Source organism: Pinus tabuliformis, chromosome J, assembly GCF_031772625.1.
Source record: "Pinus tabuliformis cultivar Carrire ecotype Pingquan chromosome J, CPIR1, whole genome shotgun sequence".
NCBI classification, from domain to species: domain Eukaryota; kingdom Viridiplantae; phylum Streptophyta; class Pinopsida; order Pinales; family Pinaceae; genus Pinus; species Pinus tabuliformis.
The window spans coordinates 170,433,151-170,577,329 of record NC_142295.1 but is presented as its reverse complement, the minus strand read 5'-3'; the positions used below and the strand labels follow the sequence as shown (position 1 = coordinate 170,577,329).

At 40.1% G+C, this 144,179-nt stretch overlaps 1 protein-coding gene across 2 annotated transcripts; it reads right to left on the bottom strand.

Annotated features, from left to right (window-relative positions):
• Positions 1–33,898: 33,898 nt before the first annotated feature.
• Positions 33,899–133,356, bottom strand: LOC149226210 (kxDL motif protein). Of its 2 annotated transcripts, none has more exons than XM_089377436.1 (3): positions 132,988–133,356; positions 111,724–111,927; positions 33,899–34,333 (listed from the first exon to the last, which is right to left on the bottom strand). In XM_089377436.1, the coding sequence occupies exons 1-2, from the start codon at positions 133,212–133,214 to the stop codon at positions 111,741–111,743; spliced, it is 414 nt and encodes a 137-aa protein (XP_089233562.1). In that variant the 5' UTR covers positions 133,215–133,356; the 3' UTR covers positions 33,899–34,333; positions 111,724–111,740. The 2 variants fall into 2 exon arrangements, with proteins under 2 accessions (XP_089233562.1, XP_089233561.1); XM_089377435.1 differs by having other exon boundaries at positions 111,775–111,927; positions 132,988–133,344.
• Positions 133,357–144,179: the final 10,823 nt, after the last annotated feature.

Below are 144,179 nucleotides of genomic sequence, written 5' to 3'. Positions count from 1 at the left end.
CCCATTCGGTAAGGTCGCCATTTTCTAAGTGCATGTAGTATTGCCAACATTTCCTTCTCATAAATAGCTTGCTTTAGATGTAGCAGTAAAAATACCCAATCGCCTACATCAAAACATTTTTCACTATGATGTTGATCTACCTGTTGTTTCATTTGATTTTGCACCGAAGTGGCGCTATCCTTTAAAAGTTGAAGAACTTGTTGTTGATGCTCGATGTTATCTTTCACTGCTTGTACCTTTTTCTTCTTGATATGTCCTTCTATCTTTAGAGTTTGAGGAGTGGTAATTTCTTCCAATCCTTTACAAGATATGGTCGGATTCATTTCTTGACGCTCGATGTGATCTTTTACTTCTTGAACATTTTTCTTCTTGATATGTCCTTCTGTCTTGCTAGTTTGAGGAGTGGTAATTCCAACCAGTGAATTACAAGATATGGTTGGATTCATTTCTTCTTTCTTGATGTGATCTTTCACTTCTTGCACCTTTTTCTTCTTGATATTTCCTTCTATCTTGAGAGTTTGAGGAGTGGTCATTCTTGCCAATAGTTTACAAGATATGTTCTGATTCATTTCATCTTTCTCTGGGGTCGGGTCCTGGCATATATCCTCTTCTTTTGATGTTTCTTGATCCTTTTCTTCCTCCTCTTCATACTCTATGTAAAATATTTTCTTCTCAGCACACTTATGACCTTTAGTGCATTTGCTATCACAATTGTAACAAAGCCCTTTTTCTCTTTTTTCTCTAATTGTTGTGGTGTAACCCTTGTAGGTTGTGGAAGGCTAGGAGGAACAACACGTCCATCTTTATAGTTGTGAGGGGTAGACTTCCTTGTTGCCATAATTTTACTTTCAAATATGTCACAAAGCCCTTTTACTCTTTCCAATTGTTGTGGTGTTGCTCTTTGTATCCTCATAATGTGCTATCATTTCCTCCGTGAGAATTGACCACGTAACAAGCTTTTTACGAGAACAAAGCCCTTTATACCATAAAAATTGATCCGGTTCTAAATATGAAGATGCAATACATACCTTTTGTAACAGTGGTACACCATGTAGATCAAAATATTGCTCCATCTGAAGTATCCAATTTACTGGATCCTTGCCATCAAACTTCCTCATCTTGCTTTTTCTTGATTTTAGGACCTCGAACTTGAAAGGAGGTTGCCCTAACAATTATTCATTTATGTAATGTAAAGGAGGTTGCCCCCTCGAAGAGGCTGAATTCTAAGGCGTTGATCTATCTTTTCTATCTTTTCTTGAGCTGGTTTCATAACATTTGGTATCAGAGCTTTGGATTCTAGGGTTTCGCTGCTCCAAACAGGTCATCGTGGCATTTTCGCTATAACTTTTTTTCTGTGATGTTTCAGAAGTCGAAAACAAAACCCATTTGAGAAGAAATCACGCTGAACCTTGGGTCCGAATTTCAGAGCTTTTCACACGATATTTGCGGAGATATGATCTGAAGAAGTTGGTCTTTTTGCAGACTCCTGAATTACATTCAAAACAGGTGACCTGGGGAAAATCGTCATAACTTTCTCTCTGGGGATTGGATTGAAATTTCGTAAGAAGGTACAGAAAGAGGACGGACTTTAGTTTCTTGTCTGTGTGTTTCAAATTCAAAGGTTGAAACAGTGACTCGTGGCATGTCGTACAAGTTCGCTCTACTGAACCAGTCTAAAAACAAGTCACTGTGGGAGATTTCACATAACTCTTCCTTGGAGAATCCAATTTGGCTCAGACGTGTGGCATTCGAAAGAGGATGCAGAAGGCTACTACAGGTAGTAATTTTAGAATTGGATGATCCGAAATTACAGAGATACATCAGATTCAATATCAGGCTTCTATAAAGTGAAAAAAGGTGTGTAGTTTTTTTTTTAAATTTTTGTGTAAGCTTGGTTTAACGGAATTCAAAGGGCATAGTAAAGAATTATTATCAGTAACTGATGCCCCGAGGAAAGAAAATGTAAACACCTAGTAAGGAACCTGAAAGCTCTAGCATGACCCATGAAGAAGAGGAAGAAATGCTACATGATATATCAAAATTACAAGAACAAGTGCAACAAATGTCACGCTCACAAAAGCTAACAGAAGCTAAGATAAGTGGCGTGGAATCTAAGATAAATGGCGTGGAATCTAAGATAAAGGGCATGGAAGCTAAGATGGATGATTCGAAGACAGATTTGAAGAGAGACATGGCAAATTTGAAGATAGATATGGAGACAGACATGGAAGAATTGAAGAAGTTGCTACAAGAAAGGGTCACTAATGGTGAAAAGGTAGTAAAGGAAACTCATGATGAGAACAAAAGAAATGCTAATCATGATTCCATAGATGCTAATGTTGGATTGAAGAATCACCATATTCCAAAAATCGATATGAGGAAGTTTGATGGCAAGGATCCCGCCACATGGATATTACAGATAGAGCAATTCTTCGATCTCAATAATGTGCAAAACGCACAAAAGGTACGTATGGCAACTGTATATTTGGAACCAAATCAGTTTGTATGGTATCAATGGCTTTGCTCTCGTAAACAATTTATCACTTGGGCAATTTTTACGGAAGAATTGATAGCACATTATGAAGATACAAAAAGCAACACTTTTTTTAGCCAATTGATAAGTCTCAAACAAAAGGGTTCAGTAATGGAGCACATTGAGGAGTTCCAAAAATTGAACATAAGGGTAAAAGATATTCCAGAGGAGCATAGGATTGATGTGTTCATAGGGTCTTTAAAGGATAATATCCAACATGATGTTCACCTTTGGGAACCTGATTCATTAGAGAAGGCATTCAGGTTAGCAAGAAAAATGGAAAGCAAAATTATGGCAACCAGGAAGCATACCACTCACAACTATAAAGACGGAAGTGTTGTTGCCCCTAGTCTTCCACAACCTATAAGGTTGACACCACAACAATTGGAAGAAAAAAGAGCAAAAGGGATTTGTTACAGTTGTGATAGCAAATACACTAAAGGTCATAAGTGTGCTGAGAAGAAATTATTCTACATAGATTGTGAAGAGGAAGAAGAAAAGGAGCAAGAAAGGTCAAAAGAAGAAGATATACTTCAGGAACAAAGCCTAGATGAAGAAAAAATAAATCCGACCATATCTTGTAATGCATTGGCGGGAATTACCACTCCTCAAAACATCAAGATAGAAGGACAAATCAAGAAGAAAAAGGTAATAGTGTTGATTGATTCAGGAAGCACCCACAATTTTATTCATTGTAGGGTAGCAAAAGAATTGAATTGCTTCCTATATCCAGCACCAGAGTGTCAAGTGATGATTGCAAATGGAGGAACAATAAATTGCTCTGGAAAGTGCCATAATATCAAGCTATCCATGGGAGAATATGTATTGACTAGCCCAATACTTTCCATTCCAATGGGAGGTGCGGATGTTGTACTAGGAGTCCAATGGCTACAATCCTTGGGTACAATAGCTTTTAATTTTCAAGAACTTTTCATCAAATTTTCTACGGAAGGAAAGGAAGTTGAATTAAGGGGTATTGCAGGGAAACCAGGAAAGATAATCAGCTCTCATGGTATGACAAAGCTTCTAAAAAAAGAGTAAAGAGGTGTAATTGCACAATTATGCTCGTTAGATGTTTCCACATTGGAATCATCTATTTCTCCAGATCTCCAAAAAGTCCTGGACAATCATTCCAAGGTATTTGAGACTCCCAAGGGTCTCCCACCTATGCGTGATCATGATCATGCTATTCATCTGATTCCAGGAAGTGTTCCTCCAAACATCAGGCCGTACATATATCCCTATGTCCAAAAAAGTGAAATTGAACGTATGGTTGCAGAAATGCTAGAGGCTGGTATAATTCAACCGAGTCAAAGTTCTTTCTCAGCTCCAGTAGTATTGGTGCACAAGAAGGATGGATCATGGCGCATGTGTCCGGATTATAGGGAGCTCAACAAGCTCACTATTAAAGATAAGTTCCCCATTCATGTTATTGATGAATTACTGGATGAATTGCATGGATCAATTTACTTCACCAAGTTGGATCTTCGTTCGGGATATCATCAAATCAGAATGAAGGTTGAATACATTCCGAAAACGGCATTTAGAACTCATGAGGGTCATTATGAATTTTTGGTCATGCCTTTTGGCCTTACCAATGCACCTTCAACATTTCAAGGTTTGATGAATTCAATTTTCAAACCATTCCTTAGAAAATTTGTGTTAGTATTTTTTAATGATATACTAATCTACAGCAAGTCTTGGAAGGATCATGTTGAACATGTTGACAGGGTGCTACAACTATTGGAGGAGAAACAATTATATGCAAAAAGATCCAAATGTTTCTTTGGAGTCCAGGAGGTGGAATATTTGGGTCATATTGTATCTCATGAAGGAGTTAAGGTAGACCCTAGCAAAATTAAAGCCATTAAGGAATGGAAAATCACCACATCCATAAAGCAGCTGCGAGGATTTCTTGGGTTGACAGGGTATTATCGCAAGTTCGTTAAGAATTATGGGAGAATAGCAGCACCTCTAACAACATTATTGAAGAAAGATTCATTTTCATGGACTCCGGAAGCAACAAAGGCCTTTGAACATCTTAAAGAGGCAATGTGCCAAGCACCGGTCTTAGCTACACCGGACTTCACAAAAACCTTTATTGTGGAATGTGATGCTTCAGGAAATGGAATTGGTGCTGTTCTAATGCAAGATGAAAAACCCATTGCTTTTGAAAGTCGTCCAATCAAGGGAAAGTTTTTAAGCAAAGCTATTTATGAGAAGGAAATGTTGGCAATACTCCATGCACTTAAGAAATGGCAACCCTACCTAATGGGAAGACACTTCAAGGTAAAAACGGATCATGATAGCCTTAAATACTTTTTAGAACAAAGATTATCCTCTGAAGAGCAACAAAAGTGGGTCACAAAGATGTTGGGTTATGACTTTGAAATCATCTACAAAAAAGGAAAGCAAAATGTGGTGGCAGATGCACTCTCAAGAAAGGATGAGGATGTCGAAGCATTGTTGTGTGCCATTTCTATTATCCAACCAGATTGGATAAACGAAGCAAGGGAGGAATGGAAGAATGACGAAGAAGTGTGGGCACTTACTCGAAAGCTACAACAAGATTCCAGTACTTCTGATACATTTAGCTGGCAAAATGATTTGTTATGGTACAAAGATCGCTTATACCTCTGTAAGAATTCCCAGCTAAAACAAAAGATTCTTATGGAATTGCACACTTCTCCCTTAGGAGGGCACTCAAGATTTTTAAAAACTTACCATAGGGTTAAGAAGGAATTTTTTTGGGATGGCCTTAAATCAGATATTCAAAAGTTTGTGGCGGAATGTTTGGTTTGCCAGCAAAATAAAGTTGAAACAATTAAGACACCGGGTCTATTACAACCTTTATCCATTCCAAGCTAACGTTGGGAGGAGGTTTCAATGGATTTTATCACAGGTTTACCCAAGTCTGAGGGAAAGAGTGTCATCATGGTGGTAGTTGACAGACTTACCAAGTATGCACACTTTTGTGCATTATCACATCCATTTAAAGCCAGTACAGTTTCTACTGCATTTATGGAAACAGTTCAAAAGCTACATGGAAACCCAAAGATTATTATAAGTGACAGAGATCCCATTTTCACTGGAAATTTTTGGACAGAATTATTTTCTTGTCTTGGTGTTTACATTTTCTTTCCTCGGGGCATCAGTTACTGATAATAATGCTTTACTATGCCCTTTGAATTCCGTTAAACCAAGCTTACACAAAAATTAAAAAAAAAAAAAACTACACACCTTTTTTCACTTTATAGAAGCCTGATATTGAATCTGATGTATCTATGTAATTTCGGATCATCCAATTCTGAAATTACTACCTGTAGTAGCCTTCTGCGTCCTATTTCGAATGCCACAAGTCTGAGCCAAATTGGATTCTCCAAGGAAGAGTTATCAAAAGATAGAATGTTATGAAACCAGCTCAAGAAAAGATAGAAAAGATAGATCAACGCCTTAGAATTCAGCCTCTTCGAGGGGGCAACCTCCTTTACATTACATAAATGAACAATTCTTGGATGATACAAATGAAAAGACCTCATTTCTATATATAGGAGTCTAAGGGGTCATAACATAATCAAAGCCGACATAACAATAATAATGTAAGGGCACAATAATAACAATAGTGGGCTTCTATGGGGCACAATAGTAACAATATGGGCACTACATGGGTACATCAATATAATAAGTGGGTTGTAATAATAACAATAAGGGGTTACACTAGTAGTATAGGGGCCTAACATGCCCCTCTCCTTCAAAAAGCATTGTCCTCAACGCTTGAGTAGTTCTTGATGATTCTGTATAAAATTCTTGTCCTCCCATGTGGAATCTTCAGCGGGTAAGTTCTTCCACTTGATGAGATACTCTGAAATTGATCGATTTCGTAGCTGTCCGGTTCTTGTTTCTATGACTGCTCTAGGTTCCAATATGTTTTTCGTTCCTCTTCAATTTCTGGCAATATTGTTTGAATTGGGATCTTTTGCAACTTTTGAATAAGTGGCCATACTTCTTCATCCTTTGTTGGGTCCCTATAATACTAGTGATTACCCCATTACTATTGTAGTTATACCCCTTATTTATATTGTTGTGCCCCTATTACCCCCATATTGTTATTTCTGTGCCCCATAGAATCCCTCTATTGATATTTTTGTGGCTTTATATTATTATTGTTAGGTCGACTGGATTATATTGTGACTCCTTAGACTCCTATATATAGAAAGGAGGTTTTGTCATTTGTATCATCCAAGAATTGTTCATTTATGTAATGTAAAGGAGGTTTCCCCCTCGAAGAGGCTGAATTCTAAGGCGTGGATCTCTCTTTTCTATCTTTTTGTGAGCTGGTTTCATAACATTTGGTATCAGAGCTTTGGATTCTAGGGTTTCGCTGCTCCAAACAGGTCATCGTGGCATTTTCGCTATAAATTTTTTTCTGTGACGTTTCAGAAGTCGCAAACAAAACCCATTTGAGAAGAATTGGCGCTGAACCTTGGGTCCGAATTTCAGAGCTTTTCGCGTGACATTTTCGGAGATATGATCTGAGGAAGTTGGCCTTTTTGCAGACTCCTGAATTACATTCAAAACAGGTGACCTGGGAAAAATCGTCATAACGCTCTCTCTGAGGATCGGATTGAAATTTCGTAAAAAGGTACAGAACTAGGATGGATTGTAGTTTCTTGTGTGTGTGTTTCAGATTCAAAGGTTGAAACAGTGACTCGTGGCACGTCGTACAATTTCGCTCTACTGAACCAGTCTAAAAGAAAGTCACTGTGGGAGATTTCACATAACTCTTCCTTGGAGAATCCAATTTGGCTCAGACTTGTGGCATTGGAAAGAGGACACAGAAGGCTACTACAGGTAGCAATTTCAGAACTGGATGATCCGAAATTACAGAGATACATCAGATTCAATATCAGGCTTCTATAAAGTGAAAAAAGGTGTGTAGTTTTTTTTTAAATTTTTGTGTAAGCTTGGTTTAACGGAATTCAAAGGGCATAGTAAAGCATTATTATCGGTAACTGATGCCTCGAGGAAAGAAAATGCAAACACCTAGTAAGGAACCTGAAAGCTCTAGCATGACTCATGAAGAAGAAGAAGAAATGCTACATGATATATCAAAATTACAAGAACAAGTGCAACAAATGTCACGCTCACAAAAGCTAACAGAAGCTAAGATAAGTGGCGTGGAATCTAAGATAAAGGGCATGGAAGCTAAGATGGATGATTCAAAGATAGATTTGAAGAGAGACATGGCAGATTTGAAGACAGACATGGCAGATTTGAAGACAGATTTGACAAATTTTCTACAAGAAATACTTACTAATGGTGAAAAGGTTGTAAAGGAAACTCATGATGTGAACAAAAGTAATGTTAATCATGATTCCATAGACGCTAATGTTGGATCGAAGACCCACCATATTCCAAAAATTGATATGAGGAAGTTTGATGGCAAGGATCCCGCCACATGGATATTACAGATGGAGCAGTTCTTCGATCTCAATAATGTGCAAAACACACAAAAGGTACGTATGGCAACTGTATATTTGGAACCAAATCAGTTTGTATGGTATCAATGGCTTTGCTCTCGTAAAAAATTTATCACTTGGGCAATTTTTACGGAAGAATTGATAGCACATTATGAAGATACAAAAAGCAACACTTTTTTTAGCCAATTGATAAGTCTCAAACAAAAGGGTTCAGTAATGGAGCACATTGAGGAGTTCCAAAAATTGAACATAAGGGTAAAAGATATTCCAGAGGAGCATAGGATTGATGTGTTCATAGGGTCTTTAAAGGATAATATCCAACATGATGTTCGCCTTTGGGAACCTGATTCATTAGAGAAGGCATTCAGGTTAGCAAGAAAAATGGAAAGCAAAATTATGGCAACTAGGAAGCATACCATTCACAACTATAAAGACGGAAGTGTTGTTTCCCATAGTCTTCCACAACCTACAAGGTTGACACCACAACAATTGGAAGAAAAAAGAGCAAAAGGGCTTTGTTACAATTGTGATAGCAAATACACAAAAGGTCATAAGTGTGCTGAGAAGAAATTATTCTACATAGATTGTGAAGAGGAAGAAGAAAAGGAGCAAGAAAGGTCAAAAGAAGAGGATATACTCCAGGAACAAAGCCAAGATGAATAACAAATAAATCCGACCATATCTTGTAATGCATTGGCGGGAATTACCACTCCTCAAACCATCAAGATAGAAGAACAAATCAAGAAGAAAAAGGTAATAGTGTTGATTGATTCAGGAAGCACCCACAATTTTATTCATTGTAGGGTAGCAAAAGAATTGAATTGCTTCCTATATCCAGCACCAGAGTGTCAAGTGATGATTGCAAATGGAGGAACAATAAATTGCTCTGGAAAGTGCCATAATATCAAGCTATCCATGGGAGAATATGTATTGACTAGCCCAATGCTTTCCATTCCAATGGGAGGTGCTGATATTGTACTAGGAGTCCAATGGCTACAATCCTTGGGTACAATAGCTTTTAATTTTCAAGAACTTTTCATGAAATTTTCTGTGGAAGGAAAGGAAGTTGAATTAAGGGGTATTGCAGGGAAACCAGGAAAGATAATCAGCTCTAATGGCATGACAAAGCTTCTAAAAAAAGAGCAAAGAGGTGTAATTGCACAATTATGTTCACTAGATGTTTCCACATTGGAATCATCTATTTCTCCAGATCTCCAAAAAGTCCTGGACAATCATTCCAAGGTATTTGAGACTCCCAAAGGTCTCCCACCTATGCGTGATCATGATCATGCTATTCATCTGATTCCAGGAAGTGTTCCTCCAAACATCAGGGCATACAGATATCCCTATGTCCAAAAAGTGAAATTGAACGTATGGTTGCAGAAATGCTAGAGGTTGGTATAATTCAACCGAGTCAAAGTTCTTTCTCAGCTCCAGTATTATTGGTGCACAAGAAGGATGGATCATGGCGCATGTGTCCAGATTATAGGGAGCTCAACAAGCTCACAATTAAAGATAAGTTCCCCATTCCTGTCATTGATGAATTACTGGATGAATTGCATGGATCAATTTACTTCACCAAGTTGGATCTTCGTTCGGGATATCATCAAATCAGAATGAAGGATTGAAGACATTCCGAAAACGGCATTTAGAACTCATGAGGGTCATTATGAATTTTTGGTCATGCCTTTTGGCCTTACCAATGCACCTTCAACATTTCAAGGTTTGATGAATTCAATTTTCAAACCATTCCTTAGAAAATTTGTGTTAGTATTTTTTAATGATATACTAATCTACAGCAAGTCTTGGAAGGATCATGTTGAACATGTTGACAGGGTGCTACAACTATTGGAGGAGAAACAATTATATGCAAAAAGATCCAAATGTTTCTTTGGAGTCCAGGAGGTGGAATATTTGGGTCATATTGTATCTCATGAAGGAGTTAAGGTAGACCCTAGCAAAATTAAAGCCATTAAGGAATGGAAAATCCCCACATCCATAAAGCATCTGCGAGGATTTCTTGGGTTGACAGGGTATTATCGCAAGTTTGTTAAGAATTATGGGAGAATAGCAGCACCTCTAACAACATTATTGAAGAAAGATTCATTTTCATGGACTCCGGAAGCAACAAAGGCCTTTGAACATCTTAAAGAGGCAATGTGCCAAGCACCGGTCTTAGCTACACCGGACTTCACAAAAACCTTTATTGTGGAATGTGATGCTTCAGGAAATGGAATTGGTGCTGTTCTAATGCAAGATGAAAGACCCATTGCTTTTGAAAGTCGTCCAATCAAGGGAAAGTTTTTAAGCAAAGCTATTTATGAGAAGGAAATGTTGGCAATACTCCATGCACTTAAGAAATGGCGACCCTACCTAATGGGAAGACACTTCAAGGTAAAAACAGATCATGATAGCCTTAAATACTTTTTAGAACAAAGATTATCCTCTGAAGAGCAACAAAAGTGGGTCACAAAGATGTTGGGTTATGACTTTGAAATCATCTACAAAAAAGGGAAGCAAAATGTGGTGGCAGATGCACTCTCAAGAAAGGATGAGGATGTGGAAGCATTGTTGTGTGCCATTTCTATTATCCAACCAGATTGGATAAACGAAGCAAGGGAGGAATGGAAGAATGACAAAGAAGTGTGGGCACTTATTCGAAAGCTACAACAAGATTCCAGTACTTCTGATACATTTAGCTGGCAAAATGATTCGTTATGGTACAAAGATCGCTTATACCTCTGTAAGAATTCCCAGCTAAAACAAAAGATTCTTATGGAATTGCACACTTCTCCCTTAGGAGGGCACTCAGGATTTTTAAAAACTTACCACAGGGTTAAGAAGGAATTTTTTTGGGATGGCCTTAAATCAGATATTCAAAAGTTTGTGGCGGAATGTTTGGTTTGCCAACAAAATAAAGTTGAAACAATTAAGACACCAGGTCTATTACAACCTTTATCCATTCCAAGCCAACGTTGGGAGGAGGTTTCAATGGATTTTATCACAGGTTTACCCAAGTCTGAGGGAAAGAGTGTCATCATGGTGGTAGTTGACAGACTTACCAAGTATGCACACTTTTGTGCATTATCACATCCATTTAAAGCCAGTACAGTTTCTACTGCATTTATGGAAACATTTCAAAAGCTACATGGAAACCCAAAGATTATTGTAAGTGACAGAGATCCCATTTTCACTGGAAATTTTTGGACAGAATTATTTTCTTGTCTTGGTACTCAGTTAGCTCATAGCTCATCTTATCATCCTCAATCTGATGGGCAAACTGAGATAGTAAACAAATGTTTGGAAGGATATCTTCGTTGCTTTGTATCTGATAAACAGACACAATGGGTCAAATGGTTGCCTCTGGCTGAATGGTGGTATAACACTTCCTTCCATACAGCAACAAAAATGACCCCATTTATGGCACTTTATGGGTATCAACCACCATCCATCACATCATATTTAAGAGAAAATTCTAAGGTTCAGGCAGTGGAACATCACATCGAACATCAACAACAAGTCCTCCAACTCTTAAAGGATAACCTCGTGTTGGCACAAAATAGAATGAAACAACAGGCAGATCAACATCGCAGTGAAAGAAGTTTTGATGTAGGTGATTGGGTATTCCTATGGCTACAACCATATAAGAAAATGTCCCTAAAGCAAGCTAAGAAGGATAATAAATTATCACCAAAGTATTATGGTCCGTACAAGGTGTTGCAAAAGATTGGTACTATGGCATACAAATTGGAGCTTCCTGCAGCTTCTCGATTGCACCCAGTTTTCCATGTTTCATGTTTAAAGAAGGTTATAGGCGACAAGCTCCCAGTTCAAACAATATTGCCAGAACTTGACGAGGAAGGAAAATTTATATTGGAACCGGAAGCAGTCACAGAAACAAGAACTCAACAGCTACGAAATCGATCAATTTCAGAGTATCTTATCAAGTGGAAGAACTTATCCGCTGAAGATTCCACATGGGAGGATGAGAATTTTATGCAGAAGTATGCAGAACTACTCAAGCGTTGAGGACAACACTTTTTTGAAGGAGAGGGGCATGTTGGGTCCCTATAATACTAGTGATTACCCCATTACTATTGTAGTTATACCCCTTATTTATATTGTTGTGCCCCTATTACCCCCATATTGTTATTTCTGTGCCCCATAGAATCCCTCTATTGTTATTTTTGTGGCTTTATATTATTATTGTTAGGTCGACTGGATTATATTGTGACTCCTTAGACTCCTATATATAGAAAGGAGGTTTTATCATTTGTATCATCCAAGAATTGTTCATTTATGTAATGTAAAGGAGGTTGCCCCCTCGAAGAGGCTGAATTCTAAGGCGTGGATCTCTCTTTTCTATCTCTCTGTATAAAATTATTGTCCTCCCATGTGGAATCTTCAGCGGGTAAGTTCTTCCACTTGATGAGATACTCTGAAATTGATCGATTTCATAGCTGTCGGGTTCTTGTTTCTATGACTGCTCCAGGTTCCAATATGATTTTTCGTTCCTCTTCAATTTCTGGCAATATTGTTTCAATTGGGATCTTTTGCAACTTTTGAATAAGTGGCCATACTTCTTCGTCCTTCTTCCATTCATCCCTTGCTTTGTTTATCCAATCTGGTTGGATAATAGAAATAACACAAAACAATGCTTCCACATCCTCATCCTTGAAGAGTCTTCCCATTCGGTAAGGTTGCCATTTTTTAAGTGCATGTAGTATTGCCAACATTTCCTTCTCATAAATAGCTTGCTTGAGATGTAGTGGTAAAAATAACCAATCACCTACATCAAAATATTTTTCACTACGATGTTGTTCTACCTGTTGTTTCGTTTGATTTTGCACCGAAGTGGCGTTATCCTTTAAAAGTTGGAGAACTTGTTGTTGATGCTCGATGTGATCTTTCACTGTTTGAACCTTTTTCTTCTTGATATGTCCTTCTATCTCTAGAGGTTGAGGAGTGGTAATTTCTTCCAATCCTTTACAAGATATGGTCAGATTCATTTCTTGATGCTCGATGTGATCTTTCACTTCTTGAACATTTTTCTTCTTGATATGTCCTTCTATCTTGATAGTTTGAGGAGTGGTAATTTCGAACCATGAATTACAAGATATGGTTGGATTCATTTCTTCTTTCTTGATGTGATCTTTCACTTCTTGCACCTTTTTCTTCTTGATATGTCCTTCTATCTTGAGAGTTTGAGGAGTGGTAATTCTTGCCAATGCTTTACAAGGTATGGTCTATTTCGTTTCTTCTTTCTCTGGGGTGGGGTCCTGGCATATATCTTCTTCTTTTGATGTTTCTTGATCCTTTTCTTCCTCCTCTTCATATTCTATGTAAAATAATTTCTTCTCAGCACACTTATGACCTTTAGTGCATTTGCTATCACAATTGTAACAAAGCCCTTTTTCTCTTTTTTCTTCCAATTGTTGTGGTGTAACCCTTGTAGGTTGTGGAAGGCTAGGAGAAACAACACTTCCATCTTTATATTTGTGAGGGGTGCGCTTCCTGGTTTCCATAATTTTGCTTTCCACTATGTCACAAAGCCCTTTTACTCTTTCCAATTGTTGTGGTGTTTCTCTAAAGAAGGTGTTTCTCTTTGTATCCTCATAATGTGCTATCATTTCCTCCGTGAAAATTGACCATGTAACAAGTTGTTTACGAGAACAAAGCCCTTTGAACCATAAAAATTGATCTGGTTCTAAATATGAAGATGCAATACATACCTTTTGTAACAGTTGTACACCATGTAGATCAAAATATTGCTCCATCTGAAGTATCCAATTTACCGGATCCTTGCCATCAAACTTCCTCATCTTGCTTTTTCTTGATTTTAGGAGCTCGACCTTGAAACGACTGTAACTCTGTACTTTTGGATCTTTAAGTTTTTAAATTGCAACCTGTAGTAGCCTTCTGTGTCCTCTTTCCAATGCCACAAGTCTGAGCCAAATTGGATTCTCCAAGAAAGAGTTATGCACAATCTCCCGCAGTGACCTAATTATAGACTAGTTCAGTAGAGCGAACTTGTATGAAGTGCCACGTGTCACTGTTTCAACCTTTGACTCTAGAAAATATATAAAAGAAAACTACAATCCGTCCTCTTTCTGTACCTTCTTACGAAATTTCAATCCGATGCTCAGAAAGAAAGTTATGACGATTTTTCCCAGGTCACCTGTTTTGAGTGTAATTCAGGAGTCTGCAAAAAGACCAACTTCCTGAGATCATATCTCCGAAAATATCACGTGAAAAGATCTGAAATTCGGACCCAAGGTTCAGCGCGATTTCTTCTCAAATGGGTTTTTTTTGCGACTTCTGAAACGTCACAGAAAAAAAGTTATAGCGAAAATTCCACGATGACCTGTTTGGAGCAGCGAAACCCTAGAATCCAAAGCTCGGATACCAAATGTTATGAAACCAGCTCAAGAAAAGATAGAAAAGAAAGATCAATGCCTTAGAATTTAGCCTCTTCGAGGGGGCAACCTCCTTTACATTACATAAATGAACAATTCTTGGATGATACAAATGAAAAGACCTCCTTTCTATATATAGGAGTCTAAGGGGTCATAACATAATCAGAGTCGACATAACAAAAATAATGTAAGGGCACAATAATAACAATAGTGGGCTTTTATGGGGCACATTAGTAACAATATGGGCACTACATGGGTACATCAATATAATAAGTGGGTTGTACTAATAACAATAAGGGGTTACACTAGTAGTATAGGGGCCTAACAACAATATTAACTGTAACCCATTGAAGAGCCATCACTTCCTTGAATCTGAACAATCTTGACGATATCTGCTAGAGGTGAAAGGAAAAGTGGAGAAACCGCAACGGTACCTGAGCAAGCACGAGTTGCTACCATAATCCTAGAAATCTATGAATATTTGGGTGTGCACCATCTCACATATCTTTCTTCAACACAGAATAACACAGTGGCACATAAAGGAGAGAGAGGGGAGCATTGTTATGGAGGGGATTTTAAAATCGATTGTTATTAAAAATCGACTGTGGAGAGGGGAGCAGAGAGATTTGAATGGCAAAACAGAGGCGTCATTCTGTAGAATATAGGCAAGACAAAGGTGTTAGTCTGTAGAATATAGTCAGCATACTTCCTCCACAGATATTGGATCACCTTGGTGTCATTATAGATGCCTTGAATTTGTCATAGAGATATAATTTCATATTTGTTACCTTGATTCCACAGGGATGTTTGAATCAATCCTTAGAGATGATGAGGCTTGGTTTTCCATAGATATGTAACTGATGTTTCCCATGTCAAGCAAGAGTATTCTTTGATCACAACATCTTCAATGATCTTAGTCTCTTAGGTCTTCTTTAGGGTTTATTCAATAGTTCTCTTGCCTTTACCATGGCTCCAAAATCTTCAATGATCTTAGTCTCTTAGGTCTTCTTTAGGGTTTATTCAATAGTTCTCTTGCCTTTACCATGGCTCTGATACCATGTTGAGAAACCAAGTGTAGTGGAATTAGACTTGATTTATTTGTCTGGATAATTACTTGTGAATGTTAAAATATCTTCTTATTAATTCATATGTTTTCTTCATCAATCAATTATACAAATTTTTAGTCTTTCAAGAAAAACAAAAGTAACAAGAGACACCAAAATTAGGCTCCAAGCTAGGGGAAAACCAAATAATCCTTCTCTTATAGAATCAGATCAAAGTGAGATATCTAAGACCAACACCAAAAATACCACCAAAACTTCCAAGTCAAACCCTACTACAAGTCTCCTCCAATCTCAAAGTCAACAATGGTCTAACTATTCCAAATCTAGTCAACTCTTGAAATTTCGGTCTTGAAATTTCAGGGCTGCAATAGCACATAAAATTCAGCATGTACATAGAATTTTGTTCTCACATATGTGAATTGTCCACATCATTAATTTTGGTCAACAAAATACTTTCTCTCTCCTTTGACCACTACTCTTTGTTCTCGTTTGTATGGTTCAAATGTACTTATTTTGTGTGTTTGGATGATCTCTCAAATGAGTTGAACTGACTCTTATAAATAGTTGTCCAAGAGAGTCGAATAGGTGGCTCTTGGAGGCCCAAGCCGACTTGTTCCAAGGAGGGTTGACTTGACATTTTGTGGAATTATAGACTCAACATAAGAATCAAAATTATTTTCTTACAAATTTCCTCATGGTACAAACTCAAGTACATTTTTCTTTGACTCATAATAAATTCGTTTTTGACTCTTTTTGACTCTATAAGCATGAAGAACATGCTTTGACCAAAACAATAAATACAATAATAAATATAATAAATACATCAATGATTGTTTTACATTACATTATGAAGAACAACACTAGTTACAACTTCAATAGAAGGGATTTCAGGAAAACTAGACAAAAGAATCGCTTTGGTGCTAGTAGTAGTGGACTTTGCAGGAGGGTTGTCGCCAAATATCGACCCCTTTTTGGGCCCCCTATTCATTTAGACAGTGTATTGATTATTGGGGGGTCCCCTTCAAATTTATTGGCTTCCAAGAGACAGGACATTTAATTACAACATGCCCTCGAAGGTTTGGGGAGTCTCGTCTTTTTGGAGCTCATCGTTGTGATAAAGGGTTGAATATTCAAGCTTCTTCGCGACTGGATAAGAAAATCTTACAGGACAAATCCATCTACAAGGCTCTAGGTATTATTTTAGATGTCCCTTCTTCTTTTAATGATGGGGTTGTTTCTATAAACTCAACAGAAAATGTCATGATGAGTAACATGGAACAATGTGTTAAGGAGATAAATCAATATGAAAGTTGTATTAATCCAGTCATTCGGAGGGACAAATTGGGGTTTTATTCTTATTTCTTTTTTGTTTCATCTGCATGGTTGGATGCAAATAAGTTGTTTCCTGGTGTTTTAGAGTCATCTCCTATGGTTACGAATGGGGATCGTTTGGGGGGGGGGAGGGTTTACTATGTTATGGTTTGCACACTCTTCTCCTATTAGATTTGGTTTGTACATATGGAAGCTTACTTCCCCTGCATTTGAGGATCATGAACTGGGTTTTCTATCTCAGGATGAGTCAGTTGGCCTGGATCCACTCAGTATTAAGAAATATTTTTTCTCTAGGGAGGATGTCATCATAATTTTCGCATCTAGGAAAAGTGTTACCAATAGGAAGAAGAAAAGTATTAAATATAAGAAGAATTCAAAGTGTACTTTGGTCCCGTCAGATCTACATTCATCTTTTCAAGAGGCAATGAATGGTTCTCTTTTGATCCCAAGCGGTCTTGTCCTTCATTATGATATGGTTGGGGATTATGTTTTATCTGTTTCTCGAGTCCTTAGAGGGATTATACACGATTTAGATGTCCCTTTTTCTTTTAATGATGGGGTTATTTCTATAGACTTAGCATAAAATGTCATGATGAGTAACATGGAACAATGTGTTAAGGAGATAAATCAATCTGAAAGTTGTATTAATATAGTCATTCAGAGGGACAAATTGGGGTTTTCTTCTTCTTCTTTTTTTCTTTATCTACGTGGTCGGATTCAGATAAGTTGTTTCCTAGTGTTTTTGTTAAAAATATGCAACTACAGTCAAATTCTACTTTGGATATCTCACTTGATGGACATAATAATTGAATTGAATTCTCTTTTCAAGAGGACCAAAATCGACCTAAATATCACTCAAATCAGATAAGGGAAAGTGTACTTATGAAGAAAACCCCACATGTGCGTATTTGATAAGGTCGGCCCTAAAGAAAAGTGGACCACCTTAAAAGGCTATAAATACAAGTGCCCTCTATCTCATTTGGACACAATGATAAAGCACTCTTATATCTTGGTTTTTGGCTCGCACAAGTCTAAGGCTCGTCCACAAAGGATCAAGTTCGCTTTGAGGTGAAATTACAGGGTTTGAAGCTCGCATCTCTAATTTAGGGTTTCGGGCCTCAATCACAAGCACAATACAAGAAGGATTCGACCACAGTCGCTCGCAAAAAATCTCATCCATGCAATTGGAGCCTTCCAGTGGCACAAAAACTATTCATCCATGCGATTAGGGCATTAGGGTTTCTACAGTCCAGATCTGAACCCAGTCGCTTGCATATCTCTCCCTTCGTGTGACCAGGATCTAAAAGATGAAATCTCAGTCTTTCGAATTCTTCACTTGTTGACCGCAGTGTTCGACAGTTGATCGCAGAGACAACAGACTGTGGCAGTTCATTACAAACTTCAAAATCGGGGTTTTGAGTATAAGCATTGTTGGTTAATTTCATGGATGTTGTAGTTGTTTTGTTGGTTAGTTGCATATATGAAGATATGGATCATTGTACTCTCTTTTTCTTAATCATTTGATGACAATATACTAAGAAGAAGAATTTGAAAGGGTTTTCCCCATAGTGGGTTTTGCCCTGGTCTCTGACCAATCCTGGTGTCTCTATCTGTGAATGTTTTTCTTCTATTGTTCCTTTATGTTCTGCTACATTGATGATGATGATATTTTTATTTATACATAGTTGCATATGATGTTGAATAATGGTGTAAATATAAATAATGTTTTGATGCTATGGGGTGAACTTAATGTGTTAATGAAGAAATGAAATTATCAAAGCAAAGAAAAATATAACGCTATGAAAAATTAACATGGTATAAAAGTTGGCTAAATAAAAGTCATGGAGATCACCCCTATGATGACACCATTGATGGAAGCAAGTGAGGATGAAGGAGACCTAAAATAATTCTAGGGTTTGAAGAAAACCTTAGGCAATTTCTGTATTAGAGTTTGATGGATATTATGAGGTTAGGGTTTGAGAGAAACTTTGGTTTATGGAAAATATTTGAGATATGAAGCCTAGCATGGTCAATGTGAAGATTCTCAAGCACCTGTGATAGATTTGATGAGACCCTAGATGGGATAGTTTCTAGTAGGCCTCGTTGTTGATAGAGTTGGTCGAAATATTGAAGGCAGCATTGTTATATGGACAATGGACAATGATGGCTCTTGAAGGTTGGTTCAAGAGGGAGAGGATCACATCTCATTGAAGATAAGTTCTTTCCAATTTATGATGCTTCTCTATATCCTTACTTTTGTTTAGACTTATAGATTTTATTATTGTTACCTATACTTCCTGCATATTTATGTAACCCCCTTTATGAGATGTAATAAGAGGATCCTTCTTGAGGATCATGGATAGTGTAGGAAGAGGCATCTGATGAAAAGATGGCTAAGTGCTACAAGCTACCTATGTCAAATGAAAAGATTCACAGGTATTTGAATACTACAAGGTATGCATGGTAAATTGTTTCAATGTTATGTTTTATCTACAATATTGATAGCAAGGTAAGACCTAAGGTATGATGAGAATGTCTCCTCATTTGACTCATGCATGCATATGAAAGAGATTTGGATTCATGGTTCTTATGATGAAATGGTGCACTTGGGATTGAAAAAATATCTTACTTCTTAAACATGATGGAATTCTTGATTCTACGAAGCTACTTAATGTTGATCTTTAATATAGTGGTATACTTGATGTTTGGCTAACATCTATCATTTTGGATATCTTGATCCCATAAAGAAGGTTAGCACCTTGATTCTAGTAGATGGTAACTTGACACTACTTGTTTGTGAAAAGCATGGCAGCCATGATAATATAAGTATAACAATGAGAGTGATACTCAATACCTTTGGTTGACCATGTTTATGTTTTGATATGTTTAGTGATTATGTGATGAAGAATTAATGTTGTGATCGTGATTCTTCAAGTATGCTCCTATTAGCTATTTGATTCTAACTTTGGATGACAAATTGATCTCATGATGAAGTAGCTGATGATAACTTAATATAACCATGATGAATATGAGATATGGTCTGACTTTATGATCTTACAGATCTTCTGATGCATGAATGAAGATGACAAGTTGAAGGCATGAATGAAGATGATTGAAGAGGATTCCCATTCAGAGGGAGAACCTCTCCATAAGACCCCTTCTCCTATTGTCATTTTCAGTATATACTCTTTACTGTTGAAATATGATTTATGGGCATGAATAGAAAAATATCTGACATTATTAATCCGCAACAAAGTTTTGATATGAGGTGAGAGATTTTTCTCTTACTCTAAGCCTCAGTTGCATGGAAGAAATCCTACAGGTGTGATTGTAGCCTCCCATCCACATGAAAGAGAGCTCAAGGGTGTGATCGAGGCACTGAGATAGTTCTAGGTAGATCTGACCATAGTTGCTCACTTATTGTACTTTAGAGAGAAACTGAGAAGCCACAATCGCTCGCATAACATCTTTAAGGGTGTGACTGTAATCTCTCAACCACTTGTAGGGAAGGCCTATGGGTGCGACTATGCCTGCTAGACACAGAAATGAAGTTTTGTGCTTGAAATCAGATGTTCACCTGATGGATGTCAATCCTATAGATATGGAGCAGACAACAGAAAGATCTGTGAGCAGGGAAGTTTGAATTTTTACTATAATATGAATATATAGACTGAACTTATGTTTGAAGGTAACTGAGACATGCATATGTCATCGTGTTTGAAGTTTGTGCTACAAGCGTTTGACATGTTTTAGCTGATTGATATAGATGAGCAGTGTTTGGAGTTTTGACATGATAATGACTTAGAACTTTGACTTGATGTTGAGATATGTTCTGGACTATAGATCTCACTATGATAGCGAATATGGGATCTGACCTGATGACAAATGATTTGATTTGAAAACTGATGATTTGCCTTGATAACAATGGTATATGGGCATATTGACTTTTAGTGACTTACTAATATGGGTATCTAATAATGGTTTTGTATTGGCCTCCTTATTCTTAGCACAATGGTTGAAGTATTGACAGTTGTGATTTAGTATGAATGGATGGAACCTACATGACTTATTCTTGGTGTATGCAACAACTTATATTATGATCATAAGGATGACTTGATGAAATTTGGTCTGATATTACTTAGAAAATGACAACTTGTTGACATGACAATAGATGAAGACATGACTTGATGAGAGCTCTACCTGTCACCTGGTCTAAGGAAATTGATACTGTGATATTGTGATGATTTTGATATTGGTTCTGATCTAGCATATAAACCTTGATAAGATGACTTAGTTGATTTAATTGTACAATATTGAGCATATTAGTTTGAAATTTGTCATGCTTGCAGAGAGTATTATATGAAGCAAGCTCCTCGATCTTGATGTGTTCGCATTAACATTTCTCTGGTGAAGTCGGGATGATGTGTTGATCCAAACCTCTACTTCAAAAATGTTCCAAGGTATGCCTTTGATCTTGGTTTTGGTTTTATATATTGATGGTCTACTATTGACAGGTAATGAGCCTCTAATGATATAAGTAAAAGAGAGATGGATTCTGAAGCTCGAAATGATAAATCATGGCATCATGAATTGATTTATGAAATTGGAAAAAGATAATCTATATTACAAAGCTATTGAAGAAGTATTGGAAAGTGGAAATGCAATTCCTTGGACACTCCAATTGAATTTCTAGATGTTGTGAAGAGATATTATTGAACTCAACTTGGCAACCAACAGTTGATCGAAGCATTGATGTTTCATTTTGAACACTCCTCCGTATATATATATATATATCTATATATATATATGATGTGCATAGAACCTGAATGAGTTCATGATTGAGCCGCTTCACTCACATAGAGTTTCCATCGAGCACCCTTCAAAATATTTGCATGGGATGATCAATTTTTGATCTGAGATATTCTTCCTATGATATGTGACTGCATGGATGTATTGTTGATGTTTGGGATTATTATTGATGAGCACATTTGGGTGTTGCCTTAGTATGATATCTGCCATGATATCTTTGGATGAGAGGTCCACATCTTTACACACGAGCAAGGTTGAGCATGATGTTACTAGCATAGCTAGCTATGAGGCAAGATGAAGAAAGATTTTTGAAGAAATGTTTGAGAAAGTTCTTAATATGACATGGATACATTGCGATGACAAAGAGTGGGATCCGATTGGTAGAGAATCCCATATATAGCTGGGACTGAGTTACCTTCATATATTGAGACAATGTTGTTGTACGAGACAAGCTTAAGCTTGTGGTTGGCACCTCCTTGAGAGGGAGGATGAATATGGTATCCTTTTGTGATTTATATGATTATTTATGTTCTAATATGATATTTGATTTGATGACCTGCATGAACAAGAGACAACTGTTATTGTTACATGATGATCAATATAATACCAGATATGAGTATGATGAGAGCAGCGTTGATCGAGGACACTGAGCCAACTCTTCCTCCCTGTCTAAGCTCCCAGGGTGTGGAATTGAGATAGAGGGCTCCTGGGGTTGAGGGAACTCTGGACAATAGGGTATCACCCTTATCTGTTACCCATAGGGTTGGAGATGATGCTCCCCTATCTTCATAGGGTTGGAGATGTTGCTCCCCTATTTGGTCTATGCAGAGTATACCCCAGTTGGCATCATACCCACAAGCAGGGCTTGTTGGGAATACCACTCCCCGTCTGGCCAATAGGTTGAGAGTGTATTTGGGGTGTACAACCCAAGTCGATTATGATGCAAGTGTTCTACCACTTGTTTGCCTAGATTCATCGATGGGAAGATCAACATGCAATAGGAATGGGTTGAGATTTGATCCCCTATGCGGTTCCGAGTTGAGAATGAGCTCCTCGATGTGATTCCAAGGTTGAGATGTGCTCCCCTGTGTGTTTGGATATCCTATAGCTCCATATGGGGTCATAGTAGTAGCTCCCCCATGAGATTTCGGGTTGACATTGAGATCCTTGATGTGGTCCCAGGGTGCGATGTGTTCCCTGATGATATGCTCTCTGATGATGTTGTGATTCGTAGATTTAATTCGCCACTGATGTTCTTGGGTAGTATCCCGCTGACAGAGATTCCGGGTAGTATCCCGATGGACAGAGGGTGGTAGACAGAGCTCCCTTCTGATGTAAAAATTCTTCTTCTTTTAGATTCCAAAATGTTCAGCATATGAGTACGGATATTCAAGAGATAAGCAGGAATGAGCAAGAGATGAATTGAGATGATCAGTGATAATATGAGATGATGAGATACTTGAGACTAGATAAGATATGATGACAGGATGACATGTTGATCGATGGTCAGATATTGACAGGTGGAATTCTCCCTAGTTTAGAGGGAGTGTTAAAAATATGCAACTACGGCCAAATTACACTTTGTACAACTCATTTAATGGACATAATAATTTCATTGAATTCCTCTTTTCGATAGGACCAAAATCAACCTAAAGAACAGTCAAATCGAATAAGGGAAAGTGTATTTATGAAGAAAATCTCACATGTGCATATTTGATAAGGTCGACCCTAGAGCAAAGTGGACCACCTTCAAAGGCTATAAATACAAGTGCCCTCTACCACATTTGGACACAATGATAAGACACTCTTTTATCTTGGCTTTTGTCTCACACGGGTTTGAAGCTCGTCCGTGGAGGATCAGGTTCTCTTTGAGGTGAAATTGCAAGGTTTGAAGCTCGCATCTCTGATTTATGGTTTTAGGCCTCAGTCGCAGGCACAACACAGGAAGGATTCAACCACAGTCACATGAAAAAATCTCCATCCATGTGATTGGGGCATTAGGGTTTCCACAGATTAGATCTGATGTCAGTCGCTTGCATGTCAGGCTTAAGGGAGCGATTGTGCAACTATAGTCACTCACATATCTCCCCCTCCGTGCGAACGAGACCTAAAAGATGAAATCTCAGTCTTTCGAAGTTTTCACTCATTGACCGCAATGTTCGGCAGTTGATAGCAGCAACTACACACTGTGACAATTCATTACACACTTCAAAATCAGGGTTTTGACTATAAGCATTGTTGGTTCATTTCATGGATGTTGTAGTTGTTTTTCTGGTTAGTTTCATAGATGAAGATATGGATCTTGTACTCTCTTTTGCTGAATCATTTGATGACAATCTACTAAGAAGAAGAATTTGAAAGGGCTTTCCCCATAGTGGGCTTTTCCCTGGTCTCCGATCAATCCTGGTGTCTCTATGTGTGAATGTTTGTATTCTATTGTTCCTTTATGTTCCGCTGCATTGATGATGATGATATTGTTCTTTTTACATACTTGCATATGCTGTTGAATAATGGTGTAAATCTGAATAATGTTATGATGTTATGGGGTGAACTTAATGTGTTAATAAATAAATGAAATTATCAAAGCAAAGAACAATATAGCCTTATAAAAATTAACAGTTTTAGAGTCATCTCCTATGGTTACATATGGGGATCGTTCGGGGGAGGGGGTGTGTGTTAGAAAATCAGAAAGGAAGAAATATTTTCTCTAATGATAATTACTTTAGATATCTTTGAATTCTTATTATTTTTCTTATGTTCCCTTTTAACTTAGTTCATCAAGCAATTACCAAAACCAAAACACCAAAATCAGGGACACTAGATATAGGCACTCAGCCAAGGCTAAAACCCCTATATAGGGGAAAACCCAGTCAAGAACTCTTCCTTCAGTAGTAGTTCAATCGAGATGGACCAAGACCCAAGACCAATAGACATTCCTTCTCCACCAAGTGAACCTTCTAAGATGATATAGTAATTTATTAATATCCAACAACTTCAATCCAATAATTCGACTTCCCAGTTGCAGAATTTCGACCCCCAACAACATAATTTCAGCCTCCCAATTACTGTAGAATTTTGGCCCCCTTCCAGCAGTTGCATAGCTTCACACGTGTGAGAAAGAGAGAGAAATTTTTTAATTTTATGCTTGAAATATTCCTCTTTCTTTACTGTCCTTCTCCTTATTCCTTAAAATTTGCACTTTTTCTCAGCCCATAAACTGCAAATCAAACTTGTTGTGAGTGAGTGACAAATGAAGTCGAGTTGTTGCCCTTATATAGTGATTTTGCTACCTAGTTTTAGGACAACTAGTTCAGATTTGAGCCCGACTTGGTGGAGGAGGCCTAAAAGACTAATTTTAATATAAAATAAATTTCTTTCTTGACAAATAATTCCCAAGAAGGGTTATTTACATTATGACATAGACAATGACACTTGACACAAACCCTAGAAGCCTGCAATGGAGTATTTGACCTAAAAATAATTGACCCAAGCATGAAACCCATGATTTAACAAGTTAATTTTAATAATAATAAAATTCCATTTTCTTTCTTTTGACTTAAATACACTTATGAAGACCAAACCTAGTTACATTCTTCAACACTCCCTCTTAATTAGGTAGGTATTCATAATTACAACTATATAGAGGTACATGGAAGATCTCCAATATGAACTACAAAGAGTTCAGGCACACTCAGTACCACATATTAGATATCTAACCAGGGTTATCTATTCGGGTGGGACTAAGAGGGACTAAAGCTTTCAAGTAGTCTAGGTACCATTGACTTACTAACTAACCATCAACCCAAGGATATAGGTGTGTATCCAAGGTCAGAGCTCCAAGACCAATGCCACCCTCCCTCTTTGGAATCTAGACATCAAGACATAGGCCGACGAGATCTCATCCCAAGCATCTGCCATTAGATGCTTCAACTCTCCCTAATAAACTAGATATATCCATTTGTCCAAACATGCTTCTTAAGTGATCATCTTTCTTCATGGATAGATTTACCTGTACAAACCCCAATCAACAATAAAATTTCAAATATATATACAAGTAAACACAAACCTTCAGGGTCCTCAATAATCTTGATCCTCCTTTCATCATCAAGTTATTCATATATAATTTGTTGGAAGCTTTCTTCTTTAATTTCTTCAGCAACACCAAATACATCCTCAAATTTTCTCGAGTCCTTTGTTTGCAACTTCATATTCATCAATAATACTTTTTCTTTCTTCAAGGTATTCATTGTCATAATATGCCCTCCCTCTTAACTGGGGAGATATACCTTTTCTTCTATCTTGAATCCCTCTCAACTTAGGGAGATCAACTGCTTCCTTCTTTTATAACATCAGAGAACTTTTCATGGCTTCATTCCTTCTTACGGCATCAAGGTTTATATAACTTCCTTCATCATGCTTATTAATATCATCCGAGCATCTTCATCATCTTGAATATTATGTACCTACAAAACTTTAATAACAAGTACAACCAATTACAACTATATAGAAGCATTAAATCAAACATTCAAACTTTTGACATCAAATACTTAAACATAGTTACAAGACACATAAGCTTCTTGCTAGGGTTTTGTCACAAACACTTGACTTCATTTTCGAGAAACTTAATCAAGACATCAATCTCATTATATCTAGGGCCTCAATATTACTTTCAGTGATATATGACAACCTCTTTTATGATATATTTCAAACCCTAGAATCTATCATTGAGACAAAGTCTTAGATATTGTAGTTAATAACAATCCTACCATGCATCTATTATTTCAACAATGTCAGACACTACTAGAGTTTGTTTTCAAACCCTAGAGTTTATCACTAAATCATGTCAGAAATCAATATTATCATATCCTAGTATATCAATTACCAGGGCTTTGTGACAAACACTATAACTCACAATTTATGAGCATCAATAATTAGGTCAGCGTACTTGCAAATACATATCTAGGACTTCATGCACTAGCAATACACACCGATATCTATACAAACATCAATACATCAAAGTTAGACATATAACAATTTTGATCAAGCTAGGGTTTTGATGAGACATAGGAAAAAATACCTAGGGATTCATTCATAGGACCTTGCTATAGATATTATACATGTTTAGTTCATAAACCCTAAATTACCAAACCCTAAAGATCTAGGGTTTCAATATATGACTTAGATATTAACAGCAAACACTAAAGGGCTAGGGTTTTTATCATAACAATACCAAAACATCAAAATAATAGGAATTATAGATTTCATCAAAAACCCTAAGTAGACTAGGTTTCAATATTAGCATCAACATACCCTTAGGTTAGGGTTTTACAGTGAACCTTTTTAGGGTTCCATAAGAATGATAATATAATGAGGGTAGATTCAATATAATGATTAATCTCCCTAAAAATAATTTTTGTGATTCAAAACCCTAGACATAACAATGTCAATAATGTAAAGAAAATTTCTAATTGAATGAGCATACCTTTTACGAAGAGAACTTTATAACAAATTTTATAGTTTAAGGCATAATTTTGAGTTGTTTCTCAACAAACCTTGTAGGACATCAAATCTTGACAGGCTTCAATAGAAATTCTTTCATGCTTCAAGTCTATCCTTTGAAGTCTTCTTCATAACCTTTGAGTATTCAATGGGATTTCCTAACCAGGATAAATATAAGAAAAGGTTATTAGTTTACAATACAAGCATATTTTGATATGAGAGAGAAACCAAACATGAAGAGGAGACAAGGAGTAAGATACTTATATTTTGGTAAAATGGTGAAGGCTCCCTCTTAATCCAATCTTTGAGGGATACCTACAACTTATCAAAAATAGTTCAAAAATATCCTAACACAACATGTTAGACCTACAAATTTAGAAATCAAAAAGGAAATTTAGAACTTAGAATAGAAGACCAAGGGAAGATATGTGAAAGGGAGGACTTAGTAGTATAAGTCCTTGACTTCTGATTCTTCTTCAGTCTTGTTTTTCTTAGATGGAGCTTCATCAGTGACATTTGATTGATCCCTATTTCTCTTCTTATTTCTTGGATTCTCAGGGCAATGACTCTTGTAATGTCCCATCTTGTGGAAATTGTGACATTCAAACTTGAATAGGTCCATTTTCTTCTTTAGTCCTTTGAACTTCTTGAAGGTTCCATTCTTCTTGTGATGAGAAGAATTCAAGGTGTTTTCTTCTTCATTCTCCTTGTTGTTTACCATCGATATTCCAACTTCTTCTTGACTACATGCATTCCACATTTGTTAAAATGTTGGAGTATCCTTCCAACTGTTAAGTCCTATGCAAAAGCACTCCAAGATTTAGGTAGTCCTAGAAGGGTAGTGATTACGAGCTCCTTTCTGGGACAACTTCATCTATCGCTTGAAATTCATCCCTGATTCTAGATATCCTTATTAAGTATGATGAAACAGTATCATCATTTGTTAGCTTAATAGTTCTTAGTTCATTCTTGAGGCTTGTTATTTGACCAATGTTCTTGATTGTGAATAACTTGGAGAGAGCCTCATACATTTCTTGAGCAGAATTTATGTTTGATATGTATGGAATTAAGTTATCCTTAACTCCATCCACTATTAGATTCATAGCCATGATTTCAAGTTCTCTAAAGTTCACTTTCTCTGCATTACTTGATTCATTAGTAGGATTCTTGACTTTTCCTTGAACAAGATCTAAAACATTTCCCTTTTCGAGAATGAGATCTATTCTCTTTGTTCAGACCCTATAGTTGGAGGCCCCTTCTAATTTGTTTCCTCTCTTCATTGAGTTTGTCATTGTTCCTTTAAATAGTAGGCTTGTTTTCTAATGTGATCCCATTTTTAATGTCCCTTTTCTTGATCTCCTTATTCCTCAATAGATCCTTTAATCTACCTTTTTCCTTCTTCTTCACCTTAACTCTGATACCATGTTAGAAAATTAGAAAGGCAGAAAGATTTTCTCTAGATGATAATTATTTGAGATATCTGTGAATTCTTATTATTTTTCTTACGTTCCCATTACCTTAGTTCATCAAGAAATTACCAAAACCAAAACACAAAAATCAGGGACACCAGATATAGGCACTCAGCCAAGGCTAAAACCCCTATATAGGGGAAAACCCACTCAAGAACTCTTCCTTCAGTAATTCAATTGAGATGGACCAAGACCCTAGACCAATAAACCTTCCTCCTCCACCAAGTCAACCTTCTAAGATGATATAGTAGTTTCTTCTTATCCAACAACTTCAATCCAGTAATTCGACTTTCGAGTTGCAGAATTTCGACCCCCAGCAATAGAATTTTGGCCTCCCAATTACTGCAGAATTTCAGTCCCCTTCCAGCGGCTGCACAACTTCACACGTGTGAGAAAGAGAAAAAATTGACTTTTATGCTTGAAAGAGTCCTTCTTTGCTATCCTTCTTCTCCTTCTTCCTTGAAATTCACACTTTTTCTTAGCCCATAAACTATAGATCGAACTTGTTGTGAGTGATGAGAAATGAGGTCGATTTTCTGCCTTTATATAGTGACTCTGCTACCTAGTTTTAGGTCGACTTGTCCAATTTTGAGGCCGACTTGGTGGAGGAGGCTTATTTATTTATTTCTACACAACAGAGGGAGGCGGTTAGATTTTTCAGCAATCAGTACAAAGCTAAAGAAGGTATTAACTTTGTGAATCAGTTGGAGTTCATTAACCTTTTTCCTAGAATGGTTGATGTAGAAGAGAATGTCCATATGGGGAGACCAATTACAAAGGATGAGGTGATTGAGGTGCTGAAAGTTTTGGCTAGGGACAAGAGTCCATGCTCAGATGCCTGGACTACTGAATTATTCCTCCATTTTTTTAGATATTATGATTAAATATCTTCTAGAGATGGTGAACGAATCGTGAAGATTTGGTAAGATTTTAGGATCCATTAATGCTACTTTCATATCCCTCATCCCCAAAAATTCGTGCCCTCTACTTTTGTTGATTTTTGTCCTATATCATTATGTAACACAGTGTACAAAATGATATCAAAATTTTGTTCCAACCAAATTAAACCTGTGTTGTCTAAACATATTTCTCTAGAGAAATTTGGCCACCTTGACAACAGGTAGATTCATGATGCAATTGCAACCGTGCAAGAATGTGTTCACTGTATCAAATCCTGAAAGATGGAGGTGTGTCTCATGCAGATTGATTTGGTAAAAGCTTATGACAATGTCATTGTGAATTTTTGAGACTGATCCTACACAAGATTGGGTTGGGAGTCCAAATTATAGATTGGATTATGGCATGTATATCATCAGTTAATTTTGCACTCATCATTAATGGGCTCCCTTCAAATTTTTTTAAGGCTTCAAGAGGTCTTAGACAGGGTTGTGCTCTATCCCCGTTATTGTTTCCCGTTATTGTTTTTGCTAGTTATTGATGGTATAAGCAGAAGGATAATTGTGGCTCGATCTTTAGGCATTACTACATGTTGAAAGATAAAAAAGAACATTACAATCACACATTTAATGTTTGTAGATGATGTCATTTTTACAGGGGAGATGTTTATTTTTGAATGGAGTGTTTTTCATCAGTTACCGTCTAGCTTTAGGGATGCATCGAAATTATATATGAACAAAGAAAAATCAATTTTAATCTTGGCTAAAAAGGAGGATGTTATAATCTCAGAGATTCCCAGAATCTTTGAGGTGGAATCGATATCTTTGGATGTTGGTTTTAGATATTTTGGTTTATCATGAAGCCTAATAACTATGGGATTAAAGATTGGGAATGGCTTATTAGAAAAATTGAGACAAGGATATCTATATGGTCACACAAATGGTTTTCAATGGGGGGGAAGGTTGGTAATGATTTAATCGGTTTTTCAGAATATTTCAGTTTTCTGGATGCATTTATATAAGCTACTTAAAGACATCATCAATATAATCAATTCTATCATTGCAAAGTTCCTTTGGGTCGATCCAGGATATGAGAAGAAAAATCATTTAGTTCACCTAGAAGTGTTATCGAGGCATGTGGAAGCTGGCAGTTGGGGCATAAAGGATACATAATGTTCAATAATGATTTATTAGTCAAGAACTTTTGGAGAAATTTATATTGCAAAGGCATTTGGCAAAAAAATATAAAAGAGAAATACCTAAAAAATAAACAGATAGTGGAATGGATTAAAGAAGGGGCATCAGAAAAGAGGTTAGCTTCCTATATTTGGAGAATGATAAAGATCAAGCATTAGTTATTTGGGAGTATGTGTTGGGAGATCGGTATGGGCTCTAGGGTTGAGACATGTTTGGATGCCATAAAAGGCTTGGCTGGAAATTATTCTCTTTCTATTCCTCTTCTTAGTCATATCCATAACTCGAGATTTTATTTCATTAACCAAATCTATGTTTAAAGTCTTACACTTCCTTAAACAAATTCGTGGCTCAATGTTAGGGACCTTCACCTGATCGGGACTTTAGCTACATAATGGGATCAATATACTTCACAGTTAAGCCTGACGGGGATCGTCTTAACTGAGATAGAGCATAATTTGTCTTGGGATGGAATTAAGTATAAGGATCTTGGTTAAAGACATTTGTAATTAAATGACATAGGATTGAAACATGATGGATAATGTTTGTGGTTTCAACAGTCTTGGAATGGGAGATTCCTCTCAAATTAAAATGTTTTACATGGTTGGTTGTGCACAACAAGATTCTAACATGGACAAACCTCCTTAAAAGAGGATTTAAGGGGCCTGAGAGATGTGTGTTATGTGCAGCAAATAATGAAGATGTGGACCATCTTTTTCTTACTTGCCCATTTGTTGTCTCAGTATGGCATGGGGTTACGCAAGGGTTCAACATTATTGTTGTTTGGGATAACAGATCCATTGAGCATTGCCTTAAACAATGGTTTGAGATTTTAGGGAATATAGAGCTTTACCGTTTTATATTCTATGGGGAATTTAGAGAAGTAGGAACTCAAAGATATTTTACCAATGTGAGTTAGACGTTATAGGAACATGTCTGAAATGTATTGTATACTTTTTGGAGATTGGGCCAAAGAAGAAGATGTCGTTTAGACGTAATGTGCATATTAAAGAGGTACAGTCAAAGTTCCCAACAAGTTTCTTTTATGGGGCATCCAAAAATAAGGTTTGTGGCAGCGGGGCATATATAGTGATGAAGCTAGGTACAATCTTCCATTTCAGTTGGCACAATGGTGTTGGTTCGAATAATAGAGTTGAGCTTATTGCTCTTTGGGGAGTCTTAATTTGTGCAAAATGGCTTGACATTGGAGAGCTAAATATGTTTGGAGATTCAAAAGTGCTTATTGATTGGGTTTAAATAAGGTCTGGTTTCAAGCCGCCTTCTCTTACACATTGGATGCATCAAATTATAACTATTATCAAGACTTTTCAGAGATTATCCTTCTCACACATCTTTAGGGAGAAAAACCATGTGGCAGACTTCTTATCTAAGGAAGGAAGCAGTGGAATGTCAAGTATGATCAACTTCTCTGCCTTCGACAATGGTACTTCACAAAGATCAGGTAGTATGGACAATTTTCAGTCTTTAGTCGGTTACAGATGATACTAAAAAAGTTTATGTTTTGATTTCATGTGAAGAATTTTCATATTTTGCTAGAGGGATCAGTAAAGTTATGAATGATTTTTAAAGATAGACACATCTTTTGATTTGATAATCATGACTTAGTTGTATAGATGACATATGATACATTTTTGAAGGGCAATTAGTGGGGATCAAAGATGTATGAGGATAAGAGAGACTTTTGAATATGTAACTACTTTTTGATAATGAAAGTATGTTGGTCTTTTCTTACTGAGAAAATATATATATATATATATATATATATACTTCCAAACCCATGTTAAGCACGGGTGAAATTACACATTACCCTCATTATCACATGCATGGAGTTTCTTTTTCTATTTTTAAATACTTCCTTAAATGGGATTTATTGAAATATAATTTTTGTTATTATTATTTTTTTAAATGTTATATGTCGATATATTTCCATATTATGGAAGAAATTATACATCTCCCTCATAAATATAAGAGACATGAAATATATTTTTGTTATCATTACTTTTTGAAATATATTTTTGTTATTATTACTTTTTAAAATATATTTTAAAATGTTACATGGAAGGAATTACCCATCAAGTTGCAGCAAACAAAAACACCTTAATGCAACCATTTTTAAATTAAATAATAATAATTAAAAATAATTTTTAGATATTCATTGTTAAACCTTAATGCAACAATTTAAGATTTAAAAAAAAAACAAAACAAAACAAAAAACAAAAACAAAAACAAACTGTTCATTGCTCTGGTTGAGCTTTCCATTAAATTGGGGCAAAGCACAACCATTTGCATCTCTTCCTGGTGCAATTGAGAAAACGATAGCACCCTGTTTATTGCCCTCAACATCAAACCCTTCGAGAAATGCGTTTCACAACTATCCATTTCCGACCATTGTTGTTGTTGCATATTCAGTAGAGCTTCCTCTTTCTTCCTTCCTATCTTGTGTGTTCAAGGCAACCATTGTGTATCTATCTTGTGTGTTCAAGGCAACCATTGTGTATGTGAGCCAGGGAATCTGTCCAAATCATAATGTTCTTCAATCTCTGGCAAGGAAAGAATGGAAATGTTTTTCCCGATGACACTAAAACAATGGGGTTTTTGTTTCATAAGGGGGGTTTTCCTTCGATAAGTTTTGAGCTGTAAATTTACATAGAAACCCTCTCAATCCAAGTTCTGTAAACTTTGACACAAATGCAACATGAAATGACTTAACACCTCAGCAATAAAATTGACAAACGATAAGCATTCCAACAATCCTCAACTCAGATCAATCTGCGATTGAATATTTATATTAGGTTCCCAATTAATAATAGATGCCTTGTGTTGGATAAGGGGGCATCCAACAATTCATCGGATGCAAGTGATGGATTAGAGCTAGAAGAAAAAACACCAGACTTTGGTTAAACCATTCTGTTTTGCATTTATCTTCTCTTTCCCTCCAATCTTCCGATGTGAAATATGGTAGACTGAAGTCCAACCATGATGTTACTTCGAAACCACTAATTTCATAAACTATATAATGAGATATTAAATTCAACGTGACATTAAACGGACTAATTAAACTTCGAGTAGTTCAAAACAACTAGTGAATGCCTGCATTTTACAAAAGAGTTGTCTACTTAATACTGTATAAAACGCGGGGCAAAATATTCAAAAAAATTGCCGGAGGTACGAAATGAATCCAAATATAAGTAATCAACTCTGAGTCTAACATATCAAAGACATCCGTCTGTTCCAAAATGATTGCCGACGCTTATAAAATGGTGTCTAAACAAGCTTGGAATGATGAGCTATATTCAAGTTACACTTCGTTCCAAATACATCTTCATGAAAATCCAAACATGGTGAAAGGTCAAGTAGCAGTGATTTCATGAGACATCTTTGACCAATATAACCAATTGAGTTAAAACATTTTATTTACAGACAAAAAGAAGACTTCTTCAAAACACTGGATAAATATTGATTTCTATTGAGTCTTTCATATTATTAATATTTTCCTTGCAATCTAATGTCTCTTGAATTAGGATCGTTCTTCTAAATCGGGCCTTTCATCATTGATATCCACATTTGAAATATCAACGAAAGCATCTGGATACTGAGCAGATATTCTTGTCTTCATACTCCTGCATTATAAACATGTCCACTTTGAGTTATAATGAAGGTAAGTTGCATGAAAAGAATGGATTAGATTTTATCAAAGACAAATAAAACAGACAAGGAAATGCTCCTTCAGAGTTCATTCCAAAATAGCCTTTCTTAAGAATGCCAATGAAAGAGGGAGTGAGAGTATCCCTATGTCATAAACCATATAACATTAAGAACGCCAATCTGCTTTCAGTGCCTTAGCGAAGTAAGAGTTCACAAGGCACTATGTGATAGGAAGCATAAGTCGAAGATAACTATGAGAAAGATTGAAATATAGCAAGATAACCAAGCTTCTTTGTAAACGAATCCAAGACAAAATCATCTCTTACTACTTCACAAAACTAAGCAATGAAAAGTCCCTCTATAAGGCCACAAGTTTAAGTTCTTATTAGTTTATAGTCTAACAATGCCAAAGCTATAAGGCCACCTAAGAGAACACTCCTTTTTCCTTTAGGTCACAAATCATGTAACAAAGTGAGGAAATGGATGATACACCATACACCATATCCCAATTGATCTTAAGCCAATATCTAAAACCAATAATTTCACGATGTTGAAAAAAATCAAACATGATTCAAGAAAAAGTGTTTGGTAATGTAATTAGTACTATATATAATTGCCATTATTAGTTTCAGAGATGGCCATTATTTTTTTGGATCCCCTACTAAAGGGAACGAGGGAGTAACTCGGTTGTGTGGTGTACACCAAGTGGTTTTGTTGTATTTTCCTTGCGTGTTTACCATGTGGAGGCTAAGTTGCAGATTGTTTTGTTGATTAGCTGGAGTGAGACTCACCTTGGTGAGTAATGATAGTTTGGATGCTGAAGTATGCAAACCTATACTTGTGAGTGTCGTCATTGCAAAGTAGGTATGATGATGTTCTATCAGGCCGAAGGGCTGTTCTTTCCACTTTGTGGAGGCACTAAAGTTAAAGTTTGATATAGAGGGAGTTGATTGGTATTACAAAAAACACTTCTCATAGAGAGGGAGTGCTAGCTTTTAGTGTTGCTCTGTTATGAACCCTACGCCTTAAAAATGATACAAAACCAATAATTACAATCCTCTTCGAGGAGGAAACCTCCTTTTAAAATGAATACAATGTACAAGACAATATTCGAGAATCCTAAGACTAGGTTTCTTTAGTATATATATAGGAGACAAAGGGTACAATTATAATAAAATGGGACCATGCTTGGTGTTGATTTTTTTGTATCGCATCAGGAGGTATTTCTGCATGCCAAGGGGTCTCCTAAGTCGGCCTAGAAAAATTATAGAAGATTAAATTAAAATTTATTTTCTTTGGGGCATCAAGTCGGCCTAGCAAGTTGAAGGATGTGTCCCTTGGGCTAATTCACCCTCATTTGATTAGTATATAATACATGATGTGAAACTTCATTTTGGTCACCATCACATCATCTCTTATCTCTCTTAGAGGCAGCCACACGTGTAATAGGAGGACAAATTGTCTAAAATTTGAATGAGTTTTTCTGTTGTTTGACCAAGGCATTTAACTAGTCATTGACCACAGAATTAGGCCGTAATTGACCATAGTTTGACCACAAAATTAGGCCATAGTTGACTGAGTTTGACCTAGTTTGATTGCAAGATCTAGCTGCAATTGACCGCATACCTAATTTTGACTAGACCGAAGTTTGACTAAAGTTGACTGATTTAACTAGGTTTGACCAAGACTATATTGTTGTTGATTTTGACCAAGTTTTACTAGTATTTTGACTTGGATACTGACACAAATTTCTAGACAAATTGGAATTATAAACCTTGCTGAAAAATAATTTCTCCTAAAGAAAAGTTGTTGGGTTTTCTCCCAAGGTTGGGTTTCCCAGGTTTAAAATATTGTCTCTATTGTGCATGGTTTTCATTCAATGATCTTTATTGTTTCTACTGCATTAAATGTTTATATTTTCTGAAGTGTAACTACTCAATGATATTAGTGGCATGAGAAAACTGTGTAAAATCATTATGAAGTAATTATCTAGCAAAAAATAGAATTCTGTTGTGTACCTTGTAGAAAATTCAACATGGTATCAAAGCAACCATTGAAGTTAGATTAAGAGACAAGTGGAAAAAAATCGACATACTTTGTCATTTGTACCATAATGACACTATTTCCTTCAAATTTGGGTAAGCCTGTAATAAAATCCATTGGAACTTCTTCCCAACACTGACTTGGTATGACTAGTGGTTGAAGAAGCCCTAGGGTTTTGATTGTCTCCCCCTTATTTTGTTGGCATACCACACATTTTGCCACAACCTTTTGCACATCTGATTTAAGACCTTCCCGAAAAAAATCTTTCTTGATCCTATGCTATGTCTTCAAGAACCTAGAATGTCCTCCTAGAGGAGAAGTGTGTAATTCGAAAAGGACTTTCTATTTGAGTTTAGAATTCTTACATACATATAAGCAATCTTGAGACCACAACAAATCATTTTTCCACATAAATTTTTCTACTGCATCATGGTCCTTTTGTAGTTGTCGAATGATCTTGCATACCTTCTCATATTGCTTCCAATCTATCCTTGCTTCTTCCACCCAATTAAATAATGGAATGGAAATAGCATATAGTAGACCCTTTGTGTTTACCTCCTTCCTTGAAAGTACATATTGTTGAAAAGTGTAACTAGGTTCGGTCTTCATAATGACATGTAATTGTGATTTTTGTAAATGATGAAAAGAAGAAAATAAAATTATTATTATGCCTTGCTTCATGGGTTTCATGAGCAAGAGATTTTATTTTAGATGGCTCCCATTGAGAGCCTTTAGGATTTGTCATAAAAGTCATATAGAGTCAATGTCATGTATGAAGAATGTATATGAGTCAATAGAATTGTCAAATAGCCCTCCAACGACAAGCACAAGTCCTCCTCTTCATGTCGGCTTCAAGATGAAGTAACAAACTCATGTCGGCTCACCATTTTGGAGACACACCTATTCATTTATTCATGTCGGCGTAATATGACGAATAAACTAATATATATAGGGACCTAAGCCTATTCCATAGTCAGAGATTTTTGGGCATCTCTTTGAGATTTTCGGGTGGATAGAACAAAGATAAGTTCAGATCTCTAGTACAGAGACAAATTTGGATGGAACTCGGAGAAGGGATGAAGGGACAGTGAGGACCTTTCTTTTGGGCTAATCACACACACAGTAGTTCGGATTATTTCTAAGATTCGGATGACCATTTCAAAGAGGAAAAAAAATACAGTTCGGTTAGGAGACTTCAATTCGGTAAAGAGTCAAGGATTACCTTTGTAATTCAGATCAAGGTTACAGTAACAAGCATTTCGGAAAGGGAACTCGAATAGGTCTCGGTGCCATCTTAAAGGAAAGATATCAGTGCTATCTCAAAGGTCTCGGTGCTAGAAGAAGTCACGGTGCTATCACAGAAGTAAGGTCTTTGTAGTATGACAATGAGGTCTCACAATAATAGAGATCTCAATGTGAAGACAATGATAAGATCTCGGTGGTAACAATGTCTTGATGCTAAGAAGGTCGAAGTGGAAAAGGATTCAAGAAGAGGATTGACTGTCAAGAGAACTTGTGTCTTGGTCTTGGAGTGGCAAATAGGTCAAGGGTCTTGGTCTCAGTATTCGTCAATTGGAATCTCTATAAGAAGAATTTGTGTGGGTTTTCTTCTCAAAGAGTGAGAAGCTTTGGCCCTGGCTGATACCCTACATTTTGTGTCTCTTGTCTATTTATGTTCATGCATTGGTAGTTGTTTGATGAAGATGAACACTAATAATCTAACTAGAAGAAGATCCTGATTTAAAGTTATAAAAGGCACTCACAAGCAATTACTAATAAAGAGAAATCACCTAATTCATGATGCTCTAGATTTCTCAACACATGCCACAATCGTTATTTTCCTTTTTTGTATATAATTTCAAAGTCATAACCCAACATCTTTGTGACTCATTTTTTGTTGCTCTTCTAAAGATAGTCTTTGCTCCAAGAAGTGCTTCAAACTATCGTGCTTTGTTTTTACTTTGAAGTGTCTTCCTATTAGGTATGGCTGTCATTTCTTAGCTGCATGTAGTACGGCCAACATTTCTTTTTCATAGATGGGTCTAAGTAAGATTTTTCCTTTATATTCACTACTTTCAAAGGTAAGGAGACTTCCTTATTAGATCAAAACTGCACCAATGCCATGGCCTAAGGCATTACACTCCACTATGAAGGTTTTTGTGAAGTCAATTGTTGCTAAGACATGAGTTGTACATATAGCTTCTTGAAGATTCTCAAAAGATTTGGTTGCCTCTTGAGTCCAAGAAAATGCTTCTTTCTTCAATAATTTTGTTAGAGGTGTTGTTATTTGACCATAATTCTCGACAAACTTGCAATAATATCCTGTCAATTCTAAGAAACCTTTGAGTTTGTTGAAGATATTGGGGGTTGGCCATTCCCTCATAGATTTGATTTTGTTATAATCCACTTTGACACCCTCATGCGACACAATATGATCCAAATATTCCACTTCAAGAACCCCAAAGGAACACTTGTAAGGCTTTGCATACATTTGTTGTTCTTCCTCTTAGTTTTTGATGGATTTGGTAGCAGCGAACAAGTGTTCTAGTCTCGATTTATGTCTAAAAGGCTAAGGAACACAAGATCTCCAAAACCCAAAAAAGGTTTCACAAGAGAAGCTTGTGAAATGACTTAATTAAATTAATTAGCCATCATTTAAATATTTCCTAAGTCTAACTTAGGAAAATTGGTTAATTAAAGGGAATTAATTAAGGAGATCGATAGAGACTTCTAGAAAATCACACCAATCAAGTCTGAGAGGATCTTAGTCATTGATGAGGATCTAATCATGGGAGTTGGTGCTCCAACAAGAAATTATAAGAGCAAGTTGATGGGATGGGGAAAGATACAAGAGGGAGAGCGAGTTACCTTGGCAGATCGGGCTACCCAGTTGCAGTGATTCAGCGAGGGACAAGTTCGAGCCAGAGGGAGAGCATCAATGATTGAGGGAGCAGCAGAGGAGAATTCCGAAGAGATTCCTAGCAGCTTTCTAGCGTTGGAGAGGCAGGAAAAGGGAGGCTCAAATTATTCTACAAAGAGGTCGAGCAACTAGAAAACCCAGTGCGAGTTGCCAGAGAGAGGTTGAGCAGCCAGAAGCCCTAGTGCGAGTTGCCAGAGAAAGGTCGAGCAGCTAGTGCAAGCAGCCATAAACCCCATTGCGAGTTGCTAGAGAGAGGTTGTCTCCGTTGTCGGAGGTTAGAAAAGTCATCCAAAAGGCTGAGAGAAATTTTCCAGAGGCAGGGCAAGGCAGGACGACTCACCAAGAGCCAGTTAGCAGGCAATGTGAATTGTTTCCAAGCCAGCAGTGCGCATTTCCAAAAGGCAGTGCGAGCAGGCCAATTGATTTGCAAAGGGAAAAAAAATTCTCCGAGAGATTTTGCCACATATTTGCCAGAGGATTGCCAATTAAGCATCCAAATTATTGTACTCTCCATTTTGCCATGAAATAATAAAATAAACCCTCATCTGCTGCACTGGTTTTCCCTTCAAGGTTTTTCCAGGGACGTTAGTCCAAAAATATTGTTGTCATTTTTTATTGTGCGTGCATCTATTTCTCAGTTCCTGATTTTTGTAGTGTATTTTATGGTGAAGATTGCAATGGTGAGTTATTCGTTAATTTCCATAAACAATTAAAATGCTAACAGTTAGGAGAACAATATCCAGCAATTGCATTGAAGGAGTTTTCACATGGTATCAAAGGGTTGAAAATCATATCAGAGGCTCATAAGCAAGAGGAGTAGGATTGTGCAGTTTTAGAGGCAGATTTGAGCACAATTTCTCTTGATTTGCGCAGGCCAGAGCTGCAATGTGAATTGTTAGGCAAGAAGATCGATTTCTAAAGGCAAAGTGCTGGAAAAGTTCGACTGGCCCTGAGTAGAATTCCAGCAGGGAGTGTGGTTGTCGGGAAGCAATTCTGGTGAGAAAATTAGTTGATTCATTTAGCAGATCTGGGCATATAAGTTTTGAAGAGAGGGATTCATCTACAGATCTGCGCATGGCAGGAAGAGAAAAGCACACTAAATGGGGAATTTCCAAAAATTCCCAAGGGTTTCCAATTTCCAGCTCCAGGGAGGAAATATGAGATTCCCAGTAGTAGCAGGCCCAAGCAGGGAAATTCAATTTGCCAGTGCGAGTTTGCCAAAATAGCTAGTACGAGTTGCAGAGGTTATAGGTTGTGTGTCAGTTCCTAGAGAAGAACATCTGAAAAGTAGAGCGAGTAGTCTCAGTGAGCAGCGGAAGGCAGTATATGTTGAAGAAAGTGTAACTAGGTTCGGTCTTCATGATGACATGATCTTTATAATAAAAGGAAATAAATTATTTTTGTAATCTTGCTACATGGGTTTCATGAGCAAGAAATGTCTCTAGTTGAAAGACTTCTTCTTGATGTCTTTAGGATTTACTTATATGTCAAAGAGTCATGTCATGTATATAGAAACTCTTCATGAGTTTATGTAAATATGTACAAGTCTAACAACCCTCCAAGTCCAAGATCAATGCCTCAAAACAAGCCTTTCTAAGTCTGCAAGCAAAACAATAAGGAGATGATCATATCGGCTCAAATAAATGATTTAAATATATATAATTATGTCATGTCGGCTTGAAACAATAGACAAGTCGGTTCATAAGTTGATGTCGGCTTGCATATATGGGATGATTACTATAAATACCCATGAAGGGTTAACGAAAAATCATTGAACAGATTTCGGATGCCTCTGATGAGCCGCAGTAAGGGCGCCGCAGTCATGAAGTAAGGGAGCCGCAGACAGTGAGGTAGCCACAGTCAAGAGGGAGCCGCAGACAGTGAGGTAGCCGCAGTCAAGAGGGAGCCGCAGACAAGAGGAGCCGCAGTCAAGGATAAGTAGTCACAGACAAGGGACAAGAAGCCGTAGTCAGATCCGCAGTAAGGTAGGGTTCAACTGTCTCCTCGGATGGGTATAAGGAGCAACAAAACCCAATCCTATATCTTCTCGGCATACCTGTGACTAGAAGGAGAAACCCTCAGACATGTAAGGTTGTGGATAGAGACACAACACTATGATTGCAGCCTCGACATCTTTACATGGATCCATGAAGATATATCTCAACAACAAAGCTAATACTCTCGGCATCCCTGTGGTGTCCTCGATGAATAAGAGCAGATCATGCAGCATGTAATGAAGTAATGATTCCCATGAATACTCTCGACCTTCTCACATACTATGATATACCTGTAGCAACCTTGACATAATGTATTAGTTAAGGTTACATGAAGATGATCTATGATGGGAGAGATCCTCAACATATATATGAAAGAAGACACACAGTCTTGTTGATTACCACAGGCTCTTGGACTCAGTGTGATGCAGCATTATCGTAGTAATCTAATCCTAGCATAACCATAATCATAGTAGTTATAGACTGTGATCTTATGATCTCGATTCTCACGAGATCAAAGTGCAGCAGTAATGAAGAGCAAGGTGTTGCAACAGTGATGAAGGGCATGGTGTTGCAGCAGCGATGAAGATCACAATGGTGATGACCTTTGTGGTGCAGCAGCAGTGACACGAGGAGGATTGATATCTTGGTCTTGGAGAGGCAGAGTGTGTCAAGGGTCATGGTCTTGGTATTCGTCAATGGAATCTCTATAAGAAGAATTTATGCATGGGTTTTCCTCTCCAAGAGGGAGAGGTTTTGGCCTTGGCAGATAGCCAACTATTTGTGTTCTTGTCTCTTTTTGTTTGATAGCAGTTTGATGAAGTTAACTTACACATGCTAATAATGAAGTAAACAATCAAGCTAAGATAAAATTGCATTAACACTTCACAAATTGTTATCATGTATCGAAGAATCACTCTAAATATGCATGCCCTAGATTCTTCAACATGGTATCAGAGGGAAGGTTTCAGCAATCAAAGTAAGGGCAGAAAAGAGACATTCAAGAATCGGTCTCTACAAGACATCAAAGCAACTGAGGATCTACATGGTAGAATCAAACCATAATCATAGATCAGAGATCAATCTACAACAACAAGGGTTTTAGATATCAACAGTCTTCAGATCTGAGGTTATGTTTTGACAAATTCCTCCATAACATCTCAGTTTCGATACTTCTTTATAAAGAACAAGGTCTTAAGATATTAGATCTTAAGGGGAACTTGATTCAAAGGCATATATGAGAGTGTTTATGAACAAAATCCATTGTATGGATCATGACAAGCAACCTCAGTTCGACATGTATCAGCTGCTTGTTGGAAGGCAACCTAAGGATCGCAGTCAAATGAAAACTCCTGCTCCATCTTCTACCAACATGATGAAGGTGAAAACAACATCTTCACAATCAAGTAAGTACCTTTTATAATCAAATTTTTGTTTTATGATTTCATGATTGCAAGAAGATCTACATGTTGGATGGGTCATCAAGGGTCTTGGGTAGAATAAGGAGGATTGTCATTATCCTTAAAGATGTCAGAACATCAAGGTCTCCTTTGAAGTCATAAGAACTAGTAGGGTTCTATGAAACAATAAAAGAGACACAGGAAGAATTCATGAAATGCTGGAGGACATACCATCTTAAATGTAGATAGAAGAGATATCTTCATGAGATCTCAATTGAGAGATCTGGAAAAATGATGAATAGACAAACATCATTGATAAGCAAGGTAACAGATGTCCATAAACAAAAAGGTTACCTCGATCAACAATCTGTGGTCTCTATGTCAGATAGAGAAAGGCAAGTTGATAGGATACAAATAAGTGCAGATAAGCAGAGGAAAGGTTGACAAGGTAAGTACTATGAAAAGATTACCTGACAGAAAGCTAAGGAAAGGATCAAGGGAAAGAGGGAGTAATGGATCTTCACTATGGATGAGATGGTATCCCTCTCAAAAGGATCCTATCAGAAGTCCCTGCAGATATGAACATAGTAAGATGCATCGTGGCATCAAGAGCTCGTATGGAATCATGAAGAACATAGCTCTTGGGAATCTCGTTATACATTGAAGAAGAGGAAGAAGTCAAAGGAAACATTTGCCAGATGGGGATATACTAGACCCTGAAGGATCTCTGATAGAGATCTCAACGGAGGATCTCCTAGTCCGGGAAGGCAACAAATGTCTCATCAGAAATTCCAACTCTTGGAACTCATGAGTTGGTGGTTCAATGACATGAAGAATGGAGCAGACCAAGGGATTGAAGATATTTTCAATCAAGGAAGCTGCAGGAAAATACCTGAAGGAAAATGAGGTATGTATGATTGTATTTGTATTTGCATTTGATATTGTAATGTCATGATATGTGGTTGCAGATAAAATAGATCAAGCATGATCAAAAGGGAATAGATCTCCTCCTCTAAAAGGATGCGGAAAGACATAAGTTTAACTAGATGAAATCAACATAATATGTCCTCATATGAAGTATGAGGTAGTTGACTACAATTGAAGAACTCTGAGAGCTCCTGGGAATGAAAGGCATGAGGATGAAAGAGATCGTGAAACATGCAACCATGACAAAGGCAGTCAACATCCAAAGGATCAGGAAGACTTGACTAGGAAACCTCCCAGAATGATGTGAAGACTTTGATGGAAGTTTGAAAAGATGAGGATCCTTGACAACAAATATCATTGGGAGATGTGTCAACATGAATGCAGGATGATTGATGCCTACAAGATGTCACTGGAAGAAGGCCATCACAAAAAAGTAATATGTGATTTGTTTTTGGTGTCTGACCTCTTGGAAAAGTCTGGGTATGTGTGCAGGATCAAGGAAAGGAGAGTTGTGAAGGATGTCACAACTATGTACCTTGTGATCTAGAGAAATCACTGTTGAAGAAAAGTGAAGACAGATGAGCTTATGAAGGAAGCCCTAGATGTAAAGCCAAGGAGGATACTTTCCAGGAACGAAGGAATGACATGACGAAGGAAAGTGATGGATGGCTGAACCCTACATGTGAAGAAATTGATGACATCGAAGTTTTGAATCATCAGCCAACTAGAAGACCCTAGAAAGCACTGATGATAGAGTCCCTGGGTAAGAGGGAGCTCTGGGAAGTTCCTATGAGCAAAGGAACTCGAACAAGTTTCTAAGTAAAGAGAAACTTGGAACTCGTCCCTGGTTAAGAGGGAGAGTTAGACACAACATTCTTGTCTTTAGTTTGGAAGAAAGAATCAAGGATTGTGTAATCATCTGGCAGCCAACACTCTTTGAGGATGTGGTAGGGCATCCAAGATAAGATTGGGCAAGAGGACCGATATTCTTGAGGGTTGGGAGCCCAAGATGAGAATAGTCCTAGTAGGGCATACTTGGAGAACACCCGGTGGGTATGACCCTAAGAGAGACAATGATGATGCGTGTCTATCAGTCATTGGTCTCGCCATCATTGTGTGCTCTGATCTAAGTGAAAGATAGAGTTGTTAGTCAAGGCCTTGCTAAATGGAAACAATGTTGGTTGAAATAATGCTATAACAGATGGATTGCAAATCCAATTCTTCTTATGAGAAATTCTTCAGATTGAGAATGACCAAGTACCATTATGAATACCTCCCTAGTTAATAGGTAGTGTTGAAGAAAGTGTAACTAGGTTCGGTCTTCATGATGACATGATCTTTGTATCTGATGTAATAAAAAGAAATAAATTATTTTTGTAATCTTGCTACATGGGTTTCATGAGCAAGAAATGTCTCTAGTTGAAAGACTTCTTCTTGATGTCTTTAGGATTTATTTATATGTCAAAGAGTCATGTCATGTATATAGAAACTCTTCATGAGTTTATGTAAATATGTACAAGTCTTCAAAGGTGTCTAACAGCCCTCCAAGACCAAGATCAATGCCTCAAAACAAGCCTTCCGAAGTCTGCAAGCAAAACAATAAGGAGATGATCATGTCGGCTCAAATAAATGATTTAAATATATATAATTATGTCATGTCGGCTTGAAACAATAGACACGTCGGTTCATAAGTTGATGTCGGCTTGCATATATGGGATGATTACTATAAATACCCATGAAGGGTTAACGAAAAATCATTGAACAAATTTGCCGCAGTAAGGGAGCCGTAGACAGTGAGGTAGCCATAGTGAAGAGGGAGCCGCAGACAAGAGGAGCCGCAATCAAGGATAAGTAGCCACAAACAAGGGACAAGAAGCCGCATTCAAATCCGCAATAAGGTAGGGTTCAGTTGTCTCCTCGGATGGGTATAAGGAGCAGTAGAACCCAGTCCTATATCTTCTCGACATACCTGTGACTAGAAGGAGAAACCCTCAGACATGTAAGGTTGTGGATAGAGACAACATTGTGATTGCAGCCTCGGCTTCTTTACATGGATCCATGAAGATATATCTCAACAACAGAGCTAATACTCTCGGCATACCTGTGGTGTCCTCGATGAATAAGAGCAGATCAGGCAGCATGTAATGAAATAATGATTCTCATGAATACTCTCGACCTTCTCACATACTATCATATACCTGTAGCAATCTTGACATAATGTATTAGTTAAGGTTACATGAAGATGATCTATGATGGGAGAGATCCTCAACATATATATGAAAGAAGACACACAGTTTTGTTGATTACCACAGGCTCTCGGACTCAGTGTGATGCAGTGTTGTCGTAGTAATATAATCCTAGCATAACCATAATCATAGTAGTTATAGACTATGATCTTATGATCTCACGAGATCAAAGTGCAGCAGTAATGAAGAGCAAGGTGTTGCAGCAGTGATGAAGGGCATGGTGTTGTAGCAGTGATGAAGATCACAATGGTGATGACCTATGTGGTGTAGCAGCAGTGACACAAGGAGGATTGATATCTTGGTCTTGGAGAGACAGAGTGTGTCAAGGGTCATGGTCTTGGTATTTGTCAATGGAATCTCTATAAGAAGAATGTATGCATGGGTTTTCCTCTCCAAGAGGGAGAGGTTTTGGCCCTGGCAGATAGCCAACTATTTGTGTTCTTGTCTCTTTTTGTTTGATAGCAGTTTGATGAAGTTAACTTACACATGCTAATAATGAAGTAAACAATTAGGCTAGGATGAAATTGCATTAACACATCACAAATTGTTATCATGTATCGAAGAATCACTCTAAGTATGCTTGCCCTAGATTCTTCAACAGTATATTAGCCAGAGAAGGACATCCGAAGGCAGATCTGTGCATTCCTCAAGGAGTGCAAGTAGCAGAAGAAGGGCCAAGCAAGGAAGAGAAGTTGATTTCCAGATGCAGTATCCAGTCTATTTGAGTTTCGCAGAGATGACCGCAGCAAGTCTCAAAGATCAAGATAGACTTGACAGGGACTCAAACTTTGGTGTCTGGAAGGATAGGATGCAATTCCTTTTGGATGAGCATGGCCTTAAGGAGTTCGTGACAACAGGCATAGCTGTACCGACAGACCCTATCCAGTTCCACGAATATAGGAAGGATATGGCCAAGGTGAAGAGGATGGTCCTCGATGGAGTTTGAGACCATATTGTCCCGCATATTGCAGAAAAGAGTACAACAAAGGAAATGTGGGATGTCATTGTAAAGCTATACTAGGATCCATTTGAGAATCATTAAATTATTCTCAAGAAGCTGAGGACCAAAAATATGCAAAAGGGTGAAGGTGTGACTCCCTATCTCACCAGAATTCAGAATGTCTGACATAAGCTAGCAGTTGTAGGTGAGAAACCAAAAGACAATGAACTTGTGCTAATAACTCTAAATGGGTTTACCAAAGAGTGGTCGACATTCGTTCAGGGGATTATTGGACGAGATAGAATACTTGATTGGGACGCCTATGGAGTGATTTCACACAAGAGGAGCTAAGGCTTAGCCTTGTCCAAGGTACTACCAGCGACAGCAGTAGCAAAGGGCCGAAAGTTGAGAAGGAGGAGGAGAATGTAGCCCTTGCCAGTAAGGGAAAGGCAAAGAAGGCTCCCAGTTAGGGACAAAGCTCAAAGGGAGGAGAACAAAAGAAAAAGGACTTGTCGAAAGGTTAAATGCTTTGGGTGTGGCGAGTTTGGCCACCATATCACTCAGTGTCCCGTGAGAAAGAAGGATAAGATGGGAAAGGAGCGGACAACAGCTTCAGTAGAGATAGATGAGCTAACTGCCAAGATGGAGGAGTTTGCATTGATAGCGGCTATACCTCCAGATGGAGGAGGAATGTGATGCTTCAAAGTTGCAGGATCGGACAGGATCTGTGTGAAGAACATTATTCTTCACATGGATCAATTCCTTGCTACGGGAGCCCACAGTACAGTGTTGCCCCCCCTGGATCAAAACCTGAAAACGCGACCCGTATGGTTCCACGGGCGATCTGCCCCCCGAAACGTGGCCCAAAAATTCCGAAACATGGATCGAGCAGGAAAAGATGATTCCTGGCCTGTGGGAACCATCTGGCTTGATCCGTGTTTTGGGGGGCAGATCACCCAGTGGATCCGCCGCGGATCGGGGCCAACTTCGGGTGGATTGCGACTGGTTTCGTGGGCCACCGACTGGTTCCACCGTGCGGCCCCACTAAATTGCCTTTTTTTATTTTTATTTTTATTTTGTTAACTTGTGGTTGGGGTGGGTCTAAGTTGGGTTAGGGAAGGGAATGAAGGGATTAAAAGCCTCTTTCTCCTCTCATTTGCTCACTCTTGTATTTTTGGAGAGCTTGGAGATGGGAGGAGAAAGAGAGGAGAGACTTGAGGAAAGCTTCGAGTGAAGAAGGAGGAGCTAGGAGGAGGAGGAAGAGTTTGGAGGAGTAAAAAAGGGCTTCCATCTTCAAGAGCTAAAGAGGTAAGTGCAGCCCCCAAACTCCCTCATTTTTCTACCATTGTTTTTTGTATTTTTCTCCTCCCTCTCCTACTCTTTCCCATTCTTTCTTCTTGCTCATTTAATTGCAGGTTGTCCACCACTTATATTCATATTCCAATATGGTGTTCTTTTGGCTTCTATGTATCATTCCACTTTTGGTTTTCGTGATAGCAAGGGGGAGTAGGAATAGAAGGGATGAAGAACAAGAGGCCAGTGGTCCCCAAATGAGTGACCCAATGTATGATGAGGAAGGGGATGAACCTGAAAGAAACACTGAAACACTAGAGGGGAAAGTTGCATTGACACCCTTGTGGAACTATGTGACCAAACTTGAAGGGGGAAAAGGTGGTGGAAGCTACAAGTTTTTGTGCCCTCATGGTTGTCATGGAGGAAAACCATATAGTGGTTCATATACCCATGTGAGGAGGCATCTTTGTGGGGTGATGGATAGTGATGAGAAAAAGGGTGTTGTGGGGATACAAATTTGCCCAAACATTTCAACTGAACAAAGAAGAAAATACATCCAAATAGAGGAGGTTGCACAACAAAAAAGCAAGAAACAAAAAACTCAGTTTGAATCAAGTGCAACCTCTAGATTTGGTAGCTCATCTCCTCATGGTACTTCTACAAGCTCTGGAGGTAGAACAATAGGGGATTTCCTTAATGTTGCTGGGAGGGATGATGTGGATGGAAAGATAGTCCGATTTCTTTGTGCTTGCAGTGTACCATTCAATGTGCTTCGCTCTCCCTAATGGCATGATATGGTTAAGGCCATCAATGAAGCCCCAAAAGGATACAAAAGAACCAACTATAGAAAGTTGGAACAATGTTATTAGAAAGAGAAAAAGCAAAGGTTCAAAGAGCTTTGACATGTTTTACAAATGAATGGGTGGATTGTGGGGTATCCATTGTATCAAATGGGTGAACAAATATTAGAAACCAACATTTGATAAATGTTCTTGGTCTTTCTTCTAGTGGTGCAGTATTTATTACATGTCATGAATCCTCCTCCATCCATGAAACTTCCCAAAACATTGTAGATCTCCTATTGCAATCAATCAATGATGTTGGTCCTAATAATCTGGTTCAAGTGATCACTGGTAATGCAGCAAATTGTAAGGCAACATGAAAATTTATTGAGTATACTCATCCACACATCTTTTGGTCTGGTTGTTTGATGCCCACATCGAACCTTTTGATGCATGATATGGTGAAGCATAAAGAATGTGGATGGATTAATGAGCTTTACAAGAGAGGAAAGCAACTCATTAAATTTATCACAGGGCATACAAGGGTAAACTAGTTTTATGGCACTCACTCCAAGTTGCAGTTGCTTAAACTTACAAAAACAAAATTTGCGAGTTATTACCTCATCTTTAGGCGGCTAGTGAAGGTGAGACAAGCTTTAACTAATATGGTGACCTCTGAATCATGGGAGGAAATTAACAATGACAGAGATGGGGCTAATGTAGCCAAGGACACTATTCTTGAAATGTTATTTTGGTCACAGTTTAAATATGTTTTGCAATTTACCAAACCAATTTATTACATGATCAAGTTTTCATATTCAGATCGGCCTATAATTGGGGAGGAGTATGAGAAAATGGATAGCATGTTGGGGTAGATTAAAGACATTATTGAGCCTAGAGATATCACCTTGTGCAATTATATTTGTGCAGAGGTGGAAAACCGATGGGATATGCTAAACATTCCATTGCATGCCTTAGCATATGTTCTGACACCTAAATGCTATCATCCATCATGGCTTTCAACACCAGCACTTGGGGGTGGGGGGGCAGGAGAAAACCACACCTAGATCCAAAGGTTCTAGAGGCTTATATGAGAGCATTAGATGAATTAGTCCCTGATGAGGAGTCTGCCATGGAACGAAAACAATTGAGCAACTATACGCTTAGCACTGGTCCATTTGGGAGCATGCATGCAATTAGGGATCGAGAGACCTTTTCTTTTCTTTAGTGGTGGTACATGCATGGAGGTGCTACTCCACTTCTACAAACTTTGGCATTGTGGGTGCTATCACAGGTGGTAAACACTTCTTCTGCAAAGAGGTGTTGGAGCTCTTATTCTTTCATCCACATTGTTAAAAGGAACAGGTTGAGTTTAGACCAGGCAGAGAGCTTGGTTTATGTTCACTACAACTTGCGATTGTTGTCCCATTACTATGATGATGCAAAGACTAATAAAGACATTAAGGTTTGGGACAAAAATCCAGAGGAGCCCAATTTGGAGGATGGAGTGTTGCGATTAGAGCAATTAGAGGATGTTCTTATCTAGGATGATGATGATCGAGTTGAGATGCCACCCCCATTTGGTACCTTGGTTCCTAGGTTCCATGCTTCAACACCAACAACAGGGACTTCATCTTCATCAGTTTCAATGCCACAACTTCCACAGGCACCATTTTCTTCATTAACACCACATGGAGGCCCACCGCCACGTACTGTTCATGGTGGAAGGAGGAGAGATTAGTAGATATATTCACAATTTACTACTTTTGTCATAGATTAGAATTGTAGGCTTGTTGTGAATTTGAACTTTTTTGTCTTACTCTTCCTAGTTCAGTGTGTACTTGAGTCTTGGTGGTGGCCAAGTGGCCTATTTTGTAAACATTATTAATTGAATTTTGGACATGACTAATGTTGATAGTTGCTCACTTGCTAGATAAGTTACTTGAATATTTGATGATTTGATGATTTATCTTCTAAATGTTTTATGTTTTATAATATGCTTAAAAATTTGATGCATGTTTGTAAGTGTTAGAATCTAGATCATTGATGCTCAAATAATTAATCATTGATGTACGATGGAATCATGGATGCCATATCTATCTTGATTTAAGTAAAAATATGCATGTTTTCATGTCTTCTACAACTAATTTGGTATTTGGGATGATTTTTTTAATATAAATGCAAATATATATATAGAGAGAGTAGACGCTTCGCTTCCTAGATTTTTGGGAAATGACGCTTTCGCATCTTCGCTTCCAAAAAATGTCCTCGTTTTGTTCCTGCTTCGTGCAACGTTGCCACAATACAAAGTTGTAGGTTCAGTGTTGAGCATGCACAGTTGGATCTTGAGAGACAGTCCAAAGCTAGTTGTAGTAAAATATTAGAGGGGCACAAAGATAGGTGGGTGCAGTCAGATACTCAGTAGACAGAGCAGAGCTAGTTGCAGTCAAAGACTCAAAGGACAGTTGCAGAAGTCAGCTGTAGGGACAGTAGATCAGTTCTCAGTTGCAGTAGTTGCAGCAACAACAATATGAGATCAAATGCAGCACAGGCAGTGTTGGTGGCAGTGCAGGGTGGCACAGTGCAATGTCAGTAGCAGCGCAGATGCAGAGTGGTTACAAATGTCAAACACAGGCAGCGTGGTTCAACTACAGAGGAGAGATGTAGTAGAGTGGAGAGAACACCTTCCTCAGTAAAAGGGAGTGTTAGTTTTTTATCGATTTGATAGCATCGAATAGGTGTTCGAGCCTCGATTTGTGTCTAAGAGGTTAAGGAACACGATCTCCAAAATCCATCAAAGGTTTCACAAGAGAAGCTTGCAAAATGCCTTAAATTAATTAGCCATCATTTAAATATTTCTTAAGTTTAACTTAGGAAAACTAGTTAATTAAAAGGAATTAATTAAAGAGATCGACTTATGCTCCACAGACTTCCTAAAATCACACGAATCAAGTTTGAGATGATCTTAGCCGTTGATGAGGATCTAATCATGGTTGTTGGTGCTCCAACGAGTGATTATAAGTGCAAGTTAATGCGATGGGAAAGATAATAAGAGGGAGAGCAAGTTATCTTGGCAGATAGAGCTACCCAGTTGCAGTGATTCAACGACGGACAAGTTCGAGCCAAAGGGAGAGCATCAGTGATTGAGGGAGCAACAGAGGAGAATTTCAAAGAGATTCCAAACAATTTTCCAGTGCTAGAGAAGCAGGAAAAGGGAGGCTGAAATTATTCTGCAGAGAGGATGAGTGGCTAGTGTGAGCAGCCGAAAACCCCAATGTGAGTTGCTAGAGAGTGGTTGTCTTAGTTGCCAAAGGCTGAGAAAGCCATCCAGAAGGCAAAGAGAATTTTAGGACAACTCACTGGGAGCAAGCTAGTAGACAATCAGAATTGTTTCCAGGCCAACGATGCTCATTTCCAAAAGGCAGTGCAAGCAAGCCAGTTGATTTGCAAAGGGAGAAAATTCTCTACCAGAGATTTTGCCAGACATTTGTCGGAGAATTTCCAGTCAAGCATCCAGATTATTGTGTGTGCATCTATTTCTCAATTCCTGGTTTTATTTTCTGCGGTGTGTTTTATGGTGAAGATTGCAATTGTGAGTTATTCGTTATTTGTCGTAAACAATTAAACTGCTAACAGTTAGGAGAATAATATCCAATAATTTCATTCAAGGAATTTCCACACTTCCAATAGTGTTAAGACCTTGTCAACATGTTGTATGAGCTCTTCCCAAGATTTGTTATAGATTAGTAATGTCATCAAAAAATACTAACAAATTTTCTAAGAAAGGGTTTGAAATAGAATTCATCAGGTTTTGAAATGTTGAAGGTGCATTTGTAAGTCAAAATGGCATAACCAAAACTCATAATGAACTTCATGTGTTCTAAAGATTGTTTTGGGAATGACTTCTTGCCTCATTTTGATTTGATAATATCCAGAACAAAAATCCAATGTAGTAAAGAAAATTGCTCCAAGCAATTTGTCTAATAATTCATCAATGGTAAGAATAGGAAACTTATTCTTGATTGCCATTTTGTTGAGCTATCTGTAATTTGGACACATATGCCATCAACCATCCTTTTTGATAACCATCACCATTGATGAAGAGAAAGCGCTCTATCTAGGTTGAATGATTCCAACCTCCAACATTTCTTGAGCCACACACTCAATCACACTCTTCTGTACATGTGGATACTTGTAAGCCCTAATGTTAGGTGGTACACTTCTAGGTTGCAAACGAATAGCATGGTCATGATCTCGGGCAAGTAGAAGACCCTTATGCATCTCTCCAAATACCTTGGATTGATTGTTAACCTTTTGGAGATCCACTAGAACAAAGGATATAGATGTTTGAACATCTAATGAACACAATTATTCAAATACGCCTTAGTGTCCCTTTTTTACAAATTTTGTCAAGTTATTAGAGCTTATCAATTTGTTGGGTTTCCCTTGGATGCCTCTAAGCTCAATTTCCTTTCCTTCTGAGGAAAATCTTATGAAAAGATCTTGAAAGTATGATTTAACCATTAGACCCTTGATAAAACATCAACACCACCCATTTGGATTGCAATCCTGGGACTATTCAACAAATACTCCCCCATATTCAGCGTAATACTATGGTACTTGCCTAGAAAAATTATGGTACTTCCATCGGTAATCATTACTTTGAACTATAGTGCTGGATATACAAAGCAATTAAGAAGTTTTTCGAGTTTGTAATTGAGGGAGCTATGGGTACTATCTGAATCAATCAATATTGTTACCTTTTTCTTTTTGATATATACTTCTATCTTTAGGGTTTGTGGAGTACTGATGCTAGCCAATGCATGACAAGAGATTGTTAGAGTAGTCTCTTCAATCTCTAAATCTTGTGACGGTTCCACTTGGTATTTTTCATCTTCACATTCTATGTAGAATAATTTCTTTTCACTGCATTTATACCCCTTAATATACTTGTTCTCACCATGGAAACATAGTCCCTTTGCTTTTCTTTCATCCCTTTCTTGAGGAGTCAATCTTGTCAGTTTATGAGAGGGGGCATGATTTTCTCTATAGTTATTACCAACCAATTTTCTAGTGGCCATATGTTTAATTTCAACTTTTCTTGCCAAATTGAAAGCATGCTCTAGAGATTTAGGTTCAAAGTGACGCACCTCATGTTGGATGCTCTCCTTTAAATTTCCCATAAGGTCTAACAAATTATCCTCTAAAATATTCAATACCTTAAGACTCAATTTTTGGAATTGTTGAATGTGCTCTATAACAGGACCTTTTTGTCGAAGATTTACCAATTGACTAAAGAATGTATTGCTCTTGATATCCCCATAATGTGGTATCAATTCCTCCGTAAAAATCGACCAAGATATAACTGAATCATTTTTTCTTTCACTCGTGTTGGTCTTTTTCTAAAAACATGGATGCAATATTTACCTTTTGTAAATTTGGCACTTGATGTAGATCAAAGTATTGCTCCATCTGAAATATCCATGTTATAGGATCATTACCATCAAACTTACTCATATCGATCTTTGGAATGTAGCAGTTCCTTGGTGCTGACTTGAAGCCTTGATGATGTGGATCTTGGATTGAAAATTCAAGATTATGATTGTGTGATTCAATATTTGTGCTCTCCAGTTTTGATAAATATTTCCCATAGGTGATTGAGTTTCAATAAAATGTTTCTCCTTGTTTTCATTAGTACTTGACGTAAAAAAGGCCATGTTTCCAACCAAGCATAAGGCTTCTTAGACCCCTCTATCTGAGAACACCATAGCCTCCAAATCTCCAAACACCAATAGAAAACTCTATAAAGGCCGCCATTAGCAAGGGATGCTCTATCCTAATATCTAAAAGCATCCTTCCTCCCCTATGAAATCTCACCATCCATGTGAGGAGGGAATCTATGTGGGGGCCCACCATTGAGTCAATCATTATTGTAGTATTTGGGATTCAATGAGTGAGACAAGCAATGCAAAAGTGTGTGATTCTTATCCCACCTGCTGACTAAAATAACTTGTATGATGGCAATAAATGTCTCTATTAATGCCCCATACTCAAGGCACTCATTCTGTAAAATAATGGCTTCACAGACTCAATCATGGAATCCCACCCCTCATAAACCTCTCCTATGATGGGTTGGTCTGTCCACAAATTGCAACAAAGGGATGATAGGGCCCATGATCTTGATGGTAAGATCTACCCTCTCCCACCAACCATCATCTAACATTGTATCCTTGACCTTTTTCGAAAATGATTGATATGTCTTTCTCCAAAAATACCAAAACTCTGAAATAACCATGGACCCAAGAGCGGTCTTGACCTCCCTCAACCCCTTAAGCATGATGAATGAGGCAAACCACGTATCTACAATCTTCAACAATGATAATGCATGTACTCTTTATAGATTATGAGGGCATTGGTATGGTTCTGTACAAAATTGTGGATATGGCGTGCATCCTCAATAAGACTTTTGATCCATGTCACATATGAAGCAATAGATTTAAGTGTTAAATTCAAAGAATGAACACTGCAAGGTGTCCAAAATACTTGTGGATATTTAGCTTCCACAATCATCCCAACAACCTTGCAAACAAGAGTATCATCTATAATAATTTTCCCACAAGAATCAACACCTACATCTTCAATAACATTAATGGACAACTCACCTATATATTGTGCATCATTGTATTTTCCAAGAGGATCCACTACTTTCAAGAAGAGCGGTCCATTCAAGGACGACACCATGAAGTTGATGAGTAGATGGTGTGTTGCACATTTGTCCATCCAGTAGAAACAATACTAACACCAAATGAGGACCATGATGATTTAATAGGCTCTAGCATTTTATCCATGTCCTTCATACTCAAAATTAAATGTGTCATATAGCTTTTAAACTAATATTAGTGAGTGATAGACCTCATATATATTGAGGATCACTTGTCAATTGAGTTTAGCTTTGGTGGTTGGGCAGAAAAGTTGTTATCCTCACCACCCAGGTTAAAGTCTTGTAAGTTGACATGTTGACGCTTTGGAATAGAGTAACTTTGTTGCACTCTTAAGTGAGTCTATACTAAGGATTGGCCTAGTACCAACAACCTCTCTCTTGCCTTCTGGTTGAGGAGGATGACTTTCTTCCCTGAGCGGTACCCAATGCCCAAAAATTTTCACTGTTTAAAAATATATTAAGGATCAATCACTTACATTTTTCATCATCACACTAAAGATTTCAAGCCTCTCTTTTATGGCATGATTTAGCTTTGTCTATTTTGCTACTTGAGGAGATGTGATTTTTATGGAGCATTTGCCATTAGAGATTGGTTTTTGTATTGGAGATGTCTTTTTGGGATTGAAAGAAGGTCTTTTCATGTAAGAAATTGTAAGTTAATTGCTGTTTTTTATTCTTTTGCGTGTAAATAAATTAATGCCAAGATTTTTCTATGATCGGTGACTAAAAGCATATTATTTGTGGGAAATCTTGGTTAAATTTTGCATGTCAAATATTTTCTTTCGTAAAATCTATAGAACTCCTAGAGTGCATCTCCTATTTAATTTCTCCCCTGACAAAAAAGATAGTTAGGATTTTGTGTTAGTTTTCGTAGCAATGGATGTGTTGTGTTCTAGTCACGAAACTTAGTGGAGAGACTAGAATACCTGAGATCTCCATAACCCAAAAATCGTTTCTGGAAATTCCACCTAGAGATGACTTAATTAGATTATTAACCTATTTTTTAATGTTTCTTAAGTCTAAACTTAGGAAAAACAGTTAATTAATCATAATTAATTAAGTCAAGGTGAGAATAATATAGAAATTCACATGGATCGACTTTGATATGATCCTAGCCCTTGATTAAGTTTTAATCTTCGTCGTTGGAGCCCCAACAGAGGATTATAAGAAGAATTCGATGGGCACTTGGAGAACACACTTCTGAGAACCACAGAGAGTTCGATTTCCTTAGAGGGTTCGATTTTCAGAGAGCCAACAGTGCTGGAAGAATTCGAGCTTCAATAGGGAAGCAGAGACAGTGAGGCTAGAGGAAGTTTTCTAGATCCAACAAGTGCATTTGCAGAGAGACTGAAGTTTCTCTAGGAGGTTGCGTAGTCCTAGTGCAGAAGCCTCAAAAGGCAGTTTGATTTGCTGAGAGGGGAAGACGTCTTCAGTTCCAAAGGCTGGGAAGGAGTCTTAGAGTGTCGAAGAAGAATTTTCCCAGCCAGCAGCAGGCAGGACAGCTTTATTAGCATACGATTCGGGCAGCAATTGCAGCAGACAACTTCAGGTTGAAACAAGGCTTGCGCAGACCCAATTAGACAGCTTGCTTTTCAGAGGTAGTCCAGTGCCAAAATTTCCCGGAGTGAGGGTAATTTCCCTCTAGATATTTTTGCCAGTATTTTCTCTATAGGATAGCCAAATTTCAGCATCCAGATTATTGTACTCAGAATTTCTCACTGCTGCATAATAATAAAACCCTCAATTGTTGCACCGATTTTCCCAAGTTCAGTTTTTCGGGGACATTTGTCCAAAAATAACTGTGTTATATTTTATGTGTGTGCTAGATTTTCTCAGTTTTCCAACGTTATTTTCTTCCGCAGTTTTATTTGTGAAGTTTGCAGTAGTGAATTATTCGTTGTTTGTGGGGACGAACAAACTGTTAATTAATTTACAGTGAGAAGAATAATTTCCAATCGCTGCAATAAAATTTCGTAGCGAAATTTTCTGAGCTGCAAAATAATTTCGTAGCACCAAAATTTTCACATTTTGTAAAATGGAAAACTGATTTTCCCTCCTTGCTCCAATCATTTGTCATCTATTTCTAAAATTTTACCTAAGACTCCATCACCCAAGTAAGATTAGGCACTGGCAAATTTTGTGTTGAGCAAGAAAAAACTTTAAAAATTAATTATTGCTCTTCCTTTTAAGGTAAGCCACTAGGGCTTTTTCCTAGGGAATTGTGGATGAGTGTTTGTAAAATAAAAACTAATTTTTATCTTCAAAATCCTTTTTAATGTAAAATCTACCTTTATTTATGGTAAATCGGCATCATCCTTCTCTAAATAATTTTGTGCCTTGGAAACCCTAACCCTAGAGTAGCTTCAACTTGAGGCTTAGTTTGAGGGTTTGCTCTGTTGTTTTGTTGACCTAATCTTTTAGTAAGCACTTTCATTGACTTTTATGTGTCTAGTTACTCCTTTGTTATTGCATATCACGAAACACTAGATCATACAAGTCCTCTAGTCAAAGTGCATGATACTCTACTCCTTATCAAGAAGAACTGAGCCTTTGTCCATCTTAGAGTGTCCTCACCTAGCCTATATCTTCATCACCTTGAAACCCAAAACTTAGAGGTGAGCACTGGAAGACTCATAATTACGAACAAAGTTCGCACACACATAAGTTAAATACTCCAGAACTCTTGGAATATGAATACATCCATTAAGGATAGAAACATATATTGAATAGTATATAAAAGAATTCATATGAGATGTTGTGGTTACAAATGAGGGCCCTCTTATATACCTAGGCAGGTGCCCCTTTCATGAATGGTCATGTCCTTAGAGATATGCCTCTTCAGCACCTAATTATTATTATGATTATTGTTTATTTATATTACTTTTTTTATTTTTATATATTTTATTCATAACATTGCCTTCCCCTTTAGAGAAGCTTTGCCCTCAAAGCTTATTGATGTCAATGCTTTATATCTTTTAATGTCTCGTCATGTCTTCACATCTTCTCAATTCTCGAATTGTCATCTTTGATGATACAAAACGATATGAACTTTTGAGTGTGGTATAAAATTGTCTTACTATGAAATGATCTAACCATCCCAAATTAATCTTCTGTGGAATCTTGTGACCACTGTAAACTTGAGATGGATTGTTATCATAAGACTGGAATATGGTGACATCGATGTTCTTGGGAACATAAGTCATTTGCTTCTTGTCTAAGTGATATGGATTTGTAGACTGGTCGAGATGTTTGCTTTTATGATTTGGGTGTCGATAAGGAGTTCTTGTGATCTGATTTCCCCTTATTTTGTTTGTGGAAATTTCTTGATTTACTTCAAGTACATGATTTCTTTCATGTACAGAAGTTGCTTGGTTAATTGTTGGATCTTCACTTGAATTTTTTGTCGTTTGAACTACAACCTCTAAGTACATCTTCACTTCAATTGGATTGGGATCTTTCTAAGTTGTGATATTATCTCGATCAATGTTTGTTCCCTTTTCTTCAACTTGAATTTGCACATTTGAAGATTTTGATGCTTCTTCTTGAATAAGTTGTTCTAACTTGTCTTTTAGCGACTTCTTATCTCTTAAGCTTCTTTATTTGCATAAGTAGGTTTTGATTATGATTCTTTAAACGAGAAAGATTTTTGTTTTTTGAATTGTTGACTTTATTCTTAGTTTCTTTCTCCTCATCTTTTAAACTTTTGATTTGTTCTAATAACCTTTGATTAAGATTCTTTAAGCGTAATTTTTCCTCTTCTTGTTTTGATAGGTGTTTCTTGAGTTCTTTCTTTGTAACCTTAGCCTTCTTGACTTGTTCGAGTAATTTTTCACTGTGATCTTTGAGGCGCGAATTTTTTGTCCTTTTCTATTACTTATAATGCATATCCTCAAAATCTTTATATTTTTGTTGTGATGCTTTCTTGTTTTGCTGAAGTTTGGCTATTTTGTCTTCTAAATTTTTAATATGTGAATTCTCTTGATCTTCCAACTACAATTTCTCGGTACACTGGATTACATCGTCTTGTAGGAGCGATGTTGGGTGTTCAATTTGCAAATTGGATTTTGTTTTCTTCAATTCTTGAGCCTCAAAGTTTTTTATCAAACTCTGCCTTTTGTCGCTCAAGTGTCGCGACTCGCTATTAATTGTTTTATCCCTTCATGAAAGTTTTGTAACATTTTTGGCAGACGACATTTTGATTTCTAAATGACTCTTGACCATTAGAATATCCTTTTGAACAAAAAAGACATTTTGAAAAGAACCCAAAATTCCTTTTGGAAAGACTTTATAATTTATATATATTTAAAAGAAATGCTTGAATAATTTTTTTTGACCTTCAAATAACTTTACTACCTTTAACATCTATAAAAAGTCACGCCATTAATATTTCAAAAGTCACAATCTTCTCTCCCGCCCATGTTTGGATTCGTACAATTGCTCTAATATATTTTAGATAGCGTACAAACTTCAATACATACTACAGATAGTATATGAATGGCAGTCGGAACTGTAATAATTAATCTGGACGACAATATGGTAAGTACAGTTGGCTTGGCGATAGATGAGTATCGATGGAGTGGGATGGAGACTTGGTACAATGACAACAAAAATATGGAAGGGGCAACGGTTGTCAGAGAGTACAATGATTCAATTAATTAGGATTCTTGATTTTTCCTTGCGGCTAGTAACAAAAATACGACGACTGCGAGTTTGGCCGACGAATCAGAGCGCAAATAGGAACAGTGTGGTTGCAAAAGGAGGTGATAGTTGTGGTTGCAGAAACCCCACAAGGGGAAATGACATAGCGATATAGGCGGAAACAAGGCGATGATCCGGTGACAACGGATTTGGATGACGGGTCAACAGCATAACGACAGGGTCAACGACATGGTGGCAGGGCTGGCAGCGGCGGCAGATAGCATCAATATTTTTGGTTATTTTGATATAAAAAAAAATTGTATTTTTTATTTATTTATTATGATTTTTACTTTTCTTTTTTGTTTTGTTGTATTTTTTATTATATATATTTTTATTATTTTTAATTAATTTTTCTTTTTTTGTTCTTTTTTAATATATTTTGAACTTTTTTTAATCGTTTTTACCACCACCTTTTTTATTCCTTTGTGTATATATATATTCTTTTTTTCTTTTTCTTTTTTCTTTTTAAATGGCCAAAAGCCTGATGGCAAAATGGAGAACCTCCAAATACTTGTATAGCGAAACTTTTCGATTGTGACAGAAACAAGGTTGACGAAGAGTTGATGGCCAAAGGTCGGGATCAGAAACCATGGTTCTAATACCAAATGTTACAAACAAAGTTCGTACACACGACTTAAATAGTCCATAACACTTGGAATATGAAGACATCCATTGAGGATAGAAATATATATTGAATAGTATATAAAAGAATTCATATGAGATGTTGTGTTTACAAATGAGGGCCCAGATATATACCTAGGCAGGTGCCCCTTTCATGAATGGTCACGTCCTTAGAAACATGCTTCTTCGGCAACTCATTGTTATTATGATTATTGTTTATTTTTATTATTTTTATATATTTTATTCATAACAACTCCGTTGTGGCGGAATTCCACTAAAGAGCAGGAAGACGATCGTTGAGGTGATAGTGGCAATCTCCCTCATTGTTGCTACAAAGTCTAGCCCTCTCCTTGTGAGTCCCCTCACAAGGCTTGCTAGATTTTGCAGCAAAAGGGCACAACATCAGTAGGGGCATTCCTCTCTTTCCTTTGACCTTTTCCAGCTGCCCTTGATGATTGAACAATGTTTTTTGTGAAATGAGGAAGACAGTGGACTGCTATAAGAAAAAACTTGAGGATTGGTGAACACATCCACTTGCCCAGCACTTGGAATTCCTTCTAACACTGCACAAAACCACTAACCGCACTCCAAAATGCCTCACACCTCCAACCTGTTGAGTGAAATGAGCTCAAATGAAATGAAATTGTGCTTGCTTTCACGGGGAGACGTGTTTGGCACATGTCCTATGAACAGGAGACAGCCCTCACACATCCATGTCTGACACATTTGATATGGGACAGGTCGTGTTTGATCGTGTCTTATGTGTGTCCTCACTGCCAACCCCCCTACCCCCTCCTTATTCTATGTTTGTATATCCCTTATAAGAACTGGAGAACAATGATAGGGCACATTTTCCAGGCAATGTGATGCTGAGATTAGGGTTCTGTTTCTGATTAATATTGTGATAAAATCTGCATTCATTTATTTCTAAAACAGAGAACTGTAACAGGCTTAAAACTGACAATACATAAGCTGAGAATCATATCTTTATATCTAGTGTGACATACTTTCTATGGGCTTCGAATTTCAATTAAAGTAAAGGAAATCTCTGTTTTCTGGGCTGAAATTTGATGGCAGAGAAGGTAGTAAGTCTGATTTATTATATAAGAAATTGCAATCATAAAAAAACTCCAAAATTTGCCTATTTTATGTTGAAAAAGTGGGTAGCTACAGTCGGTCTTTTCATTGGCAAACGATGGAGACAGTTCATATTTTTTACCTTGACCAAGTCGGCCCACATGTGTGAAAAGACACCTCCTCAAACTCATATAAAGAAGGCATCATTGGAGCTCATTTTGGCATCTCATCACAAACACATTTATCTGAAATATTACAGGACATATTCACACATGCGAAGGAGTAAAAGAAGCCGCTCTTATCTGTGTTGACCAGCATTTCTTTCTCTGCTTTGACTTGTGTTGACCTGGGCTATTTGGCATCTGTTTGACTGAAGTTTTGACTATCTTGGAGGGCTGAATATTGCCAAGATATGTTGACTTTACTTGACTGAGGTTTCATCCCTGTTCTGGCTCATTGACTGGAGTTGACTGCATGCTTTGACTGAGGCTTTGACTGAAGGTTTGATTGGCTCGCTGACTGGTTTTTCTGAGGCAACCTCAGGACCAAATTTCCGCCCTCTGTTCAGCTACCACAGGCCGAAATTCAGCCCCTCTGTGCAGACCATAATTTTGATCAGCATTGACAGATTCTCTCTCCTTTGACTGGTTTCACTTGGATATTGTTGAGGTCAGAATTTTGGAATCTTGTTGAAATATTTTGAAGTAGTGTGCAAAAAGTCGGGATTAAATCCCAAAAATCCGATTTTTTCATCAAAACGATTAAATTGGCAGACTTTTTGCCGACTTTTTCACTAACGAAAAAATCGGGAATAAATCGAATTAATCCCGATTTTATCGGGAGTCGACCGAAAAAACTGTCCCTCTTTCCCAGGCCGCGGATAAGAGGCCGAAAAGGGGGAAAAACACATTTGTTTGCTGTTTTTGCTCCCATTCGTCCCTATGGAGAGAGTAGCTGTTTGCCATTGCCCAAGAGGAGGAGATTTGCTAGTTTTGTGGTGGAAATTTGGAGATTTGTCCACTGCTCAATGTGAGAGATTCAAAGTGCCGAATCGCTGCTGCCATATATGTATTTTAATTTCTCTCTTAGTCTTTGTTACACAAATGGCTTCTTAAATCTTTCTATAATTCTATTAGTTTGTTTTAACTTATTTTTGCCTAGAATTTTGAATCAAAACATTGTTTATAATCTAGATTAAAGCGAAACTTTAGCGTTCAAGAATCAAATGACAAAAATTCAAACCCTTGTTTACTGAATCTGAGTGTGTTCAAGTGAGTGAGAAGAGGGATTTAAAATCTAAAATCAACAATTGCATTTGTGTTTGCTTCTTCTGTGATGGGAAATTTTTAATTTTTTTCAATTTTTTGTGCGCAGGTTCAAATTCAAGTTCAAAGTTTAAAACAAAATGCCAAGGATTTTGGACGCTATGTGGAAATATGGTGAACTCGATACTATACCCGAATTTGGGGGGATCAATAGAATGTATTTGACTTTCAAGTTGTGTGGCAAGCATATGTCAGGGCGTATCAATAGATTAAAATTCCATATGGGGCAAATTCTATGGAAAAATGTAGACCTTTGCCCAAATCCATCTCCAGAAATCATCTGACAGGCCATTCAATCGTTGATGGATAAAGAGGAGGGCAAAAACACCAAGGCAGCACTAAAAATCCTACTTGTAGGGGCCTCAAGAGTGGGGGGGGGGGTGATATTGCTTCTTCAGCATCACCTTACACACCCATATGTCCCAACCCCTCAGCTTTCTCATATTTTTTTGTTCCTAGAACCACACCTGGTGCACAACCTGGGATCAAATCGACACTTAAAAAAAAAAAAAGGCAAAAGCTAACATGTTGGCCAGTAGGTGTCTTCTATGGAGTGATGTTCCTTTCAACATTGCCAAGACAAACCCATTCTACCAACCTATGTTTGATGGCGTTACTGTCGTTGGCCCGGGGTACAAAGCCCCCACCTTTGCAGAATTGAGAGGGCCTCTTCTTCAAGATGAAAAGACTGATCACACTTCTAGATTGGAGGAGTTTAGGGCATCATGGGAACACACTGGATGCACAGTCATGTCAGATGGTTGGACTGACCAAAAGGGTAGGACCCTTCTTAACTTCTTGGTTAGTTGTCCCAAGGGGACAATGTTTATGAAATTTGTTGATGCATCTGCACACATTAAAGATGCACATTTATTATGTGAGTTGTTGGACATCTTCATTCAGGAAGTAGGCCCAAGAAATGTTGTCCAAGTCATAACGGACAACGCTGCAAATTATGTTGAGCTGGCAAGTTGCTTATGGAGAGGTATCCTAACTAGTTTTGGACACCTTGTGCTGCTCATTGCATTGACTTTATGTTAGAGGATATAGGTAAGATTCCTACTGTGAGGGATATTGTTGAATCATCTAGGAGCCTAACAAAATTTATATATAATCATGCATCTGTGCTTAGCTTCATGAAAAGATTCACCAACAACAAAGAGTTGGTGCGTCCTACCATTACACGATTTGCCACTACTTTCATATCTCTTCAATCTCTGTTGAATTCTATGTGGGATGTGAAGAGCATGTTTCTTTCACTGAATTGGCGTGCTTTATCTATTAGCCGCAAACCAAAGGGAGAGGGCATATGGAGACTAGTTTCATATGATCAGAGCTTTTGAGCAAGAGTAGAGGAGGTGTGTTCCATTTCAGAACACTTGGTAATGGTTCTTCGGTTGGTTGAAGGAGACAAGCCCGCAATGGACTACTTGTATGAGGCCATGGATTGGGCCAAAGAAGCCATTCGTGCATATTATCAAGATAAGGAAGACGAGGGGTGTTAAATTATGGTATGTTCTATGCTTAGAGCAGTTTACTTATCTTTCTTATTATTATCTAGATTAGCAATCACATGTACATAAGTAAAGTGCAGATAGAACATTAAACGATCAATAGAAAACAAGCCAAGACAAGAGACACAAGATGTGGCAGCTAGCGAGGGACAAACCCCAATATGGGAAAACCCTTTGATCAAATCTTCTTTTATCTTCAATAATTCAGCAGAGAGATAGTACAAAAATCTGATTTATATCAGTAGCAGCAAACCCTAGATCAGTGGCATCATTATCATTGGCATCAGTGGCATCAGTATCAACGGCATCAGCATCATCGACATCAACGGCATCAGCATCATCGGCATCAGCCCTAAACTAGGGCAGTCAATATCTTCCAAACCGGAGGTCAGATCACCTCGATTCCTATGCCAAAAATTGTGGATTTCCAAGGAGAGTCAGCTTCACCTACTGCACAATCAAGAGAGAGAGAATGTTGGTCAACATTGGTCAAAGTTCCAATCTACACTTTGTAAACCCTTAGAAAATTGCATCCTTCCTTCCCACGTGTGAGAGAGAGACCTATCTGCGCAGGAGAGAGAGAGAGAAACTCTTTTCTGCGTAGAAGAGAGAGAGATGGATGAAAAGTGTGTCCAAATGAGGAGGAGACATCTTGTGTTTATATGCAAATGTTGATGATGAATAGATGTGTCTATTGGGCTTCTAAGCCTACATAAGTTGTTGGCCGACTTTGACAATTTGTCCATAATCAAAATAAATTCATATCTCCATAAATACTTATCGGAATCGGATGATCTTTAGATCAATCCTCCACCTCTCAACGAGAGGAATCTAGATAAAATATTATTAGCCATGAATAAGGTGATCCTCACGGAGTTTGGCCCTAGTTGCCAATTTTAACACTCCCTCTCAACTAGGGAGAACTCCATCTGCAATTCGTCTGATCGTCGCTACTATTCATCCATCAAATGCACAACTTGACCCCTGCTCTGCCTTGCTATGCTCAGCTCTACCCTACTATGCTCTGCTCTGCCTTGCTATGCTCAGCTCTGCCTTGCTATGCTCTGCTCTGTTTTGCTCTACTCAAACTAACTATGAAGAAGAAGAAATGATCGAGGATGTATCATACCATCCTCCACTGACCTGAAGTCAGTCTCAGAGTGTGTACCACTCTCACTGGTCCCAGACCAGTATCATTGATCCCAGATCAATGAAGGTCATCCTAGCATAGGGAGTACGGTAGATACAACAATGCGTCCATCGGTACTACTATGGTCCCTATCCTCATTTCCCTGCTCATTGATCAGATGAGAGGTACTTCCCATGAGTCCCAGACTGCATGGGTAGGATGCCTCGACAAGAGAACTAATCATCCTGTCCACAGGAGAGCGAATCATCCTGTCCCACAAGAGAGCGAATCATCTTGTCCACAGGAGAGCGAATCATCCTGTCCCACAGGAGAGCGAATCATCTTGTCCAGTGGATGCCACGGAGAACTAATCATCCTGGCCTACAGGAGAACGAATCATCCTATTCCACAATCGCCATGGAGAACACATCATCTAGGCCCACAAGAGAACTAATCATCCTGTTCCATAGTCGCCACGGAGAACGAATCATCCTGGCCCATAGGAGAACTAATCATCTTGTTCCATAATCGCCATGGAGAACACATCATCCAGGCCCACAGGAGAACGAATCATCCTATTCCATAGTCGCCATGGAGAACGAATCATCCTGGCCCACAGGAGAACTAATCATCCTGCTCCAATATGTTGGAGCCTTATTGCTCCTCGGTGCACCATATCTCAAATATAGTGGTGCCTGATATCGATATGTTGGAGCGATCATGAAATACGTGATTTTCTGATAAACGGATCTTGCGCTGGTTGTCACATAGAATGGTGGTATCCAATGTAAATCCAAATAGCTCACTGAAGAGCTTTCGTAACTAGATTGCCTCACAGGAGGCCATGCTAGTAGCAATATACTCTGCCTTGGCGGTGCTCAAAGCCACCGACTTCTGCTTCCTGCTCATCCAGGATATCGAAGCAGATCCCAAGGAGAAACAGCACCTGGAAGTGCTCTTACGGTCCACCACACTGTTTACCCAATCAGCATCAGTATATCCAAGTAGTCTCACATCTCCGGCAGTGTATCTTAACTCATAAGTAATTGTGCCACGAAGATATCTAAACAGATTCTTGGCACCAATCCAATGTATGTGGTGAGGTTCAACCATATGTTGACTCAACGTGTTGACTGCAAAGCATATATCTGGACGGGAGTTCACTAAGAACATGAATGCTTTGACGAGTTGACGATACTCGGTGGCATTTCGTAAAACAAGTCCAGCAGCACTACCGCTTAACTTTTTGAAGTCAAGCTCCATTGGGGTAGTTACGGGCTTGCAGTCCACCATACCGAATTTTTCCAATATCTTCACCACATATTTTCCTTGAAATAGGAAAATTTCCCCTGGCTTCTGCCAAACTTCAAGTCCTAGGAAATAGTGCATCAGTCCTAGGTCCTTCATTTCAAATTCAGAAGCCAACTCCCTCTTACATTTGTGAATGAGAGGGTCTGCACCTGTTAGAAAGAGGTCGTCAACATACAGCACCAGTATGAGAGGTTTGTCATCTTCAACCTTAAAGTAAAGGTTAGGATCGGCTTCACTCCTAGTGAATCCCAACTTCATCAAGTAGCTATCGATCCTCTCATACCATGCTCGGGGTGCTTGCTTCAGCCCATAGAGGGCCTTCTTCAACCTGCACACATGAGATTTTCGATCATAAATCTCAAATCCTTCGGGTTGCTCCACGTAGACCTCTTCTTTGATCGAACCATGCAAGAACGCAGTCTTAACATCCATCTGATGTAGTTTCCATCCTTGTGAAGCTGCAAGGGCTATGATCGAGCGGATGGTGGTATATCTGGCAACAGGTGCAAATATCTCGTCATAGTCTATACCTTCCTTCTGGGAGAAGCCACGAGCGACAAAATGAGCCTTATACTTTTCCGTACTTCCATCAGCTACATGCTTTATCTTGTAAAGCCATTTAGAAGTGACAATTGTCTTGTCCAAGGGTCTGACTCATATTCTTCAGTCATAGCATCCTTCCATACTTGATGCTTGACGGCATCTGAGAATGATGAAGGCTCATTTTGAATGATCGTGCTCATGATGGTCAGGTATCCCTGATACCTGTTTGGTTTCTTACTTTCACGGAAGGTTCCTCGGGGTGCAGTGTGTCCTTCAGCATCATCAAGTGTCCCCCTAAGCCATGAAGGCCTCTTCCTAGAAGAGGAAGGCTCAGGTGGAGGAGGATCAATAGGATCCATGGGTTCTTCCACATCGGGCATTGTTTCATCATCTTTTTCTTTCGGTTCCCTAGTGTCAGCTTCTTGAGAGCTCCTCACTGTAGGAAGATTGTTCACCTTGCTGAGAGCCATATCTTCATCAAAGGTGACATCATGACTAATCACAACTTCCCTTTGACCAGCTACATAGATTCTATAGCCCTTAGTATTTTCACTATAGCCCACGAAGATTCCTTTCTTTCCAAATGCACCCAATTTATTCCCTATTCTCTTTTCGCACATGAAAATATACAGGGCTTCCAAAAATTCTAAAATTACCGGTGAACATTTCTTCAAGAGTTGTGGAACCCAATGCTTGATGGGGGCATTAGTTTTGTACATATACGCGGTGTTTGCATCTTCGGCCCATAGAAACTTCGGAAGTCTTTGATCATGAAGCATAGCACGGACAGCTTCCATAATCGTACGATTCTTCCTTTCCGCCACACCATTCTGTTTAGGGGTGTATGGTGTAGTAGTCTCTCTCTTAATGCTAGCCTCTTTACAAAAGTCATGAAACTCATTAGATTCATATTCAGTCCCATTATCAGTCCTTAAGATCTTGATCTTCTTTTCGGATAGTTCGGACTGAAGAGATGTGTCACAAGACATGACACCTAGCGGACTTCCTCCGACCTGATATAATGAATCAACTCGAAACCCAAGAGTGAAGGCATCTTTAATATTGTTTTTCCATGCACGCACCTTGCCATCACTGAAAGCCCCCTTGTAGCCTTTGTCTTCCATTGCCGAAATGGACACCGGGTTCTTTTTGAGATCAGGTACATATAATACATCCTGTAGGTGGATTGTATTACCTTGATTCAATTTAAGAGAGACATTCCCTACACCTTTCACGGGATATTTCATATTATCTCCAAGGACAATTTCCAAGTTGGTTTCTTTCTCTATCAGATTATGGAGAACTTCTTTGTAACCAGTGAAGTGCCTTCTTGAATGGTTGTCCTCTTCCTTGATTTCCAGCACTCCTTTTACCTCGCCCATTTGACTTGCCATTTCATTGATTGCCTTGAGAGGGATTTTGATCATCATCTCGGTGTGAGTTCCTTTTATCAGGACACTCCCTTGCATAGTGACCTGGTTTATTGCAATGGTAACATCGTCCTTTTCTTCCACCCTTGGGTCCAGCCTTTCCTTTGGATTTAGCCTCGAAATTGTTTCTTCTTTTAGCATGAGAAGAAAAGGCAGTGCGATGACCTTTAAGTGTGGGCATTTCCTGTTCTTCCATCCTAGCTTCTTCTTGAATGCATCTTGCCATTAATTCCTTCCTAGCAGCAGCAGATGCATTTGATGGAGCCTCAACAATATTGCTTCTCACATGGTCCAACACTTCCTGATCTTCTAAAGTTAGATCGAGATACATCTTCCATCCGTGATACTCAGACTTCTCACGGAGCTTGTCTTCAACGGGGAAGAGTGTTGAGGACCCCATAGTTCTTTTTAGATAGCCTTGCCAACCATATCTTCGGTGATTGCCCTTGCTCTTGCTTGGGCTTTGTCTTCACCTCAGCTCTGATACCATGTTAAATTATGGTATGTTCTATGCCTAGAGCAGTTTACTTATCTTTCTTATTATTATCCAAATTAGCAATCACATGTACATAAGTAAAGTGCAAATAGAACATTAAACGATCAACAGAAACAAGCCAAGACAAGAGACACAAGATGTGGCAGCTAGCCAAGGAGAAACCCCAATATGGGGAAACCCTTTGATCAAATCTTTGTTTATCTTCAATAATTCAACAGAGAGAAATAGTACAAAAATCTTATTTATATCAACAGCAGCAAACCCTAGATCAGTGGCATCAGCATCAACGGCATCAGCATCATCGGCATCAGCGGCATCAACATCATCGGCCTCAACGGCCTCAACATCATCGACATCAGCGCTAAACTAGGGCAGTCAATATCTTCCAAACCGGAGGTCAGATCACCTTGATTCCTTTGCCAAAAATTGCAGATTTCCAAGGACAGTCAACTTCACCTACTGCACAGTCAAGAGAGAGAGAGAATGTTGGTCAATGTTGGTCAAAGTTCCAATCTGCAGTTTGTAAACCCCGAGAAAACTGTGTCCTTCCTTCCCACGTGTGAGAGAGAGACCTATCTGCACAGGAGAGAGAGAGAAACTCTTTTTTGCGCAAAAGAGAGAGAGATGGATGAGAAGTGTGTGTCCAAATGAGGAGGAGACATCTTGTATTTATATGCAAACGTTGATGATGAATAGATGTGTCTGTTGGGCTTCTAAGCCTACATAAGCTGCTGGCCGACTTTGACAATTTGTCCATAATCAAAATAAATTCATATCTCCATAAATACTTATGGGAATCGGATGATCTTTAGATCAATCGAACACCTCTCGAATAAGGTGAATAAGGTGATCCTCATGGAGTTTGGCCCTAGTTGCCAATTTTTACAGGGGCCAGAGAAACAACAAGTCATATGGAGAGTTATTGATGAGCGATGGAACAATACTCTCCATCACCCCATTCATGTTGCAAGTATCTACCTCAAACCAGCATTTGCTTACGCCTATGGTTTCCGATTTGATGCTGAGGTGATGGATGGATTCTTCACTTGTGTTGAGAGGATGGTGGCATCTGAGCAAGAACATGAAGATATTGTTAATGAAATGAAGGTATATAGGATGGGAGGTGACACATTTGATTTTACCCTAGCAATTAAGAATAGGGCAACCAAAATGCCAAGGAAGCTTCAATTTGTTTCAAACTTTCAAGTTTAGAATTTCAATGTTTTTTTTATATTTCTCTTTCGTCTTTTAACTTGTAGATGCTTGGTGGACAAGCTATGGTGGCAGAATACCCCATCTCCAAAAGTTTGCCATTCGAGTGCTCAGCTAAACATGCAATTCCTCGGGGTGTGAGCGCAACTGGAGTGTATTTGACAAAATACACAACAAAAAGTGCATCAGGTAAAAAAATTTCAAATTAAATTTTTTGAATTCATTTGATTATTTTTAATATTTAAATTTTCTAAGTACTAATTTACAATCTATGACCCTAATACAAATTGGAGTCCCAACACCTCAATGACATGGTCTACGTCTACTACAATCTTCAATTGTTGGTGAGACAACTTCAAAAACCTCCTGATGTGGAAGCCATCTCATTGGACAATATTGATACCACTATTGCATGGAGGGTCGAGACTGAGAGGCCGACCATGGACCCAATCCCGAATTGGTTAAATGTGGATCCAGAGGAGGTAGCAATTGCAAGGGAAGGAGAGCTAGAGGTAGAGGAGGAGGAGCAACATCAGGGTCAAGAGGTAGAGCTGGATGAGGATGATGAGGAGCAGGTGACACCATCTAGTATGGGCAGCCGCAGCATAGGACAGAGGCCACCTCTTTCATCGGCTTCTAGAGGACCACTGACTCCATTTGTATTTCCAGGGGCTAGGCCTTCTTCCTCTAAAGGAAAAGGCAAAGCCATTTGTTGATTTGGGGTAGCATCGGATATGCTCTAGCCACGAAATTTGGTGGAGAGGTTGGGGCACATGAAATCTCCAATACCCAGAAAGGGTTTCGGTAGATTCTAAACAGATCAAGAGATATTAAAATAATTAATATCTTTAATGGAGTCCCTAAGTCTAAACTTAGCGAAAATAAAATATTAATGTGCATTAATACAATTCTGTGTTAGAATGGTCCAAAAGACATGGATCAAGCCAAATTTAATCTTAGTTGTTGATTAGAGACTTAATCTCAGCCGTTGAGATGTCAACAGGAAAAGTATAAGAGAAGGCTTGAGGGTCACTAGGAGAACACACCAGAGTGATCAGTCATTCTATTCTCTAGAGCGGGGTTTGCTAAGAGAGATAGAATCAGTGATCGGAGAGCAGCTGAGGGGCATTGAGTACAGAGAGAGACAAAGAGGCAGAGATAGTGCCAGGAGAGCAGCAGAGCAGCCAGAGAGGCTGACGCAGGCCAAGATAGGTTGATGCCAGGCCAGTGCTGGGCTAGGAGAGGCTGACGCGGTCCAAATTGGGCAGACGCCGGGGTTTCTGAGCAGTTTTGTGTTGAGGATCTATCGGAAGGATTATCAAGGGTTTCACGCAGGAGATTTTCCAGAAACCAAGACGTATTACCACCAAGGAAATTCTCTGTTGGGTAGGCCAGTTTCGACACCCAGTTTGTACTCTGATATTGCTTAATAAGAAAACCCTTAAATAGCTGCACCAGTTTTCCCACATTGGGTTTTTCCGGGGACATTGGTCCAAAAATAATGGTGTCATATGGTGTGTTTGTTTCTGTTTCTTTTTAGTTGTTGATCTGTAATATGTTGAGCATGCACTAGTGTTTATTTTCAGTATTTACTTTGTAAATAACTTGCTAAGGAAAATAATAAGTAGGTACGAATAAATCAGATAAAGTGCATGGAGGGTTTCTAACTAAGTAAACTTAGAAACTTCAACATGGTATCAGAGGGTGATTGCAGATCACAGGAGGACTAAAAGACTTCAGACGAGCAGAGCAATAATAGCAGAAAACAGTTGTCCCAAGCTGATAGAAGTTGTTTCTAGCAGCGCAGAAGCCAAGGAGTGTGACACAGAGCCAGCCAGGGCTCACGCAGGGCCACGCAGAGGTAGTCGGGAGCTACGCAGAGCCTCAGAGAGGCCATCTTTGCTGACGCAGAGGGACAGAGGGTTGACGCAGGGTCTCCCAGGGCTGACGCAAACTCATTCGGGTGACGCAGGGCAAGCGTGAGGCAGAGAGGGGCTGACGCAATCCACAGATAGGCAGTTGTTGGGGTTTAGAAGGCTGCAAGAATATTGCAGAGTGGAGCTAGTGAGGTACTATAGTCAGAACAGTACCTGACAGAGCAAGGCTAGAGGAGTTGCTACCAAGGGTTTCCAGCCGAGGAACCCGGATCAATGGTGCGATTGCACAAGACGATCAAAGTAGGGGGCATCTCAACAAGCGGCAGAAGGATTTCCAGGAGGGAAATCAAAACTCAGAGGGAGTTCAGAAGAGAACTTCCAAACAGGAAGTAGAGACTCAGAGGAGTCGAATAGAGAACTTCCAGGAGGGAAGTAGAGGAGCATCATGGCACTACACGGAGTAAGAGAACAGGATAGACTGGACAGAGCATCAAACTTCGCAATCTGGAAGGCCAGAATCTTATCCGTACTTGACAGGAATCGTGTCAAGAACTTCGCCTTGAAGGTAATAGCTATCCCAATCGACCCCAGTGATAATGATAGGTATGAGGAGGCGATGGCAAGGGCCAAGAGCATTATACTTGACGGGTTCAAGGATCATGTAGTACCACACGTAGCCGAGAAGGAAACGGAACTTGAGATGTGGGAGGCTCTCAAGAAGCTATACCAGGATACTTCTGTGCAGAGAAGAATGTTGCTCGAGAATCAGATGAGGTCGTATCAGATGAAAAAGGGACAATCGATTGACACCTTCCTTGGAGAACTGAATGAGATCTGAGATCAGTTGACTGCTATAGGGGCGACACCGGATCAAGAGCTAATGGTGAGGACAACCCTGAATGTTGTCTCAAAAGACTAGGAGGTATTTGTCCAGAGTATACTGGGCAGAGGGACACTTCCACCTTGGGACAAGATGTGGGCAGCTCTTCTCCAGGAAGAGATCAGACGGCAGTCGAAGAGAGGTAGCAACAGCAAGGGGATCAAAGTCAAGCAGGAGGAGGAAGACATGGCCCTAGCATTTGAGAGAAAGCAGGAAAAGTGGAAGAAGAAGGATCTCTCCAAGATCAAGTGCTTCCACTGTGGGGAGCTGGGTCATTATGCGACCCAGTGTCTAAGGAAGAAGAGTAAGGGAGAGTCTTCTAAGACTAAGGCAGCGCCAGCACAGGCAGAGAAGGAAGTTTTAACAGAAGATGATTGTGCCATGGGTGCACACGCACCACTTGAGCTGAAGTGGGGAGACATCGAGCTGTATTCAGGCGGACTACAGGCGATGAGGGGCAGGATCCTTGAGGTACCCAACCTCTTGGATTAGACCTTGCTACGGGAGCCCCGACGAGAGGTAGCAGGACTGGCTAATGTGGGTAGAGACAGATGCGGAAGAAGCAGCAGAGAGAGCTACAGTGCAGGGGTCCCAAGCAAGTGCGAGGCTAGCAGGCTGCAGCAGTGCGAGAGGCACAAGAGTGTTGCACCAGTGCAGGATGGCACAGAGAAGTGTGCAACAATGCGAGATGAAGGGAGTTGTTGCAGCAGCACAGAGGTCAGAGAGGGAGCACTTGTCAGCGGCAGAGGGAGCTTCAGCATCAGTGGGTGTCTCTAGCCCAACAGGGAGGTCAGTTGGGAGATCAGTTACTTACTTATCAGTAACTGAGTTGCAGTGCAGCAGTGGGCAGCACGATGCAACTTGATGAGAGGAGGTGCAATGCGAATGCAGTGCTGGGAGAAAGGACCAACAGCAGCACAATGCAGAAGAAGTTGTTGTACAGATGCAGTGGTGGCAGAACCATGGGCAGCAGTGCAAAGGATGTTGGGCAGAAAGGCCTAGCATCAGCACAGGTACCAATGTCGAATTATCAAAGTAATACTCAGTGAGGAGTATTGCTAGAGCACAGTCCTCGTTAAGAGGGAGTGTTGATTTTGGGTAGCATCGGATGTGCTCTAGCAACAAAATTTGGTGGAGAGGTTGAAGCACATGAGATCTCCAATACCCAGAAAGGGTTTGGGCAGATTCTAAATAGATCAGGAGATATTAAAATAATTAATATTTTTAATGGAGTCTCTAAGTCTAAACTTAGGGAAAATAAAATATTAATATGTATTAATATGAATCTGTGTTAGAATGGTCCAAAAGACATGGATCAAGCCAGATCTAATCTTAGTTGTTGATTAGGGACTTAATCTCGGCCGTTGAGATGTTAACAGGAAAAGTATAAGAGGAGGCTTGAGGGTCACTTAAAGAACACACCAGAGTGATCAGTCATTCTATTCTCTAGAGCGAGGTTTGCTAAGAGAGATAGAATCAGTGATTGGAGAGCAGCTGAGGGGCATTGAATATAGAGAGAGACAGAGAGGCAAAGATAGTGTTGAAAGAACAGCAAAGCAGCCAGAGAGACTAACGCAAGCCAAGATAGGCTGACGCAGGGCCACTGGTCGGCTACGAGAGGCTGATGCAGTCTAGATTAGGCAGACGCTGGGGTTTCTGAGCAGTTTTCTGCTGAGGCGCTGCCGGAAGCATTATCCGGGGTTTAAGCCAGGAAATTTGCCAGAAACCAAGAGGTATTACAGCCAAGGAAATTCTCTGTTGTGTTGATTTGGAGTAGCATCGAATGTGCTCTAGCCACGAAATTTGGTAGAGAGTTTGGGGCACATGAGATCTCCAATACCCAAAAAGGGTTTGGGCAAATTCTAAACAGATCAAGAGATATTGAAACAATTAATATTTTTAATGGAGTCCCTAAATTTAAACTTAGGGAAAATAAAATATTAATATGAATTTGTGTTAGAGTGGTCCAAAAGACATGGATCAAGCCAGATCTAATCTTAGCCGTTGATTAGGGACTTAATCTCGGTCGTTGAATCGTCAACAGGAAACGTATAAGAGGAGGCTTGAGGGTCACTTGGAGATCACACCAGATGATCAGTCATTCTATTCTCTAGAGCGGGGTTTGCTAAGAGAGATAGAATCAGTGATCGAGAAAGCAGCTGAGGGGCATTGAGTACAAAGAAACAGAGAAGGCAGAGATTGTGTCGGGAGAGCAACGCAGCAGCCAAGGAGAGTGACGCAGATCTAGCAAGGGCTTACACAGGACCACGCAGAGGCAGCCAAGTGTTGCGCAGAATACCAGAGAGGCCAGCGTGTCTGACGCAGAGGCCCAGAATGCTAACGTCGAGCCTCTTGGGGCTGACACAGACCAAGAAAGGTTGATGCAGGGCCAGCGTGAGACAGAGAGAGGCTGACGCAGTCCAGATTGGGCAGATGCTGGGGTTGCAGAGCAGTTTTGTGTTGAGGAGCTGCTAGAAGGATTTCTTGAGGTTTCAGCTAGGAGATTTCTCTCAAACTGTGAGGTATAGCTGCTAAGGAAATTCTCTATTGGGTAGGCCAGTTTCGGCACCCAAATTGTACTCTGATATTGCTTAATAAGAAAACCCTCAGATAGTTGCACTGGTTTTTCGCGCATTGGGTTTTTCCGGGGACATTGGTCCAAAAATAATGGTGTCATGTGGTGTGTTTGTTCTTGTTTCTTTTAGTTGTTGATCTGTAATATGTTGAGCACTGGTGTTTATTTTCAATATTTACTTTGTAAATAACTTGTCAAAGAAAAATAACAAGTAGGTAGGAATAAATCAAAAAAAGTGCATGAAGGGTTTCTAAACTAAGTAAACTTAGAAACTTCAACATGGTATCAGAGCGTGATTGCAGATCACAGGAGGACTAAGAGACATCAGCCGAGCGGAGCAATAGCAGCAGAAAATAGTTGTCCCGAGGTGACAGAAGTTGTTTCTAGTAGCACAGAGGCCAAGAAGTGTGACGCAGAGCCAACCAGAGCCACGCAGAAGAAGCCGGGAGTTGCGCAAAGCCTCAGAGAGGCCAGCGTCGCTGACGCAAAGGGCCAGAGGGCTGATGCAGACCCATCTGGGGTGACGCAGAGCTAGCATGAGGCAGAGAGAGGCTGACGCAGTTCACAGAGAGGTAGTTGCTGGAGTTTAGAAGGCTGCGAAAATATTGCAGAATGGAGCTGGTGAGGTACTGTAGTCAGAACAGCACCTGACAGAGCAGGGCCACAGGAGTTGTTACCGAGGGTTTCTAGCCGAGGAACCTGGATCAGCAGTGCAGTTGCACAAGACGATTAGAGTCGGGGACACCTCAACAAGCGGCAGAAGGATTTCCAGGAGGGAAATCAGGACTCAGAGGGAGTCCAGAAGAGAACTTTCAGACAGGAAGTAGAGACTCAGAGGAGTCGAACAGAGAACTTCCAGGAGGGAAGTAGAGGAGCGTCATGGCACTATACGGGGTAAGAGAGCAGGATAGGTTGGACGAAGCATCGAACTTCACATCTGGAAGGCCAGAGTCTTATTAGTGCTTGACAGGAATCGTGTCAAGAACTTCGCCTTGAAGGTTATAGTTGTCCCAGTCGACCCCAATGAAAATGAAAGGTACGAAGAGGCAATCGAGAGGGCCAAGTGCATTATCCTTGACGGGGTCGAGGATCATGTGGTACCACATATAGCCGAGAAGCAAACGGCAGTTGAGATGTGGGAGGCACTCAAGAACCTGTACCAGCATACTTATGTGCAGAGAAGAATGCTGCTCGAGAACCAGATGAGGTCGTATCAGATGAAGAAGGGCCAATTGATTGACACCTTCCTCGGAGGACTGAATGAGATCTGAGACACCGGATCAGAAGATTATGGTGAGGACAGCCCTAAATGTTGTCTCAGAAGATTGGGAAGTGCTTGTCCAGAGTATCCTAGGCAGAGGGACTCTCCTACCATGGGACGAGATGTTGGCAACTCTTCGCCAGGAAGAGATCAGACGGCAGTCAAAGATAGGTAGCAGTAGCAAAGGGATCAAAGTTCAACAGAAGGATGAGGATGTGGCCCTAGCATCTGAGGGAAAGTAGGAGAAGCAGAAGAAGAAAGATCTCTCCAAGATCAAGTGCTTCCACTGTGGGGAGATGGGTCATTATGTGACCCAGTGCCCAAGGAAGAAGAGTAAGGGAGAGTCTTCCGAGACTAAGGCAGCGCCAGCACGGGCAGAGAAGGAAGTTTTGACAGACGATGATTGTGCCATGAGTGTACACGCACCACTTGAGCGAAAGTGGGGAGACATCGAGCTGTAGTCAGGAGGACTACAGGCGATGAGGGGTAGGATCCTTGAGGTACCCAGCCTCTTGGATTAGACCTTGCTACGGGAGCCCTAACGAGGAGTAGCAAGACTGGCTGGGTGGGTAGAGACGGATGCGGATGGGGCGGCAGAGGGAGCTACAATGCAGGAGTCCCGAGACAGCGCAGAGCTAGCAAGTTGCAGCAGCGCGAGAGGCACAGGAGTGTTGCACCAATGTAGGAAGGCACAGAGAGGTGTGCAACGGTGCGAGATGCATGGATTTGTTGCAGCAGCGCAAAGGTCAGAGAGAGGGAGCACTTGTCAGCGGCAGAGGGAGCTTCAGTATTACTGGGTGTTTCTTACCCAACAGGGAGGTCAGTTGGGAGATCAGTTACTTACTTCTCAGTAACTGAGTTGCAGTGCAGCAGTGGGCAGCACGATGCAGCATGATGAGAGGAGGTGCAGTGTGGATGTAGTGTTGGGAGAAAGGAGTAACAGCAGCACAGATGCAGAGGGAGTTGTCGTACAGATGCAGCAGTGGCAGTGGCAGAACCATGGGCAGCAGTACAGGAGGCAGCAGTGCAGAGGATGTTGGGCAAGAAGGCCTAGCATCAGCATAGGTATTGATGTCGGATGACCAGAGTAATACTCAGTCAGGGGTATTGCTAGAGCACAATCCTCGCTAAGAGGAAGTGTTGATTTGGGGTAGCATCGAATGTGCTCTAGCCACGAAATTTGGTGGAGAGGTTGGGGCACATGAGATCTCCAATACTCAGAAAGGGTTTGGACAAATTCTAAACAGATCAGGAGATATTAAAATAATTAATATTTTTAATGGAGTCCCTAAGTTTAAACTTAGGGAAAATAAAATATTAGTGTGCATTAATATGAATCTATGTTAGAGTGGTCCAAAAGACATGGATCAACCTAGATCTAATCTTAGCCGTTGATTAGGGACTTAATCTCGGCCGTTGAATCGTCAACAGGAACACTATAAGAGGAGGCTTGAGGGTCGCTTGGGAATCACACCAGATGATCAGTCATTCTATTCTCTAGAGCGGGGTTTGCTAAGAGAGATAGAATCAGTGATCGGGAGAGCAACTGAGGGGCATTGAGTACAGAGAAACGGAGAAGGCAGAGATTGTGCCGGGAGAGCAACGCAGCAACCAAGGAGAGTGACGCAGAGCCACACAGAGGCAGCCAAGTGCTGCGCAGAGCACCAGAGAGGCCGGTGTGTCTGACGCAGAGGCCCAGAAAGCTGATGCAGGGCCTCCTGGGGCTGACGCAGGACCAGTGTGAGACAGAGAGGGGCTAACGCAGTCCAGATTGGGCAGACATTGGGGTTGCAGAGCAGTTTTGTGCTGAGGAGCTGTCGGAAGGATTTTCTAGGGTTTTAGCCAAGAGATTTCTCTCAAACTGTGAGGTATAGTTGCTAAGGAAATTCTCTGTTGGGTAGGCCAGTTTCGGCACCCGGATTGTACTCTAATATTGCTTAATAAAAAAACCCTCAGATAGCTGCACCTGTTTTCCCGCATTGGGTTTTTCTGGGAACATTGATCCAAAAATAATGGTGTCATGTGGTGTGTTTGTTCTTGTTTCTTTTAGTTGCTGATCTGTAATATGTTGAGCATGCACTGGTGTTTATTTTCAGTATTTACTTCGTAAATAACTTGTTAAAGAAAAATAACAAGTAGGTAGGAATAAATCAGAAAAAGTGCATGAAGGGTTTCTAAACTAAGTAAACTTAGAAACTTCAACATGTTGGGTAGGCCAGTTTCGGCACCCAGATTGTACTCTGATATTGCTTAATAAGAAAACCCTCAGATAGTTGCATCGGTTTCCCACATTGGGTTTTTTCGGGGACATTGGTCCAAAAATAATGGTGTCATATGGTGTGTTTGTTTCTATTTCTTTTTAGTTGCTGATCTGTAATATGTTGAGCATGCACTAGTGTTTATTTTCATTATTTACATTGTAAATAACTTGTTAAGAAAAATAACAAGTATGTAGGAATAAATCAGATAAAGTGCATGGAAGGTTTCTAACTGAATAAACTTAGAAACTTCAATACCATTCCCTATTCCCATAAAAGGGGTAGTGATTGATTACTCTATGACATGTAGATGACTCAAGATATACATTTATTATATTTTTTGTTGATATTTTGACTCTTGAGAGTTGAGAGTCAAACAAGACTCAAGATTCAGGAGTTGATTCACTATTTTGATATGTGATGTAGCACTAGACTTCATATACATATTATATATTAGCTTTCTTTACATGTTTATGTGGAGATGCATTTATTTGATGTTGTGGATACTCTAGATGCTAAAAAAATTAAGAAATGAATATTTTTGTGTTCTTTTAATTTTGCTGACTTTTTGCCTACTTTTTCAAAAAACTCTCGCCTTTAACGAGTTTTTCAGCTTTTGGACCCTTGCCGATTTAATCCCAACTTCGACTTTTTCCACATTGAAATTTTTGACCTACTATTGATGAACATAAATTATATCTCATAAGGCAATATTGGTTGGGTTTTCCCCTTGTGGGTTTTCCCTGGCTTGAAGCCTAATTGTTGGTATCTCGTCTCTCGTCTGCTTTGACTTGTGTTGACCTGGGCTATTTGACATCTGTTTGACTGAACTTTTGACTATCTTGGAGGGTTGAATATTGCCAAGAGATGTTGACTTTACTTGACTGAGGTTTCATCCCTGTTCTGGCTCATTGACTGCATGCTTTGACCGAAGGTGTGACTGGCTGGCTGACTGGTTTTTCTGAGGCAACTTCGGGACCAAATTTCGGCCTTCTGTTCAGCTACCACAGGCCAAAATTCAGCCCCTCTTTGCAGACCAGATTCTCTCTCCTTTGATTGGTTTGACTTGGATATTGTTGAGGTCAGAATTTTGGAATCTTGTTGAAATATTTTAACGTACTATTGATGAACAAAAATTATATCTCATAAGGCAATTGGTTGGGTTTTCCCCTGGCTTGAAGCCTAATTGCTGGTGTCTCTTGTCTTTTGTCTGCTTTTGACTTGTGTTGACCTGAGCTATTTGGCATCTATTTCACTGAACTTTTGACTATCTTGGAGGGCTGAATATTGCCGAGATATGTTGACTTTACTTGACTGAGGTTTCATCCCTGTTTTGGCTCATTGACTGGAGTTGACTGCATGCTTTGACTGAGGCTTTGACTGAAGGTTTGACTGGCTCACTGACTAGTTTTTCTGAGGCAACTTCAGGACCAAATGTTGGCCCTCTGTCTAGATACCACAGGCTGAAATTTAAACCCTCTGTGCAGACCATAATTTTGATCAGCGTTGACCAGATTCTCTCTCCTTTCACTGGTTTGACTTGGATATTGTGGAGGTCAGAATTTTGGAATCTTGTTGAAATATTTTGACATACTATTGATGAACAAAAATTATATCTCATAAGGCAATATTGGTTGGGTTTTCCCCTTGTAGGTTTTCCCCTGGCTTGAAGCCTAATTTCTGATGTCTCTTGTTTACTGTTCATTGTGATCTCTATTGCTCTATTGATGAAATTGAATGGTTGAAGTTTTTCATGTATAACTACTTAATGATCTAGAAGACGTCTAATTGTATCATTGGAAGTGATTATCAATTTTGAAAAACTATACTAGTCTTGATTGCACTAGAAAATCAACATTTTAACCAGCAAATAATGCACTCATGAATTTGACCCTAAATGACTTACAAGGAGAAGCTGAAATAAACCCTACCAATAATACCTCTTTGAAGCAAACTTCCAGCCTTCTCAGAACATAGCATTGTCCTTGCATAGATATAAAAACAGAGACTAATCAAACCTTCTAGTACCCATCGCCATTGAAGATAAATTATTTTTCAGGGAAGTCCTTATAAAGGTGTAATGTCCCTTCTCAATAGCTTTCTACTAGAAGAGATCTACCGTTTTTTCCATTTTGGAGCTAACACATTTTTGGATACCAACTTAGGGAAAGTGGGTCAAATATTAAAGTTCGTGGAATGTGGGGGCCACCCCTCAAGGAATATGCACTTCTTGGGAGAAAAATCGATTTTGTGAAGGGAGGTCGAAATATTTGGAGGGACCCACAAGGAAAGGTAAGGCAACAATTATAAATAGAAGGTTGAGGGCAGCGATTGGCACCTTTTTCTAATTTGACAATTACACCATTGTTGCTCAAGTTGTTTAGCTGGGTCACAAGTGTTGTTCCGCAGCAGAGCGTTGCGAGGAGAAATCTCACCCTTTCTTCGATGGACCTTGAGTGCCACCCTAGGAAGGTATTGCCATAATTTTCGTGGAGGCTTGGGGAGCAGTTTCTAGGTGGTACAAGCTGCCTTGCTTCAAATTGGACACAGAAGAGGGAGCCACACAGTCTTGTGGGAAAGTATTTCAGAGGTGAGAGCACTGAGACTATGCAGGGACATTCCTTGGCCAATTTTCAGTAGATTTTCTGTGAATTTGCAGGCTTGGAGAGTGTGCTTTGCCCAGGTTGAATTTATCTTGCAGAGGCCTGCGCAGTAGTTGTCCTGGGTTGCACAGTTCTTGGTGGAGATATTTGTGGGGAAAGCTTGGCTGAAGGATTTGGGGCTGAATTGAGTTGGGGGTGCCAAAGGGTTGATTAGGGGAGATTTCTCAGCCTTTTGGAGGGGTTGCAGAGGCAGATTTCCTACAGGTCGTATTTTCCAAGCAGTGGAGGAGCCCATAGAATTTGGGGGTGATTTTGGAGCATTAGAACTAGGCCAAACCCTTTTTGGGTTTTTCTAGATTTGTGGAGGAGAGGCCACATTTAATTTAGCAGAATTTTCTGAGCACTCTAGAGGGCTCAAACAGGTGTCACTTTCCAGCGAGTAGTTGTTGGTAATTTGCACCATTTTGTGGGTTTTTCAGTTTGGAGGATTGGGACCAATTCCTTTCTGGGTCCTGTGGGGAAAATTAAGAGGAGGCTACAACAGTGATTTCGGACCATTCTTGGCATCCCAATGGGTGATTCGAGCTATTCTCTAGCAGAAACAACAACTAATTTCCCGGTTCAGTGCAGAGGCCATTTGGGGTCGAAGTTTCTACACATTGGAGATATCTACCTCACCTGGGTTTGATTCAGCTTGCTTATGCAAGCCCAGGTGCACTTATTCCTTGATATTTGTACTCCTTAATACTTATAGTTCATAATTTAATAAAATAGCTCACCTTATTTGCCCTGTTTCTTGGTGTTTTTGATGGTGCATGCTTAATTGTCATTTTATTTGCTATAGCCTAGTTCATGTGTCTATTATTAGCTATAAATTGCAATTTAGAACATTAAAGTGGTATCAGAGCCATGAGCTTGGCCAGTTTTGGCGTAGCCAACTAGATCATGGGAGATTTGGGCATGTACGCACAGTGACAGGTTAAACCATACACAAGCCATGGCTCAAGGGAGATTCACTATGCACGAATCATGGGGTGGAATCCCCTGAAATGATGAGAGGTTGGGCCTACTGAGGAAGGTGATAGACCAAATCCATCCTCATCCTTACAGTAGAGACACTAGATGTACACAGGTCGTGGGGGTGCAACCATCTACACCATGTGGGGAGAATCGACAGAATTAGGGCACCAGATCTCCTCGAAAGGAGCAGAGAGGCCGGGGATCGTTTAAGGGTGAGACCAGGGGGCATTATTGTTGATGGAGACCTAACTTAAGATATCAAGAGCCTGAGGAGGAGGCTGAGCAGGAGGGCACGCAGGATGGTGAGGCACACAGAGATATACTCGGTGTGGCACAGGAGTTACCCTTGCTGGAGATTCCTTTGCTAACTCCGGTTGACACCTTAGTGGAGGGAGTAGGGCATACACCCAGACTGTCACCTATTGGTGACGTACCGACCGTTGATGAGAGGCCATACATCGATGAGGCACCTGTTGATGAGATGTCTAGGACCGTGACCGAGTTTCCAGATGATAGCCATCCTCAGTCAATCCAACAGCTTAGTGTAAGCCTTTTAGTGTTGGGAAAGAAGGCCAAGATGGTCCGGGAAGTCATTCTACAACAGAATGAGGAGCTAGAGGGCATGAGAGCAATTTGTGCCGAGTCAGCAACCAAACTGACTCGCATTGGGGAACAGTTGGATTCCCTAATGGTGCAACTAGAGTACACATTGGAGCATAGGAGCAGCCCTCTTCAGACATACGTAGATGAGGCTGGTAGCACTAGTAGGTTGCCTCTGCACATTGGAGAGAGAGAGGCAGAGTTATCTATACTAGTCTTATGTGTTGACCATGATAGTGAGACGTGGCAACACGAGTTGCACAGGGCGCAACACTCGCAGGGTGGAGTTGTTACATATACTGGTGTTCTTGTAGTTGATCCCTCGCACCGGGTTGGATGGCGAGAGGTATTGAGTTGGTACTCGGTGGAGCAAGTTAGGTGTCGAGATGTATCCATGGCCATAGTTCAGCAGGGGTCGTGGGTTACCAAAGGGGCTCGAGGGCCAGACTATTTTTGGGATCCAGGTGGGATTCCCCATCACGTCATGGAGTCAGTCGACGATGGTAGTAGATGTGCGCTGGATCCGGGGATTGAGTGCACACACACCCCAGATTTCCATCAGAGTTTCGAGCAGCAATAGTGGCTGGTTGGATCGACAAGGGAGTAGGTAGACTCCACGACTTCTCTTGGCATAGAGTCATAGGATGAGCAAACATAGGGAGGTTTTCTCATTAGATCTCCCCGAGAGGATCAAGCATAGAGTCATAGGATGATCAACATACTCTTGCAGGCGCTGGTCGGAGGAGGTGGCATCGGCAGGCCACCAAATAGAGCACTGTACAGGGATGAGGAGTTTTCGCGGATATGTAGGGTGTAGGGGACACCAGGTAACAACACCTTAGTGACACCGCCACTGGCACGTAGGGAGGTTTTCTTATCAGATCTCCCCGAGAGGATCAGGAGGGGAGGTCCACTCATCCGAGGACATGGAGGTGTGGTAGTAGAGATGGCGATTCTGACAGGATGCAAGTTGCTGCACACTGACTCAGTCCCCGACCATGGCATTTTGTGGTGTATAGAGATATGTCGTAATGAGCGCCTCTTGAGTATATCCATAGGGACTTGCACACAGTCACAGAGGCATGGGTTGTTGTCCCTTGATTCCCTCATCACGTGCAGTAGGGCACAAGAGACTCACCTGAGGCGGTTGGATGTGACCCAGAGCATCATGGATAGGAGAGGAGCTTTCCCATGGGGGCAGACAAACTATGCGCGTGTTGCCACATGGAGGCACAGGGATGACATGGTATGTTGCAGAGGTAGCATATGCTTTGTCCCCGAGTCCCCACTTGAGGGTATGCTTATGGGGGATCTGTAGTGTGGGTTGCGAGGGAGCGGCTCCCCCCTCGAACCCGCTCCCAGAGAGTGCTCCCTTGGGGAGCGACCCTGGAAGCGAAATTTTCGCTCCCTAGCCTTTTTTGAAAAAAAAATTGCAAAAACATTCCAAATCCAATTTGTTTTCAAAGAAACAATAATTTTTTAGTGGGGTAGCCTAATGATCAAGCCTATGGCTCTAGTATTGATATGCAATTCATGGTAATGTTAAATTCTTAAAGTAAAAGTGATTTCATCATTTTACTTAAATTTTTAACATTACCATGAAATGACTCAGGATGTTTGAGAGTGGTTCTAACCTCATTGGATTTCATATGGAGAAAGTAGAATTTAAATCTCATCCAAAATCCAACAGACTTATTAGTTTTTCAAGATTTCAAGATTGGGGGGGTTGCAATGTTTCCATTGGATTTTTTCATGTATTTACTATTAAGGTATGGAACTCGTATTTAATCAAAAGCACCAATCCCTCTATGTACCTTGATGTTAGTGACATTGGTTGTCTAACTCCACTATTATGGCCCTACTAAAAATGTAACCATCACTCAAACAAAATCTTGACTTGACATGTTATGTTTTTTCTAACTTATATTAATGCTTAGAGGGTGATATTAATGACAAAGATCCCTATACAAATCTAGAGGTAATGACAAAGATACCTCTGGATATTAATGCTTAGAGGGTGATATTAATGACAAAGATCATGATTTTCCAACAAGATTCAAAAATTAGACATTTCTTGTGGCGGCAACAAGCCCAAGCATTAGCAATAGATAATAGATTTACTTGTCTTTTCTAATCTCTAGTAGTTTTTATAATTGTTGACTCTTTCATATTTATTATGATATTTTTTGTAAACAATTTAAGTTTGAAGTTGGCAATTACAACTCATTGGTAATGAATTATGAATATGATGCTTCGTGAAAGTTGAAAGTTGTTTCATTTCATTTCATTTTATAACATTTCATTTCATGTTAGAATTTTTATATAATTTTGGTGATCAATGATGATAAATGTTATGTATTAAATTTTGAAAGCTTGAAATTTTAAGATTGATGAATCATGAGACTTGATATGTTGTATGTTACTAACGTGTGGACGTGGTTGATGAAGATTATAACTTCTAGATGATTGGTGTTATATGGTTCAATCTATGTTTTTATGCGTTTTATATCTAATTCATCATTCTACATGCTTTTGTTGACATATATGCATCAAAATATACAAAAATATATATTATATTAAAATTCGCTCTCGAACCAGAAGCTTTTGAAAATGTCGCTCCTCGCTCCTGCTCCCGCTCCCAAGTAGCCTTGTGACACACCTTCGGCGGGGCATTATGAAGCATTGCAGGGGCATGCGGCGCAGGGGATGATAGACCTTTTCTACAGGAGGACACGTAGGCTTCTACAAGTTTTTGGGTACACCATCTAGAGACAGGAGGGCACGTAGGCTTCTGCAAGTTTTTGGGTACACCATCTAGAGACAAGATGGTAGAGTTCATCATGTGACCAGGCAGGAGCAGGGTCGTGGGGTATACACCAGATTGTCCCTTGATATATGGAGCCTATACCCACTGGGATTATAGGTGAGGCGTGGATGGATCCCAACAATTGTCAAAATTATGTTGCCACAGACTTGGGAGCCAGGGGTTCGTTTGATGAGTGGATCACTCTACTTCGAGATGAGCAGGGTCCTGACAGAGAGAGATCTAGCTCATTCCTGGGTTAACACATGGGGGATCACTCTAATTTTCACCATGTGGGGGGCAGGTATTCACTGTTGTTGCCCAGGATCAGGGCTAGTCATGGGGTGGGAGGTTCAAGCATTGTCGAGTTGTCCTCACAAGTTTGGCATAGCTTCGATCATTACTTGTATGGTGGTCAAAAAATCCAAGAGAGGAAGGCCCAGTAGGAGCATGTTATACAACTGGTTATGACTAGAGAGTCGCAACGTCAACATGGCATGGCAATTTCTATTTGCGATTAGCACAGGATCTCGACATCTCAAGGCTTAGCAGTTCAGCGACATTCAGGGATGCACTAGTTTCTGCAGGGGAAGATCATACAGATCTTCCATTGGGTTTCAGTTGCACAGAGCATAGTTTGCCCCCTAGAGATTCACTAATGACTTGGGGCACTGCGCTAGTATGGCAAGATGATTGGCACGTGTGGTTCTTGGTGGTCATTGGCACTACTCAGTGGAAGGCAGCAGAAATTGGGAGCGATGGGCCTCTAATCTAGTTGTGGGATCCAGGGATCCATTGGGTTAGAGGACTACCTTGTTTTGGGAGGATCATGGGGATGACAAAGACAAGATTGCATCCTCTTTTGATGACAGGTCGGAGACCATCAGGGTGATCACTACGAGTCGAGGAAGGCCTTTCTCACTATTGTTTCGACAAGAGATTGGGCATGGATTGGTAGATGGTGACCTTGGTAGGGTGACCTTGGCAAGGTGCCTTGGCAGGATAGACCTGCGCACAGTGGAGTTGCCCCTTATTGGATTTGTGGCGGAGATTCACCAGAGTGGATGACTCTACAGGAGCATGAGAGGGTCGCAGTTATGACCAGACCGATGCAGCATACACTTGGTGGACTCACTTTGAGATTAGTTTGGGACCCGAGAGCTACAAGGTTGAGCAGTTGTGTTACAGATTGGGGAGAGTGGGTTCTCATAGGGGGAGGTCACCCGGATCTGCCATTGGGACTCCATTTGATAGCAGGCACTTCACTTCCCAAGGACCAGTTGAGACGGGATAGCGCCTCACTTGGATGGCTATATGACCGACAGGAGGTGGTCGTGATTGACACGTTGGGACAAGGGATCTATTTTATGGAACTTGGGTTGTATCTTCAGGAGTTCCCTCTTGAGGTACCCAGGATCGATTTTCCGATGGGACAACTTTCTGAGGAGTTTACAGGGGTTCAGCAGCATCAAGGTGCTCTGCTTATCGACAGGAGGTGGGAGGACTTTTGCACCCCTACACCTTGGGATTGTGCATGGAGCGAGGGGTGCTTCACGTTGAGCGGGATGGCTTGGGTCCATAGTATCTGGGGACTCCTTTATGACAGGTCAGCGCATGGATCGGGAATGGCTCAGTGGCACAATTGGGACCCCAATATTGCTTGCACTGATAGTTGGGTCAGCTGGGAGAGAGAGCTTGTTCGAGCATTGCTTGAGGACAAGCAATTTTTGGCGAGGAGGACTGTAATGTCCCTTCTCAATAAATTTCTGCTAGAAGAGATCTACCATTTTTTCCATTTTGGAGCTAACACATTTTTGGATACCAACTTAGGGAAAGTGGGTCAAATATTAAAGTTGGTGGAATGTGGGGACCACCCCTCAAGGAATATGCACTTCTTGGGAGAAAAAACAATTTTGTGAACAGAGGTAGAAATATTTGGAGGGACCCAAAAGGAAAGGTAAGGCAACAATTATAACTAGAAGGTTGAATTGGCACCTTTTGTAAATTTGACAATTACACCATTGTTGCTCAAGTTGTTTAGCTAGGTCACAAGTGTTGTTCAGCACCAACGATTTATGAGGGGAAATCTCACCCTTTCTTTGGTGGACCTTGAGTACCACCCTAGGAAGGTATTGCCATAATTTCCATGGAAGCTTGGGGAGCAGTTTCTAGGTGGTACGAGTTGCCTTGCTTCAGAAGAGGGAGCCACGCAATCTTGTGGGAAAGTATTCAGGAGATGAGAGCACTGAGACTTTGTAGGTCCCTTCCTTGGTCAATTTGCAGTAAATTTCCGGTGAATTGGCAGACTTGGAGAGTGTGCTTTACCCAAGTCAAATTTATCTTGCAGAGGCCTGCTCAGTAGTTGTCCTGGGCTGCGCAGTTCTTGGTAAGGCAGCAATTATAAATAGAAGGTTGAGGGTAGCAGTTGGCACCTTTTGCTAATTTGACAATTACTCCATTGTTGCTCAAGCTGTTTAGTTGGGTCACAAGTGTTGTTCAGCACCAAAGATTTCTGAGGGCAAATCTCACTCTTTCTTCAGTGGACCTTTGAGTACCACCCTAGGAAGGTATTGCCATAATTTCCGTGGAGGCTTGGGTAGCAGCTTCCAGGTGGTACAAGTTGCTTTGCTTCAGAAAGGGAGCCACATAGTCTTGTGGGAAAGTATTCAGGACGTGAGAGCACTGAGACTTTGCAGGTCCATTCCTTGGTCAATTTGCAGTAAATTTCCCGTGAATTTGTAGACTTGGAGAGTGTGCTTTTCCCAAGTCAAATTTATCTTCCAGAGGCCTGCTCAATAGTTGTCCTAGGTTGCGCAATTCTTGGTGGTGATATTTGTGGGGAAAGCTTGGCTGAAGGATTTGGGGTTGAATTGAGTTGGGGCTACCAAAGGGTTGATTAGGGGAGATTTCTCAGCCTTTTGTAGGGGTTGTTGAGAATTCAATAGGGCAATAAGTAGGTTAATTCTCTTAACTTGATAACAGTTTGTGTTACCTTTTTACTTATTAGCTTTGTTCCTTATTATTACAATGTGCGATACATCAAACAGCTACCAAAACAATAACAACAGTGACACAGTATATAGGTTGCAAGCCAGGGCCAAAACCCCTCCTCTTGAGGGGAAAACCCGTAAATCTCCTCTTCTTATAGATTCTTCAATTGATGAATACCATGACCTAGTGACTCAGACAAATACCCTGCAAGATCAATATCAACTCAGCCTCCTACTATAGTGACTTTGACCTCCCACTGTAGATCTGAAATTTCGGCTCACGGCGACTGCTGTTGCTTCTCTTGGAGACTTCGATCTCCTTCGAATAGCCTTCCCCTCCCTTTGCTTACCTTTCCTTGAGTCTTGGGGCTAATAAGACACCCTAAGAGACCTTCACTTGCCTTTCCTTCTCTTCTTCCAAGATCGAACCAGAGATAGTCCCAACGCAGAAACCCTAACTTCGACCTTCTCAAGAGAGAGATTTAGCCCAATCACTTCGACTTCCTCTTCTTCGTACCCTCTTCTTTGACTTCTTCTCTTCCTCTTCTTCGTATAGAATGAGATAAGTGAATGTGATAATGGAGGACAAGTTCCTCTTTATGTATAGGTTCTTCTAAAGGTGGGCATGACTCTTCATGTAGGCCGACTTGATCTTGGAGGTATTTCGTCATTTTAAAGACAAAATAATTTTTTCTTTACAAGATAGAATGTGCCCATAGAGTCTTTAATATATGACAATGACTCTTAAACCTAGGACAAACCCTAGAAGCACTCAATGGGTGCTTGACCTATAAATAAAAGAACAAGAGCATGAAACCCATGCTCCAATAATATTAATAATTTCTTCTCATTTTATTACTTACAAGAGTACATTTCATACTTATGAAGACCGAACCTAGTTACACATTTTTCAACAGTTGCAGAGGCAGATTTCTTGCAGGTCATATTTTCCAAGCAGTGGAGGAGCCCATAGAATTTGGGGGGGGATTTTGGAGCGTCAGAACTAGGCCAAACCCTTTTTGGGTTTTTCTGGGTTTGTGGAGGAGAGGCCACATTTAATTTAGCAGAATTTTCTGAGCACCCTAGAGGGCTCAAACAGGTGTTACTTTCCAGCCAACAGTTGTTGGTAATTTGCACCATTTTGTGGGTTTTCTAGTGTGGAGGATTGGGACCAATTCCTTTCTGGGTCCTGTGGGAAAAATTAAGAGAAGGCTACAGCAGCGATTTCAGACCATTCCGGGCATCCCAGTGGCTGACTCGAGCTATTCTCTAGCAGCAGCAACAGCGAATTTCCTGGTTCAGTGCAAAGGCCATTTGGGGTCGAAGTTTCTACTCATTGGAGACATCTACCTCACCTGGGTTTGATTCAGCTTGCTAATGCAAGCCCAGGTGCACTTATTCCTTGCTATATGTACTCCTTACAGTTCATAATTTAATAAAATGGCTCAGCTTATTCGCCCAATTTCTTGGTGTTTTTCGATGGTGCATGTTTAATTTTCATTTTATTTGCTATAGCCTAGTTCATGTGTCTGTTATTAGCTGTAAATTGCAATTTGGAACATTACAGTGATCTGTATCCACCTTTGATGTGAGGGAAGAGAAGCATAGGTGACAGTGGGGGATCTTCCAAGTTCCGCTGATTTGTCATTAGTGAAGACTGTGCACATCTATAGTAACAAATCAATTGATAACAGATAGGAAGCAGAGATTCTTACAAGCTACCAGCCCATCCGATACATGATTTAAATGACAAAGAGTACCATACCCTTGGGTAAATTGCAAGAAGGAACAGAGATACAGGCTGGCAGCAGCAATGGCTAACTTGGACTCTGGAGGGAGATAGATTAAAGGAAAGACGACACGGAAACATGGCAAATTACACAGAAAACTTAAGAAAGTGTTTTATTAGATTAAGGGATGAGGAGGACCAGATAATATGGTCATTGAATCCAACAAGGGAATATGTGCCAAGAATAGGATACAAAGGGCTTGCAGCTGAGGACAATAACAATCCACAGGTTTGGGGGTGGAAACAGATCTGGAAATTTAAACTTTAAATGCACAGCAAAATCCAAAAAATTTATGTGGCTCCTTTCGAACAAGAAAGTGCTAACCTGAGACATATTGCAGGAAAGAAGCTTTGCAGTACCAGGATGGTGTTGTCTCTGTAGGCACAACAATGTAACTAACTCGCATCTCATCGTGTTTTGTGCTTACTCAAAGCAAGTTTGGTTGGAGATAGAAGGATTGAAAGACCTAAAAAGTAATTGCAGCCGAATTAGCATAGAGGAAGCCTTCAGAAATCAGCATGAACAAGGAAACTAAGAGGTGCAGAGCTCTTCATCTTGCTATTGCTTGGGGAGTCTGGCTGGCCAGGAATTCAAAGCTCTTGAAGGAAAATGATACTTTACCTTTGAAATGCACCATCCAAAGCTTAAATATGCTTTCTGCCTTTCCTTAATATCTGGAAATCCAATCCACAAAATAGTCTATTAAAAAAGTTATAAACACGGAGATGCCATGGGCTTTCTTCAATGGTGCCTATCAGGGAACCCACCCTCAAGGTAGGGCTAGGGGAGTTATCCAGCTTTCCTACAGCCACTGTATCCCTCTCAAAGTTAGAATAGGCCGATAAACAAACAATTTCCATCAGTTAATGGCTCTCAAACTGGCAAGAATGCAGGAAAATGGTGTTACTCAAAATTCAAATATTTGGAGAGATTCACTCCTCGTTATTCAATGGATGAAAGGAGAATTCACACTGAAGAATTTCACACTACAACCTTTGTTTATTGATATTCGAAACATGCAGTTAGCCTTCACTTATATTTCTTTGGCACATGTTTACAGGAATAGAAACAAAGCAGCAGACGAATTATCCAAAGGTGTCAAGCTGGAAAGAGGTACATGGGAGGTGTTCAAAAGGCCTTGAGAACACTCTTCTGCATATATACAAGCTCCCTGGTTTTAAAGTCAGATGCTATCTAGCATCTGACTTTCTAATTTTATTTATATAAATAAAATTGCTTAATTGCTTAACATTTTTCCTTTGGAAAAAAATAATTAAAAATTTGAAAAAAAAAGTGTATATATATAAATATATATATATACACCACTTTAAAATGAAATCAACTATGGTTTGCCCACTCATGAGTCAGTAAAATCGCCAGTAACACGTCCACTCATAAGTCAGTAATATCACCAGCAACTTGTCCACTCATGAAGAAGTAATGTCGCCCGATGGCTCATCCACTCATGAGTACTGTCGCTTGGCGGATTGTGTACTGGTGAGTCAATAATATCACCTAGCAACTCATCCACTCATGAGTCATGAGTCACGATTCTGTTACGTTGCCCAATGGGTTGTCCACTCGTGACACTAGCTAGTAGTAGCAGGGTTAAAGCCTAAGAGAACTCAAGTATGAGGGACTGAGGGTTTAGCATACTCAAGTATGAACTATGGAAGGAGTCATGACTGGGGGGTTAGAATAACTAGATAGAAGCTTGAACTAGAACACTAAAGGAATTAATGTGAACAAGTGAAAAATGAATGTGGATTCTGGTTTGTCAATGAAATAAGGGCCAAACTTGGACAAATTCAAATTTTTGCATGAGGTTCATCGAATTTCGAACTTGAGCTTGTGATGTTATTGATTTTTGAAGCGTTATTTATCCAAGTGCATCGAAGTTCAATCACCAACTTGAAAATGTGGAGCAACACAATGTGGATCAGGAGCTGCCTTACCGTAGTCTATCTAATAAAGGATGTCATGAACCTTGATGCAGATCTCCACTAAGTTCTATGCAAAAGAAGAAGCTATGTTTTCCTCCTCCTATTGATGGGATATGGATGGAGCTAGGAGAGCAACTAGAATCTAATAAGGAGCAAGACGTTGAAAGCCAAACAAACCTCAAAAGCAAAGTGTCTTATAGAGACATGAGTGGCCATTGTAGTTGTGCTACAAAATATGCAAGTATTGATCCCATTGTTTGGTTTGCCAGTGGTAGATTTGAAAAGAATAAAGTAGGGGTCTATTCATTACCTCAATTTGGCTATCAATGCATGGATGGAATACAAAAAAGAAATGAAGCTAACAACCTAAAATTTTCTATTAGGATTTCCCAAGTCATTGAGAAATTTGGAGTCACAATCGAAGATGATGGCCAATGGTAATCCAAAATGGCTCCACACATGCTAGAAGAAAAGTGTTGTAATATTAGGAGCATCAATAATTTTGTTATGTAGCCATGAGAGGTTAACTAGGTCAAAGAAGGCATTGGTGTAGCCCCCACAAAGTTTTGATTCTCAAAAAATGGTTGGCATGCTCCTACAAGGGATCAATCATGCTTGTAAAGTCAAGCAATGTAGTCACACACATCATAATGTAAATTGATGTCCCAACACTCAAGTGTCTACTATTCATTGCCTATCAAGTGTAATAAGGAATTGTCTTCAATACTTCTAACAGTTTTGTTGAATAGAATAAAAACTACCATCTTGGAAAATCCGCAAACTACCACAATGAAGTAATCATGCTTTTGTTGATTAGTGGGTAGAAAACTAATGAAATCCATAAAGAAGGTCTTACAGAGGTTGGTACAACCCAAGCTTCTTGTGGGTAGGTTTGCTTTGTCTACAATGTAATCTTTTGAAGGCCAAAAGTACCTTTGCAAGTGTAACAAAGTTTTATGCACATCAAAATGTCCATATGATGAAGAACTAGCCTCCTTGATAAGAAGAATGTGGGTTTATTCCACTAAAACACGATTCATTCATCTTGCAAATAGAACTATCATGTATTGTGTAGTTGAGGATGGGAGTCTAATTGACCACAATGAGCCATGGTATGTACTCCATCACTAGACCAAAATAAGAGCATGTGAGATATTGGGATTTCCAATCCTCATAGGATGCACATCTTAGATCTAAGATAAATAAAGCCTCAATAAGGGGTATTTTTAGGAGATCATCCACTTTATTTGAGATAACCTTATCATATTTAATGACCAAATGAAACTTTTGAATCTGAGAAGCCCATTTTAAATGTCTTTGCCCCTAAACTTTGTGAAAATTCAAAAACCCTGAATCCCTACTGCAGCAAATAGATGTTACTACTCCTACTTGTTAAACCATACAACTTATTTACCGTGTTCTATGGTAAATATCGAAGTAAATACAACTGCAGCATTCATTATTTAAAATAATATGTCGCAACAAGAAACTAAACAGGAAAAAGATACAACACACATCTACACAATTATTTTGGACAAATGTCCCGAGAAAAACCCAATGCAGGAAAACCGGTGCAGCAGCTCTAAGGATTTTACTATTATGCAGTAGTAAATATGAATACAACTTTTGGATGCCTTCCCGGCAATGTAATTACAGAGAGTATCACTGACAGAGAGATCTGTGAGATTATCTCACACTATCAATGGAAGTTTTCGCTGATCTAGCCCCTGAATGACTGCCCTGGCTACCTCTGGTTGACTCTGCGCAGTGTCTGAGTCAACCCAGCATCAAACCCTCTAGGGACAACATCACTCCTCTAGCTGATCGATTTGCTCCCCAGGAACTTCGATTTCTGCCTCCCGGTCTCAAACCTCGGCTCCCAGCTTCTGAAATCGATTCCTTCAACAAATTTTCGGACTTCCTCTCGACTTTTGCACTGCCTCTGCATGGGCCTGCGTAAATCTGTGTCAGCCCTTCTGGCTCTACATTGCCACTGCTAGATCTCCCTCTACCTTCTGTACTAACTATTCTCTGACCAGGAAAGATTTCCCTTCGAATACTATACCTGCCCCTCACTGCAAATGCTCACTTCGAATTTCTCACCAGAATTTTTACAGTCCCATTAAAAATAATTAATTATTTTAATAAAACTGTCTTCGGGTGGAATTTCCCAAAACGATTTCTGGGTATTGGAGAATGCATGTGTCTAAGCCTCCCTGCAAAATTTGAGACTTAGAGAACATCTGATGCTACCAGAAATCAACACTCCCTCTTAGCGAGGAATGTGCTCTAGCAATGCAACTTGTTGAAGCATCACTCTGTTCTGTAACATCTCCTTCTGCGTTGTTGATGTCTGACATCCTGTCCACCAACTACTGCGCAAATGTTGCATCTGTACTGTTGTTGACCCTACCACTGTCAACACTGCATTCGTACTGCAACTCCCTCTCAATTCTACATCCATGTTGCTGCTACCACTGCCACTACCAACTGCATCTGCACTGCAACCTTCTCCAACTGTTGTTGCTACTGCATCAGCAACGGAAAAGCATCCCAAATTACTGAACTAGTGTTCAGTATGATGCATCTCGTTGCTAGAGTCTGACTACTGCTAGTCTCTACGCTGACCCTCTGAAGCTTTTGCGTTGGTGTTGACCCCTGCTCTGTGCCATCTGCACTGCTGCCAACTCTAGCTCTGCGCAGCTCAATCTCTAGCGCTCCTACCCACTGCAACTGTCACCCCTGCAATCCTCTGCACCAACTGACATTGGTCCATCCTACTACATATGATTTGGGCTCCCGTAGCAAGGAATTCATCCGAGAGGTGGGCTCCTCAAGGATCCTGCCCATCTGTAGCTCTTTCGCACTAAAGCTCTAAATCAGAGCACCTCCCTCCTGGAGGTATCTTGACTGTCATGGCAAACTCATCCTCTTCAATCTTCGCGGTTGCAACCTCCGGATCATGTTTCTCATCTTCGTCGTTCTTCCTTAGAGGACATTGTGTTGTGTAGTGAACGAATTCAACACACCTGAAGCATTTGATCTTCGAAACATCTTTCTTCTTCTTTCGTTGCCCCTACTGCCCCTTGGATGCAAGGGTTGCATTCTCTTCCTCCTCCTTGGGCTTCGACCCACTACTGCTACTTCTGTCAAGTTTACTCTTAACCAAGTCCCTCTTCAACTCCTCTTTCTGAAGAGGAGCCCACATCTCATCCCAGTTGGGAAAAGTCGCCCTGCCCTGGATGCTCTGGAAAAAGACTTGCCAATCTTCAAAAACAGAATTTAGGGCCAGTCTTACCAACTCAGACACTTGAGGTCTAGACCCCTTAGCTGCTAACTCATCTCGGGTCTCCTGAAGCTTCGTGAGGAACGGATCAATGTGTTCCCCCTTCCGCATTTGTATGGATCTCATCTTCTGCTCTATGTACATCTTCTGCTGCTTAGAAGATCCCTAATACAGCGTAGACAATGCATCCCACATCTCCTTAGCAGTCCCTCTCCTAGTGATGTGACAGACTACATGATACTTTACTTCATCGAGGATCATTCTCTTGGTCTTCCCCATTTCTCCTTTGTACTTCTTGAGTGGATCTGGATCCGTTGGCACAACCACCATGCTGTCGACGTAGGCTTTGAGAAAATACTCACCCAGAAGGCACGACATCCTTACCTTCCAGATTACATAGTTGGATGCCCCATCCAACCTGTCCTGATCTCTTAGTCCACTAGTTGCCATCTCTCCCAAATAGAAAGTCAAATGACCTCCTCTCTCCTCTGTGCTGCTGCTGGGCTAGCCTACGCACTCCCTACTGGAGTCAGTAGATCTGTTGGCCCTTTGTTGTTGCTCAGCTGATGAGAATTCGGACTTCTTGGCTGGAAGTCCTTTAAGGAAGAATTCCCTCAACCGTGTTTCTCTCTTCCCTCATAACGTCTTTTTGCCCAGAACTGCCTGTAGAAAACTGCATCCCACCAGAAAAACCGCTCTTCACCAAATCCTTTGCTGCGTTGCTCCCTTTGTTGTTGATAGATTTCGATCTAGAAATCCTACCTCTCTATCGACTCACTCAGAGACAGATTTACCATGAAAATCTAGCCCTCTTGGCCTGAACTACGCAAACCCTCTAGGGATTCGAATTGTTGCCTTTGCAAGAATTTCAAATTCACTTCTTCCTTAAGCGTTGGGTCTTCGGGCTCTGTTCTTCTTGCTTCACCTGCAGCTCTAATACCATGTGAAAATTTGGAGACCCTGAATCCCTACTACAACAAACGATGTTACTTCTCCTACTTGTTAAACCATACAAGTTATTTACTGTGTTCTACGGTAAATATCGAAGTAAATACAGCTACAGCATTCACTATCTAAAATAATATGCCGAAACAAGGAACTGAACAGGAAAAAGATACAACACACATCTACACAGTTATTTTTTGGACAAATGTCCCCGGAAAAACCCAATGCGAGAAAACCGGTGCAGCAGCTTTGAGGGTTTTATTATTATACAGTAGTAAATATGAATACAATTTCTAAATGCCTTCCCGACAATCCAATTACAAAGAATATCACTGACAGAGAGATCCGTGAGATTACCTCACTCTATCACTGGAAATTCTAGTTGATCCAGCCCTTGAAAGATTGCTCCTGGCTACCTCTGGTTGCCTCTATGTTGCCTCTATGCAGTGTCAGCATCAACCCAGCGTCAAACCCTCTGGGGATAGCATCACTCCTCTAGTTGATCGATTTGTTGCCAGGAACTTCGATTTCTGCCTTCCAGTCTCACACCCCGGCTCCGAGATTCTGAAATCGATTCCTTCAGTAAATTTTCGGACTTCCTCTTGGCTTTTCTGTTGCCTTTGCATGGGCCTGCGTAGCTCAGCGTCAACCCCTCTGGCTCTACGCTGCCACCGCTGGATCTCCCTCTACCTTCTCTACTGACTATCCTCTGACTAGGAAGATTTCCCTTCGGATACTATCCAATCCCCTCACTGCAAAAGCTCACTTCGAATTTCTCACCAGCAGGTGCTCTGCTTCAAAAATTCAATCTTCTGAACTCTATCTGTGTGTTCTCCAAGTGCCCATCAAGCCTTCTCTTATAATCCTCTCGTTGATCAATCAACAGCCCCGATTAGATTCTAATTAATGACTAGGATCATATTGACTTGATCTCCACCTTCTTCTAGAAGTTTCACCCACAGTTTAGATTAATACCCTTTAATTATTTTAATTTCCTAAGTTTAGACTTAGGGTCCCATTAAAAATAATTAATTATTTTAATAAAACTGTCTCTGGGTGGAATTTCCCAAAATGATTCTGGGTATTTGAGAATGCATGTGTCTAAGCCTCCCTGCAAAATTTGAGACTTAGAACACATTTGATGCTACCTGAAATCAACACTCCCTCTTAGCAAAGAATGTGCTCAAGCAATGTAACCTGCTGAAGCATCACTCTGTTCTGTAACATCTCCTTCTGCACTGTTGATGTCTGACATCCTGTCCACCAACTACTGCGCAAATGCTGCATATGTACTACTGCAGACCCTACCACTGTCAACACTTCATCCATACTACAACTCCCTCTCAATCCTGCATCCATGCTACTACTGCCACTGCCACTGCCAACTGCATCTGCACTGCGACCTTCTCCAACTGATGCTGCTACTGAATCAGCGACGAAAATGCATCCCAAATTGTTGAACTAATGTTTGGTATGATGCATCTCGTTGTTGGAGTCTGACTATCGCTAGTCTCTACGGTGACCTTCTGAAGCCTCTACGTTGTTGTTGATCTCTGCTGTGTGCCATCTGCACTGCTGCCAACTCTAGCTCTGCGATGCTCACTCTCTAGTGCTCCACCGCACTCAACAGTCACTTCTGCACCGACACTAGTCCATCCTGCTACATCTTATTTATGCTCCCGTAGCAAGGAATTGATCCGAGAGGTGGCCTCCTCAAGGATCTTGCCCATCTGTAGCTCTTTCAACCTACAGCTCTAAATCCGCCCACCTCCCTCCTGGAGGTATCTCGGCTATCATGGCAAACTCATCCTCCTCAATCTTCGTGGCTACAACCTTCGGATCATGCTTCTCATCTTTGTCCTTCCTGAGAGGACATTGTGATGCGTAGTGACCGAATTCACCACACCTAAAGCATTTGATCTTCGAAACATCCTTCTTCTTCTTTCGTTGCCCCTGTTGCCCCTTGGATGCGAGGGTTGCATTCTCTTCCTCCTCCTTGGGCTTCGACCCACTACTAATGTTTCAGTCAAGTTTACACTTGACCAAATCCCTCCTCAACTCCTCTTGCTGAAGAGCTGCCCACATCTCATCCCAATTTGGCAAAGTCGCCCTGCCCAGGATGCTCTCGACAAAGACTTGCCAATCTTAAGAAACAGAATTTAGGGCCAGCCTTACCATCTTGAACACTTGAATTGTAGACCCCACAGCGACTAACTCATCTCGGGTCTCCTGAAGCTTCGTGAGGAACGGATAAATGCATTCCCCCTTCTGCATTTGTATGGATCTCATCTTCTGCTCTATGTACATCTTTTGTTGCTCGGAAGATCCCTGATACAGCGTAGACAACGCATCCCACATCTCCTTAGCAGTCCCTCTCCTAGCGATGTGACAGACTACATGATCCTTTACTTAGTTGAGGATCATTCTCTTTGTCTTCCCCATTTCTCCTCTATGCTTCTTGAGTGGATTTGGATCCGCGAGCACAGCCACCACCCTGTCAACGTAGGCTTTGAGAAAATGCTCATCCAGAAGGCACGACATCCTTGCCTTCCAGATTAAATAGTTGGATACCCCATCCAACCTGTCCTGATCTCTTAGTCCACTGGCTGCCATCTCTGCCAAATAGAAAGTCGAATGAGCTCTCTCCTCTATGTTGTTGTTGGGCTAGCCTACGCACTCTCGGTTGGAGTCAGTAGATCTGTTGTCCCTTTGTTGCTGCTCAACTGATGAGAATTCAGACTTCTTGGCTGGAAGTCCTCTGAGGAAGAATTCCCTCAATCGAGTTCTCTATTCCCTCTAATGTCTTTTTGCCCAGCGACTGCCTGTAGAAAAAGGTGTCCACTAGAAAAACCCTCTTCACTGAATCCTCTACTGCGAAGCTCCCTTTGTCGCTGATAGATTTCAATCTAGAAAGATTACCTCTTTGTCGACTCACTCAGAGACAGATTTACCACGAAAATCTAGCCCTCCTGGCCTGAACTGCGCAAACCATCTTGGGATTCTAATTGTTGCCTCGCAAGAATTTTGAATTACCTTCTTCCTTCAACACTGGGTCTTTCGGCTCTGTTCTTCTTGCTTCACCTGCAACTCTGATACCATATGAAAATTCGGAAATCCGGAATCTCTATTACAGCAAATTGATGTTATTTCTCCTATTTGTTAAACCATACAAGTTATTTACCGTGTTCTACGGTAAATATCGAAGTAAATACAACTGCAGCATTCACTATTTAAAATAATATGCTGAAACAAGAAACTAAACAGGAAAAAGATACAAGACACATCTACACAGTTATTTTTGTACAAATGTCCCAGGATAAAACCGGTGCAGCAGCGCTGAGTGTTTTATTATTATGCAGTAGTAAATTATGAAGTTATGGCTAATCCAGCCCCTAGTTGCCTTTGCACTGCCTCTGTGCAGTGTCTGAGTCAACCTAGCGTTAAACACTTTGGGGACAGCGTCACTCCTCCAGCTGATCGATTTGCTGCCCAGGAATTTCAATTTTTGCCTCCTAATCTCACACCCCGGCTCCCACCTTCTGAAATCGATTCCTTCAGCAAATTTTCAGACTTCCTTTTGGCTTATGCGTTGCCTCTGCATCAGCCTACACTGCCTCTACATGGGCTTGTGTAGCTTTGCGTCAGCCCCTCTGGCTATCCACTACCATTGTTGGATCTCCCTCTGCCTTCTCTATTGAGTATTCTCTGACCGGGAAAGATTTCCCTTCGGATACTATCTCTGCACATCACTACAAAATCTCACTTCGAATTTCTCACCAGCAGTTGCTCTGCTTTAGAAATTCGATCTTCTGAACTCTATCTGTGTGTTCTCCAAGTGCCCATCAGGCCTTCTCACATAATCCTCTCGTTGATCAATCAACAGTCCAGATTAGATTCTAACCATTGGCTAGGATCATAATGACTTGATCTCCGCCTTCTTCTAGAAGTTTCACCCACACTTTAGATTAATACCCATTAATTATTCTAATTTCCAAAGTTTAGACTTAGGGTCCCATTAAAAATAATTAATTATTTTAATAAAACTGTCTCCGGGTGGAATTTCCCAAAACGATTTCTGGGTATTGGAGAATGCATGTGTCTAAGCCTCCCTGCAAAATTTGAGACTTAGAGCACATTTTATGTTACCAAAAATCAACACTCCCTCTTAGCGAGGAACGTGCTCTAGCAATGCAACTTGCTAAAGCATCACTTTGTTTTGTAACATCTCCTTCTACGTTGCTAATGTCTGACATCCTGTCCACTAACTACTGCACAAATGTTGCATCTATACTACTGTTGACCCTGCCACTGTCAACATGTCATCTGTACTGCAACTCCCTCTCAATCCTGCATCCATGTTGGTGTTGGCACTGCCACTGCCAACTGCATTTGCACTACAACTTTCTCCAACTAATGCTGCTACTGCATCAGCAACGGAAAAGCATCCCAAATTACTGAACTGGTGTTCAGTATGATGCATCTCGTTGGTGGAGTCTGACTGCCGCTAGTCTCTACGTTGACCTTCTGAAGCTTTTGTGTTGCTGATGGCCTCTGCTCTATGCCATCTACACTGCTGCCAACTGATGTAGCAGCATTTAGCTCAGAAGAATCATTGTATTTTAGTAGACATAGAGGGGTCTTGTGATTTAAGGAAGTTGGTTTCCTAAGTGTTAAAATTAATGTAATTACTTAGGATTTTGAGTGATTTTAATGAGAATAGGAATTAATTAAGTATTGTGAGGCATATTTGCAAATGTTCTCGAATGTTGGAGAACATGAGAGATTCAGTATAGTTGAATGATTTGAGAATCAGTTGTAAATCTTGGATTAGAAATAGGTTTCATGATTTGTGGATTAAACAGGATCCTTAGGGATAAAGATGAGATTTTAGGATTTTGTTGAGAAGTTTATGGATCCAAACCAGGAATTGGTTGTAGAATCCTTTTGTATAAATGTAAGCCAAAAAGGCAGAGAAAAAGTGAGTCGGTTAGCTAGTTAGGGGTTTGCTAGTTAGTTAGAGGGTTTGACTATAAGCCTACAGGCAAGTAGGAAAACAAAGGCCACTGATTAGAATATCAGGCCAGAGAGAGAGAGACTCGTATGTAAATATTTATTTATCAATACAGAGAATTCGATTCTGAATTGTGTGGTGTGTATTGATTAATGGAGTTATGAATTGTGTGTGAAAACTAGAGTTTCTGCATAGTATATGTATGCAGGTGGAGTTCGGGCAAAACACAGAGAAGAAGTGATATAAAGGATCATATTGGATCGCTTGAATCCATTCGAAGAATCACAGTCGAGATTCAGGACTGACTGTGTTAAGAGCATGTGGAGTTAAATCAAGAGGGAGTTGTGTTGCAGGGCAACTAAATATTGAAACCCTGAAGAAACCTGAAACAACAGAAACACTGAGAAATGGCATAAAAACGAAGTAGAGGAAGGGCGAAGAAATGACGTAACGATGTACAGGGGTCGTTGGATCTAAGAGATCAAAGAACGAGGTTGAAGGTGTTGGGCGATCAAGATTAAGTAACGCAACATAAGGTAAAAGAAATGAACGGCGGAGATTAAACTTAAATGTTAGCGGAAGAGGAATATAGAGGAGCCATCGTAGTCGTCCGATGGGTGGAGCTCTACAGTTATTGCGTGGGTAAAATGCGTGAGCGTTAATGCACGAGAAAAGTAGTTTCATAACAGGAAATGGTTTATCGCGCGGGCTCTAAGTGGTAAGTGGTAATTCGGGGTGGTCACCCGATTCCATTTATCAGTCAACACGTAGCACGCCGCAGGAGAGAGGAAACCGCTTTATCGGGCAGGTAATCCTTGTGCAAGTGGCTCATGCGATATGGCTATTAACCGTTGGATCGGAGATAGGTGAAATCAACGGTGGAGGATTGAACCGATAAAGGTGAGCGTTAGTATATGTGTAAGGTGGCGGAAAGGTAAGATTAAATGTGTTTTACATGTATTTCTATTATATGGGTTATAATAGAAATAAAGTAGGTTAATGAATTATGGTTTAAGTCTGTGTAACAAAGTCTAACCATGGTATGGTTAAGACAAGGGGATGTTAAGAATTAACCAAGGTTAAGGAGGGTTGAATAAAGTTCCACTAGAAGGTTGACTAAAGTTTAGACTTTGGGTTAGTCAAATATAATGTTTCCGCATGAGATTTAAATTAAGAAGCCTTAAGCCTTCAAATGTGAAGGTTTTCACCATGGATCAGGTGATTAAGGCCTGAGACCAGTGACATGCAATTTTATTTGCATAGCCAACTCTAGCTCTGCAATGCTCACTCTCTAGCGCTCCAACCCACTGCAACAATCACTCTTGCACTCCTTTGCACCAACTGACATTGGTCCATCCTACTACATCTGATTGAGCTCCCGTAGTAAGGAATTGATTCGAGAGGTGGGCTCCTCAAGGATCTTGCCCATCTGTAGCTCTTTCGAACTACAGGTCTAAATCAGCCCACCTCCCTCCTGGAGGTATCTTGGCTGTCATAGCAAACTCATCCTCCTCGATCAGCGCGGCTGCAACCTTTGGATCATGCTTCTCGTCTTTGTCATTCCTGAGAGGAGATTATGTTGCGTAGTGACAGAATTCACCACACCTGAAGCATTTGATCTTCGAACATCTTTCTTGTTCTGTTGCCCCTACTGCCCTTTGGATGCGAGGGTTGCATTCTCTTCCTCCTCCTTGGGCTTCGACCCACTGCGATTGCTTTTGTCAAGTTTACACTTGACCAAGTCCCTCCTCAACTCCTCTTGTTGAAGAGCTACCGACATCTCATCCCTGTTTGGCAAAGTCACCCTGCCCAGGATGCTCTGGACAAAGACTTGCCAATCTTCAAAAATAGAATTTAGGGCTCATCTTACCATCTCGGATCGTTGAGGTGTAGACTCCACAGCTACTAACTCATCTCGGGTCTTCTGAAGCTTCGTGAGGAACAGATCAATGCGTTCCCCCTTCTGCATCTGTATGGATGTCATCTTCTGCTCTAGGTACATCTTCCGCTGCTCGGATGATCCCTAATACAGCGTAGACAACACATCCCACATCTCCTTAGCAGTCCCTCTCCTAGCGATGTGACAGATTACATGATCCTTTACTCTGTCAAGGATCATTCTCTTCGTCTTCCCCATTTCTCCTCTATACTTCTTGAGTGGATCTGGATCTGCGGGCACAACCACCACATTGTCGACGTAGGCTTTGAGAAAATACTCATCCAGAAGGAATGACATCCTCGCCTTCTAGATTACATAGTCGAATGCCCATCCAACTTGTCTTAATCTCTCAGTCCACTGGCTGCCATCTCTGCCAAATAGAAAGTCGAGTGACCTCCTCTCTCCTCTGCGTTGTTGTTGCACTAGCCTACACACTCCCTACTAGAGTCAGTAGCCTACACACTCCCAAATTACTGAACTAGTGTTCATCATGATGCATCTCGTTGTTGGAGTGTGACTGCTACTAGTCTCTACGCTAACCTTTTGAAGCCTCTGCGCTACTGCTAAGCTCTGCTCTATGCCATCTTTAATGCTGCCAACTCTAGCTCTGCGCTACTCAGTGTCTGGCGCTCCTAGCCACTGCAACTGTCATTCCTGCACTGCTCTGCACCAACTGACACTGGTCCATCCTGCTACATATGACTTGGGCTCTCGTAGTAAGGAATTGATCCGAGAGGTGGGCTCCTCAAGGATCCTGCCCATCTGTAGCTCTTTGGAACTACAGCTATAAATCAACCCACCTCCCTCTTGGAGGTATCTCGGCTGTCATGGTGAACTCATCCTCCTCAATCTTCGTGGCTGCAACCTTCAGATCATGCTTCTCATCCTTGTCCTTCTTCCTAGAAGGACACTGTGTTCTGTAGTAACTGAATTCACCACACTTGAAGCATTTGATCTTCGAAACATCTTTTTTCTTCTTCCATTGCTCCTGTTGCCCCTTGGATGAGAGGGTTGCATTCTCTTCCTCCTACTTGGGCTTCGACCCACTATTGTTGCTTTCGTCAAGTTTACACTTGACCAAGTCCCTCCTCATCTCCTCTTGTTGAAGAGCTGCCCACATCTCATCCCAGCATGGCAAAGTCGCCCTGTCGAAGATGCTTTGGATAGACTTGCCAATCTTCAGAAACAGAATTTAGGGCTAGCCTTACCATCTCGGACCCTTGAGGTGTAGACCCCACAGATGCTAACTCATCTCAGATCACTTGAAGCTTCGTGAGGAACGGATCAATGCGTTCCCCCTTCTAAATCTGTAGGGATCCCATCTTTTGCTCTAGGTACATCTTCCGCTGCTCGAAAGATCCTTGATACAGCGTAAACAACGCATCCCACATCTCCTTAGTAGTCCCTCCACTAGCAATGTCACAGACTACATGACCCTTTACTCGGTCGAGGATCATTCTCTTTGTCTTCACCATTTCTCCTCTGTACTTCTTGAGCAGATTTGGATCCGCGAACATAGCCACCACGTTGTTGACGTAGGCTTTGAGAAAATGCTCATCCAGAAGGCACGACATCCTTGCCTTCCAGATTACATAGTTGGATGCCCCATCCAACCTATCCTGATCTCTGAGTCCACTTACTGTCATCTCTGCCAAATAGAAAGTCGAATGACCTCCTCTCTCCTCTGTGCTGCTGCTCGGTTAGCCTACACACTCCTTGTTGGAGTCAATAGATCTGTTTCCCCTTTGTTGCTGCTCAACTGATGAGAATTCGGACTTCTTGGCTGGAAGTCCTCTGAGGAAGAATTCCCTCAACCGTGTTTCTCTCTTCCCTCAAACGTCTTTCTACCCAAAAACTGCCAACGGAATACTGCGTCCCACCAGAAAAAGCCCTCTTCGCTGAATCCTCTGTTGTGTTGCTCCCTTTGCTGTTGATAGATTTCGATCTAGAAATATGACCTCTCTGTCAACTCACTTAGAGACAAATTTCCCATGAAAATCTAGCGCTCCTGGCCTGAACTGCGCAAACCCTCGAGGGAACTGCGCAAGCTGGATCTTCTGGCTCTATTCTTCTTGCTTCCCCTGCAGCTTCGATACCATGTGAAAATTCGGAAACCCCGAATCCCTATTGCAACAAACTAATGTTACTTCTCCTACTGGTTAAACCATACAAGTTATTTACTGTGTTCTATGGTAAATATTGAAGTAAATACAACTACAACATTCACTATTTAAAATAATATGCCGAAACAAGAAACTGAACAAGAAAAAGATACAACACACATCTACACAGTTATTTTTGGACAAATGTCCCCAGAAAAACCCAATGCGGGAAAACTGATACAGCATCTCTGAGGGTTTTATTTTTATGCAGTAGTAAATATGAATACAACTTTTGGATGCCTTCCCGGCAATCCAATTACAGAGAATATCACTAATAGAGAGATCTGTGAGATGACCTCACACTATCACTAGAAGTTCTAGTTGATCCAGCCCCTGAATGACTGTCTCTGCACAGTGTCTGTGTCAACCTAGCGTCAAACCCTCTGGGGACAGCGTCACTCCTCCAATTGATCAATTTTTTGCCCAGGAATTTCGATTTCTACCTCCCGTTCTCACGCCCCGACTCCCAGCTTCTGAAATCGATTCCTTCAACAAATTTTCAGACATCCTCTCGGCCTCCGCGCAGCCTCTGCATGGGCCTGCATAGCTCTGCGTCATACCCTCTGGCTCTGCGCTGCCACTGTTGGACCTCCCTCTGCCTTCTCTGTTGAGTATTCTCTAACCGGGAAAGATTTCCCTTCGGATACTATCCCTACCCCTCACTGCAAAAGCTCACTTCGAATTTCTCATCGGCAGTTGCTCTGCTTCAGAAATTCGAACTTCTAAACTCTATCTGTGTGTTCTCCAAGTGCTCATCAAGCCTTCTCTTATGATCCTCTCGTTGATCAATCAATGACCCAGATTAGATTCTAATCAATGACTAGGATCATATTGACTTGATCTCCGCCTTCTTCTAGAAGTTTCACCCACACTTTAGATTAATACCCATTAATCATTTTAATTTCTCAAGTTTAAACTTAGGGTCCCATTAAAAATAATTAATTATTTTAATAAAATTGTATCCAGGTGGAATTTCCCAAAACGATTTATGGGTATTGGAGAATGCATGCGTCTAAGCCTCCCTGCAAAATTTGAGACTTAGAACACATCCGATGCTACCAGAAATCAACACTCCCTCTTGGCGAGGAACATGCTCTAGCAATGCAACCTGCTAAAGCATCACTCTGTTCTGTAACATCTCCTTCTGCGTTGTTGATGTCTGACATCCTGTCCACCAACTACTGCGCAAATGTTGCATCTGTACTGATGTTGACCCTGCCACTGTCAACATTTCATCCGCACTGCAACTCCCTCTCAATCCTGCATCCATGCTACTGTTGGCACTGCCACCTGCATCTGCATTGCAACCTTCTCCAATTGATGATGCTACTACATCAACAACGTCAAATCATCCCAAATTACTGAACTGGTGTTCGATATGATGCATCTTGTTGCTAAAGCCTGATTGTTGCTAGTCTCTACGCTGACCTTCTAAAGCCTCTACGCTGCCTGCTGACCTCTACTCTGTGCCATCTCTAGCTCTGCGCTGCTCAGTCTCTGGCACTCCTAGCCACTGCAACCGTCACTCCTGTACCAACTGACACTGGTCCATCCTGCTACATCTGATTTCGGCTCCCGTAGCAAGGAATTGATCTGAGAGGTGGGATCCTCAAGGATCCTGCCCATCTGTATCTTTTGAGGATCGAGAAGAAATTGTCGGCTCTCTCTTGATCCTTGCCATCTTGCAAAAATCTTCCATCTGCAAGGCTCTTCATCTTTTTCATCGTCAGTATGTTAGTTTCCTTTTTTTCCTTTACTAGGCTTTCTTCCAGTAGCAAAAACATCAATCTAGGTCAAGCTCTTAGAGTTTTATTCATAAACCTTAGGGCTTTCTTATCCAAGTCTCCTAGGATTTACAAACCCACCATATCATTTCGAATTCTTTCTTTTCTAGCAGCAGCAATGACACCCTAGAAACATATCTTAGTCAATAACCTCAATAGTGCAAAGCACAACTGAATCAGAAATAACGCAAGTTCTTGTTCAACATTCCTCTCTTCTGCAGATGCAACATGGTGTCACTCTAACCTGCTTAAGTTAAATCAGGTCACACAGCTTTTGTCAAAGTGAAGGGCCACTTCAACGAAGCCTTCAGCAATCACTACATGTTCCCATATATGTGAAAAAGGGGAGGGGGTGTGCTAAATCCCAGTGGACCCGGAGAAGGAAGGGAAATAAAGGTTGGTAATGTGTGGAGGGAAGTGATAAATATGGAAAGGGATAGATGGAACACGTTATCTCAATCATGGATTTCCAAGTAGTGCCCCCTCCTAAAGAAACAAGCCATTAGAGGCAGTCCCACTCGTCTAGGATAGAAAATTAACCCCCCATTTAAGGTGAGGGAATAAGACTGTGGCCAAGACCCTTCTTTCTTCCAAGTCACCCCACAATCCATGCCAAATGCCCAAAATACAAAAAGCATAAGCACCTGAATGCAAAATGAATGAAGTACCTTCCGAGCAGAAGACTACTAGGTGGCTCTCAAGGGCTGCTGGCTGCCAGCCGGATGAGACAACTAGGAGAAAAAATTATCCTATGGGGTCACCCACTTTTGGTGGGTAACAGTCCCAGTTTAATTCATTTGGATTCATAAGCAGTAAATGTTCTTCTGAAGCCCCTAGCAGAGAAGAGGTTCAATACCTTGTAATAGTATCTTGGTTTGGTAGAGAACACCCTCCTCACAAAGAGGGAGTGTTAGCTTTAATCATTGCTCAGATTGTGTTCTCCTTCAGCATAGCTATACACAGCAGATTCTATTTCAGCAGGACAATGCACTCAGCAGTCCATATGTCTTGTCTACGGTGCAGCACGAAAGATCTGTGGATAAGGAAGCAGCAGAAAAAACCTCTTGGAGGCATACACCAGTTATGTGACAATGGTTGAGAGCAGTGGGCAGTTATGCAACAGTGTTAGCAACACCTGCATGCATATGTCAGCTTTAGACTTGCTTTATTTAGAGGCTGTATTGATCTTTAGCAGGCATGATAGCAAAATAGGCATTGAGTGACTGGAGCAAATGCATGCAGCAGCCACGATAGTATAATAGGCATTGAGTGACTGGAGCAAATGTATTCAGCATGCCGCATGCACTGTCCTTTCAGTTTAGAGGCTTCAGTTCACATAGGTCTATTGCAGGTCCAACTTTAGATTAGGCATTGGCATTAGGAAGTTCCATTTTTAGAACTGGAACTGCTTCCAAGGCAGAAGGTACATGCATACATGCATATTTAATCTTCTCCAGTTGAAGCATGCTATTCAAGGTGGAGAACTCATGTAAGAGGGTACACCACTAAGTGGGCGACATTAATTGTATCTCACATTCTCTTCTAGTCTGTAAAAGAGAGACATGCCACACCACTGTTATCATGGGTTAGATAAAAAAATTGAGCAATGTGCCTTGTATTTTTCTGTTGGAACTTGAAAGTAATAGAGACTTAATGTGTTATTAAGCACAGGATGTACACTTGTCATCATAATTTTCAGATCACTGTTTTATGCAGAATATGAGAATTAGTCCATGTCTGATGTTATGATCACTTTTTATTTGCTGTTCATACTTTTCAATTCGCTTGTGTGTCTCTATGTCACATGATTTGGGTTCAGTTATTATTTTTAAAATAACTTATAATGTCAAATAAATTAAATAATAAGTAGAATTACTCAATTATTACACTGATATCATTCATATTATTTATAACCAAATTTATATATATATATATATATAATAATGATAAGTTTATATTAATATAATAACTTATTTAATAAATATTGTATTGTGTAAAATAATATATAAACTCATTAAATTTTATATTTATATATTATAATATGGATGCAATTAGCATAGACAACAATTTATTTATCTCTTGCTAAAATCACACTTTGGAATTGGCGGCTTAGTTTAGTTAAGTTATGACTCTGTTCCTCAAGAAATATCTCTCAAAAACTAATATGCCACTTCTTTGGGCAAGCAGAGGTTGACAGATCATCGAGCAGGTCCATGAAGAAGTGCCAATCGGTACTTGATTTTGTCTCCACAAAACAAGAATACCCATAGAGGCCATCTGACAGAACAAAATCACTACTTCTACGGGTGGGCGGAGGTCAACAGGTCATTGACCAGGTCCATGAAAAGTGCCAATCCATACTTGGTTCTGGCTCCACAAAACAAGAATATCTGTAGAGGCTATCTGACAGAATGACCTTACAGAGGGCGATGATTGTTAGTTGGTGGCTTAGCTATAACTTATCGACCTTGCGATCTTTGCAATGATAATCATATAGGCAGAATGGATCACAAAGGGAACACTTGACAGCTATATGGTTGAACCAATGTTCAAACAAAGCAAATCGAACTTGAACCGAACCCTTGGCGAACTTGAGTCAAACATAAACCTGGTCTGCAAAACTTGAACCTCAAGGTTCAAGTTCGGCGAACCCCGTGACATTGATGTGTATTGAGAACTTCAGATCTAGCAGTTACTGCAGTTTTGAGAGTTAGTGAAGTTTCCACCTTTCATGGGTTTTCTTTTGTTTGCTGATCAGTTCACCATGTGCTGAGATTTTAAAAGTAAACGAATACAATCACTGTTGGTGCACTCAAACTAGCTTCAATTGACAAATTTGACTTGAAATACAGGAATATCTCAATTTATAGGATATCTTAAAGAAACAAAGTGTGAACACATTAAATCATAATATGGACGTTTACCATTAACTACATTCAAATAACAAGGTCGTGACGATAAAATAGATGGTTATAATGCTACAGAAAATTTATGCATTCAGCTAGTTACTTGAAACCTGAGAGTGGATCATGACTATGAAGTTGTTGGGAATAACAATCCATCCAACCTTATTTTCCGGAATATATAGTCTAAATCTGTCTTCATAGATTTTAGAAGGCGTGTGTTCCTCGAAAAATCACTTGAAACAGCTGTGAAACTATGCTCAGAGTAATCATTGAAATGAGACAAAACTGCATTGCTATCTTGTAGCCTTCCCAATCTGTCATTTTAAAAAGAACAAACCCACTCAGCCAAGACTAAAATGAAGTTAAATGGTCAAAATACATTCGACATGCTTACCAATTGCCTCTAATATGATTTCTCATCTAGCACAAGAACAGAGATGCAACATGCATTAAACTATGTTAGGAAGGCCAAGAGGCAATATACTGTGTGACAAAAATTACAAAGATTTATCATTTACCTGTCAGAAATCCATGGAGGGCATACACTGAAGCCCTTGTTTAGCACATGATCAGCGATATCACTTAGTAACCCACATCAAACCGCACTAGACTTTGACATGCTCTAATTCTAAGAAAAAATAACATGTAGATCCAGGTGATGTTTTATATACTGTAAAGTCTAACTTATGCAGCCAAGTATACAAAAAGAATATCAAATATCAACGTGGATGATATACTTTTGGTCCCTCAAGACCACCATTTGATAACTTTTAATTACAAAGTCACTCGCTTTTTATTTAGAGCGTATTGTTTTGAATGTATTATCCCCCAAGTTAGCAATAACAACTATGAAAGAAAATGTTGGAAAATTTTATTAGACTCTGACACAACCCACAATAGCATTTCAAGCAACCGATAGAATTCATCTATTTATTTTGACACAACAGCAGAAGTTGGAGCAGTACAAATAAAGCACAAATCTTTCCAAGGAGGTAAAGATTGAGAACTTGAGATACTTGACTTCATGTTGTTCCTATTGTTTCTAGTCAACAATTTTTTGACATTTGTTCCCACCTGCTTTGACAGCACTCGCAGTCATCTCGAAAGAGTGACCAATCCAGATTCCTGGATTATCAGCATCAATTAATATCAAGTTTGGGTGATTTCCAGCTTGGGCATTATTTCCAAGTCAACATTTTTCCAGTTAAAGTTCCCCCATAGGTAGTATATGATGCACAAATAAGTACTGCAAATTTCCATGCGAGGTTTTACAGCAGAGACATCAAATTCAGACTTCAAGTTCTAAGTAATATTGCATGTAGGATTCCTTTATTATATCCCATAAATGAAGGATACTTTAGAAGATAGAAATGAACATTAGAACTTGTAATCTATTGACATATAATTATACCTAGATCGAACAATATAGTTTCACACCTCTCCACTGAAAGGGGTCTCTGGGAGGACATATTAGTAGATTTTCAGTTCTATTGAAGGCACCTAGTATAGAGATCGTACATGATAAGATAAATTGGAAGTGTTGGCAGTCAAATTTGAAATATATAATAAAAGGAAAAACAAAAAGAAATAAATCTTCACAGTGAAGTAACAAATATCAAACAAAACAAACATTATTGAGGATAGTAATAACCTTGTGTGAAAGAAAGGAAAGAATGATGCCATGAATGAACATGGCACCAATGAAAAGTTATAAACATCAAACATAGGAACATAAAGCTGCCAATTCAAATTGTCCGCATCTAAGATGGAATATAGTTATGACATATATCAGACACAGTTCCCTGAATGAAAAGCTGAATAAACAGATATGTAGACAATAATTGAAAATGTCTTAAAAAGGGAGAAATATGTTGCTAATTTTACCACATTGAGAGATCACGTAGCCAGGCACTGAATTTTCCATAGAAAAGGCATGCTCAAAGGGTTCAACATCTCTTTAGACAAAGGAAGCAATTTAAGTCACTTAGTGTTTAATCTTCACTAGTCAATATTATTGTTATCATGCCAAGAGCCTAACTTTGTGTAACACTCTATTATATTGTATTTATTTGGCTATTTTAGACTAAGGCTGACCTATTCAACCTCCTTGGGACTAGCACCCTAAGGGCACTTTGTATCTATTGTGCTCTCTTTTGCAAGTTATTTATTATATTTTACCCTTAGCACACTTACGGTTATGTCTATGGTTATTTATCTCTAAAGTGCTCTAGTGCTCTCCCGTTTTAAAGTGCATTAGTGAGATTTTATGTTGCTGTTTTATCCACTGACTGGATTAGGGAATTTGCTGGTTGGTTCACCGTAGACCTCTATCTCTTGTGAACCTCAACACGGTATCAGAGCTAGTGCAAACCTATCTCACTTATTCAACACTATTTTTCTGGGGATTAACCCTATTTTGTAGGACAGCACTCTCCTAGAGTTTACATAAGGTTTGTCAAGGGTTTATACCCTATCCTAGGACCAGCACACTCTTTCATTACTGTTTCAGGCTTCAGCTGATATGTATTGAAAATTTCTGAAAGAGGCTGGTATTCAAACAGTATTTCTAGGGTCTATACCCTATCCTAAGACCAGCACACTCATCCTCTATTTTTTCAGCTGATATATACTGCAGATTTGCTGAAGTCTATTACAGATTTTCAGAAGAGACTGGCACCCTTATATTTTTGGGTCTAAGAAGGTGACTTAACACGTATGGATTCAAAATGGTTGTTTCCCCACATAAATGGAGCAAAGATTGATGGATGTACCTGGAAAGATCTCTTCCTCCTACCACTGATGAAAACTACAATCGCATATGTCTAACGAAGGATGAAGCTCTTGGGCTAATCACCCTATATACCACCAAGGATAATAAAGTGCAAAATAAATTTGGAATATTTTGCCAAAACTCTTTGGGACAGTCAAAACTACTCAAGTCAGTAGACTTAAAACTGAGTTTTCAAACCTCAAGATGGGTGACTTCAACAGCATTGAGGAATACATGGAACCTAAATCAGATAAAGATTAACTATACTGTTCTGAATAAACTTTATCCAGCATTCAAGTCCTTTGCATGATTTCGTATAGCATTCCACTATTTGTAAGGGGATGCACTATTCTCTCCCTAAAGGACGTTTTTCTAATCTAATTCAACATCATCAAGTAACTTTGAGGAACATGGGAGAACTACCCCTTCAAGATCAAGCCCATCATAACGCTACCTCAACCCCTTGTAAGCATGAGGTTAAGGGGGAGAACTCAAGATCGTCTTGGGAAAAAAAACTCACATGCACTGACTGTCATAAGGAGGGTCATCCCTTCAAAAATTGCCTCCTTGGTATTCTGTCTTCAAAAATTTGAAGATCTTGCAAGGCATACAGTTGGCAGAGAGGATGCTTTTGAAGCAAATGTTGGATCTCCTCATAATGCACATTTGGGTGTGCATTCTGCATATTGGTCTTCCTCGTCTCCCTGGTAATGGATTGTTGATTTTGGAATCTAGAGCTACTAGGCATATGCATCAGTAGCTTCTCTCTGAATATAGACAACAGCACATATGGGAGAAAGTATTTATTACTGATAATTCAACCACACCAATTTCAGGTTGTGGTGATATCATTATTGACAGTCTCTAATTTGGAAATGTTTTCCATGTTCCTGGAGTAGGACCAAATCTATGTTCTATGCCGCATCAGATTACACCAATGAAAAGTTGAAGTTTGGAAGGGATAAATGGGTCATCAAGGATATGAGTGATGCCTTTGGTATTGTAATGAATCTAATCAAATGTATAAATAGGGGAAGACTCCTTTGTCCCCAGCTTAGAACAAGTTTATTGCAATGGTAGTGAATGCCAATGACACTAGTATGCTATGGCTTCAACATTTAGCTCATACAAATTCAGCATCTTCGCAAAATATGAGCCATCTATATATGATCAAATGATCTTCCACAAATTGATCCACTCATTGATGTTTGTAAAGAATGTGCATTGGGGAAAAACCATACACAGAGTGTTAGATTCCCTTAAAACCCAGTAAATGATTTGCAATTGTCTAAGTGTGCTACCAAAAATACAAACAATTGTGTTCTGGAAACTTAAATTACAAAGACACTAAGTTTTCTAACTTAGCATGCATAGCGGAAATAAAAAAGTAAATCTGAAGACAAACACATTCAACATATAGAACACAAGATATACCCAGTAAACCCCAACTCCAAGGAAAACCTGCAAACTGTGTGTGTTTTCTATTAGCTCAGCAAATGATAAACTCCTGAAATTTATACAGCAAGAGAATACTTCCCTTCTATAGCAAACTCCACTCAATAATTGATCTGAACCAAAAGCAAGACAACCCCTGCGCACTTGTGCTAACTACGGCTGCGCAAATCTGCTCTTCTGTGCACAGATTCGCACTGTACAACCATGTTGGTTCTAAGCTACGCTAAGGCTATTCGGCCCCTTCCTTCCTGCCTCTTGATCACTGATATGCTCGTTGACTGCTGAAAAGCCTAACTTCTTTTGCTGAGCCAATCACACACTCTCTGTACTATTCGAACTGGCCACCACTTCACTCCATCTCCTCTTATAATTTTGACCTCAACCCTAGCATCACTTTCAACAGCTGAGATTAGATCTTGATGAAGGGCTAATATTAAATCATAAGTTGATTCAACACATAGAACACAAGATATACCCAGTAAACCCCAACTCCAAGGAAAACCTGCAAACTGTGTGTTTTCTATTAGCTCAGCAAATGATATGTTGATTTGGGTAGCATCGGATGTGCTCTAGCCTTGAAAATTGGTGGAGAGGCTAAGGCACATGATATCTCCAAGACCCAGAAATCGTTTGGAGAAATTCCACCTGGATGAGGAGTTATTAAAATAATTAATATTTTTTATGGGTTCCTAAGTCTAAACTTAGGAAAATAAAAATATTAATGTGTATTATTAAAATATGGGTGAGAAAGTTCTAAGTGACGAGGATCAAGCCAGTTCTAATCTTAGCCGTTGATTAGGGACTTAATCTCGACCGTTGAATCATCAACAAGAAAAGTATAAGAGGAGGCTTGAGGGTCAATTGGAGACACAGCAAGAGAGATCAAGAATTCGATTTTCTGGGGCTGGGTTTGTTGAGGAAATCGAGTTAGAGATCAGTTGCAATGAGGGGCAGTTCAGCAAGGGATTTCGATCCAAGGTTGAAGAATACATATCAGAGAGGCAGCAAAGTGTCGGAAGAGGCAACGCAAAGCTTAGGAGGGCTGACGCAGAGGCTAAGGAGGCCAACGCAGAGAAGGCAGAGGGTCGTAGAGGCTGACGCAGAAGTCGTAGAGGGCTTCAGAGGCAGCGTGGGAGTGTCTGTGAGGAAAACTTGGCGCTGATCAGCTGACGCAAAGCCGAGGAAGGGTGACGCAGTTCCTGAAGGGTGACGCGGTTCTAGAATCTAGAGGAGTGCTTGGAGCAGCTTTCGCTGTCCAGCACAAGGAACAGCCGGAGTCACTGTGGGATTGTTCATCCGGTTGTTGATTTGTCGGAATATCTGTCTCCAGATAGAGGTACTACTGCCAAGGATATTCTTTGAAGGGTGAGCCATTTCTAGCACCCTAGTTATATTCAGAAATCTGCTTAATAATAAAACCCTCATATATGCTGCATCAGTTTTCCTGAATTGGGTTTTTCCGAGGACGATTGTCCAAAAATAACAGTATCCCTTGTGTTATCTCAGTTTATTTCAATTGTTGATCTATATATTTATGATAGTTGCATATGTGTTTACTTCGATGTTTGTGTTATTAAATAACTTGCTAAAGTAAAGAACAAGTAGGAGATAGTAAACCAGATATTGAAGTAAGGGTTTCTGATGTGTTAGATTCAGAAATTTTCACATGATAAACTCCTGAAATTTATACAGCAAGAGAATACTTCCCTTCTATAGCAAACTCCACTCAATAGTGTGAAAATTTCTAACACAAAATTCTACTGCAGTAACTGATTTATTTCTCCTACTTATTTTCCACAATAAGTTATTTACAAAACCCTTTAGTAAACATTAAAATAAATTCTACTGTAGTTATCGCATAATAGCATAGAGAAAAATAACAGTGATATACAAGCACAAGAATCAATCACATTAACACAATTATTTTTGGACAATTGTCCCTGGAAAAACCCAATGCGAAAAAACTGATGCAGCAGATGAGGGTTTATTTATTAATCTTCAACAACAATCTCTTTACAAAGAAAGATTCTGCAGAATATTGAGACACTTCTGAGAGAAACACCTGAGACAAATTTTCTCCTCCTCCTGGAGAAGTTCTGACACCCTGGAGACCCTCTACCCTCCTCTGCATCAACCTGCGTGAGGACTGCGTCTCCTGCTGCGTTGTCTCACTGATCTTCCCTCTATGTTGTCTCTCAAATGCTCTGTGTCACCTCTTCCTCAGTCTCTGACTGATGTTGATACCCTCCTCTTCCTTCACCCTGCTACTCTCCCTCTGAAATCAAACTTCTTCTCCTTGAGAATTGATTTCCCTCAGGTTACTGAGTATTTGCCCAGTGTGTCTCCAAATGACTCTCAAGTCTTCTCTTATACTTTTCCTGTTGATGAATCAACGACCGAGATTAAGTCCCTAATCAACAGCTAAGATTAAAACAGACTTGATCCTCATCTCTTAGAAGCTTCTCACCCATATCTTTATTAATACCCATTAATATTTTTATTTTCCTAAGTTTAGACTTAGGAACCCCATTAAAAATATTAATTATTTTAATAACTCATCATCCGGGTGGAATTTCTCCAAACGATTTCTAGGTCTTGGAGATCTCATGAATTTTAGCCCCTCCACAAAATTTCGGAGCTATATCACATCCGATGCTACCCAAAATCAACACTCACTCTTAGCGAGGAATGTGTTCTAGCAATGCCTCCCAACAAAAGCATCATATTGATCCACATCATCGGTCCTCTGTGTTGATGATGCTCGGCCTGCTGCCCCTCATCTACTGCGTTGCTGCACCATGTATTGTTGTCCATGTCACCGCTACATCTATACTGCAGCTCCCTCAAAATATGTTGCCCATAGCACTGTCACCGCTAACTGTTGCACTGCAACTCCCTATACAATCTGTTTCTACTACTGAAACGGAATCTTAACCATCCCCATCTTCTCCCTGAAATAAACAAACTTTGTTCTTCCTAGAGCCTTGGTGAGAATGTCTACCACCTGTTCTCCTGTCGGGGTGTACCTCAACTGTACAGCCCCTCGTTGGACACAGTCTCTGATAAAGTGACACCTGATGTCAATGTGCTTCGACCAATCATGAAAAACTAGATTCTCAGAGAGCTTGATGCAACTCTGATTATCACACAAAATATTGGTCGCTTCCATCCTTCTCCTGAATAGATTCACAAGCAATTTCCTAAGCCATATGGCTTCACACGAAGTTGTGCTAGCTGCCATATATTCAACTTCAGCTGAGCTCAAAGCTATGGATTTTTGTTTCCTACTACACCAGGAGGTCATTCCCGATCCAATGTTGAAACAGTACCCAGTGGTACTTTTCCGATCTACTGAACTTCCAGCCCAATCTGCGTCAGTGAACCCACTCAACCTGATGCCATTGCCTCGGGTGTACATTAGTCCATGCTCGACTATTCCTCGTATATATCTGAGAACATGCTTGGTTGTTGCCCAGTGTGCCCTCTTTGGTTCCACCATGAACTGACTGAGGGTGTTGACAGCGTAACAAATGTCTGGCCTGGTATTGACCAAATACATCAGGGACCCTATGAGTTGACTGTACAAGGTGGGATCGACTTCTTTATCTTCGAATGCATCAATCTTCTTCCAGTTGGTAATCATTGGAGTAGCCATAGGTCTACAATCCTGCATTCTGAACCTTTTCAAAATCTTTGTAGCGTATCTCCCTTGCCCAAGGAAAATGCCACCCTTCTGCTACCAAACTTCCAACCCCAGGAAATAATGCATTCGTCCCAAATCCTTCATGTCGAATTCTGTAGCTAGGTTTTCCTTGCAATCTTTGATGACTCTGGATGAGCCAGTTAGAAAAAGATCATCCACATATAACACCAGGATTAGAGGCTCATTCTCTACAACCAGATAATAGAGGTTAGGATCTGCGTCACTCTTGACAAATCCCATCTTCTGCAAGTAACCATCAATTCGACCATACCATGCTCTAGGTGCCTGTTTAAGCCCATACAAGGCTTTCTTCAACCTGCATACATGAGATTTCTTCTCATGTGTCTCAAAACCCTCTGGTTGTTCAATGTATACTTCTTCTTCTATCACCCCGTTCAAGAACGTCATCTTGACATCCATCTGGTGAATCTCCCACCCCATCTGTGCTGCAAGGGATATCACAAATCTAATAGAAGTATACCTGGCTACTGGGGCGAAGGTTTCTTCGTAGTCTATCCCTTCCTTCTGAGCATACCCCTTAGCCACAAACCTAGCTTTGTATTTTTCCACACTACCATCTGTAGCGTATTTGACTTTGTAGATCCATCTCGAACCTACAACTGACCTATCCTGAGGCCTAGGTACCACTTCCCAGACATCATTGACCATTATGGAACTGTATTCCTCCACCATAGCATCTACCCATACTTGATGCTGAACGGCCTCCTGAAAACTAGAGGGTTCTCCAACCTGAGCCACCAAGGCTTGGTATCTGTCTGGCTGTCTACGCTCCCTTTTCTCGTTCCTGGGTGCACCGACGAAATCCTCTGCATCTCGTAGTATCTGTCGAAGTTCCCGGCTCATTCTTCCACTGGTAGTGGGTATATCTATCTACTCCTCCTCTTCCTGAGACTCCACCTGTTGTGATACCTCTGGAGTTTTGCCTTTAGGAGAAATATTGGTGCTAGTTTCTGCTGGTCGAAGTGGTTGGACCAATGGATCATCCTTTGACTGCTCTTCGAAAGGCATTTCTCGGGATTTCCTGAAATCTCTGTCCTCCATGAACTTTACATCCCGTCGAATTACAATCTTCCTATTCCCTAGAAGATAGACTCTATATGCCTTAGCATTCTCGCTATATCCCACAAGATATCCTTTCTCCGCAGTTTGATCTAATTTCTTCCTCTTTTCTTCAGGTATATGACAGTATGCCAAACTCCCAAATATCCTAAAATGACACCTCAGGCTTTTTACCGATGAAGACACTCTCCGGAGTAACTTACCTAATGCCCTGTGAGGAGCCCTATTCTGGACATAAACAGTTGTGTTGCATGCTTTTGCCCACAAAAACTTGGGCATATCCTGATCATACAACATCACCCTGGTTGCTTCAACGATAGACTTGTTCTTCCTTTCTGCTACTTCATTCTGCTCCGGATTATAGGGAGTTGTCCACTCCCTTCTGATGCCTTCCCTTGTGCAAAAATTAGTGAAGTCCTTGTCGAAGTATTCTCCACCATTGTCTGAGCGCAATATCTTTATCTTCTTTCTTGTTAGATTCTAAACTAGAGCCGTGAACTCTTTGAATCGACCGAAAACCTCATCCTTGGTTTTCAGAAAGTAGATCCAAGTCTTTCTGGAATGGTCATCAATGAAGGTGACGAAGTATTTGGCACCACTAAGAGATTTTGTGGACATGGATCCGCAAATATCTGAGTGTATCAATCCTAGAACACTCTTAGCCCTATTGTTACTTCTGGAAAATGTCGCTTTAGCGTACTTGCCTAGTGCGCACCCTCTGCATACATCATCTCGTTTGGTACTCAACTCTGGAACTCATGTTACTATTCTTCTGAGAATTCTTAGAGCCCCATGGTGTAAGTGTCCCATCCTCCTGTGCCATAGTTCATTCAAATCTTTTTCCCCACTGTTGCCTATCAGTGCCATTGGAGATTCTAGCTGTAATTTATACAGCCTGTTACTTTTGACTCCAATCTGGGCCTTCTTTTTCCAACTCGGGTGTTTGACATATACTTTCTCCTTAATGAAGAAAACATCATAGCCCTTGTTTTGAAGCTGAGGTAAGTTCATCCCCAATCCTAGCACATGCAGCACATTGGTTGCTCAAAGCCGATCCCCTGCTTCTGTTTGAAAGACTACAATACCTCTTCCTACGAGGGTACATTTTGACTTATTTCCCATGGTGATCTAGAAGTTCATCCTTTCTTCCTGATAATTCGAAAAACATTCTCGTATTCCTGTCATGTGCTAGGAAGCTCCACTATCTATATACCAAACCTCAGAGGAGGCAGAACTCGCTAAGCAAGCGACTTCTTCTTCCAATTTGGAAGCTAACATAGAATAATTATGATCCATGTTCTTCGTGCTCTCTTCTTTATCTGGAGATCTGCGTGAGTCCTTCTGAGTTGATGCCCCAACATCATGCTCCTGACTCATAGCAAATTCTTTAATCTTGTTGCTCGATCTCTGCTATGATACCATGTGAAAATTTCTAACATGAAATTCTACTGCAATAACTGATTTATTTCTCCTACTTATTTTCCACAATAAGATATTTACAAAACCCTTCAGTAAACATTTAAATAAATTCCACTGTAGTTATCACATAATAGCATAGAAGAAAATAACAGTGATATACAAGCACAAGAATCAATCACATCAACACAACAATTTTTGGACAATTTTCCTCAGAAAACCCAATGCGGGAAAACCAGTGCAGCAGATGAGGGTTTATTTATTAATCTTCAGCAACAATCTCTTTACAAAGAAAGATTCTACAGAATACTAAGACACTTCTGAAAGAAACACCTGAGACAAATTTTCCCTCCTCGTGGAGAAGTTCTGACACCCTGGAGACCCTCTACCCTCCTCTGCGTCACTTCTGCATCACTTTTGGGTCAGCCTGCATGAGGACTGCGTCTCCTGCTACGCTATCTCACTGCTCTTCCCTCTGCGCTGTCTCTCAGATGCTTTGCGTCACCTCTTCCTCAGTTTTTGACTAATGCTGATATCCTCCTCTTCCTTCACCCTGCTACTCTCCCTCTGAAATTGAACTTCTTCTCCTTGAGAATCAATTTTCCTCAGGTTACCAAGTATTTGCTCGGTGTGTCTCCAAATGACTCTCAAGTCTTCTCTTATACTTTTCCTGTTGATGAATCAACAGTCGAGATTAAGTCCCTAATCAACGGCTAAGATTAAAACAAACTTGATCTTCGTCTCTTAGAAGCTTCTCAACCATATCTTTATTAATACCCATTAATATTTTTATTTTCCTAAGTTTAGACTTAGGAACCCCATTAAAAATATTAATTATTTTAATATCTCATCATCCAGGTGGAATTTCTCCAAACGATTTATGGGTATATGGGTCTTGGAGATCTCATGAATTTTAGCCACTCCACAAAATTTTGGAACTAGATCACATCCAATGTTGCCCAAAATCAATGTGCTACCAAAAATACAAACAATTATTGTTCTGGAAACTTAAATTACAAATACACTAAGTTTTCTAAATTAGCATGCATAGCGGAAATAAATAAGTAAATATGAAGACAAACACATTCAACATATAGAACACAAGGTATACCCAGTAAACCCCAACTCCAAGGAAAACCTGCAAACTGTGTGTGTTTTCTATTAGCTCAGCAAATGATAAACTCCTGAAATTTATACAGCAAGAGAATACTTCCCTTCTACAGCAAACTCCACTCAATAATTGATCTGAACAAAAAGCAAGACAACCCCTGCGCACTTGTGCTAACTACGGTTGCACAAATCTACTCTTCTGCGCACAGATTCGCACTGTACAACCATGTTGGTTCTAAGCTACACTAAGGCTATTCGGCCCCTTCCTTCCTGCCTCTTGATCATTGATATGCTCGTTGATTGCTCAAAAGCCTAACTTCTTTTGCTGAGCCAATCACACACTCTCTGTATTATTCAAACTGGCCACCTCTTCACTCCATCTCCTCTTATAATTTCGACCTCAACCCTAGCATCACTTTCAAAAGCTGAGATTAGATCTTGATGAAGGGCTAAGATTAAATCATAAGTTGACTTTTCCTTCCTGCCTCTTGATCACTAATATGCTCGTTGACTGCTGAAAAGCCTTATGAAAATTCCAGAACCGGAATCCTTACTACAGCAAGTGATGATATTACTCCTATTTGTTAAATTCCTTTAAACAAACTACTAGTTATTTCCCACAACAAATATCGTAATACATACACTACAACCTTCACTTAATTAAATTATATTTGGAAACAAGAAACTGAGCAAGAAAGAAAATACAACACAATAGAAAAAACCTAATGCGGGAAAACTGGTGCAAGAGTTCTGAGGGTTTTATTATTATGCAGGAGAAAATTTGAGTACAATCCTTGGATGCTCAACTAGCAATCCAATACGGAGAAAAACTGGACAAAATGAATGGTGAAATGATCTCACCCCGTCACTGGGAGAATCTGAGTCTGATCACGCTGAACTGGAGCCTCTGGGTACCCTTTGTGTAGCCTCTGCACAGAATTGCATCACTCCATGCAATTCATGCATTACCCCTACTAGGTATCACGTTGTTCCTTCTATGGACCCTCTGTTGGCTGGAAAATCTGAATCTCTGCCTCTCAATCTCACACCCCGGCTCCCGGCTACTGAAACTCGATTTCCTCAGCAGGAATTTGATTTCCCTCTAAGGTCTGCACTGCCACTACGTCAGCTCTACGTGGGCCAATGTCTGCCTCTCTCTGGATGTCGTTCTGCCCTCTCTTTGCCTCGTACTCTCCGGCCCAGGAAAACTTCCTTCTTCCAGATACTCACTACCCCTCACTGCAAGAAATCTCCTCGATCAGAATTTCCTCCTGAGAACTTCTCACTTCATAAATTTGATCTCTTGATCTCTTGGTGTGTTTTCCAAATGACCCTCAAGCTCCCTTAAATAATCTTCTCGTTGACATTCAACGGCCCAGATTAAAAGCTAATCAATGGCTAAGATCATTTTAGCTTGATCCTCGTCTTCTTCTAGAAGTTACACCCACAATTAGATTAATACCCATTAATATTTTTAATTTTCTAAGTTTAGACTTAGGGTCCCATTAAAAAATATTAATTATTTTAATAAAATCATTTCTAGGTGGAATTTCCCAAAATGCTTTCTGGGTTCTTTGGAATACATGTGCCCAAGCCTCTTTGCAAAATTTGAGGCCTAGAGCACATCCGATGCTACCCCAAATCAACAAGCCTAACTTCTTTTGTTGAGCCAATCACTAAAGCGAACAAAGTTCGTACTTCTCATTAAATACTCCAGAAGACTTGGAATATAAGGATATCCATTAAGGATACAAATATTATATATTGGAATGTACGAATAATGATGATACAATTAGAATGAGGGTCCTGAATATATAGCCAGGTAAGTACCCTTTCACGAACAGTTATGTCCTTTAGGAACATACCTTTTCATTAATTGCTAACCAATTAATCATTTAATCTTATTTGTTGTTTTTACATTATTTGTGTTTATTTTTATATAAATTTAGTTTGTTACATTGCATACATTACCTTCTCCTTCAAAAAGCTTTGTCCTCAAGGCTTACTGATGAAGGATCGATTCTCTTCTGTTGATCGGCATATCTTCTTATTTCTGAACTTTAATCTTTGTTGATACAATATGATATGATGTTCTGAGTGATGGACAGAATTGTTGTACTGAAAACGGATCAGACCATCCTAGATTAATCTTCTGGGAAATCTTTTGATCCTTGGAGATGTGTAGTGAATAGTTATCATATCACTGGATTGAGCTTATTTCAGTATTCTTCAGAACATAAGTTTGTTTATGTTCTGCGTGATATAGATTTGTAGATTTATTAAGGTGTCTACTCTTGTAATTCGGATGTAGATAAGGAATTTTTCTTGTTTGAACTTTCTTAAACATTTCTATGGTTGTTTCCTGATTTCTTTCAAGCATTGTTGTTGTTGACTTGACTATTGAATCCTCATTTCGGGTGTCCTCTATTTGAACGACAACCTTTGAGTACGTTTTTACTTCGATAGAGTTTGGATTTGCCTGAACTGCGAAATTAGTGGTAGTAATGTTTGTTTCTTCAGCTTGGACTACTACATCTGGAGATTTTGATGCTTCCTTTGTGACAAGTTCTTTGAACCTATTCGTCATTGATTTATTTTAGTCCTTAAGTTTTTCCCTCTGTTTGAGTAGATTTTGATTATGATTTTTGAGACGTAAGCATTCCTCATTCTCTGAGTCAACTTTATTTTGGCCTTCACGCTTCTCGTCTTTTAAACACTTGATTTGTTCTACTAATGTTTGGTTAAGGCTCTTTAAATGTAAATTTTCGTCTTCTTGTTCTAATAAACGCTCCTTGAGTTCCTTCTTTGATGCTTTAGCTTTCTTCACTTGTTCAAGTAGTTTTTCTTGGTGATCTCTGAGGTGCGAAATTTCCTTGTCTTTGCTGCAGAGGACTTCTTCAAGCTCTTTTTGCTTCTTTGATATAATTTTTTCGTTAGCTTGAAACATCAAGTCTGAGATATCTTTAAGGTCTTCTAATGAAGATTTTATTGATTTTGATTTACCTAAGTCACAGGACACATCCTCCAAGGTCTCGTGTCTCGTATTTATCGTGCCGGACACGAAAAACGCCCTAAAACGTGCCAAAAACATTTTTGAACGTGTCCTGGAAAACATAAAACGTACTTTGTCGTTTTCTTCATGTCCTAGTAATGGAAAACGAGTTTTCTAAGTCTAAAAAATGTTGCCCTAACATTTTTTCTCCAGTTGAATACGTACCCCACGAAATCAATAGCTTTAAAGCCCATGTAATTATTTTTTCGGGGTTCTTTTGCTATTTTCCTCCAATGTCGTCGCTCTCCGTCGTTGTATAATCGTCGTGTGGAGCCGAGTCCTCTCCTTAGAGCTATTTGGTCGCTGGAAAGTTTGGCAACTTGGCAGCGTGTGTGAGGTTAAGGTAAGTCGTAGACCATATGGCATAGACGCAGTTAAAACTTAAGCGACAAGCCCGTTAAAATGCGTTTGATTCGTAACAATGACTAGCTGAGGGCCTGAGGCTATAGTCACCATTCTCTACACCCAAAATTTTCCCTCTTCTTTCGTATCTAGCAAACCAATTCTAGTTAAACAATATATATACAGTTGAGGGAAACTGTATATCTGGTTCTGCCAGAAAATGTGGCTTCCCAAAGGGTTCTCCACAAGGCAGGCTTTGCCCGAGAAGGTGTCCTCAGAAATTATGTAAACATAAAAGGAAACATCCGAGATTGCATACTGTATGGCTACGTATCACCTGCCTGATTACTACACTATTTCTCTCTCTATTTAAAATACCTTAACTATTATGGTGTCTTAATACCATTCCGTGTGCAGCTTACATTGTCGAATTCTGGGGCCGGTATACAAATATAAATAAGTCTACTCAGACACACTGTCATCTAATCAAATGTTACAATAATATAATAATGATTATGTCAGACGATTTTCAACCCACTAGGTTTTCATTCGAGCTATTAATTTTCTTTGGTTTTTGAAATCAAATTTGTTCTAGTTACGATTATATCAAAAGAGCTAGCATGCAGTGTACCTATTGTTTAACAATTTAATATCAAAGTACATATCTAGAAATTTATAATCTGTGTTTCATTATTGACCCCCAAAAACACAGTTGGATCTAAATCAAGACCAAGCATATCACATTCTAATTTCTAAATTCTGATTCTATTTTTTTTTAAATGAACTATGAACTTTGAAGTAATTATATTTTAATTTGATTAGATAAGTTGCAGCCTGCAATTTAATATGGATCAAAAACTATATATATATATATATATATATATATATATATGTATGTATGTATATATACATACATATATATATATATAACATGTCCCTCGTGTCCTATTTCTGGGTCATTGTGTTTCGTATTGAATACTCGTATTTACGTGTCCTTCGTGTCTCGTCTCCTCGTGTCATGTGACTTAGTGATTTACTTGTTACGTCTCGAAACGTGACCTACAATCACACACTCTCTATACTTAAATTGGCCACCTCTTCACTCTATCTCCTCTTATAATTTTGACCTCAACCCTAGCATGACTTTCAACAACTAAGATTAGATCTTAATGAAGGGCTAAGATTAAATCATAAGTTGACTTTAAGATTTTAAATTTTTCCTAAGTCTAACTTTAGGAAATAGTTAAATAACTTAATAATTTGCTAAGTGGTTGTCTTGTGGGTCCCTCTGCTAGCCTCGACACCTAAGCAAGCAAAACCTTTACTTCTCTACTCCAATCAACACTCCCTCTTAGAGAGGAAGGTGTTCTGGACTACACTCAACTTCTCTCTAAGGTAAACAAATCTGCTCCCCTGTTGGTACGTACTTGAGTGTAACTTTACCTCTTTGAAAAATGTCCCCGATGTGATGATAATGTATGTCGATGTGCTTTGAGCGATTGTGAAACACTAGATTCAAAAAGAGTTAGATGAAACTCTGATTGTCACAGTGTATCACAATGGCTTGTAGCTCATGTCCAAACAAGCCCATCAGCAACTTCCTCAACCATATAGCTTCACACACTACCAAACTGGCAGCCATGTACTCGGCCTCTGCTGAACTCAATGCAACTAATCTTTGCTTCAGGTTGAACCATGAAATATTTGTTGATCCAACACTAAATGAACAACCTGATGTGCTCTCTACCCAATCTGCATCAATGAAGCCCTGAAGCCTGACCCCATCAACCTGTCTATACCACAATCCATACTCTATTGTCCCCCTAAGATATCTCAACATGTGCTTGGCAGTAACCCAATGCGCTCTGGTAGGCTCAAACATAAATTGGCTCAAAGAGTTAACTGCAAAACATTTTTGGCCATGTGTTTACCAAATACATAAGCGACCCTATCAACTGTCAATAAAGTGTGGGGTCCACTTGCTCCGTCCTGGATGTGTCATCCTTCCTCTAGTTTGTGACTAGAGGCGTGGTCATAGGCCTACAATCCTACATGTGAAATCTCCTCAGAACCTCTAGGGCATACTTGCCCTATTTGCCCTATTTTGTTATTGTGTTGACCATATTTGACTTTCTAGTTAGCGCTGAATTTGACTGAAGTTGACTGTAGGTTTGACAGGGTTGTTTTGACTTTGAATTGGCAAGTCAATTTTGACTTTTTGTACTCTCTCTCACTATTGAACATTTGATATAATAATAAGAAGAATTGATCAAAGGGTTTTTCCCTGGCATCCGCCAAATCTGGTATTCTCTTGGCTTAGCTTGTCTTCTGCTTTTATTGTTCATGCTCTATCTGCAGTTATTGTCAATGTGATTTATGGTTAATGTGATTGCTATTGGAAATCTAAATTGGAAATTGTCATTGGGCTGGTAAAGGACATTGAAGTAATTGTGTGAAGCATAGAACATACCATTGTTAACTAAAATTAACAATTTTTCTCTTATTTGGAGGGCTAAACAAATCGGTTATGAAGGCTGACCAAAGCTACAAAACTCCAACACCATACACTAAAAAGATCTATACTAGTGAAATGGCATACTGAAGGGAAAACTCATCCACCTTTGCTAATGCTGCAACCTGTTTGTTTTTCTTGTTAAGACACGCAACTACATAGTGTCATATCTTGTAACAAGAAAAACATTTGACTTTACTCATATCTTTCTTTTGCCCACCTTTTGCCTTGCCCCATCCTTAGAACCCTTCTTGGATTTTTTCTTGCTCTTTGCCGCAAGAGCAACCTTCTCCTCATCATTCCCATGTTGCTGACTAGTAAAGCCTAAGCCACGCCTCAGCTCCTCCTGTACAAAGTCATCCCATAACCTTTCCCAATTGGGCATGTTCTCTCTGGCAACAATACCTTGTACAAAGTTGTTCCATATTTTCAAAAAATCATTCAAGGTTGTTCTAACTAACTCTGCTTCCTCTACCTTCTCACCAACAGCACCCAACTCATCACGAACCTGTGACACTCTGGTAAGGTATGAGGTGACTGTATCAGTTTTGGTTATCTTGGTGTTTCTCAACTTCTCTTTCAACACCATTTTCCTATTTTGGTTTGAACTCTAGTAAAGCTTGCATAAATAATCCCACATCTCAAATGCATTCTTCTTTCCAGTCACATGAGGAACCACATGGTCTTTTATGGCATCAAGAATAATTCTGTTGGCTTTAACATTCTCTTTTTCTCATATTTGGCCAAAAGTGTTGGATTCCACAATTCATATTCCTCCATAATCAACACAATCCTCTCTTTCCATGGGCTAAAATTCCCTGCCCCCTCCAATCTATTCTCAAAACTCAAACCTGTAGCCATGACCTGCTCAATTGATAACTAAGCCCAAAACCCTCTTCTTGGTGAACAAACCCTACAACTCTCTTGCAAACTCGTGTCTAACTGTTTCTTTTTTGTTTCTGATTTTCCCTCCTTCAGTTTAGCTTTGATACCATGTAAAAATTTCTCAGACCCAACCCAGGTTTAAGTTTCAACAAGTTTTCATCAGTTTAATGCCCAACCCCATATACTGCTCATATAAAGAATGAATAAACTGAACTTGTAAATTAAAACACTTGAATCTTTTTACGAAACTGAAGCGGAAATAAATAAACACAGCATAAAATGACACAATATTTTTGGGCAATGCCCCTGGAAAAACCCCAAAGGGAAAAGCAGTAGAGAGATTGAGATTTTATTATTTCTTGAGCCCATGGAAAAATGACTTTTACAGCAAACTATTTTCAGCAATAAATACACCAACTTATCTCGAAACTCGTGCAGATAAAAACCCTTGAAAACAGTGTCAAAATGTTCCTTGTTTCCTGTGCCAGATTTCCTCAAAATTTCTGTTGTATGCCTGCCTCAAAACCTGTGCTATACTGCCTGCATTTAATGTGTTGTACAGCCTGCTGTATGGATTGTACTACTGCTGAAACCTATTCCTCAATTTGCGCGTCCTTGGAAAATATGCAAACCCTTGCTGCCTTCTCTCTCTTTTTCCTCGGCTCTCTCTCCTCATTAAATGCTCATAATGGATGTATTTCCTTAGAAATTTACCTTTTATAATTTCTCATAATAATATTGACCTAACCCTAGGATCAAATGGTTGAGATTGCAACTTAGCCAAGATGATCAACGGTTGTGTTATAATTGCTCATTAACACAACTTAAGGCACCTTAGGTCACTTTATCATTAATTTTATAAAAAAAATCACTTTAGCTTTAAATCTTATAAAGCCACTTTAACTTTATATCTCATAAAGTCACTTTAACTTTATATCTCATAAAGCTAAATATTTCTAAGGACCACTTTGGACACTCTTCCACATGCTAGACACCAAGCCAATGTGGAACACACTTGTCCGAGCGAACTTTTTCAACGAAAAATTGGAAGGAGTTACTTAAATTTGTTGATAGTACTTACTTATCACCCTCAACCAGATGGGCAATGATTACTTTGAGGAGAGCCAGCAGAAATAAATAATTGATGGAGAACCTCATTGGTCCAAGATAGGACAAAATTCTAATAGAAGCAACACCAAACTAGATAGAACTTTGCGGTATGCTATAGGGTTTACTTGAGATTACAATCTTATAAGAAGAAATATCTCAAAGGGAATGGGGCAAAGAAACTAAAGCCTAGATACCACATAACTTATATAAGATGGGAGAGAGTGGGCAAGTTAAATACATTATTATTGAACTACTCATGGATTCTCGAGGTGCAAAATACCTTTATGTGTATGCTTGAAAAAATGCTGTCGGACAAAATGTGAAATTTTCAAATACACTAGAACCTCTAGTTGATGAGGGCAATGTTATTCTGGCTTTGGAACAGGTTTTGGCTACTCTTGGTGGAAGAAGTTAACCTTGGAGTATGCTACATGGAAAGGCCCATGATACTTCAACATGCAACACTCCAATCGCTTTGGGGCAAAGCAATTAAAGGAGTGGGGATCTATCAAATCTCTACAGACTATGCTACTGTCTGAGTTGAGAAGAAATGCCATTATTCATGCCCATGAATAAATGAAGTGAGAAAAGCTCAAATATAGATAACAAGGCTCGCATAAGATTTAGGAGGAATTAAAGGCTATCTCGCAGCTTCTGAGTAAGAATGCTTATGGTTATTACAGAGAGTAAAAAGAACAGACAAAGTTTATAGCATAAAATCATTTGCCCCTGATTCAAACAACGAATGGACACAAATGGAAATGAAAGCACTAAATAGGCCATTAAACCTGATCACAAGGCATACTTTGGAATGTTTTGTTACGGACTCTTATGACTAAGTCAGCATCCTCACTTTTTCAAAAGAGCTATTTTACATGTTATGTACTTGCCTGAAACGTTCTGTTTTGAGGAGTTCCACAAATGTTTCAAATTTTCAATGTTTTATTCTTTGTTTTCAAAATCTCCCAAACTTATTCAAAATTCAGATTTCAGCTCAGATTTGAGATATTACAGAATATTTAACCGTATGTATTTTGACTAGAATATATTTCTTGCCCTAGAGAAAAATCTTTAAAGGAAACCTGGGTTTTCCAGCTGTTACAGGAAGTAGATTTCAGTTATAAAAACAAACTAGAGCTGTAGCTGTCAGCTGTTCTCTGGTCAAGTACATTACAGGCAATAAAAGGATGGAATGTATAATTGGCGATTTGAACAAATTATCATTTGACCAGATGTCCCTGCCCTGAAAGCCAAATTTCACAATTTCAAATTTTGCATTTTTCAATATACTTTTCCACTCCAAAAATGGTGGCCCTACAGTAACCACTAACCACTATTCTGATATAGCTGACCAAATTCTCTTTTCCCCTAAAATATATTAGAGTGTTATTCTGATATAACTGACCAAATTCTCTAGAGTGATATTCTGATATAACTGACCAAATTCTCTTTCCCTGAAAATATATTAGAGTGGTTGTTTTCGTTTTGGGATTGGGCGAGTCTTTCCACATTAGCATAGGAACCACCACTACCCGCACCTCTATATTCTCATTGTTTATCATGTTAACGCAAAATCACAACTCAGGGAGACTAGATCAGCCACAAAGAACTCGTCCATCAGGTTTCGAACCTAGGTCACCACCATTGCAAGGTTCTTCAAACTTACTTACGAAACAATGACAACCAACATTTTATCTAGGAATTTCTTTTTCTGACAGCATTCTACCAGTATGTATTCTTAAACTATTTAATTTACAGTTTACTACTAAACCAAAACACCATATCCAACAAATCTAACCTAAACCTAGCAGTGGGCATTTTGACAAATCCAAACATAAGCCTTCCAGAAATTCGTCCAATCTGCCTCTATTTTAAGAACCTCGTTCCACTAAAACATGGTAAATTTATCAGATATAAAGAACATGAGAATGTACATTACATTAAGAGCTGTAACTGCTTGAGCATATCGACATCCTCTGTATTTAGCAAGCTGTGAATTTGGCCAGACGCTTCTGCCGAAGCTGCGATCATGGCGTCCTTGGTCTCCTCCTCCATTTGAGATGTCGTACAAAGTCGCAAGAGTTCGGATGCTGGAATTGTGGAGTAAATGAATCCACTGAAATAGTATGGTACTGAGATGAATGGATACAGGTAACCACGTGGCATATGGCGTGGTAAGTCTACGCGTTCAACGCCTGTGGTTAAAAACTATGTTGATAGATTCATTGGCAGAGTAATAAGCGCAGTTCCTAGACACAAAATGATAGGCTCGAACTTGTTTTCGTGAGTAATTTGAACAAAGCAGGGATTAACATGGTGAGAAACGGATGGAGACCAGCAAGAAAAAAGTATAATAATTAAATTCACCATTCAATATTTTAAAGTTTATATCGTATATTATTTACTTTTTATTAAGAGTGGAATTTTCTTTAAAGGATCACAGTTTTTATATTTGGAATTTAATTTAAATTTTGTAATAATTTAGCAATGACATGTTTTTATATTAAGGAAATTTAGTTCGGGAAAAAAATTGATTTGTTAAGGTTTGGTATTCTATTTATTAATTAATGTTTAAGCCCAATATAAATTATAATTTTATTTTTTTTTAGGTTTTAATATTGAATATTTTATTTGTTTTGTATTAATATTTTTCACAAGTATTTTTATTTTTTTTTGGAATAATGTTTGATTTTGGTTTTTTTTCAATTGTATGGGGTCTTGGATAGATGATCGGGTGCTTTGTTAAGGCACTCTTTGATGTGAAGTGATTGGTTCAATTTCTAGCCTTGATCGGGGTGATATATCAGACATGACGAAGATGTAGTCCTGCCAAGCTTACAAAAAAAATATGTATTTCTATAATTTCATGTATTTTAATTAATTAATATTTTTTTCTTAATTGAACCAATTCCTCAAGAATTGAAGTTAGGTATATTTATCTATTTTCCTCCAAAAAATCAAACAAACGAAGAATCAATTATGGGAATTCCAATTATAACTTTCTTTGCCTAAATGGATTCACTATGGCGATGTGGGGATTCCCACAATATTAATGGTGTTTACATGACCCAGTGATTCCCTTCACTCCAAGACCTCACAAGTTTGTTTGACCTAGATAGGTATTTTCTTTAAATTCTCAAGGTTTGAGGCAATGTTTCAAGAAACGTGTGGTTTTTTTACTAGCATGGGATTAGAAGGCATACGCACTCTCACATGGGCCTTCATGAATCAAGGGAATTGTGGACCATCTAATCTAAGCTCAATAAGACAGTGCGAACACTTCAAGTTTTGACACCATCTGTGAAATGCACATGTCATCAATTTGAGCTCGATCAAAAAATGTACACACAGTGGATTAGACACCCTTAGCAAGATGTGCACACTAGTGATTTAAGATTATCTAATTCATGGTTTGACACTCTTATGCGCCCATTCTCTACCATCTGGCCTCTTCCACATATAACATTGAGCCTCCACTTATCATTGTGGGTATAGTGTCATTCCCCAACTTGTCTAAACATTGAATCCAGCTCACGATTTGCAAGTTAAGAATCCCTTGTTTTGTGCCTTCTAAATTAAGCTTCTACAATTTTAGTTATGAACCACAACCTCCATGGATGACTCTCGTCCACAATCCCAATTGAACCCATCTCATAACCATGAGTTCAAATTCATTCTCGCACCTTTGGGCTTCAATGAGCTTTATGAAACACACAAGTGGTCTTGTGGGTTTAGCTCACAAGCTTGAGTTTCACCTTTTAGGATTAAATCCAATGTTGTAATTTTTTATTTTGTTTATTATAGTTTATCCATTCATGTCACACTTCGTTAACAAGAGGCTTTGGTCCCCATGAGTGATTAAAGAGAGATGAGCAAAGTATTATGATATTTTGCTTCTCTCATACCACCTTGTTCTCCTTGGTAATTCTCCATTGAGTCCAATATGTGATAATTCAAGTCATTGTTCTTTTCAAGCACTTCATACCTTCTTCTACAACATTGTATTATCCTCTTCTCCTTCAAGTGCACTAAATGTGAAATATTCAGTTATAAGTAGAAATTGTTTTACTTTTTCCGTGTCTAATAAAGACAACTTAGACAAATGAAAGTTCTCCACATTCATTAAATGCATTCATGTGCAAGAATGTAGAATCAATTTGAATGTAATGTCATTGACTTGCTCAATGATTTTCCACATCCATGTTTTAACAACTTCGACTTCTTTAGTACACCTTGTTGAGATTAAACCAAACCTTGACTTGGCATAGAATCTATGATTTGTCCTATGTTGGTCGTGGTGAAGTTGATACATCTATGGACTTTTGGAACATTGTTACTGCACTTTTAAATGAATCAATCTAATCTCATCCATGAATTTGTATGCCCTATATCACTCCTCATGCATTTCATACTCGTTATCCTTTAACTACCCATACATAACATTAAAAGGTGAAGGAGGATATTTCAGTGGAAAAATGCACCACAATGTTAAAGATTGTTGAATGTACACTAGTGGTTCATCTTAGGCCTTCGAATATGACCTGTTGTGACCTCTCAAACATTGCATCAAAGTTTTCTTAACCACTTCTAATTCAGATTGGATCATTATACCATTTGTCATCCATCTCGATGCTTTCAGAGTCGAAAAAGTAGAGGAATTAATTCTCGGGACCATTTTTACCAGTGGGACCCAATTTGGCAAATTGGGGTCTGAAACCTTTTGGGAGCACTTCGAGGCATCAAACGACGTTTTTTTTGGGGGGGAGGTTTGTTGATTTATAGCAACACTTTCTTTTCCTATTCTACACATGGAGACATTTCCAACAACGTAAGAATCGCGTCAATCGAAGTCTGTATGTGAAAGTTATGCCACTTAAAAGTTGACCTTCCTGTTTTCACCACCATAATTCGAGAGGATGCCACATCATCCCCCATTATCCATGAAAAAGGGGCTAGCCACATGATTGTGATTAAGAAGACTCTAGAATAGTCTATATTGTAACTATGGTTAACAGTTGAGGTAGACAAACATAACCACCAGTAAGCTATTGAATTGTGTTATAACCGAACCACTAGGAGGAAAAGGGGTTTCATTCTTTCGAGTGCATTTGTTTCATGGTTGAGCAAAAATAGCCAAGAGGGATAGGAGATAGAGCACACAGAGAGGATTTGTGCATTGTAGTAGCCCTCGTGCCATAGGTCATACTTCTTTGTACTAGCAATTATATTTCCATTCAGAGAAAGAGAGCGGAGCGGCCTCAGCTTCTAGTTGGGTTTTTCTCCTAAAAGGGTTTCCTAAGTCATATCTTTTTTCCCCTTGGAAAAATCGTAATTTTCATTATATTAAGGAAAATTACATGTTGTAGATGTTGTTCGCATATGCAGTGTATGAGGTTCAGTGCCTGTCAATTAAGAGGTAAAACAAAAAATATAATCAACTCTCCACGTAGGGAGGCTCTACCATCAGTAGAGTTCATATAATGTTATCAAAAAAATACTCTGCTTAGAGAGTATGTCTATCTGTAGATACAACTGGTAAAAATATAAACATGATAATATTAACATATAACAAAAAAGCACAGGCTCTTGTTGAGCCTATACTATATGGTCCATGAAAGGGCGATGATAGTACTAGTAGTGTGCTTCATCCCTCTGCTCCTGTATCATCCATGTGTCACGTGGCCTGACTGCTACCTCCTTGGATAGCATATCGACAGTTGATCCAGGTGGATGTTGGTGGCCACCCACCTATCCCATTTGGACCCCCACAACTGTCTCTTTCAGTTTTTCAGTTTCCTTAATTATAGCGCAGTTTACTATTTTTAGCAATTTTTCGGGTCCTAAACTTCCGGAGCCGTTTTGAGGCCCTAAACGACGTTTTTTGGGAAATCTACCTCCACGACTTTTTGTTAAAAAATCGTCTTTTCCGTCGTAGTCCTCGGAGAGATCTTTCCAACGGGCTATCATGCGCGTCAAACGGAGATCGTATGCCAAAGTTACGACCCCGGGAAGTTGATGTACCAATTTACCCAAACGGGGCCCATAGTTTGGCGTTTCATCTTCTAGGGTTAGGTTTTGGAATGTTAAGGGTTTTCCATTATTTCTCAATAATAAATAGGCCTTTGAGCCTCATTGTAAATACGGTGGGAAACAGTTCAGAGGCATGTAGCCGACACATCTCTTCTCAGAGATAAGCTACCATCGCCCTAGCTAGGTTATTTCTATTTGTAAGCATATTTCAGTATTCTCCATTAATGAAATGAAGTATTATTTCCGCTGCATCTCTATTTTTATGGTTATCGCATCTCTGTATTTATGGTTATCTCTGTAATCTATTGCGTTCCTGCTTAAATCCGGATCAACAGTTATGTTGTGTTCCTATATATATGACGACAAACAAAGTTGTCAAATAAAGAGATAAGTCTATGGGCCTCATCCAAGATAGGCCTCAGTGTGTATGCATGACAGATTGATGATCTATTAATCCAATTGCACACTATTTTTGAGTCCCCAAATAGTTGTAGCTTGCTACAATGTTTTTTTAATGCAAACTGAATGAGATATTTGGCAGTGATGAGCTCTGCATAATTGTTTGTGCCCCCTCCAAGCCCCATTTGAATTTGGAAATGATGGGAGTCTGATAGATGTAGTATGGCACCACCCCCACACCCTACTTCTTGAGCAGATCCATCAAAGAAAGCCCATGGTTGGGTGTGGTCAATGGTTTCTGGGACAATATGCTTGGGAGGAGGGTTATCATCGTCATCAGGAATGTTTTTATAGTCTGCCTGAAGTTGAGCAGAGATGGTGGGCCAATGAGGAGCTGTATCCTTAAAAATGAGACGGTTTCGAGCGATCCAGATTTCCCAACAGATGAGGAGGGGAAGGTTCCTGGCCTTTGCCGGGGCTACAGATGACCACCATGTGGTCCAAGCATCTCTGGCAGTCTGTCCCCGCCATGTGCACTGAGTAGGGATGTTCGGGAGAACAGATACCCAGAGATCTATGTGATAGGGCAGGTGAGGAAAAGGTGGTCCACTGATTCTGTGTTGTCCTTGCATAAGTTGCACCAAAAAGGTTTGTGCATTCCTCTCTTGATCAGATTGTCACCTGTGGGGGTCTTGTTTTTCAAAATTGACCACATAAATACTCTGGTTCTTGGGGGAGCTTTGAGTTTCCACATGCCTTTCCACCATATATCTATAGGTTGTGGTCTATGGTTGCTAGCTAAACAGAGGTAACCCTCTTTGGGAGAGTACCACCCATTTTTTGCATGCGCCCATATGATTTCATCCTCCCCCTCAATAATTCTGATGTGAGATTCTGATAAGGCCGCTGTGTAGTCTGTCCACTGTTGTGGAATATGCAATCTGCCAGCAGATTTCTAGGCCTGATGAAGAAAAGTGGATCGCTCCATGTCAGCAATGTGGTGGATGTGAGTAATGCTCAAGTTGGCAAGGTGGAGCTTAAGTTCATCAGGGAGCACGTGGGCATTACCACACCCAATCCATGGGTCCAGTCCGATGCGGACAAATGCACCATCTTGAATTCTCCAAGTGAGTCCATCTCGGATGAGAGGCAATGAATTTAGCACTGCTTTCCAGATGATTGAGATTCCAGTTTTATTCCAGCTTGTCTGTCTGAGCCAGTTCATCAGGTTAAGGGGTGCAATGTACTTGGAAGTAGCCACCTTAGTCCAAAGGCTATTGGTCGAGGTTAGCTGCCATCCTAGCTTGGCCACCAGAGCATATGAGAAGTCATCCAATTTTTTAATTCCCCAGCCTCCCCATTTCTTTGGGAGAGTAAGCAGATCCCATTTTTCCCATGCAAAGATCCTCCCAGATTGATTGCCTTTCCAGAGGAACCTACAACAGAGATTTTGAATTCTAGTGAGGATTCCTCTAGGTATCCAGGCTAGGGACATCCAATACACCGGGGTGGCTTCAAGAACTGCTTTGATAAGGACTAGTCTTCCAGCCCTGGATAGATACTTATGGTACCAAATATTGAGTCTTCTTTCTAACTTGGATATTAGCCATGTCTAGTCAGCTATTTTGTAGCCATGGGGCTTTAGCTTGTAACCTAGATACCTTAGTCCATCCTCCAACTGAAGTAGGGCGAAAGGGAAACGGTGGAGAGAAAAATGGACCTCATGAGGGGTGCAATTAGAAGCAGTGATGGTGGATTTAGAGTTGTTTATGACCATACCAGTTGCAGATTGGAAGAGGGAGATGGTGTTTTGAAGGGTAGTCAGGTCCCCAATGCCACCATTTAGGAATATCAACACATCATCCACAAAGAGTAAATGAGTAATTATGCAGCTGTCAGTAATCTTGATACCCATGAGTCTGCCTCTAAGATGCATATCTTTAATAAGTCTACTAAGTCCCTCCATGACCAGCAGAAAAAGCAAAGGGGATAGGGGGCACCCTTGCCTGAGGCCTCTTTCAGAGTGAAAGAAAGGTGAAGCCACTCCATTAACCAAAACACTAAAGGATATGTTTGTGATGCAACACATGATCCATTTTATAAACTCATATGGGAAACCAAGATGAGTTAGGAGCATTCGGAGGTATAGCCAACTTACCCGATCAAAAGCCTTTGAGAGGTCAGCCTTGATGATCATACCTTTGATCTTCTTTGTCTGGATAGAGTGCATCACTTCTTGTGCAGTACCAACTGCTTCATGAATCTGACGGTCCTGGAGAAAAGCAAATTGTTCTGAGGAGATGTGGGTGGAGAGGATGGGGCAGAGTCGGTTTGCTATGATTTTTGCAATGATTTTATAAATGCAGTTGCATAGGGAGATGGGGCAGAAGTGATCGAAAGAGGTCATATTGTCTGATTTGGGAATGAGGGCGATAAAGGTGGTATTGATGGCCCCATGCATATGACCCGTGGTCCTGCAATCTTCAATGACCTTGAGTAGGTCATCTCCAAGAATTTCAAAAAAGGTTGTATAAAACTCCACCGACCAGCCATCAGGTCCAGGACTCTTGTCTCGCTTAAACCATTTCAGAGTGGCCTCAAGTTCCCCTAAAGTGACTTCCCTGTTCAGCTCCATAACATTCTCCTGATCTACAAACCTAGGGAAGAGTTGTGCCACTCTGATGACCTCAGCAAGGGTGGCGTTGGGGGAGCTTGATAGATCTGCTTGAAGTGGGATGTTGCCAGTGAGGCCAGTTGTTGGAAGGTATGCACTTCATCCCCCTGCTCGTTTGTCAGTTGCCAAATGGTATTGATTGCCTTGCGACCATTGGCAAATTTGTGAAAAAATTTGGTGTTGTCATCTCCCTCCATCAGCCAAATTTCTCTACTTCTTAGTCTCCAGGTTTCTTCTCTATCTTTAAGTATTCCCCCTTTTCGATATTAACTCAGTGAGCTTATCCTTTTGATCTCTGGATATGAAAACCCCTCCTTGCTTGTCCTCCAAAGCAGCAATTTCTGATTCGATTTCGCTAAGGGTTTGTACTTCCTGTTCTCTCTTACTGTGTGCCCAAATTTTTGATAGTCTTTTCAGCTCTTTCAAGTTGCTGACAAAACCTTCTGTTATGTTCCCTCCAGCAGCAGGGGGGTGGGCCTTCCAGAAGTCCAAAACCATTCGAGTATAGGAGGCATCCTTCAACTAGGTGGTATTGAATTTAAAAGGGGCTCTAGGTTTGCTTGTTCCTCCCCTTATGTCAAGAAAAATCGGCAGGTGGTCAGATATACCACCTGATCCAACCCACTGTCTGAAGATGAGGCCTAACTCCTGTAATCGTTCCTTGATGAGGAAACAATCAAGCCTTCTCGCAAGACTATCCTCTCCAATCCTTTTGTTTCTCCATGTAGGTAGAATCTTAGCAGAGGGGATATCAATAAAGCTATGGTTCTCCAGGATATGTTCAAAGAAGGCAGAGAGGGGATCGACCTGGGCATGATGACCCCAAGACTCCGAGAAACCCATAGAAAAGTTAAGGTCTCCACCCAGGATAATGTTGTCATGTTGTAGGATGTTGGAGGTCAAAAGTTGTTCCCAAAATATTTCTCAGTGATGACAAGGCCCATATACATTTATTAGTCTAATGTTTGTGCCCAAGTCGGATGAGTAGATGTCAGCCCCTAAGTATCCAAAGCCGCCCCAAATGTTACACAGCTTGATAGAGCGAGGGTTGTAGCCCAAGGCTATGCCTCCAGAACGACCATTAACATCAAGGGATTGAAAGGACCACCCAAGAAGCATGGATTCGAGGAGGTGAGATATGGCATCAACAAGTCCCATGGTTTCTTGTAGGAAAACAACATCGATGAGTTCAGACTTAAGTAGTCTTCGCAGGGCTAGTTTTTTCTCAGGGCTAGCCATCCCTCGACAATTGAATGAGAGAATATTCATGGGGGAGATGAGTCCAGGGTATTCTGTGCTCACTCGGTCTATAGTAAGTTGACGCCCTGCTACAATCTCCTCCCCTGCCTGCTGCTTGGCTTTGGAGAGGGAGGATGGTCAACCTCTGGGAGGTTTTGAAGGGATGGGGGTAGATACCAGGGTAATGCCTATGGAGTTCAGGGCCCGTGATTTGGAAAGGGAACGAAGCTGGTATTTGTGGGGAAGAGTTCCAAGATCAAAGTCGGAGGATGTAGATGGATTAGCCTCCGGGAAGGATGGGGGGTACAGGAGAACGTAGGAGGAGGGTGTTGCAGAGGGCAAGCAAAGGTAATGTGGGGGGTGATAAAAAACCAGAGCTCTGTTGAGACCCCATAGAGACATCCACACAATCTGATAAATGAGATTATTGTACAGAACAGGGTTCATAAGAGGATGTAGGTTTTAACCCCGTCAAGAAATTACCTGCATACGAATTCTAAAAAACGTAAAATAAACAATGCGAGAGCATAACACATAAAACACATATACACAGAGATTTCCCCTGGATCCCAAAACCGGGACTAGCTTGATTTTTCATTATGTTCCTTTCAATGTTATAATACATATTATACATGTCGAAGCATCCAATACCATGGACTGAAAACCATCACGTCCAAAACCATGGATCGAAAACCATCGCGTCCAAAAACATGTGCGAGTTCACGCACAAAACCATAGGTGGGTCCGCCCAACCTAACATAGGTTCCAAAACCAAAATTTTATGGGGCGCTACCCCGGACCCCATAGAGTGGGATTACCTGCACCCCTCAAACCACCTATGACCCCCTTGCTACGCAATCGGCACAACGAAAGGGGGGCTCTGTCCCCCCTCTAACCCCCCGGTTAACTATGTGGGTTAGTCGTGGAAAGAATATAACACAACCCAATAGAGGACATACCTGAAGATAGCGCAGCTTTAGCAGCCGCCCTTGACCTAGTCAAAGGAGGAGAGGGTGGCCGATATGATGCTTTTCCGCGCTTCTTCGGGGTCTCCAAGGCTGGGGAATGCTCTGCTGCTTCAGGGGCTGTGTGCTCCGCTGCTTCATGCGAAGGGTTGTGCCTTGCTGTTGCCTGAGGATTTTTTGTAGGAATTGTCTGCCCCTTGTTCCCATTCCTCGCTTTCCCAATTAGAGGGCAGTCCTTGTAGAGATGACCCACTTTGTGGCAGTGCCTGCACCTAAATGGTACCCCCTCATAATCCAAGATCTAAGTTTGTGTGAAATTCCTCCAACGCAGAGTAACTTTCTCTTGTAGACCTTCTCGGATGTCTATATGAACTAAGATCCTCGCATAAGCCATGATTCCCGTGGAGAGGTATGACTTGTCAAATTCCAGGTAGGTGCTGAGGGAGTTCCCAATGTGTCTGAATATGTCCTCAGACTAGAATTGTAGCGGCAAGCCGGGGAGGCGAACCCATAGAGGCCCAACCCCTAACTGTTCCTTCTCTGGATCGAATAGGGGGCTCCATCTCCTCAACAGCACAGGGGCCTACTCTATATGCCAAAATGATGACAAGACCCAGTTCGTATGCTCGGCCTGAGTGAATCGCAGAGAAACCAATTGCGGACGAAGGTTTGTACAAAAGGTAACTCGGCCAGGTGTTGTCCCCAAATTTCTACCACCCATTGTTTTATCTATGTCATCGTGTAGTTCCTGCCCCAGACTCTGCCCACCAGGACTCGTTCGGCATTGTCCATGGCTTCTCCCCACTGAATGTCTTCCTCCAAGCTGATGATGACGTCCTAAGATCTTGATTTTACACACTTCTGCCGTTTCCCGGGCCTATGTCCCGCGTCAGTGCCACCCTCCTGTGTTCCACTGTGGGTAGGGTAAGTAGGGTTAGGGTTTGAGGGGTTCAGACCAGGGCCAGAGGGGAAGGTGTCCGATGGGGGGGCACATTTGTGAAACTGCCCAATAGGGGAAATGATATCGGAGCCGAGGGGGTAGACCTTGAGAGGAAAGCAGTGGGTCGCCGAGGGATGTAGTGGAAGGGTAGTGGGATCTGATGGATGGTTGAAGAGGAGGGCCACCAGAAGAGTAAGCGGCGAGATCAGGGCCAATGCAATGAGCCACGAATTGCAGGGAAGTCGGAAACGGAGGAGGCGTAGCGAATGGCGGCTAGGAAGGAGGAACAACGGGTAGAGTGATAACTGAGCAAGAGGGCCCTGTAATCGCAGGTAGAGGAGCGATGGCCTCTGTCAAGTCTCTGCTGAACGGAAAGAAACCCTCCAAGCTTGCATGAGGGGTAGTCCATATGGAGGCACCTTCGAGAGGGTCCTCCGAATAATTCACAAAACCCGGGTCCATGACTTCTTCGGGAGTTTAACGCCAGTTGTCGTTGTAATCTCGGCTAAGCGTCGTTGTGGGAGACCAACTGCTGCAAAGGAGATAGGTGAGGGCACGACGCAGTCACGGAGAATATGCCCTATGTAGAATACGAGGATAGTAACGGAGTTCAGGTGTGACAGCGCGAGGTGGGGGGCGATGCTAGACTAGGTTGGGTGGAGGGTAGCACCAGAAACCTGCAGTAAACCAAACCCTAGCCCGTGTCCGGGTTGGGTCGCGACCTTCGCCTCACTGCCATCTGCTGAACCTTTGAGATTTTTATTCGTATCTTCTTAATATTATCTCCTAAGTCATATCTTGTGTCAAATGTGTTTGTCATATTTTATTTCGTTGTTCTCTATTTTTAGCATAATTTAATTCGCATGCATACATTATTAATAGTA

What these genes read in the sequence shown, in the direction of transcription:
- LOC149226210 (XM_089377435.1), bottom strand. Translation starts at nt 133,214, where the DNA reads ATGCCACGTGGTTACCTGTATCCATTCATCTCAGTACCATACTATTTC. An exon ending in AAGCAGTTACAGCTCTTAAT is followed by an intron (nt 111,928 to 132,987) that starts GTAATGTACATT and finishes TTAAAATGACAG; the next exon opens with ATTGGGAAGGCTACAAGATA. An exon ending in TATATATTCCGGAAAATAAG is followed by an intron (nt 34,334 to 111,774) that starts GTTGGATGGATT and finishes TTTATAATGCAG; the next exon opens with GAGTATGAAGACAAGAATAT.